We start from the raw sequence: 137,560 nt of genomic DNA, 5'->3' as shown, positions 1-137,560 counted from the left end.
CAACCAGTTCTTCACCTACCGGACGGAGCCCCTCATCGTGACGCAGGTCACGGTGCAGGTGGCGTCGCTGCCCGTGGGCCACTTCATGGCCCGGGTGCTGCCGCGCACCAGGCGCCGGGCGCCCGCGCTGCTCGGCGGCGGCGAGTGGAGCCTCAACCCGGGGCCCTTCAACATGAAGGAGCACGTGCTCATCTCCATCTTCGCCAACGCCGGCTTCGCCTTCGGCGGCGGCAACGCCTACGCCGTCGGCATCATCGACATCATCCGCGCCTTCTACCACCGCCACATCTCATTCCACACCGCCTGGCTCCTCGTCATCACCACGCAGGTACCCAGCTAGCTAGCTTCGGCGAGGTTTCTTTCATCGTTACTGTTCTTGCCGCCAACTAACTGTGCCGTCAACTTGCTTGTTCGTGGAATTTCTTGCTCTTGCTTCATCAATGGCTGCTTCAATTCAAGGTGCTCGGATACGGGTGGGCGGGGCTGATGCGCAAGTACGTGGTGGAACCCGCGCACATGTGGTGGCCGAGCACGCTCGTCCAGGTCTCCCTCTTCCGGTGAGCGCCAGTTTTACTGCCACACTACTTACTCCGCTTCAGTAAAACCAAGCTGGTGCTGTGCTTCCTTTCTGTGATCTTGCCTTCGGTTTTCTAAATGTTCTTTTCCTCAATTACCGCGTTCTTCAGTTTGGTCAGATTTTGGTTGCCGTTTGCGTTTGGATTTTCGGAGGCCGGCGAGACTATCGCGTTCGTTGGTTCTTTAAATTTTACTGCTCTTCACCTCGGGTTGGTCGTTTGGTTTGGTTTGGTTTCTCCTACAGGTACAGCCACGCCAGCTCGCGTGCGTCTGTACTCTGTAGCTTTGCATAGAGCATCTAGTAGTACATGTACAACTTTTAAGTCACTTTCTGACTTTTTTTTTTGCCAACAAGGAGTTAAAATATAGAGAGAGCTGAGAACTATGGGCGCATAGTAAACTGACAAAACTTGCGATGGAATCCAAACCTAGGTGTTTGGTTTAGCGATCTTTGACACATTCATGTGAGCTTACCAATCTTTGACAGCATATAGGAGGATGGATGACATGTTGGCATGTTGCCGTTCTTCTTTCCTGGAGACAAGCGTTACATGGGGTTGTCACGAAAGCGTTGTTTTGACGTAGGGGAATCTAATCTGGCTTTCCGATGACATTAACAAGACAAAAACAAAGTTAAACGGATAAAATTTTAAAGAGGAAGAATCTTGAGAGCATCATGATGCATGAGTTGGACGATCTCTTTCTCTTCACACGATAGATGGTCCTCTCGACCTCTCAGCAACTGACTCAAGAATGGATGGGCTTTAGTACCCCACCACGAACATGGTAGTGTGCAGGCACTGGATTGAGTGATGGATTACGGATTGGCCGCTGATGGGTGCCTGATGGGATCCTCAATAATTGCAGAGAAAATTTCAGCTTAGGAATCTGTGTCCCCACACGCACCAAGGACAAGGTTGTTCGGTCCAAAAAAGAAGCGGACGGAGTTTTGTTTTCAGACATGCATTGCTTGCAAAACTTTTTTCTTTTCGTATCAACTCTGGTATCAGTAGGCGTTATCCAGGCCGAATGATATGGAGGTACATGGTTGAGGTTGTGAGGTTGATTTTCTTTAGAAAAGAAAGCTAGGACTAGCTAGTGCGGGTGGGGAAGATTTTGCCCTTAGGTACTCGTCGCAAGATCTTTTGACGAGCGCACAAGAGAAAAGAGTGGCCCAGCTTTTGTGTTATACCTGTGCAGCGGTGACAGGTCATCGATCTGTACTGCAAACCTGCAATTTTACCTGCACTTCAAAGAGAGTAGAGTATTGTTTGCCCTTGCATATCAGCAGCTCAGTGTCCTTTTGGGCCGACTACACCTGTTATTGCTCTTTGCTAATCCCATCACAGTTCGTACTAGTTTTCTTGACTAGCTCCACCTATAACTGAACTAACCAAGGCACTATTATCTAGACACTAGGTGATACTGAATGTCTGAATCTTGTCAACCTGTATTGCAGTGCAGCTCGTTAGAGGTTTGTCCGTTGTTATTTGATACCTCTTACCTGAAAGATCAGCATCTCTTTTCTATCAGAACGCGAGATCCCAAAGCGATATAGCCCATGATTGCGGTGGCGTCACTCTGACGGCCCCGCTTCGTCGTCCCGGCATCACGAGTCCCGTTCGCGACGTTGTTTCCCCTGCATCGCTAGATTTTTTAGGGGGGGGGGGGACGAAGAATTTTTATTCCACAGATCCCGGCAAGCCGGTGATGTTAGAGGTTTGTCCGTTGTTATTTGATACCTCTTACCTGAAAGATCAGCATCTCTTTTCTATCAGAACGCGAGATCCCAAAGCGATATAGCCCATGATTGCGGTGGCATCACTCTGACGGCCCCGCTTCGTCGTCCCGGCATCACGAGTCCCGTTCGCGACGTTGTTTCCCCTGCATCGCTAGATTTTTTTAGGGGGGGGGGACGAAGAATTTTTATTCCACAGATCCCGGCAAGCCGGTGATGGAAGGGTGCAAGGCACCAACAAGGTTTAAGGCCCTCGGCCGAGTTACAAGAAATTTGGGAGAGACTAGAGACAATATGAACAACAGAGATACACAAAGAAGGAGAAGAACACAACTCACTAGCAAATCAAAGGCTAGCTAAGACCGAAGCTGACGACAAGCCACCGATCATCTGCTAGCACCACCACCGAAACAGCATGCTTGCCGGAGTCATTGGGATCATTGCATCCACACCACCTCTTGTATCTACACCGCTCCGCTCTCACCCTCCATCTGAGGGACCGCCCTGCGGAGTGGGGACTAAAGGAGGTGCAGACCGCGCAAGCAACAACTCGCCGGAGAACGACGACCTTCCTTGGGAATGATGGTGACACCTGCGGCACATCCGAGCTCCACGTACTACCATCCGACGCCATCCAAGGGGAGGAAGCCTTGAAGGGGAATGACGGAAGAGGTGGAAACGCCACTCGGCATTAGATTTGATGGAACCACCAGGAAGAGCGCCGACGAAGCAGAGGCACCGGAAGAGGATACTAGTCGAGCCACAGCAACCGCCTGCAGCTAGAGCAAGCAAACCAAGAGGAGTAGCGAGTACGAAGACCCCTGAAAACTGCCAACCCGCTGCAAGATCTTCAAAGACGGTGCCCACAGCTAGGACACGACATCAGGGATGCCGCCACCGCCCGTCCGGTAGAACCGGAGCAAGGGTTTTCACCCGAAGATCAAGCGAGAAGGAGCAAGACGGCGCCTCCAGGGAGGATTGCGGCGCCAAAGGCATCGCCGCCGTCAGCCCGAGAGCGAGCAAGGCTTTCGCCAAGAACTCCTTCACGCCGAGATGCGAGAGCAATGGAACAGGGGGCTTCAGAACCATCTACCTCACCAGCACCGGGGATTCGGGAGGCCTGCTTGGCCCGCCACATGGGGTCGTCCGGCCGCCGCGGACACAGGACAGGCTGTGCAAGCTGCCGCACGGGAGGAGGCTGCCGTCACGGACCACCTCCATAGCCACTCGTCGCCCGATGCGCGGGCCGTTGCCGCGCCGCAGCACCCCATGTGGACCCGGATCCTGGCGCGAAGCATGGGGCCGCCGCCGCCGGTTCAGGCTGCACGCTCGCAGCCGCTCTGCCGCAGCGGGGGAGCCTGGACGCCTGCGGCCGTCGCCGCGGGGAGGCAACCGCCAGATCCGGGGCAGGAGGCGCGAGATCCGGCCAACGAGGGCCCGGATCTGCCCGCCGGCCACCGGAGTTGAGGGAGAAGTGGAGAGGAGGTGAGGGGTGGAGATGCGGAGAGGAGAGGGGTTGTGGGGACTGCGGACGTAGCTCACTTGAGCGCCGCCGCTGCCGCCGCCCGCCGGAGAGCGGCGGCGGCCGGAGGGGAGGCAGGAGGGGGCGGCGGGGAGGGGAGCGGTGGTCGCCTCGCGAGGGAGACGACGCGGAGGTTTCTCCTTTCTTCGCCCCGATTTGTTTTTCAATATGTCTTCCCTGCATCGCTAGATGATAAAGAGGATGTCTCTCTTACCAATTTGGCAGCTAGTTTATTGATACTCAGACTCAGCTAGCGCCCATCTATACAGAAACAACAACTTGTTGCACTGTGTGGCTAGCTGAGCCTCTGAACCTGGTTATCTTCACCTCCCTGTATCCAGACGCTAGACCGAACGATCAAGTCTCCGTGGAATATACAGAAGAAAAGCCAAGCTATAGCCTTGAGTCGCCCGATGGGCTGCTCCGTTTGTGCCATGGGGGCCGGTCCAAGTCCAGGAGAACGGAACGGGTGGGGACAGCGACGCCCGGGTCGGCGCTTCTCTGCCAGTTCTAGACGAAGACGAACTCGCTTGGTGTTTCCTAGTCACTGAACCAGTTGAACGAATGTGAACGGTTGAACGAATGAACACGCCCGCGGCCCGCCCACACCCCGCGCATGGCTGCGAGTCTGCGAGGCCTGACTGCTCGCGCCGTCGCGCGTGGTCCGGGCGCGCGTCCAAGTGGCCCTGAAAAGTCGGGCGCGCCAGCAATCCTTGCACATGCTCGCACACTTGCGTTCCTGGCCATGCGTGTTAGGCTTGGGGCTTGGGGCTTGGGCTTGGATGTTTGCATACGCGCTCTGAAAGAGACGCCGCGTGTTACTGACAACAGATAAGAAACATGCATTGTATTGTATTCTGGTATAGCTAAACAGGATTTGAAATGTGATCCTCGCAGTGCCGACCTGCCATTCCGCACTGCGGTTGCTTAACGAGGTGATCAGCTATGCTATGTAGTATTGGGTTGCACCCACTGTTTGATGGGAGAAAGAAATCTGAAGATTTGCTCTAAGGTTCTGTATCCAAATTTCTGCACTGCTTCTACGGCTGCAGTATATACATTTGGTCTGGTAAAACTGCGGGTGGGTTAGTCCGAGTCCGAGCATGCCATTCAGGACTAGTATCTTGTTTACATAAGCAAACTTGTGAATCAAATACGATGAATTGGTTGCCTCAAACCACGAGGCAACCGTGGTTAGCAATCAACAATCATCGCAACAATTGGTTGCCTCAAAATGAAACATAATTGATTTGTTAGCACGATGATACAGTCTGATTCAAGACCAGCTATAGTTACAGCACCCGCTGCATATTTTCATGTTTCAGCTGTAGAAATGCTACTAACAACAGCTCTGATCATGTCCTCAATGTTGAAACAGGGCACTGCACGAGAAGGACGATGCTGCCGCCGCAGGTTCGCGCCAGATCTCCCGCTCCAAGTTCTTCGTGGTGGCGCTTGCGTGCAGCTTCGCATGGTACGCCGTTCCAGGCTACCTCTTCCCGGCACTGACATCCATCTCATGGGTGTGCTGGGTGTTCTCCAAGTCCGTGACGGCGCAGCAGCTGGGGTCGGGCATGAGGGGCCTTGGCCTCGGCGCCTTCACACTCGACTGGTCCACGGTCTCCTCCTTCCTCTTCAGTCCCCTCATCTCGCCCTTCTTCGCCATCGTCAACATCTTCTTTGGCTATGTGTTCTTCGTCTACCTGATCATGCCGATAGCATACTGGGGGTTCAACCTGTACAACGCCAAGACATTCCCCATCTTCTCCTCGCACCTGTTCATGTCAAACGGCACCAAGTACGACATCCCTTCAATTGTCAACAGTCAGTTTCAGCTTGATAAGGATGCGTACAATGAGCGTGGCAAAGTCAACCTCAGCATATTCTTCGCACTTACTTATGGGTTCAGCTTCGCCACCATTGCAGCCACCATAACGCATGTCGGGCTCTTCTATGGAAAGTATGACATCTCAACTTAGTACATGGGAAACAAACACATGCTCTGATTGCGTGTGGCTTCCGAACTGAAATGCATGTTTTTTCTCTAAGACGGGACATACCTATGTGCAGGGAAATCTGCCGCCGCTTCAAAGCATCTCAGAATGAGAAGCCTGACATCCACACAAAGTTGATGAAGAAGTATGATGACATCCCTGCGTGGTGGTTCTACTCGCTGATGGCGCTTTCCGTTACAGTGTCCCTCCTCCTCTGCACTGTACTGAAGCGTGAGGTCCAGCTCCCTTGGTGGGGCCTTATCTTCGCGTGTGGCATGGCATTCATCTTCACCCTTCCCATCAGCATCATCACTGCGACAACCAACCAGGCAAGTAGCAGATTAGCATGTTCAGATGTTTTCTACAAAATAAAAATAAAAATGAGAGATGCTTCAGATATTGTCTTGCATTGTGATCATTTACTTAAAAAAGTTGACAGACCCTCCAAAATGCATTGTGCAGACACCTGGTCTGAATGTGATCACTGAGTATGTCATGGGACTAATTATGCCGGGCTATCCTATTGCGAACGTCTGCTTCAAGGTTTATGGCTACATGAGCATGTCACAGGCTGTTGCTTTCCTCTCAGACTTCAAGCTTGGCCACTATATGAAGATCCCTCCCAAGTCCATGTTCCTTGTTCAGGTAATAAATGGAAGTCCCTAATGCATTGTTCTTGCAAGTAAATTGGTGACATGTATAAAAAACAAAAGGTACTAACCTTCAGGTTCTGTATTTGCTTAGTTTGTTGGTACTATCGTGGCTGGCACGGTTAACATTGGGACGGCATGGTGGCTGCTCGGCTCCATCAAGGACATCTGCTCAGATTCACTCCCACCAGACAGCCCATGGACATGCCCTGGTGACCGTGTGTTCTTCGATGCATCAGTGATCTGGGGCCTTGTTGGTCCGATGCGCATCTTTGGGTCAGCTGGGAATTACAGCGTCCTCAACTGGTTTTTCCTCATTGGCGCAGCAGGCCCAGTTATTGTATACGCTCTCCACAGGATGTTCCCCAACCAGAGGTGGATACCATTGATCAATCTGCCAGTACTCCTTGGTGCAACGGCCTTCATGCCCCCAGCAACGCCTGTGAACTATAACTCATGGCTGTTCATTGGCACCATCTTCAATTTCTTTGTGTTCCGGTACCGGAAGAAGTGGTGGACAAGGTACAACTACATTCTCTCTGCTGCGCTTGACGCTGGAGTTGCATTCATGGGGGTGGTGCTGTACTTCTCACTGACAATGGAGAAGAAAAGCATCGATTGGTGGGGCACAGCTGGAGAACACTGTCCCCTAGCCTCGTGCCCTACAGCTAAAGGGGTGGACTTGGGTCCCGATAGTGTCTGCCCAGTGTTCTAAGTTTGGATCTATAGGTACAGCTGCAAGATTAGTTGATCAATTCAAGTCATGTTGGGCCGTAAATTTGTGCTGTGTAAACATCATAGCCTGTATACTTATAGTCGATTTCACAGAAGGAAAGATCTAAACAACTGCCAACAACAGTGGTGTTAGTGTAACATGTTTGTCATTTGGGCAATGCAAATGCATGCTAGTTCCTGAATGCTAAAAATTTGCTCATCCCTCCAAAACCATGTACCTGTAAGAGAAGAACAATTTCACATAAGGAAAGATCTAAACAACTGCCAATATTAATGGTTTTAGTGTAACATGTTTGTCATTTGGGCAATGCAAAGGCATGGTAGGTCTTGAATGCTAAAAATTTACTCATGCATGGGACATGCCCTCCAAAACCATGCAGTATCAGTTTATATGATGACAGCGGATTTACACAGCGGAAAAATGGTTTGCAACAACAATATATATGTTCTGCAGGGTACACAGAGAAATTACTAGGGAAATGATACTGATTTAGGGCATTCATCTACGCAAAGGTGAACCATGCCTACAATAGTGCCCTCTGGGTTCTGGCCTCATCCCCTACTGCTAAAGGCATGCTACGTTCTAGGCTAGGAGTCTAACAGACCAAGAAATGGCTGCAATATCAGTTATGAACTTATTCTCCATTCCAGTTATGTTAGCGCCACAAATGATGTAAGGCATCAATCATTTGGATAGCACAAAGTCATGCTACTGATGCCAATACCTGGATGCTACAATTTTACTCAATCCTTGCACCAAAAACCATGCATAAGAATCTCAAATTTACGAAGGGCACCACCAAATATTCAATAATTCAAGTGACAGCACATTCACAGCTGAAAAACTTCATTTCGATTTGCAAGTTAGAGTACATACGTTCTGCAGTCTGCATAATAGTCCGCATAGAGAAACAAGCCCACATATGGTACCTTACTCGAACATACGACACCAATCTAGCCATTTATCGGCACGGAGAACAACAAAATTTCACAATTGGGACTATAAAAAGGAAGCTGAGAGATGCGATACCCATGGGGATTGGGAACAGCGACTCGCGAGACTCTTCGTTCCGCTCTACGGGAGGCGGCCGCGGTTGAGGAGGCCGAGTGTGTGGCGCGCGGCGTCGAGTAGGTCCCTGATGTTGTGGAGCGACCTCTCCTCGGCGCCGAAGAGGAAGATGGCGCGGCACTCCGCCTTCTTCGCCATCCGCGCCGCGTACCCCAGCGGCAGCTCCGGCGAGTTCAGCGCCCGCAGGATCTGCCTGTACAGCGACAGCACCACCGGCCGGTTCCGCGCCAGATCCTCCGCCGTCGCCCAGATCAGCCCGCTGCCACCGCCTCCCTTCGCCATCCTTCCGCCGCCGTGTTTGCCTCGCCGCACCACTGGAAACGAGAGGGTTTGGGTTGGGAATTGGTAGCCGTCGGGGGAAGAAGACTAGAGCGAGGCGCCACGCTATTGGGCCCACAACCCACTATATCTTCGTGGGGAGTAAATGGGCTTGATAGTCCATGACAGCCCAGGGGTTTGTGGTCCCACAAGTCGCCACGTCATAGTTCTCCAGGTTTAGGCACCGCACCACCGGCATCAGATCAGCCTTGTGCTCCTACGAAACCGCCACCAAAATGCGCGCGCGACGGTTCCATTTCTGCCGCCCCATTTCGTTCCCGTTCCCAGACGGAGGGCGAGGCCGTTGGGATCGCATCCGCGGAGGTGAGCACTCAGATTTTGAAATTCCTTCCGTTTGCGATTAAGCGTGTTTCTTATTTTCCCTGAGCAACTATGCTAGGTTATTTCACAGATGTATTTGGGGATCTTGATTAGGATTAGCTTGGTTGCAGATTGATGCCTGATAGATTGTGCTATAGGGTCTCTTGTTCGTGGTTGTCTGAATCTTGTTCATCGTTCTGGTTTGCGAATGCCTAGAATTTCGAAGCCTGTCCGTTTGTAGATTCAGACATTTCAGATTTCCTACCAAAGGCAACACAACGTTCTCTTTGATTTATTTAAATCATGTGTTATTGCTTCAAGTGGTACTGTTCAGATGCCCTTCGCCAAAGTGGATGCTTGCAATTTCTGTAAAGAAACATTTGTAGTCATTTCCGCACCCCCGCCCCCAAAAAAAATGCTTAGCAACTTCATATTGAGATCGAGATACTTTATCTGGGCAAGGAATGGATTGTGTTTTCTGCGTTCCTCCCGTTCACTAGCTGTGCCAACCATTAATTTACAATCAAACTGCTGATTATTCTTTTCGTTTCATTTTTTTTTTGAAGGCAAGCATGACTGGCACAATAAAGGTCCACAATGTCTCGCTTAATGCATCAGAGCAAGATATTAGCGAGTTCTTTTCTTTCTCTGGTGACATAGTATACGTCGAACTGCAAAGGTTAGTGCCGTATGATCTCCATGATATCATTTGTACAAAACACGCATTATTTAACCAAGAATGCTTTGTAGTTGTGATGAGCGGTCACAGTTTGCCTACATCACGTTTGGAGATAATCAAGGAGCAGAGAGGGCTATGCTTCTTACGGTATTGGACTATTGGTTCTTCCATTAGTTAACAGTCTTTGCTACAAACTACTGACGATTATGCTGATCCTAATACGCTTTAACTGTTGAATAAGTAGTGGGAATTACATAATGATTTTGTTGACAGAAAGATAGCTACACCAATGCTTTTCTTTTTCTAGCTTTTGAGTCCTATATTCGATATGAACATACAGCCTGCGTATATGGTTTCTGCCATGAAACTGCGATGCCATGTGTAGTGTGTTTATGTTGTCATTGGTCGCTAAGTATGAGTTTTTCCATCTTTCCTTGGATTTCCCTTTTGTGCCATAATATCTTTTCCTGTATTAATAATAAACTTTGTGACTTCGTACACTGTTTCTCTATCATGCAAATATGTGCTTTTGTGCAGGGTGCGACGATAGCAGATATGGCTGTCATCATCACACCAGCCACTGATTACAAGCTGCCGACATCTGTTTTAGCTGATTTAGAGGTAGAACCATGCCATAATAAAATCTCCCATTAGCAAATTACTTTCAGCAATCTCAAACTCCTAATACTGCTTCCGCATTATCAGTCAAAAAATGCTGGTGGCATGGAATCTGCCCTTCGGAAGGCAGAGGATATTGTCGGTTCTATGCTAGCCAAAGGATTTGTTCTTGGCATGGATGCTGTTGAAAAGGCGAAGGCTTTTGATGAAAAGCATCAGCTCACATCGACTGCAACTGCCAAAGTCGCTTCCCTTGACAAAACAATGGGCCTAAAAGCCAGAAATTCAACACCAGTACCATAGTTGTGAATGAGAAAATGAAGGAAATGGATGAGAAATACCAGGTTGCAGAGAAGACGAAGTCAGCAATAGCTGCTGCTGAACAGACCGTCTCAACTGCCAGTTCTGCTATCATGAGCAACAGGTATGTCCTTACAGGGGCAGCATGGGTAACTGGTGCCTACAACAAGGTTGCAACCACGGCAACTGATGTTGGCGCTAAGGCAAAGGAAAGGATGGTGGCCGAGCAGGAGGGAGAGCATCGAGACCGTGAACTCGATAGGACTCATTTGCCTGAAAGCTCCGAAGCGGATGAGCAAGAGTGCAGGCTTCAGGAAGGCACTGGAAATCTAGGAAGTCCTGAAACAACTCAGCAGGAGAGCAAGCACCAAGAGGGTGAACGTCAAATGAGTAACGTGCCAGGCAACACTGAAACGGTTAAAGACCAGCCCAAAAATCAGGAGGGTGAAATCGCAGTGGCCCATGTGCAAGAAAACACTGATATAGTTGAGAAGGAGCCTAACCACAATGAGACTGAACTATGCAAGTCCAATATTCCAGACAGCCTTCTGATGGCTGAACAAACTGAGCAGGAGCACAAGCAACCGAGTGGTGAGTTTGCCAAGACCCACGTCCCTGGAAGCCCTGTCACTATTCCAGTCACCATGGCCACTATTGACGGAAATTCTAGCAACAGTCCCAAGAAGCCTGAATCTGCCCAGGGATTTCTGTAATATACATACGATTAGAGTGACAACAATAGTTTCTTTCAGTTCTTGCTATTGGATCTGCTATCCTACAGGCTTAATTGTTTTCAGGCAATGTTAGTTTTCCTTCAGCTTTTGATGTTGGATTTGCCATCCTTTAGTGTTGTTTTTAGGCAATGATAGTTTCATTTAGCTCTTAGCTGTTGAATGTGTCATCCTTCAATGATGTTTTCAGACATAATGGAGGTGATAATTTTGTACTAACAATCAATTGGTGTTCTTTGGGTATTATTATCGTGAAGCTGCAACTTGAGTTGTCTTCTAAAGTCTTTTCTTTGGTGATGAATTGTTTTAGCATCTGTGCTGGGACTATGCCAGTACCTGTCCATTTCAACCTTGTTCTGAGGCTGATTCAACTTTGGGATCTTGCTAAAAAGGGGCATTTTGTATGCAAAACATGTCTCAGCTGGAAGGTTGTGAATTTGGACCATTATCCACTGCTTGAAGTGTGGGCAATGCTAGGTTCGTTGGACCATCACCCTCCATCAAGCAGGACCTTACATTGGACATGATAGTTGTGCCATGTGGTCACAAATATCAGCCATGGTGTCACCATATTATCCCAACTCCAAGGGCCCCCTTATCTTCACGTTATACCATCTCTTCATGTCTTGTTTCTGTGATGTGTGTTATCCTTAATTATCTTGTTAAGACAACTCTGATGATAAGGAAAATGCTGATAGTTAGAATTACCACCAAGGAAAGAAACCAGTGGCATGAAGCCCAATGCTTTCTTACAGGCTTATTACTGCTGGACAAGTACAGCTTTAGATGCTGCTCCATATATGAGCGCAAGATACATTGCAATATCGGATTCAAAATGGAAAACACTCCACGAACACGCATCTGATAATTGCTAAGAGGTCTATAGCATCATCTTCAACCTCCGGCTCCCAGATCTCACTCCTTCGCGGCCGGCGAAGCTCGACATATCTTGAAACGAACAGAAAGCGAAATCGCAAACCATACATCAGACGAGCAAATCATCACGCGCGCGGAGGCGCGGCGAGGAAGGGGGAGGGGGGAAACGTACCGGAGGCGGAGGGGTCGCGCGAGCAGAGGAAGAGCAGGAGGAAGCAGAGGAAGGTGAGCAGCGGGATGAGGTGGATGACCCTCTCCTCCCTCGCCGGCCGCGCCCTGTCGGCCTTGGAGTGCGAGGCCGACTCGTCCCCGGTGGCCGCCATTGCCTGCGCCGCCGCGTTGCCGGCGCCGTCCTGCTGCTGCTGCTGCCTCGGCGAGCTCGCTGACGCTGACGCTGAGAGGCTGAGCTGCCTGTGCATTTTTGTTGGCGCGCGCTGGTGCGGGGTGGCCCGAAGCTTTCCGCCAGTGCGGTTGGGGGCAGGCGCGCTTAAATGCGGGCGAAAGGGATTGGAGCGGGCGCTTTGTTTGGTTTGGTTTGAACTGCAAGCAAAGGGAGGGAGGGGGCACGCAAATATCTCGCAGGTGAGGTGGTGGATGGGGGGTCAGCTGAAGCCGAACCGCGCCAAACTAACCAACCAAAAGCTGGGCAGCCATGGTTCACTGGTTCGGTTCGTACCTCTCACGACTCAGCGAGCAGCGGCTTGGCATGGAGGTGCTTGCGCGAGTGCGCGACCGCTCCTGCGGGATGTGCACATGCAGGCCTTCTGTTCCCGCTGCTGCCACGACAGTCCACCACTGGAGATGGCCGTGTGCGCCGTCGTCCCCGTCGGCGTGGACGCCGCCGGCAGCCAGCTAGTCTTGTAGACGCGCTACCCGGCGCCGGACGGGGAACCGATCGAGGCCGAGGGCCACCTCATCATCAGCCGCATCGTCCAGCACGGGCATATGCGGTCACCGCCACCACACCTGTGGCCGTGACCTCATTCGTCCGCCCGCCGCGTCGAGGAGCGCGGCGGCCGGCACTACGTCCGCTGCAGGGGCGACGAGAAGTGGCACGCCGACCTTGAGAGCATCATGAGCATGCTAGGTGATCCTGTGGTGGGCGAGGACTATGGCGACCTGCTGCCCTCGCTGTCGCTGAGAAGGGAGCCGGACACATGCGTGCAGTGCGGCGGCCCGGTGCCGACCCCGGTCTGGGCGCGGTGCTCACTGGCGTGTTGATGACGGATCGAATCGAACTACCCCGACTACGGGGCGGGGCCGCTATTAGGCGAGCATTCGCCGCAACTTCTACTGGCGAACGAAATCTGGAAACACTTGGCAACGCACGTGCGTACAAATTAGCTAGCAGCGCTTGTTTTAGCTTCCACATTCCCCTGTCAAGCTTCTTTAAATTGTTTTTGTGCGTCCGTACGAATGAGATGGCTAGCAACGATACTTTCAACTCAGCACAAAAGTGATTTTAGCGCCCTTTTTTCTTCTCATTTCGGGATAGCGGGTGAGGAGGGTAGAGTACACGGGCGGGGAGTTTATTTCTACATCTATATGAAGGCAAAAGCAGCGTAGAGAAAATATCATGCCCATCCATATAATTAAATGGAAACCTAACGGATAGGAAATCGTAGCTCAGTGCATGATCTATAATATTCTTTTACACCAGAAATGCAAAAAAAAAACTTTGGAAAAGATCATCAGCCATGTGCAGGATATGTAATATTCAAATTACATGCTTAAGATCTTTCTAATTATAGTTTAGAAATACACATAGATTCTTTGTATTCTCAAGTTTCAAGCTACAATACAAAACTTCAATATTGAATATGAAAAGCTTTTAGCATACTTAACCAGAACTTTCTATATCCTATATTTCAATTCAACCATTCAAAGATCCATACAGAACATTTAAAAACTTTCAAACCTTGTACACAGAACTGTTCCTTATACCTAACTATGATTTCATACATTCAAAACATCACATTTGATTACTAAAAACTTTTCAAACCATGTGTACATAACTTTTTCTAAACTTACAACATGGAGATGACAACTTTCTATTTGTAGTTTAGGAGTAAAAATTTTTTAAGAAGTTCACCATAAAGAGTTGCATATTCAAAATAATTTATTATTGAACTAAAAAACTTTATCCCTTATTAAATCTTCTTATATCTACATATCTTAACTTTGTACAATGTACTAAAAATATTTCCAATCATATATTGAAAAAGTTTTTGCATTCTCAACTTTTTTATGAAACAAACTTTGGAACCGAGTAAACTACATCCTTCTCGATCCATTTGAAAATGATAACACAGTAGATACTTGTTCCATTGTAAATCATCTACAATAATAATATAGAACATAATTAGTATTAATATTTATGAAAAAAGAGATATAACAATATATGGAAATTATAACTCTCTGTATTCTTGCAAACTTACAAATTACATATTCAAAACTCATAATGGAATTATGGAAAACTTTTGCCTCACATGTCCAAAACTTTATATGTCCTATTCAACTCACATATTCTAAACTTCATACTCAAATATCACAAACATACAAAAGAATCATGTATACTGAACTTTCTACATCCATTTATTTCAAATATTTAAAACTTCATACTCGGATTTCAAAAACTTTTGAATCATGTGCATTATTCTTTCTGCATTCCATCTTTCAATTCACATATTGAAAACTTCACAATTGACTTCCAGATACTCTCAGATCATGTATACAAAATTTTATAGATCTCTAACTTTCAATTCATATATTTTAAATATCATATATCCGAATTCCAAAAACTTCAAAATCACTTTATATGGTGTACTTACAAAATAACTTCAATGCAAGATCTGAGACTCAAGAAGTCAATTATTGAATAAATTATACACTAGTATGAAAAGTGTTGAAGCGTCCCCTCTAAAGAGGTGACTTAAATGTGATACAAATATCAGTTCCAGGAGGCTGATAACACATTTATTATATCAGATGGTACATCACCGTACAACTCTACACGATGGTGGGCAAAGGAGTGTCACTGTCGCGAGAACAAGAACTACAAACCAAACGTAAAAGCTAACTATATAGAGGTCATCATAGTCTTACGCCATGCGAAACTTCCTGCGGGTGACCCTAATCCACAGGCAAAGTTGGGTGCAAAATGAAACCCCCTACTCAACGTCCTCGGGAAGGAGCTCTGGATCTTCCTCTGTAAATATTAAGCAAGGGTGAGTACTCAGCAAGTTCAACCACACCCACGGAGGGGGTATAAACAGAATATATGCACAGGATAAATCAAGGATAAGATTAAAATTTAATTTGCGAAAAGCTAATTTTTATGTATTGGTTTATTTTGAAAGAAAAGAGTTTTCAGAGTAATTATTTTGTACCGAGTAACACGTAGGATTGATCCACGCAGGATCCAGGTTTATAAGTTGCTGACTAAGAATTTCGCCCCGACTAGCCTACTGACCATCACAACCGTGCAGGCATGCAGCACAGCAGACGTATACGCTTGTACTGCTTAAAAAAAGTTAAGCTCCTGATTAATAATTTTCTTGGCTTTTAATACTTCTTGCGCACTTTACGCATCTCATCTCACTTGTCGCATTTTTCTTGCTGGAACATTGTCGAGGTACACTCCCGTCACGGGGGTAAGTGTGCATGTTTTGGTCAGAATGCTAGCCGTACGTTCAAAACTTCCAGGGGTACAGGCTGTATATATACACGATGAGAATATATTCCACCAAATACTAAAGGAAGCAAAACTGTGGATCATAAGGAATCTACGGTTTATAAGATGTAGTTTATCCAAACATAGTTCGTCAGAATTGGGGGAGAGATTTGGATGGATTTCGGATAGAATTTGGGAAGTTTGGGGAAGAACTCGGGAGAAGTGCTGAAGAGAAGAGGTGTGGTTGGGTTCAGAGTTTTTTTTTTTGAAGCTTCTCATCTGGATACAGTTGTAGTATCTGTTCATATATGTACTCACACGCACGTCTCACTCACACCACACATGTACAAATAAACCTACAACTACACTCAGATACGAAGACCGCGTCCTTCTTGAGATCACCGGAATCTTCTGACTCCGTAGGCAACGGACACGTCACATTCTCATTGTGGGTCCATGCGTGGGCCCGTCACATTCTCATTGTGGGTCCACACGTGAGAGACAAACATTTGAGCAGAGATCGGTGTGTAGCATCTGTTCATATATGTACTCACACGCACGTCTCACTCACACCACACATGTACAAATAAACCTACAACTACACTCAGATACGAAGACGCATCTGTTCATATATGTACTCACACGCACGTCTCAGTCACACCACACATGTACAAATAAACCTACAACTACACTCAGATACGAAGACCGCGTCCTTCTTGATCACCGGAATCTTCCGACTCCGTAGGCAACGGGCACGTCACATTCTCATTGTGGGTTCATGCGTGGGCCCGTCATATTCTCATTGTGGGTCCACGCGTGAGAGACAAACATTTGAGCAGAGACTGCACAACAGAGAACACTATTCTCGGTGGGAGAATCACGCGTTCGAGCACGCTCGAACCGTGACCGGCGGCCTCCACACCCGGAGGTCACGCCACGCAAGCTACGCTCGGTCCCCCGGTTGGGTTCAGAGTTTTCAGTTCTGCAGTATCGCTCGCGCCGAAGGCCCAACATCAGTTCTGCCCTCGGTACAAGAATGGGCCAAGGTCCAACATCAGCCGTTGCACGGCCCAAACACCACCACCTCTCGCGCCCAACACACACACGACGCAGTTCGAACTCGCTGCTTTCACTGATGCCGTTCAAGTTCTTCCTCGTACTCTGGTTTGGATGTGCTGCTGTTCCAGCACTGCTATTCTCTAGTGTCGTGCAAGCACGGACGTACTCCTTCCGTCCGAAAAAAGAACGTAATTCTTTGACTCTTAGAAACTACGTTTGACTGCTCGTCTTATTCAATTTTCTTCTTACAAATATTATCACTTTTATTATGATTTTTATTAGTGATGTAATAAGTCATAATAAATGTAATAAAAGTTCCCAAAAATTTTCACCCAAAAATTTTCACCTCCCCTTTAAACACATGTATGAAGTACTAAATATAATTAAATAACAAAACTAATTACACAGTTTGGATGTACACGACGAGACGAATCTTTTAAGCCTAATTAGTACATGATTAGCTATAAGTGCTATAGTAACCCACATGTGCTAATGATGCGGTCAAAGGCCTCAAAAGATTCGTCTCGTGATTTCCAAGTGAGTTCTGAAATTAGTTTTTTAATTAGTATCCGAAAAACCCTCCCGACATCTGGCCAAACTATTAACGTGATATCCAAAATTTCTCTTGTTTGGAACTAAACGGGGTCTAAAAGAGCTAAAAGCTGATACTAGCGTCAGAGGTCTGACCATCTCACCATCTCACAATGGCACCATCTCTCTCCTCCCTCTCCATTTTTTATTCAACCGGGCACCGGTTAATGTTTTTGCACTGCTTCTAATTTTTCAAGCGTTGGCACCGTGTGTTGTAGTGGTGGGAGTGATGCTTATATGTTCTCTCTCCATTCCAGGTATCACTCAAAGCCCACACTGTGGAAGGCCTTAGTGTTGCAGCAGGTAAGCGTATACTTGTACACTTATCCAGATCGTTGTGCCATCAGAAAACAAGCAGGGCAAAAAGTAGCTACTAAAGAGTTTAGATCGCCTCAAAAAAAAATTCGCCTAAAAAAAGAGTTTTGAGTTTTGAGCCACAATTACCGGTGGGGGAAAGGGTGACGCTCCATCCATTCACTGTGCCTACGACGCAAAAGCCTCAAAACTCACATCATCATTCACCAATCACCAGCTCTCCCTTTGCACTTGCAGATCCTCCTGCACACTCAAAGGTGCCATCCTTTTAGTTCCCTGTCACAGAAACAATAAGACCAAAGGTACCTTTGGAGAGAGCCCAGTGACGGCCACGGCGGCCTCACACGTGCGAGTCGTGACGGCAGCCGCACCGCGCTTTGTCCCGGCGTCCCGTCCGCCGACGCCGAAGCCCCCGTTTCGTCAGTACCGACGCCCGGCTGACAGCAGCAACAACGGTCACATCTATCCTCCGTCCAAGCGAAACTGCAAACCAGGCCACACACACACCCTACCAATATTTTCTCCACAGCGACGGGTGCTCTGAACTTAAACCTAGTCTAGACCCCAGCTTTACAAACTGCTAGGTGGTTAGATAAAAAAAAAGCCAAAATAGTCATATTGCCCCTCAACTTTACTGTAAGGATCAAATTCGTGTCTCAACTTTCAAATTGGTTAATATAGTCCCTCAAATTTCATTTTAGATCATACCCGTCCTTATGGTGATATCATACTCCATAATAAAATAAAATAAATGCAAAAGGTCATTTTTACCTTTGGCTTCTTCCCCTCCTTAATTTTTACTCTTCATATGTCTGCAATACAATGCGACGCATGGATAAATAAAATTTTATATTCCAAATTTAAAACTTGTGATGTTCACCTCCTAAATACATTGATACTCAACCACTATACTAATTGCTTGCATTGGCTAAATATTTTTTTAGTAATAATAAACAGTTGAGAAATTTAGAAGAGAAAAGAGATAAGGTAAAAAGAATTTTTTGCATAAACCTCATATTATTATGGAGTATAATATATCACAAGGATGAGTTTGTTGAGGGACCATATTGGGCTATCTAAAAGTTGAGGGATGAACTTGACTCTCAAATTAAAGTTGAGGGACCAAAATACCTATTTTGCCATAAAAAAGGCGGGGCGTGCGGGGCCTTTCGTTCGAAACCAAAAGCGACACAAGCTGGAGATGGGTTGCGCTCTGTGTGTGTGTGTGTATTGCTTGTCTGAGCCTGCTTTTCTTCTGAACCAAGTAAACCGAGCAGTTGATGACTTCAGTTGCGAGTAACAGGCTAGCACTCGTAGCCCTCGTTTAGCATACTCGTGTTGTGCATTATTTGTTGTGGATTCGGAGAAAAATGGCGTGCATTTGCAGCGTGGCCTTCTTGCTCGTATTTCATCTTACATTCTTTGCCATGGATGCACCTGGATGGCCGGACTGGTTGACACCATGAAAGAAGGGAAAGGTTCCCAACTTACGAATTACGATCTCCTTGTACTGCTTTTCGTGGGTCTTCTTTCTCTACTTTTTTTTTTATCTTCTTTCCCTACTTTTCCGTTCATAGTCCAACTTCTCAGAAAAGCCTCGTTTTCTGAATATTCAGTGGCATTCAGTTATTGGGTTGCAGACAGAGCGAGCCATCAAATTCTGCGGAGCCACATATCAAGAACTGCATTTGCTTGCGAGTTTTACCATATATATCAGCATCATGATTTAAAATGTTTCTTTCCACGTCAATAGGCTACTTTTGAGTTTTTGCAAAGTCAATATATAAACTCAATTGACTGGATTAGCATTTCAACGTCAATAGGCTAGACTTTTGGTGTTTCTCACAAACGAGGAGGATCCCAAGCTTTTCTTACGTTTGATTATTTCCATTTGCAGCTATCTCTTCAACCGTCAAATAGTAGTAGTAGAATTGTAGTAATTATCAGGACGCATGATCAAACAATAATACGACAGAAACAGTGGCCTATCGGAGTAGGGTGGGGGGGGGGATAGGATTTTTATGTAAAATTATCCATTTTTTGTATGAAGTCAAAAGTCAAAACATACAAAGGTTCCACAATTTTCACTACTCGATCATGACAGGCTATACAGTATACATAGGCCTGTGTTAAATATGCTCTTATCAACGACCATTGTTAACAGCATGTGAAATCCCAAGTAGCTCGTCAACATCCACCGCAAAATCCTACCTGATGGTTCACACTTGCTTAGTTGCTTATGCTTACCTTTTTATTTTTTAGGTTACGGAGTATCCCTTGAAACCTATGTAATCATGTGTACGGCCCATTGCTTCAAAACCAAATGCATACCAAGTTACCGACGACTACTCACACCACACTCATCATTAGATCGCCCATGTTTCAATGATGGGCAGCTTATTATTACTTTTGAGATCGGCATGACATCATACAGTCTAGCGAGTGTGTGATGCAGAACTGCAGACTATAGTGTGCTATGTCTACGCCTGCGAGGTCCTCCGTTTAGACTGCACTGTCTACTTGCTCCACACTTGGATGGAGTAAAAAATTGTACTTGACAGCCAAAATATCTGACGATAAGCTTACTTGTACTAGTATCTGTACTTAAGACTTTTATACTTGTACTAGTATCTGTACTTAAGACTTTTACTTCTACCTTAAGACATTTACCAAACGTACCCGTGCAGATGTTGACATGGTTTTTTTTTATCTTTGACCCGCACGGAAATCTCCAGAACGTTCTGTCCACGAAGAAAGTGGAGCACGCTATTTGTTTATCCGAATTATTGTCAAATTATATGATTGAGGAAACTTTTTCAATCAAGCAAGGCAAGCATTTGTTTACACCAAATTCAAAGTTCAAAGTTCAAACATCTCCTTGTCAATGCTAAATCAGCTGGATCGGACCGGCCACTTGTTCAGAATTTTGTTAGTTGGAGAGCAAGATATCTATCTATCCTTGAAGACTTGCTGTACCGAAGAGACAGGCAAACGAAGTCCCCTGATAGCTATTACTACTTGCAACAAGCCAACAAGACAGGCAGCCATGCGTGCAACTGGTTCAGTAGTATCTTCTCTCTGGATACGGATTCAGCAGCAGTTTCTTCAGAAAAGACAAGCGCGCTGATTCAAGATGCTCCAACAATCTTCACGATTTCACATGGACATGGGGGGCTCGGCCGGGCTTCAGCTTCTTTACTGGAAACATGGCGGCAGTTGCAGCGATCAACAAAAGGCAGGTAGAGGTAGGCACCCAATGCCAATGCCGCCTCAGTGGAGAGACAGATAGTCCGGCCGGGACACCGGTTTGGCAGCTCGGCGCGCCTCCGGAATCTCGATCGAGATGCGCCGAACCAAGACGCCGTGGTTTACCGGTACACAGGTCACTAGGTCAGGCAGCAGTTGGAGTATCCATGTTGAGAAAAGAAAACATCCCCGTTTCTGACTGTTCTCGGCTAGCAGCCTTTCGCATCGCAGCCAGGTACCCATCGGGGGCTCCAGCCTACTTCGGCGACTTGGGCGAAGCTAGTGACTGCGAGCGATGTCCTCTCGAGAATGCAAGATCTATATCTATCTGTCAGCAAGACATGTCTAGCTAGTTATTATCGCGGCCTTGAGGACGACATGGCGAGCGCGGGTCGCCGGGAGCAAGGCCCGGCCGGGCTCCTGAGACGCGTGAGCGAAGTGAACCGCTTGGAGCGAGCACGAGCCGGCCGGCGACCCGCATCCGGCGAGAAAGCCAGTGCGGTCGTGTGGGAGGCGGATTCATTGATGATGGGAATGGACAATCCTACTGCTGGTAGGAGTATCTCGGTGCACAGTGCAGTTGGGTCGTCGGCACGCAAGCAGCCGGACAGAGATCTATCGGCCTCGTCCTTGTATCTCCGAATGTCGGATGAACTGGTGAACCTACTCCGGTCTTTTCGGATGTCTTGTACGCTCGCTGCCCGTTCCGGGTTCAAAAAGCCAGTGTGTATAGGCTACAGACTTCAGGTTGGAGAACCGCAAAAGGACTAAAGGAGCATCTTTGTTAGTCAGTGCAGTACGATGTACAAACTGCAAAGGCGTCTCGGTTGCAAAATGTCTCGCGTCCTCCTTGCCCATTCACATGTATTTATTCTCATCGTAGTTTGAAGGACAATATATAGCGCAATTTGAAGGACTGTCACATCTATTCTTTTTTTTAAGGTAATCGCCTAATCGGTGTGGGTGCTCTGCCTTTTCATCTAAGATAAAAGAAGTAATGTGTACAGGAACTGAATTTTCACAAACAAAAAAAGGCAGGATCCTAGAAAGACAGGAACCACTGCTATCTCCTGTCTGATCATTATTCCCATTTCCATATGGGGTGTGTTTAGATCCGCGAAAAGCTGGTAGGAAAAGGAACATCGGACACTGTAGCATATTGTAGCACTTTTTGTTTGTTTGTGGTAAATATTGTCCTATTATAGGCTAACTAGGCTCAAAAAATTCGTCTCGCAACGTACATCAAAACTATGCAATTAGTTTTTTTTATTTATCTACATTTAGTACTCCATGCATGTGTCATTTGCTATATTTAATGTTTCGATGTAATTTCGATGTGATGGAAAGTTTGGAGGAATTGGGGGGGAAGTGAACACAGCCATGGCTATGCATAATGACATGAACTGCTACAGTGCAAACTTAAACCACATTCTTAATGTCGTAAATCCTTTTCAATTTATTATTTTACCGTCGAGATCATTTGAACAATCTCTATCGAACAGGTTCCATCGACCATCGTTCCCTGTTGATCTTTACACGTGCACCTCCTGAAATAATAGCACCAAAGGACAGGTGTTTACTTGATATGCACACCAGCACTGTGTCGGGGGACGTCTCTCTCGCTGCTTCGAGTTCACTGATCGCAACCAGGCGTGCTCTGTTCAGGCGCGCGTTCAATGAGGTTTGCTAGAACGTCATCCAGGTGTAGGTAGGGGGACCTGAACTGAACCAAAGCTTGCCTGGATACCTCTGAACTCTGATCCGTGCCCCCTGTCCCCTGACCTCTGCAGGACTGCAAGCTGACGAGCGGCGTACAGTGGCCTATGCCGTCGCTATTTGGACACATGACGAATTCATACAGGTGCCACCAGATCAATAGGAACCATGTCAAGGGTTAGGTGCGAGAAGGTAAAGCAGCAGCAGGGAGTATTGGTCACCCTAACCCAAACGACTTGCGATCTCGTGCCTCGACCCAATCAGCTGCCATGGATGGCTGGAAAGGGACAGACGGGTGGTTGGGACTCCATACCGGATCGATCGGCACCCACCAGGAGTATGCAGCAAAGTCCATAGGTGAGAACGGGTATTGCGACGGCAGCTGAGGAGCATGTCATGATTGTCATAAACCAGCAACGACTGTAAATGGGACTTCTGCTTGACGACGGCTGTTGCTTTAGCTTGGTACTCCTATATTGATCTTTCGCCGCCGTTGTCGGATTTGCTACAGGATCCAGGTTTTGTCGTCCCATTGGTACGCCGTTTTGAAAATGTGGGGCTTGTGGCATAAAGTTTTGGAATTTTGGGAGTTCATGGTCAACTAGGCTAGAGTGACGAATTAGGCGCATTCTTGCCAAAAGCATTACTGAACGTTATATAAATAGGGCTGTCATGCCTAATAGCATGATTATTGATCATTGGCGCAGTTAAAAATTTAAGGAAAAAAGTTCGTTTACACCCGCGAACTATTACAAAAGTCTGATTTTCAATCTTCAACTACAAAACTGGATAATAAAAGTCATCCAACTATTTAAACCAGGCAAATTTAGCCTCTTTGGTGGTTTTTCATTTTGTGAGAATTAAAAAAATTCAATTTTAAACTAAAAAATCATAAGTAATTTATTTTAAATCATAAAAATACGAAATGGGTATCAAAATTTTTCTAAAAATGTAACCTATCTATTGGCATGATACTTTTCAGTTATTCATATCCAATTTTTTATTTTCATAATATTTGGTTGCTTGTAGTTATGTCTATTATTTTTAAATAACCAAGATTCAAATAGAGCAATAATATATAGGTTACATTTTTAGAAAATTTTTGATACTAGTTACAATTTTTTTGATTTAAAATGAATTATTTTTTATTCTTTAGATTTAATTAGAATTTCTTTATTTTTAAAAAAATACAAAACCACCTTGGCAACCACCCCAAGGGCCAAATTTGCCTAGTTTCGACAGTTGGATGGTCTATATTTTCTGGTTTTGTAGTTGAAGGTTGAAAATTAGACTTCTGCGGTAATTCAGACTTTTTCCAAAATTTAATAGTTAGTTGCTTGTACTGACTTAATAACACGAGTAGGTAGTTTGTTTTTGGACAATGCGTGAGCATGCCAATACAAGTAGGAAGGACAACAGCATGCACCCTCCTATAGAAACTAGATACCTGGAATCTCACTGACGCATGGAGTGACTGTCATCATAACGCAAACTAAGTCACAGTTAGGATATCACATCCATTGCATTTCTTTTCGGAACAAATGCCAATGTCTTGCAGACACATGACTGCCAGAAACCTTTAGAAAGACTCTAAAGCTACAGAATCAGTCTTGAAAACGTCTAGCGCATCCAGAAACCATCTCATTCAACGTTCTGAACAGACAGCGTCGTCTGAATACTAATGTGGACTTGTGGAGAATACTAGTACTGATTGATTTTTCTTTTCTTTTCTTTTCTTTTGGTTTATTCCATTGAAATAAATTAAAGTTCTGCCAGAAGATGCAATCTCTGTGTGTCGGAGGTAGTCCATTATTTCACAATAAACAGTTTTAGAAAGCTGGTGTGCTATTGAAATACAGTAGTAGTCTAAAAGAAGAACAGTAATACCTATAACTATATGGATTTATTTTCAAGCAAACTGACCTAGCTTCATAAGTACTTTTATGGGAGAAACAGTTCCCTTCAGAATTTCCTTTTCTAATAATCTTCCAACGAAAGCATATTTAGGTTTGATGTGATTTAATAAAATTACGTCGCAAGTATACTAAAGGATTCACATTCCTAAAGGAAGCCCCTCCAAAAACATTCGGTGGCACCTAAGCATGGTATCTCACTTTAGCTAGATATTCTACTCAAATGCACATTATAGACACAACAGCTCGGGGTGAAAAGCATAAGAAAAATGGAGTTAGATAGCCACAGGCCCCACGAGGTCATGCGGTGACATTTCAGCCAATTGCCCATACCTTTATCACTTGATGGGCACTCTTCTGAGTTAACCAGACCTGATCTTACAGCCATGACAACACTGACAGTAACTTAAGGACGGTTGATGCTACTTGTTAAAGGCCTCACCATTCCATGAACTGACCTTTTTTTTCTCTTTCTTATAAGTTCTCTTATACTAGTCGATTGTCGGCACCGATTAACATGTAGTACTTGATGCTACAAGAATCAGACTAATAATAGCGATGATATGAACTCATCTGGAACAACTAAAAGAGGCAATGGGTTTCAAATTAACAAATAGAACTCCAAATACAAATGGCAAAGGATAAACTTGAATAAACACTGCAATCCAGTACAGAAAAAAGCCAAGCTTTTAAATTTTTTTCCAACTACTCCAAAAAGTCCCTCACGCCAATTTCTTTTACAAGCATTAGGAGCTTAAGATTATCCTTAGCCCGTACACGTGTAGGATCCCCAGGCGTACTAACTCCAAACTGTGGGCATGTCCTGATTAACAACCGTCCGTAGGCCCTCGCCTGAGAAATCTGAGCCACGAACGGCTTCGCCTCCCCAGAGCTGCCGGCGCACGGGCGCGTTGCTTTCCTGGGACAGGGGTTTGGTAGGCGCATTCTTCACAGGTAGGGCCGGGCAAGGGGGCAACTGCTCGGTCTGTCCGTCACCTGTCACCGCCGCGTCACTGCCGCCGGACAGCGGCCGCCCACCTCGGCGCGTGCGCATATATACCACCACCCTGCCCCTCCCCGAGCCGTGTGCTCTGCTCACTGCTCAGCGCTCCGCATCGTCCGGCCAGAACCTGGGAGCGGTGACAGGGGAGCTAGGAAGAGGCAGGCAGGCATGGGGCGAGGGCGAGCACCGTGCTGCGCCAAGGTGGGGCTCAACAGGGGCTCCTGGACGCCGCAGGAGGACATGCGCCTCGTGGCGTACATCCAGAAGCACGGCCACTCCAACTGGCGCGCGCTGCCCAAGCAAGCAGGTAGCTGCCGCTACTAGCTAGGCACTGCAGAATGAATGCGCATGGCGAGTTGCAGGAGGCAGAGGACAGAATGCGCTGATCGATTCCCCTTGACCTGTGTTGCTCCTGGATAGGTTTGCTGCGGTGCGGGAAGAGCTGCCGGCTGCGGTGGATCAACTACCTGCGGCCGGACCTGAAGCGCGGCAACTTCACCGTCGAGGAGGAGGAGACCATCATGCGGCTGCACGGCATGCTCGGGAACAAGTAAGCGCCAAGCTGGCTGCCGCTCGTTGCATGTGCAGGGGGGATTTCGGCACCATCCCTGCCCTCTTGAGTATCTGGGGTTCTTGGGTGTGGTAGTACAGGGAATGGTGTTTTGAACAAATTTGATCTGTTTATCAGGTGGTCTAAGATCGCGGCGTGCCTGCCGGGGAGGACGGACAACGAGATCAAGAACGTGTGGAACACGCACCTGAAGAAGAAGGTGGCGCTGCGGGAGCAGCAGCAGAAGGCTGGCGCGGCCACCAAGAACGGCGCCGGCGCCGGAACTCCCGTCACCGATTCGTCGTCGGCGTCCTCCTCGACGACTACGACCAACAACAGCTCCGCGGGCAGCGACTCCGGCGACCAGTGCGGCACGAGCAAGGAGCCCGACGCCGCCGCCGACGCATCTCCCCTCCGAGACATCGACGTCTGGGATATGCTGGTGGACGCGCCCGCGGCGGCGCAGCCAATGCTGTCGTCGCCGTGCTCCTCGTCCTCCCTGACGACGTGCGCCGGCGGCGCGGAGGACCTGATCGAGCTGCCGGTGATGGACATCGAGCCGGATATCTGGAGCATCATCGACGGCGAGGGCGCCGACGGCTCTGGCGCGCGGCACGGCGATGCCGATGCGACAGCGCCGTGTACGGGCGCCGCCGCCGTCAGCACCAGCGAGGCAGGGGAGGCGGCGGGCGATTGGTGGTTGGAGGATTTGGAGAAGGAGCTAGGCCTGTGGGGCCCGACGGAGGATCCTCTGGCCCAGACTGACCTACTGGTGGACCACACGGGCTTCGGTCCACTCAGCGACTGCAACTCGGAGGGGGACCCAGTCTCCACCTACTTCCAGACTGGGCCCCACAATGCTGCAGCTGAACTCCAAGATGTGGAACTCCAACTAGAACTCGAACTCGAACTCGAACCATCATCATCTGCTGCCCTTGTGCTATGAGCATCGGAAATCCAGAGCACGGAACGATCTGATCGGACGGCCAGGGTCTATCGGCATACTACTTACTAGTCTACTACCATCACCGACGGCTCGGCCAAGAGCAGCGAACAGCTTTGGAGATGTTCAATGCAAAGCCAAAGCAGAGAGCCAGCCATCTGAAACATCCCTAGGTCAATTAGAATGCACATAAAAAAGGGCAAATCCGTGCGAAAAAAAGGGTCCGGTAGTAGTGAAGAAACCGGTTCTATTTCAACAGTTTAACGCAGGTGTAGCAAACTAGGCTTGATTATTGGTAACACGGCGGCGCTCCAGTGCTGAAGAGGCAACGGGAAGTGCGGCTACGCCCGTCTGTGTTGCTCGGTTTGTGCAGTGAGTGTGCACATAGCATGACGTCGCCGTGACGTCAGCGCCTGATCACCAGGCCGGGAGGCCGGGAGTCCTACCACTACCGACCATGTATGATGATGATGCCTTTTGTGAATCATCACCGGGCTCTGATCATGATTTGGAACCCTTTTGCTTTTGCTAATGCGATGTAAACTTTTCTGCTCTGTGTCTCTCTTTTAATTCGCCGCTGTTGTTTTCTTTTATTTCCTTTTCCTTCTTTGTTTTTTTTTTCTTTATGTGACATTGCACATCTGTTTTTATTTCTTCTTTTGCAATGTTACGTCTAGCCAGTAGGACTGTGAAAAGGAAATCACATGTTACTCGATGACAGTGAGGTGCCGAAGTAGGTTACCTAACCAGAGAACTGGGAGCATATGGGTTTCATATCTTATGCCTGGAGGCTGGAATTCCAGATAATTCCAACAATTAGGAGGTGTGTTAAGCTCCACGCCGGTCAGCCGATGAGTTGTTCACTCGGATGTTACATGCCAGCACAAGACGTACATCATCATGAAATATACTCTGCATCAGCCATCAAAAGATGAGTACCTGAGAGGCTGAGACAAAAGAACCACAGCCATGGCTGACACAAACAGACAGACACAGTGCAACTGCTGTCTGAAATTTTATTTTTGGGGACTACTGGGCCGTATACAAACGATGATGAGTCGCTCACAGGCTTTCTTCAGTTCCACGACGGCGGTTTTTTCTTTTTTATATTTAAAAAAATTAAAATTTCAAAAATATATGTCGGTTTTGAAAAATTTCAAAAATATACCCCGGTCGCCCTATGGGGGCGACAGGGCTCAAATATAATTTTTTTTTCTTCAAATTTGCAACGAAGTCCCTAGAGAAAAAAAAGAGGGGGGCCTGTCGCCCGTTGGGGGGGGGCGACAGGGTCCCCCCTCCCTATTTTAAACCCTGGCCACCATTCGCCGACATTCCCTTTGTCATTTGAGCCTAAAAATTCGGAAAAAAAAGAGAGGGGTGAGGAGAAGAAAAGCGGCGAAGCTATGCCGAATTGCGTACTCCTGATCTACAGGTAACTTCCGTATGAATCCATTGATATTGTATAACAATTTAATTTAATTAGTGGATTAGCTGTATTAGATTTGGTGCTTTAGAACACTCGTTTAGTATTACAATTTCAGTACTATTACAGACTTTTTTTTAAAATTAATTATGAATTAGAATAGAATTATGAAAGTGCCTTATTGATATTGCAGCATAAGGCAATGGCTGCCTCAAATTGTGGAGGATTTTTATGGACCGAAGAAAAATCTAGTATAATACTTGATATCATGACCCATCTTGTTATCAGTAAGAAGTTGGATCCGTTAGCGGATGGTACGATAGAGATAGTGTTGTCCAAAGTAGTAGAGTTTAAAGATTTCACATTATTTCGAGGTATTACGACGCAAGATATAAAGGGACACCTGATAGAACGTCGGAAGATATACATGAGAGTATGTGAACTAGCGAATCATCCTAATATCATTGAATTCTTACAAAGTTCTTGTAAGATATGGATGCGGCCAGAGGTGTAAGAGATGCACATTAAGGTAACTCTCATTCAGTTGTAATCCCATCCGTCATTTCGAATCCATATTTATGAAATAGTAACATTGTTTTTTAATTATATGCTAGGATTACCCCGAGGACACGGAGTTGATTAACAAAATGATACCAAATTTCCGTAAATTGGTATGTATCTTCGGTGGTGGACTTATGCCGCAAACTAGACGAAGGAGGCGGATAAGATCTTCGGGTGATAGTACTTGGCCTGCGCAAGAACAGATGCCCGGAAGTTCGTCAAGTCATGTTGCACCACCTGCAGCACAAACTTGTGTTAACTGGGATGATGACATGGATGACTTCATGCCCCCCAAACCATGGCCTCCAACACATGATGTTCCTCCCCCTGTACATGAACCTAGAATCAGAAAGGAGACAAAGGGAAAGGCAAGAGGTTCGTCAAGTCATGTTGCACCACTTGCAGCACAAACTTGTGTTAACTGGGATGATGACATGGATGACTTAATGCCCCCCAAACCATGGCCTCCAACACATGATGTTCATCCCCCTGTACATGAACCTAGGATCAGAAAAGAGAGAAAGGGAAAGTCAAGAGGTTCGTCGAGCCATACTACACCATCTGCAGCACCACCATCTGTCAACTGGGATGCCGACCTAGATGATTTCATGCCATAATCTATAACATATGATGTTCATCGGTTTAAGATGTATTCGCATTTAGTATTGTTAATGTTGTATTATGCTTGTATGTATGTCTCGTACCAAACTTGCATTCACTGGACATGTACATAATGTCGAGATTGAATCGTACTTAGTCGTAATGGAGCATCGAAGTATAAACATACCATCTATTGATTGTAATGGAAAATACGAGAGTGATCAGAGGCGAATGTTGAAGTGTATAAATAAGCGGTCCACAGCTGGGCATCGGACCCTCTTAGGCCTCTGCTGGGCACGGACATGGCCCTCGGAGCTTTTAATGTTACTAGAATATTAAAAAGCACACATGTAATTAATATAACGATAAGAAATAAGAACTAAGAAATATATTACGTAATGTGAACCACCAAATTTTACATCATAATACAACGATAATGAAACACACATCACACATGCAGTGGCATGTCAGAACCCGTTGCAAACTACGGGAAACAGATTCCGGACTAACCTAACATGCCTTAGGTAATTTAAAAAAAAAAACAGAACAAACACTAGCACTAGGGTAGTCCTAGTAGCCGTACCCCCACGTAGCAAACTGCGTTGAGCCTTCTCCGCAGTATCCACCCATTGCAGGTGGTGCAGGTGGTGGTGCCGGAGGCGCACGTCCCTTCTTCTTGTGACAAGGGCAGTTGCAGTAAGGAATAGTGCATGGTTTATCCTGTGAACCGGCTGCATTGCTGATATCATCAACTTCGTCGTCTTTGTTACCCTCGCTCACTTCCTCATAATGGTTCACCTTACATTCCAGATCAAAGATCTTTATCTGGAGGTACTCGATGAACTCCTGAACAGAATCAATTGGTGCAGGATCTACCCACCTAGTAAAACCACAGTTTTCTGGAGCATCGGAAGACTGCAAAATAAATTCCATGTAAGGTGTCTCATTGAAGATAAAGAAATGAAACAACCGAGTATTACCCATGCGTGTGGACATTTAAAGAAATGCCGACCGCCATCCATCCCGTCGGTGCACATCTGCACTAAGCAGTCCTCACCATGTCTGTATTTTGGCCACGGTTCTCTACGGTTATCATATTGTCGAAGAGGAGTTTCATTGGTAAATTCACTCTTGTGCTGTGGCGGAAACTCAAACACTGGTTTCGGAAAGGAATCAGGTCCAAGAGGCCCCTCCCATATTATGGGGTCTCCCTTTCTTCCCCCTTTTTCTTTCCCAAAACCATAATAATTCTTCCCGCTAGACCCACCTCCAGACATTGGGTATACAATGAGGTTTGATGTTTGAGTTGTGCTGAGAGTTCACAAACTTGGGAGTATTTATAGGCGCACAAAGGTCTGATACCCGGAGTGTGGAGTGTAAATGCACCTAAAAAACCTACATGACAACACAGTGAAGAGGCTAGCTGACCTAACACTGAAAAGGCTAGATTCGATTCTCGAAATGACTACTCAATGCATCTCTGTGCATGCAGACTCACAGCACTGCATTACTGCCGCTCGGTCGATCGCGCCTAGATGCCGCCTTCCCCACTACACGCCACAGACCTTCGCTGTAGAATGACAGGTCCGTCGTCCTCGCCAGAGAGACTGCTTTGAAGGTGAGCTGGTGTGGTTGCCGTGTTGTCACATCTTTTTGAAATGTTGGAAGAGCACTGCTATTGGGTTGTCGTCTTTTGTCACGTATGTCTGGGCAAAGAATGCGACATTTGGGAAACCCGTGATCGCCGTGCTGAGCAGTGGCAACCTGTGATCTCGTACTCGCAGCTAGATACACTATGGTTCCTATTTTGAGCTATTTGAGCTTTTTAGCAGCAGACCCTGATGTATTTCTTAGTTCTTAATTCTTATCGTTATATTAATGTGTTTTTTTATTATTCTAGTGACATGAAAAGCTCCGAAAATATTAAGAAAAAGTTCAAAGATTTCATAGACTCCCGGCTACAACTGCAAATTAATGGTAAAGGCTACAACACACAGAGTTAAGCTCTCAACTTAAAACATAAACAACTAATTGCAGTGGCATGTGCACGCGACAAGATAATTTCTTGTTGCATCTAAACCTACCATGCCTTATGGAATGTAAAATGCCGGGATTATATGGTACTACTCTACTGAGTGCACCTAGGATATTTGCCCTTCCTAATTGCTTCGGGCCCGGCTTCCTTCGGACGGCGTGCCCTCTCTCGCTTTCTCTCCCTGTCAGCTTCACGTTCGGCCGCCGCCTTACAATCCACCTCCTCCATCCTCTTGCGGATCTCTTCTTGCTCTTTGTTGCGCTTCTCCTCTTGCTGTTCCTCGTGCTTCATTCGGCGCCAACGTTCTGCAGCCCATCTTGCTTTTTGTTCCACAATGTCCTTTGCCTGCTGCGACTGCACGGTGTCGAACCACTGCATAAAATCATAAAGAGGCGGAGGAGACTTTGTCCAACACAAGTTAGAATCATAACTCAATGTTAGGTCATATAGAAAAATAGCGTATGTTGTCCTGCTACCTTAGCCCGGTCTTTGCCATATCGCTTAGGTGGATCATATTCGTAGTTCTCACACATAAAGAACCTCATGCCGTAGTCATCTCCTAAAACCTCAGATTGCATGAACTTGCATAACGAACCGCAGAAGCACATTGGCACATCAATTCCTTTGGGTACGGTGGCTTTACACTTGCTCCACGGAATGTAGGTTGATCCTGACGAAGACATTGGCGCTATAGTGTGGTGCGCCAAATAACAAACAATAATTTAAACAATGCACATATCGTATACCAAATGGATGCGTGAAAATATAGGTACTGTTATAATTCTATTATCTTATACTGCAATATCAATAAGATACTATCATAATTCTATTCTAATGTATAATTATTTTATTTGAAAAAGTCTGTAATAGTACTCAAATTGTAATACTAAACCAGTGTTCTAAAGCACCAAATCTAATTCAGCTAATCTGCTAATTAAATTAAATTATTATACAATATCAACGAATTTATACGAAAGTTACCGGTAGATCACAAGTGCGGAATTCGGCAGAGCTTCGCCGCTTCCCTTCTTCTCATCCCTCTCTTTTTTTCTGGATTTTTTTGGATTTTTTGAGGTCAAATGAGAGGAGGGAATGAGGGGGGGCCTTATATAGGTGGCCTGACCCGGTCGCCCGTGGGGGGGGGGGGGGGCGACAGGCCCACCCTGTCGCCCGCCGGAGGGGCGACCGGCCCCCCTGGAGGGCCCACTGGATGGTCGCCCCTGGGGTGGGCGACATGGGCCTGTCGCCCGTTGGGGGGGCGACAGGCCCCCTTTTTTTTTTCTCCAGGGACTTCGTTGTAAATTTGAAGAAAAAAAATTATATTTGAGCCCTGTCGCCCCCCTAGGGCGACCGGGGTATATTTTTGAAATTTTCCAAAACCGAAATATATTTTTGAAATTTTAATTTTTTTAAATATAAAAAAAACCGCTCCACGACGGTTATTCCTGGGCTTGATTGGACAGGCTTTTGGGCCAACAGTTCTTAGTAGAGAGAAATTTACAAGGCCTCATAGGGCCTTTTTTAAAACGTGCTGGGCCGAACAAACTTCTCAAAATCATCGTGGGATTATTTCCTCCAAGGCCTCTAGACTGTATAACGCGAAGGGACGGATCCAACGTGGGGCAGGGTAACCCGGAAAGGATATATATCGTCGGCGCTATAAAGGATGAAGCCATTGCCTAAAAGATTCTGGTGTGAGCTGGTGGTGTACAACTAGCCCATTATTTTTATTTCGTGCTGCTCTGCGCGGCCCAAAATAAACACCCAAAATAAGATTAGACTATCAATCTAAGGATGAAAAGGTGCCACTACTCGTGGAAGTCTGCTCCGCTATAAATTTAAGGCTGCTGCTACTCGATTGCAGCAGCAAGATCTTGCGACTTTCTCATTTTGATTTTTCTACTTTGTTCTTCTTCTGTTACTAGTTTGATTTTCTCCCTCTACTTTCCCCTTTCATTGCACTTTCTCTTTCATCAATTCTTACAAATATTTTTAGTCTTATTTTTTAATTTTATTTTATTTTTCTCATCTTATTTATTCTTCTTCTATTCCTAGGTAAATGTTTCCTCTATTTTATAACACATATCATTCTTTTTCTGTTTCCTATATCTACACAAATTCATAATTGACTTTCTAGAAAAGAAGCGTGCCTTACTTGATCTTTATTTTTTTTCATTATTCATGTTTTCTTTTTTCTTCCATATATTTTTCTCTCATTTTTTCTTCCGTTATTTTTTCTCCTTTTTAACATATTTTTTCTTCTTTCTTCTTTTTCACCTTTTTCTTTTCAATTTTTTTCCTTAAATTTTACGTTGACTTCCTTTGCTAATAAGAATAAATTGTTCATTTTGTAGATTAAATTATTCCATGATATTGACTCATTTGTTCGCTTTATAGATTAAGTTGTTCCGTGATGTTGACTCATTTGTTCGTGATATTCCCTTTTCATATCTCTCCTATATAATCAAATGTTCGCGATATATAATATTTTGTTCGTTGTACATTATTATGGTGTTTGTTATATTTAATATTTTTGTTTGTAAAAATAATTATTTGTTCACAGCATCTGAAATTAATTATTTAGTGCTGAAGATCTTATCAAAGAAAGATAATGGTAAAATTTAAATTTATGACAAGAAATATAATGGTTCCATTCAAATTTAATTTAGATGCACAGTTTAATAGTTATAACTTTTTTAGTTCGAAATTTGCATGCACATAGATGATGTCATCTTTGTTGTATTCTTTTATATGCATGCGCAGAACCTCTCTCCTATCTAGTAGCTAACAACATGCGGGCGCCAAATTTTTTATTTGTGATGTTCAGCGGTGTACTATTATTTGTTTGTCGGATTTAATATTTTGTTTGTAGTAGTCCATACATTCAAGCTTTATAAAAAAATGATTAAAAAATATATTTTTTCAAATATAGTCAAGTGTGGTCTTGTATTGAAGGTCTTGTCGCAAGAAATATGATGTTGCAATCGGAATTTAATTTGTATATTCCCTCTAGGATTTATGAATTTTTTTGTTTCAAACAAGTTTGCATGTCGATGATGTCATTGTTTTGTTTTATCTGCATACCTATACATACATTTTCTCTCTCTGTGCGCAAGATTTATTGGATTGGAATGTGGCCCACCATGTGTAGAGACGTTTCTTCAGGCAATGGTATCATGATGTATCGCCCAAGTGATATACAACCACGCCGGGGGTAACCCCATGTATCCTATCAAGCCCCCAACATTTTTCAGCTATGGATGATGAAGAGGGAGAAGAAAAGGAGGAGAAAGAAAAAAATGAGAGGAGGAAGAAGGGGAAATAACCCCCCCCCCCCGCCCCCCGCTGTAACACCCCGGGTGTTAATATTGTGCTTTGGTGGCTAATCGTAGCTTAAGCATTGTCATTAGCATTAATTGCGCATGCATAATTATAATTGAATTTCATGTCATTACATGCGATCAAAGAAAATTATGTTTGTGCCAATTTCTGCTAAGTATGTTTAACCCAAAAATTTTGAAGATTGGGTTACTTTCTAAATTTCAGTAAAAATCCAGTCAAACCTCGGTTTGAATTCCTTTTGAACTAAATTGCAACTCAACTTTGATTCCAGTTTGGCCTGTTGTATTTCTCAAATCATGGCTCAGATCAACTTTTGCCAAAAAGCAATCTTGTAGATTTTTTCATCCTCTACAACTTTTGTTTTGGCCAAATTTCAAGTTTCAATGTGAAGTTTTGAGTTTTGGACGGTCAAAATTGAGCTGGGTTTCGTTGAACTTTTTTCCCCTGCTCGCCCATGCCGCCGCCCCTGATTGCTGCCGTTGATTCCACGCGTCGCCACCCGGCGAACCTCATGGCTCGTGCTGTACCTCGACCGCGTCCTTATCCTCCCACGGAGGCTTATCCTCTCCCGAGCGTCCTGTTCCCTTTCCGCTCCCTTTCTTCCTCCTCGTGCTCAAGCCGAGCCGAGCAAAGTCGATTCCGCCGCCCGCTCCGGTCATCTCCGGCCGTCGCGCCTCGATTCCCTCCATGAGCACCTTCCCCAACCTCCCCTCCACCTCCGCCCGCTTTCCCCAGCTCCAGCCGAGCTTTTCCCCTGCCGGAATCGAGCTGCACAGCCGGCCACCATGGAAGCACCACATGAAGCTCCTGCTTGTCATCAACACCCTCCGTCCAGCCGTTCCCCGCCCAATTTGAGGTCATGGTGAGCTCCCCCCACATCCCCCTCGACCTCCCTAGCCCCTTCATCGACCTTCACTGGCCACCCCCTCGCAGGAACGAGCTCGCCATCATGGCTCGAGCTGCTGCACCACCGCCGGCGCCCTCCCGACCACCTCCGACCCCGGCTCTTGCATCAAATCGGCCCTAGGTGAGCCCCTTGTGCTTCCCCACCACACCCCTGCAGCCGGCATGGCCTCCCCTTGCCAAAATCGAGCTCCCTGAGTGCCTCATCTGCTCCAATTCGTGTGAGGGACCTTGTGCAACAATTGGAACAAATCCAGGGGGCTAAGTGCACAGCTATATACTCAGATGAATAGTGCCCCGAAGGGTTCTTTGCAATGAATTGGCTGAAACTTTGAAAAATCATAGTAAATTATAGAAAAATCAGAAAAATGCAAGCTAAAATTTTTTGGAATCCTTGTTCTAAGATCTACAACTTTCCTTATAGGTTGATCTTCAGTTTCTAAATAGTTTTTGCTCTAGTTTAAATGTTAGTTTAAGTGGTTGCAAGCTTTGAAAATACATAGTAAATAGTAGAAAAATGGAAAAAATGTAAAACTAGTTGGGTTAGCTTTGTTTTGGCATGCAGAACTTAGGAAAAATATTTAACCTACTGTTTGTTTAATGTTTATATGATGTATTGATTTAATCATGAGTAATGCTTGTTTTAGCTTGTTTATTTAATATCTGCAGTTCTGGAAGTCGAAAAATTATGAAATTTATGCAGTTGCTTACTTTTTGCATGTTGAGTTCACTATAAAAATTTAATATCCAAAATCTTTGTACATGTGTGTAAATCTATTTTTGGTTCAGTTTGTCTTATTGAGGATAAAATAAATACTTTATGTTATCAATAAATGTTGGCAAAATATTGTTGCATGCCTTATTAATAGCTTGCCATGCTGATAAAATTTTGTTACTAGATCATGGCTGCAAGTTATGTTTTTGCAAATGTTTAGTTTCTAGTTTAGTTTTTCTTTTTGGTGTTGTTGCTAGGTGAACTCTTTTCGGCATGAATAGTCCTAGCAAGTTACTTGTTTCAGTTTGTAACCTGTTTTCATTCTCGTAGGACCAGAATGTGGTTTGTTTTTATATACCTTGCTTATGCTTGCTTGTTAGTTAAATAAAGTTTCTAGTTGTTTTTTCTTCTTGCTATATAGTGTTGCTTGGCTTTTCTAAATAAGTTTAGTAATACTTTTTGAAAGTGAAATATTTTATTTAAATATATAACCTGCTGGTTGTGTGGTGTTGAGCTAGCTAGTTCTTCAAAATTTAATGTCTTGCAATAGATTAACCAAATGAAAATGTGTGCCATGCTCGATGTGCTTTGCTATCTATCTCTATGGTAGACTTGTGTGATATTTATTTAACCTTCTTTCAATGCTCGATGTGATCTTGTGCTTGTCTTGCTTGCATTTTTGATGCATCACTCATGCATTCATATATTAGCATTGTAGCATCTCATTTAGGTACGCTATATGTACAACGCGTGGATGTGAAGCACGTGCTGACAGAACCGAACCACAAGACGGTGTTGGATGGACGCATTCTGAAGAGAAAAGGACCCGCTGGAGCAACCAAAGACCCGGCTCAAAGTCAGAAGGGCCCAAGGCCTTGTTAGTACTAACACTGACTCAGTGTTATCCCAGGCAAGCCCCGGAGTATAACCCTTACTTTCAGTATTCAATATTTATTTAAATATTTGCGCATTTACGTTTATAGGAGTTGTATGAAACCTTAGTATGCATGTTTCTCCATAGGTACCGCTAAATGTGAGTACACCCCCCCCCCCTCTAAGTCCATTTCTTAGATCTACCACTAAATGTGAGTACGCGACTAACGACTGAGAATACAATATCTCGTAACGAATAAGAGAGAGGAAGAACGGGGAGCATGAAATAGGATGTAGGGGCAGTGCTCACAAGTCCAATTCCACAATCACTATTACCATGCTTCGTGGCGCGCGACGAGACAGCGACGCGAGCTGTCTGCCGCTCCGTGTGCCTGCCATACATGTAAATGAGATAGAGGCTAGCTTTTGTTTTGCGAAAGGATTTGGATTTCATTAAATTTGGATAACAGTACAACCCCTCCTTACATCAACACCCTGGAAAACAAAGAGAAAAGCAAAAAAGGATATGTAGGACCTCTTTGCAAAACTCCATTGCTTCCAGGAGTTTCTCCAGTCGCCGCTACGACGCGCCGAAGGCACCGCTCGCCACCGACCACCGCTTCGTCCTACTGCTACCGCCGAGGAGGACCAACGCATGTTGAGCCACAAAGGCCAACGGCCCGGAACCACCGCCGTGCCGCATGTATCCCGCTGAACGACCATCGGCATCCTCTCCGGCGGGAGTAACCGGAACATCTTTCCGCCGTCGCCGGCAAAACAACCGATGGCCGGAATCCAAATCTCACAGACGGGGAAGACTGGAAGCTCCCACCCCTTCGCAGAGATGAAGCAAAGCAAAAGCTGCACCCGATTCGTCGTCGCCCCCTTCCGCCGACCGAAATCGAGCAAAGAACCCGACGTCGAACCGTCGGCAGATCCAAACAACAGGCCGAACACTAACCTCACAAGATGGCCGGAGAAGAAGACCTCAGCGGAGCCACCTTGGAGGAGCAAAAGCCTCGTCGCACCGGCACCATCCCAGACGCCACCGATGACGACGAGGAAAACAAGATCCCCAAGCAGCACAACCACTCCGGGAAAGCTTATTCGACGCTATATCCTAACCCTAGATCGAAAAACTGTACAGCCCCCGGCCGATTTGGCTTCCCCTCCCTCTCCGGCGCCGACGAGGTCACCAGAGAGGAGGGGGAAGCGACGAAATCAAGGCCGGGGCCGACAAAATCGCCGCTCTCCTCTGTTCTTTACTGTAGAAGCAGGGGAAAGGGGAGAGGCTTATTCGTAGTCTGATTAGATAGAGGCTAGCTTGATTTCGTGCATGGGAGAATCTCAACATACATAATGATCAGCTAATATGTATAATGTGATGACTGGCATATATATTAGATACATTCATTTTTCTCTTTCTAGTGTTTTCCTTAGTGGCAGAGCCAGTCCCAACATCAAGAGGACTCCTTCCTCTTCCTCCTTTTTCTTCTTCCTCCTTTTCCCTCTCTCCTCATCTTTCTTCCCCTTTACCTCCAATGGAATTCCTAGAGATAGGGGGCTTGAACCCCCCCTTCCCCCACGCTGGCTCCGCCTCTGGTGTTCCTTTAAGTTCTATTAAAACAAACAAGTATTTTTCCCCTTTTTGATTTTTTACTTTCTATTATGTTGTCTCCTAAGAAGTTTTTATTTGATAATTGTTTCATTGAAGTTGTAATAAAAAAATCCTCAAGAAGTTGCACAGTGAATTTATGTGTAAAAGTTATGCGAGAAGTCTTCCTGGATATTTTTTCTCAAAAAAGTTATACATATGCGTTGTACATATCGTGAGAAGTTATACTAAAAATATTATTAGAGTAGTTGGTTGGTAGAAGTTATGCACAAAAACTTTATTTAATACAAAAGTTGTGCTAAAATATTTCTTTAGAATTTATTTGAAAAAAATCATACACAAAAATTAGAGCATATCCAAGAGTTTGGCAAATCGAATTGCCATCTTTGATTTTTGGCAAAAACATTAAAAATACTCCTCTAACAGTTTAGCAAAAGACTTGGCAATTTTTGGCAACTTGGGAAAAACCAGCCTCCAGCGCGTAAATATACGCGCGCGGCGCGCGGTTGGCATCGTGGTTTCTAGTCAGGTGGGAGGGTGAAAAAAAAAATAACAGAGAAGGATTCCTGATTTAAGTTTTCAAGAGGTGGAAGGGCATAAATATAATTTTGTTTCTCTCTCAGGGTTCCTGATGTAAGTTAGATCTGGATTGAAAAGTAAATTATGCCAAACTATTGGAGATAACCTCTTTTTTTACTTGCCATATCTTTTTAGATGTTGGCAAAACACAAGATATGCCAAGTAAAATATGGTAAACTCTTAGAGATGCTTTTATGTACATAAATCATAAATTTCTAAAACTATACAGCTGTGGGGGAGAAAACGTTCCAGAAAAGGAAACTTACGTGTCGTTGGAGATCGCTTGTTAGCAGCCGTCTTAGCGAGCGAGCGCGGATTAGAAGGTGTCGACAGTCCTCAACCTTACTTACACGTACAGGTCAAGCAGTGTGGCTCGAAGGATGGATAAAAATTGAGGTGTGGCGGAAGATCTTCAAGCAATCACTTGCCCCCTCCCGCAACAAAATTACGGGTCCCCTTCCTCTATGGTTCAGAGCTATGGCTGGACGTTCGGGTTACCCGAAAATTTCGGATCGGGTATTTCGGGTTTCCAAAAATACTACCCGAAATTAGATGGGGAAAATAAGAACTCGAAAATTCGGGTTCGGGTTTACTCGAAAAACCCGAACCAGAACCACCCTATGCAATGCGCCACCACTCGAGCTTGACGCCATCCCTCCGCCGCTCCGCGCATGCATTGCGGCCGACCGGCTCCCGGCCCCGCGGCTCTGGGCTCCCAGCGCGCGGTGGAGTAGGCGCGCCGTGCCGCCAGGAGCTCGCGGCTCGCGTGGCGGAGGAGACGCACCCGGACTCGACTGCCGCCGCCGCCACCGCCGAAGGCCTGAGGCCCCACCCGCCGCCGCCGCCAATGGACTGCGGGAGCCTGAAGAGGGAGCCGGGGGCGTGAGAGGAGGCAGATCCGGTGCCGGCGGCCGTGGACTCGAAATCCTGGCCACCTGCCACCGCTGCCGAAGGCCGCTGAAACAGACCGGGTTCCCGAAAGGCGAACCCGACTCGCTGTATTGTCGTGATAGTCCCTGGATCAGTAGCTATCACATACATAACCCATTTCAATCGAATATCACAGACATAACTCACGTTTACAATATCACATGGGTTTAATTATTACATAATCCGAAGGATTGTATTACGAATCTCAGAGTACAAGCCCTTGGGCTAAAAGAAAACAAACATAAAGCGGAAACGGTATCTAGTCTTCTGGGCAGACTTCATCTTCACGAATCCTCTCAACAGGCAGCTCGGTGAGTAGCTCGGGCCTTCCTTCATGTCGTCTTCTGTTATCATCCTGTCGACTCCTCCACTCGGATCCTGCATCTATCAGGCTATCCCCAAGGACAGGATAGGTTTACGTCACCATCCATATGCAAGCTTTTGGTGGATGCAAACATTATAAAGATAATGCCAAGGATAGGCTATGGTTTCCTATGCAAGCAATATAAGTCATCCAAAACACCTTTCAACATGGGCAGCTCTGGCATCCCGGACTCCCGGTCTCCTATCTTCCTCTACCAAGTATCTCAACCCTGTTTCGGTGCGGGAACTCCCTCTCCCCGCACCTCAGCTGCTATCTGAGCAGGAAAAAGTGGTACTAGAGGGAGGTAGAAAAGTATATGTGGTTCTAACTACATTTGTGGGGCCAGATCCAGAGTTGTACATAACCGAGTACGCAGCTATACGTATAGTTTTCACCCAGCAGGAGTTGTACACCTGTACTCACTCGCCACGAATCCGGCCAGGTGTGACCCGACCTTCTCCAAGGCACCAGTCAACGAAACTAACGGCTACGGCACCATCCTACTCCCGGTTTGGGGCGCGTCCTCCCGCAGAAGGTCGCCCGGGGCTGTGAAGCTATCTAGAATGGAATCTCCATGGATCCTGCGATCGGGGGCTATAGGGTCCTGCCCTCTCCCCCTGACACTGAAACACTATCCTCCTACAGTAATGGTGCCGCGCATAGCTATCTCGGGCTGGGTCCCCCCTCATAAAGGATAAGTGGTGTGCACGTTTGACATAATTCCGTCACTAGGGCCACAAAGTCAAGTCCTTCATCCAGCTGAGGTGAGCGTCTTCGTCCAAAGTTAGCATCCCGTCAACACGGTCTGCAATCGATACCCATTACAGGTATCTCCTCCATAACTACACCTCTACTAAGTTCCCACGGCCACGGGAACGGTCTAACACCCGCCACAGGTGCCCGTCACCCATTACAGATGCTCACAGGATCGTGCCCAACACACAATCCCCTGCTCTCAATCCGAAGATCAGAGAAAAGGGTCCGCTAGCCCCTGCTGTAACCTAATCACCAACTCCCATATATGCGGAGGCATCTTCCAGCAAGCAAGGACTATCACATCATATATTCCCATATCTCAAATCTCACTCATAGTAGCAATAGCATATAACAATCATTTCTAGGTATGGGAAACAAGGAATGCGATAAATAAATGGCCATGTAAGCTCATCTCATCACACTCAATTTGGGAGCGTAGCGTATCTAACAAGCAATGCCTAATAGGTATTCAATCACGGACGGGCATGAACCTGATAGGTCTTCGTAGTCTTCCTGGTCCTCCGGAGGCTTTTGGTCTCCGGGTACGTCCTTCTGGATCCTCCGGGTGTCAGGGTAGTCCTTCTGGATCTTCTGGTCGTCCGGGACGTCGGTCAACTCCTTCTCGTCAGGATCTAATCGTAATTACATATAAGTATATGGGCCAAAGTGCAAGAATATACAAAATAGGCTCGAAAGAGATCCAACTCACAACAAAACCTATTCTAACACGTAGATCATGATTTTAGAAGAATTATGAAACCGGTTTCATTTTTTTCGGAGCCCCGGTTGAATTACTATGATTTTTCTAACATTAAAGCATTTTTTGGAATTAATAAATAATTATCAAAAAAGGAAAAACACATAGGTGACACGTGGCATCACCAGAGCGTGCCACGTGGCATGATAATGTCATCATGACGTCACCTCAGGGGTCAGGTCGGCTAACGTCAGCAGTGGGCCCTGCTGACGTCAGCGTTGACCAAGTCAATGTTGACCATTGACTGGTCAATCGGGTCAGCGGGGTCCACGGGTCAGTGGGCCCCGTAGGTCAGTCTCACACTAGAGACTTACAAGTGGGACCCGCACGTCAGGGAAAAACCAGAAAAAGAAAAAGGGCTGAAGGTTCACTGGGCTCTAAACATAGTTGGGCCAGCTCGGTGGCCCAACTCGACTCGGCTCAAGGAGGTGGACCGGCTCAGGAAACGGCTCACAGGCCGGCTCGGTTCGGCTCGGAACAAAAGGGCCGGCTCGGGTATTTGGCTCGGGCTTCTGGCTTCTTGGGCTGTAGGCGGCCCAGCTCCATCTTCTCTTTCTTCTCTTCTTCCCTTTTCTTCTTTTGGCTGACGGGGCTGGCCCACATGGCGGCGTCTCTCCCCTTCTCTTCTCTTCTCTTCTCTGATCCTCCTCTGCTTCCCCCCATCGGCGGTTGATTTCGCTGGGCTCCGTCGGCGGCGGCGAGACTGCTCAGGGTCGTCAACGAGGTGGAGGAGAGGCGGCGAGGCGGCTTGCGCGCGCGTGGAGTCCGGGCATCCCCGGCCCGCGGCGGCGGGCATGGTACAAGGGCTAGATCGTACGCGCGTGGCGGGTTCCCGCCGGGGCTCGTGCATGCGGTAGAGCTCGTCGGCGGCAAGGATCTGGTCTGGGTGTGCACTCACGGGGCGGCGGCGGTGGAGACTACGGCGGGGTCGGTGCGAAGGGGCTCTCCTTCCTCTGGCTTCGATGGCGGGTTCGCGACACTCGCCGATGGCGGTCTGGCTCCGGACCCGGGCGGATGTGCACGCGGCGCGGCTTCTCTTTGCATCTCCATCCTTCTTTCCTCCTTCTTAGTTCTCTTCCTTGGTTCTTGGCGCGGCGGGGCGTGGACGCGGCCATGGCGCGACGGCAGCGGCGGCAGAACGAGGCCAAGGAGGGGCGTGGCGCGAGCAGACGCGGATAGCAGAGCGGCGGGGTCAAGGTGTGGCCTTGGGTTTAGGGTAGGACGCAGAGATGGCAACGCGCAGCGCGGTCGGAACCAGCACGAGTGGCTCGAGGACGCGCGGTGCGTCGTGGCAGCACCTTGGTTGGGCTGGTCGGTGTTCCGGAGCATGCTGGCAAGGGCAGGGCCAGCGCGTGCTGCGAACGCGATGTCGCGCGTGGGCGCGCGGCGGCGGCGGCATGGCAACTATGCCCACGACGTGGCCGTGGCGCGGCGGGATCGCGCGCGTGTGCGCCTCGGTGTGGCCGAGGGCACAACGCGACGGTGGTGAGGTCAAGGTCAGGCCGTGACCACTGTGTGCGCGTGCGTGCCAATGGACACGGGCGTGGGCGCGTGCTCGTGCAAGGTGTGGCGTGTGCGCATGCATCCAGCACGATGCGGCCACGGCGAGGTGGTGGCGCAGGTGCGTGTGCCAAGGGCTCGGCCTAGACGGCGCACGCACGCGAGCACCTGGCATCCAGGGCCGTGGCGTGGCCATGGCGAACATGCTCGCCATGGCGGCGCTGGGATAAGGCGACGGCGGCGAAGGGCCCCTGCAGCGCACACACAAAGGGTAGGTGGCCCTTGGTCTGCTCTACGGCGGCTCAACGGCGGCGAGGTCGTGAGGCGACGCTCACCTTGCGGGCTCGTGGTCGCGATGCTTGGCGCAGCGATGAGGCGAAGCAGAGGCGAGGCGGTGCAGTGCCGTGCAGAGCTGCTCTGCCGATGTAGTCGTGCAGGGCGCCGGGTCGGTGCAGACGTCGGCGTGGGCGTCCTCCAGGGGCGGCGTTCCGGCTGCTCCTCCCCTCTTCTTCCTCCTCCCTCTTCTTCTCTTCCCCTCTCCTCTTCCTCTGTTCTTGCGACTAGAGGCGGCGGATGGAGAAAAGAACGGGGTCCAGGGTTTGCAGCGGCCGGTGGGGGTTTTATAGGCGGCCACTACGGTTTGGTGCTCAGCGCGGGGTGCTCCCAAGGCACGGACGCCGAGGAACGGTGGAGGGAGCTCGGCGCGGGCTCGCGGACGTGTGGCACGCAATGGTGGTGCAATGGCTTGGGGGCTTTGCTACAACCATGAATTGAGCCCCAGTCAGAGCTACTCTCATGATTGCAATGAGTACTATGGCAGAGGCGCTATTCCTGTTTACAGGTAGACTGATATGTCACTTTGTTGATAATCTTGGATCCGCTTGTTGATGTTCACCAGGAATCACAACTATGGTATCTCATTACCAATACTATCTTGACTTGATGGGAGTTGGCCCTGAGCACTCTGGACACAACTTGGATTGTGGTGATCAGGTGGCTTTCAATCCATCATCAGAGAGTTCCGACTTCTAAGAAACTATTTTAAAAATCAGTGTGTCTGGGGCCGAGGGCCCACTAACTGGGTTCCCCAAGCTATTGTGATCATGTCTTTGAAACAACAGTTGTTTGCCCTATGAAATATGTAATATGTACTATGATGCTTAATATTTCACCACCGCATAACACTGGCTAAGCCACACCGAGGGCGCGGCAAAGCCGCGCCAGGTTTCTAGTCTGTGACGAAACCGTAACTGTGACGTGGCTGCACGTGGCGGTGAACCAAACATCCCCTAAAAGCATTGGCCTGTGGTGGAAAAAACAAGGTACCACTGCCATACGTGAAACCTATCTATCTTCCGCAAGATTTTTTGCAACTTAACTTCCAGTGTTTGAGATTCGTGCAAATAATTCTAGCTCTTGGATCCACCTCAAAACCCTAGCTTCCTCTCTCCCCTTCCTCTCACCCACCTTCCATCCCCGGCGGCGGCGGCCGCCCGCGAAGCCCCACTCGCGCTCGTCAACAGCGCCGGCTCCACGGACTATGCCAACTACACCTCGCCGTCGGCCGCCACGGGCCTGGCCGGCGTGTATCAGTGCCGTTCCGGCCTCCCCGCCGCCGTCTGCAGCGGCTGCGTCAAGTCCGCCTCCTCCAAGCTCTCCTCGCTCTGCAACACGGCCGCGGGTGCCGCGGTGCAGCTGCGCTTGCTTCGTGCGCCATGGGAACGACTCGTTCCTGGGGAGCTAGGACACAACGATGTTGTTCAACAAGTGCGGCGGCGAGAGAGCCGGGGACACGAGCGTCGTGGCCATGAGGGACGCCGCGCTCGGCGCGCTCGTGGCCATGTTGCAGTGTGTCGGGGACCTCGGCGCCAAGGCGTACACCGACTGCCGCGTCGCCGTCCGCCGGCGACAAAGAAGACGAGAAAAAAATGTTGGTTCAACATTTTTCAAACGCTGGTTCAACATTTTTTGAATGTTGGCTCAACATTTTAATATGTTAGTTCAACATTTTTGAAATGTTGGTTTAACGTTTTATCTAGTAAATGGGCTTTATTGATGAATTACTTAACTATCTTTCACAAGATATATAGGAGCCCTCACTGCCATACCTTGCCATGCTGCTCCTCCACCACTGCGATCAAGAATTCATGTGGCCTAAGCCCTGTAGCCTTCATTATATTGCATTTTGGAGGAGCATTAGCTTATTACCATCTTCTTAAGTAGGAGAATCGACGTCAGATCGACAACGAACGCGTACGTGCGATCCCTACCAACTGAAATTAAAAATGTTCACTGGTGATTCAGATTTTGAACAATTGTCCATGATAGTATCTTCAGTAGTCATAACCACAGTTAAATAAAAAGATGTGTGAGCTAAACGAACAATGGAGTGATGAATCAACCGGCATGCAATTCATATTCCGTTGGAGAGTACTACATGGATACGCCGTCGATCTCTAGTGACAAATCAAATCATGCCCTTTTTGATTGAGCACAGGCAAAACGAAAACGGAGAGGAAACATCAAAAAGTCCGACGACATGCGTGCTCCAGCAAGGTCTAAACGCACACCCCAGTACCAGAGCACCCCATCGACCGTGTCAATCTAATTAAAAAGCTCGTGAACCCACGCCTTGTTTAACAACTCTCGCAAGTAGCCTTCGGTCTTCGTCCTCCACACAAGTTTGTTTTGTGTAAAAAAAGAGCTCCCGTTACGCCAAAGTTCGAGCAAAACGTCAGGTGGATGGTGACACGTACGTGATCATCAGTTACAGGCTTACAGCTAGCGTACGCTGCCGTCGGCCCCCTCTCTTACCAGTTCGTCGATCCATCCCTTTCCACTACTGCCGCTGACATTCATTTTTCTAGTACATTGTAAAACGTATCCGGGCATGCACCGAACCGAGTAAGATAAATCCACGGTCGATCAGGATCCAATGGCAATCAAGCACCGTTCGTTGCTCCTCGAGATCCGCAGAAGAGGAAATTCTGATGTGGACCGATGCAAAGCCGACGAGGTCTATGCGTGCGTAGTATGAGCACGCGCTTGCTTACTGGATGATTAAACATTGGCCTGGTGGTACCCCGTACCCGACCGGGTTGATGGAGGCCAACGAGCCACTGCATGGATCGGGTCTCTTCTTAGACTCGGCATGGCATGATCGTAGTCGTAGTAGTAAAATAATCGCATTTTCCCAACTGCTGATGCTGCTCGTAACACGGATTATTCGACGTCACGTTTAGAGATGCACATGTATAAATGGAAGCCCGCTGGTCATCCCCATCACCACCACTCCTCCCATAGAATAGATCTCCTGCTGGTTCAGGTCAGCTCAGATAGCTGACAACAAGCTCAAGTTCTGCAACTGAAAGCTAAAAAGGTTGAGAGCTGCAGTGGCAGTGTTGGAAGCTGCTAGCGTCGATCGAGCCTGTTGCCATCGAGATCGATCCAGCGATCGTCGGTTTGGTAGCAAGTGCAAGCATGATGAAGCCGTGGCTCGTGCTCGCATTGGCCGCGCTGGCGGCGGCCTCCTGGTCCGCGGCGCGCGCGTCCCCGCCCCTGCAGGTCGGGTTCTACGAGCGCTCGTGCCCGCAGGCCGAGGACGTCGTGCGCAACGCCGTCCGCCGCGCCGTCGCCAGGGACCCCGGCCTCGCCGCGGGCCTCATCCGGATGCACTTCCACGACTGCTTCGTCAGGGGCTGCGACGCCTCCATCCTGCTCGCGTCGACGCCCGGCCACGCCGCTGAGCGGGACTCGCCGGCCAACAACCCGAGCCTGCGCGGGTTCGAGGTCATCGAGGAGGCCAAGGCCATCGTGGAGGCGCACTGCCCGCGCACCGTGTCCTGCGCCGACATCCTCGCCTTCGCGGCGCGCGACGGGGCCGCGCTCGCCGGCGGCGTCGACTACCGCGTCCCCTCCGGCCGCCGCGACGGCCGCGTGTCCGTCGAGGACGAGGTGCTCGACGGCAACTTGCCGTTTCCGACCTCCACCGTCGGGGAGCTCGTCGAGAGCTTCCGGCGCAAGGGGCTCTCCGCCGACGACATGGTCACGCTCTCCGGCGCGCACAGCATCGGCCGCTCCCACTGCTCGTCGGTCACGGACCGGCTCTACAACTTCGAGGGCGAGCCGGGGCGGGCGGACCCGGCGCTCGACCCGGCCTACGCGGCGGAGCTGAAGCGGCGGTGCCCACCGCCGCCGTCGGGCGACATGGACGACGCCACAACGGTGGCCCTGGACCCGGTGACGCCGAACGGCCTCGACAACCAGTACTTCAAGGACGTGCTCGCGCACAAGGTGCCCTTCACCTCCGACCAGACGCTGCTCGATAGCCCCTGGACCGCGGGGCTCGTCGCGTTCCATGCCGCCGTCGGGCAGGCGTGGGAGGCCAAGTTCGCCGCGGCGATGGTCAAGATGGGCGCCATCGAGGTGCTCACCGGCGACCAGGGCGAGATCAGGGAGAAGTGCTCCGTGGTCAACCACTACTAGCTGACTCTGCTCTGGGTCAAAATGCAGTTTTACGACAAGGATTCAGTCGGTGGCTGTTGGCACAATTTCATATTTGAGCCTGGGCCAACAAGACTCACAGGGAAAGCAAAAAAACAAAAAACAAAAACAAAAACAAAAACAAGACTCACAGGGTGTGGGTGAGCAATTTATTTGGTGGAAGGTCCGTCCTCAAGGCGAAGCCCATCTTAAACTGGTGTTGCACCAAATGTTGTTAAAGGCCCATTCAAATGCGGCCAATTTCTTGTGATTTTTGTGTATTCGTTAAAAAAGGTTTGTCTTTAAATTTTCTCTTCTGAGGAAGTTTCTTTCTACTTAGCATGCATGGATGCAAAATGCACAGTACATGTTCGTTCTATCATCTGTTCATCAAATCTTACCATGCCTCCTTGATCCACTATTGGTAAATAAGAAGGGAATGTATTTGATGCAAACTAACATCTTGTGCAAACTATAGAAATTAGATCAACATCCAAGGGGCACGGGGGATTAATTTTTCAATCTGGACCCGCCCTTGATCGGGTAATCACACTTTTGCAAATCCCTCCTCCCACTCTTCTGTGCCCCTCCACTTGATGTATGTTGATCCGATAGTCCAAATTGAAATTTTCATAGTTTACACGGAGAGATTGATTTGCACCTAATATCTAATATATGTTCTCAAATAAGAAACGACCGAGGCAGAAACTGCCGTATTATTCTCCCAGCAACTGACAAATCACCAAAAGATACTGACAAAATCACTACGTCGCCTGCTATGCACCAGGCAAGTTCGCCTCAAGTTCACTGTGACAAAATCACAGTGCATGTTCGCCTCAAGTTGCAGCTGATCGATCGAAATTGGCACCTCTTGTTTCCGAATCCTGAATTGCTGATCACGTTCTCTTGCCCCTCGTGAATAAGCCGCCCCTCATTCTTGTTCCAGTTGGATTTGCATCTTCCTTAATCATTGCGACTTTATTTTCATCTTCAACCCAACTGTCGATCTCATATTAGGTTGTGTTGAATCATTTCCGCACGATTGGCAGTTCGCCATGGAAGTTGGCGAGCCACTCGTTGGTGGCGCCGCAAGGCGGATTCCCCGAGACGAAGGGATGATCAAGAAGCTCCACCACGGTGGCCCTCTTCCGCCATTCCTTCTCGAGGCACCGCCGCACGAAGCTCGTGAACTCCGGCGTCGCAGCCACGGGCACATCCGGCTCGTCGCCGATGCACACCGCCACCGCCAGCGCCGCCCAGTCCGGCCTCTCCCCGGACGCCACAAGTGGGAATCTGCCCGCGTGGCATTCCAGGAGGACCACTCCAAGGGCCCACACGTCGCTGGAGAAGTCGACGGCGGCCAACGGCGAGGCCGCGCCGAAACCTTCGGGGTCCATCCTCTCCGGGCTCATGTACGCGTGCGTCCCCACGGCGCCGGCCGCGCGCATGGAGACGTGGCGGCTGGCGCCGAAGTCGGCGATCTTGACCTCGCCGTGGCGGCCGACGAGGAGGTTGGACGGCTTCACGTCGCCGTGCACGATGCCGAGTCGGTGCAGGTGGCGCAGGCCGCGGAGCACGCACCGCGCGACGCCGGCGATGGCGTGCTCCGGGAGGCGGCCGCGCCGCCGGAGCACGTCGCCGAGGGAGCCGTTGGGGACGTACTCAAGGACGAGGCACAGGAACTGATCACCGCAGGAGGGCCTAGGGAAGACGCCGTGGAGGCGGACGACATGCGCGTGGTCGGGCGCCGCGGCGGCCACACCGAGGTGCACGTAGGCCTCGCGGAGCGCGGCGCCGCCGCCGTCGCGCAAGCGCAGCGCCTTGATCGCGAGCTCCGCGCCCGTGCGGCGGTGCCGCGCCATGTAGACCGTGCCGTCCGCGCCGTGGCCGAGGACGCCCCCCTTCTCGAGCTCCGCGAGGCGTTCGACGACCGGGCCGACCGAACCGGTCGGCGTGGACGGCAGGCCGCCGAACGGGTGTTCCTGGTACGTGAACGGCGGCGGTGACGCCGGCGGCAGCACGGACAGCCTGAGCTGTCGGCGCTCTCGCAGCTTGGTCGCACCCTTGGCCATTGCCAACCAAAGGAAAGGTCAGTTCTTGTGCAATGGATTGGAGGAGAGAAGAGAGACAGGGAGAAGAGTAGCTGCTGGTTTGCGTTTACCGGAAGTCCTGAGAGGACAGAGGAGAGTGATAAATTAGGCGAGCGGTGTAACGGACTACCGGCCACACGGCCGTAATGCAGGGAAGCATCTCTCCTCTGAGGCTCCGAGGCGTAACGGAAACAGCTGGGATTACGGGGAGGGAGGGGGCGTCATGCTTTCAGCTCCACGGCAGCTCAGAATAGACTTCCATATGGCTTTACTGAAAAAAAAAACTTTAACTCAATGAGTGGTGAAATAAAATGAGACACAATTACACATTTTTTGCTACTTTACTTGTATTTTCCAATCAGATTTCAAATTCGTAAGCAACCAGTCACCAGTTTTTTTAGATCTAAAAATGCTGAGCCTCAATGGATTTTTCTTGTTCAAAGTTATGCTAGCAAATTGCCCATTCATAACAGATCTCATTATTGTTGTATCTCTAATAAAAAACAAGTGGACATGATGCCTATACAAATTCTAGTTTTTTTTAAAAAAAAAACGCAACTTCTATTTTAAAGTAGTATAAAAAGTGATTGAAGAAAACAGAAAAGAGCTGAAATTGCAGTGCATCTGTGGCTGAGAGTGGCTTCTGATGCCTATCCCAAAACACACGCGTGTCAGACTGTCAGTCCGTCGGTTGATATGCTGAAAGCCCTGCCTGCGCGGTTCCTCCCCTCTCCGGAGCACGGCGGGTGGCGCCGGCGGCCTCGCCGAGGGTCACTGCAGCCAGTTTCGGCGGCGCTCATGACCAACCCCGCTTACTTCGAGGTAGGCAGGTTCCTGGGTGGCTATGGCTTCATGAACATTACAAGGTAAGCTTTTCTGAATCTTGCTTGATTCCACTTCCATTTTGGTTTCATTCAAGAAATACGAGCGGACGGTGCGGTTATATACTTATATTCTGATTTTGTTTGGAAGTTGGAGCTAGTTCTGGAGTGTCTTGTATCATTGTGTCACTAAAAGTCGGATTGGTTGCAACATTCGCAGCGTTGTAGCAGTTGCTTAGGCTGATTAGGTTAATTCTGCTTGAAATCCCTTCGAGATGGGCTGTGTGGGATTAAAGATGAGATCTTGGAGTGATGATTAATGGTATTATTCACCATTATTGAGCCCCTAGCCCTTCCCCCTTTTTTTTGATTGAAATGAGCCGGCATCCTTGGGATTTTTGCTTCTGGTTATGTTAGGAAACTACGAAGGGATGACCAATTCAGAGAAATGTTTGGAGATTATTATGGATCAATAGTTTCTATGTACTCCTGGATGATTCCTTGGTGGTTGGTTACTAAGTTCCACATAAGTTGGATTCTCTTAAATAAACACTGTAGAAAATACTTTCCACATATTTTTGTATAACATGATGTATTGGTGCTGCATATATGTTATTCAGAGACCTGTTGAAAGAACCATCAGATGCTGCCTTCTGCATTTAGTGCTTATTGCGATTTTGCTATAGCATAAATGAAGGACCTGGTTTGCTTAAAAAATTAGTACAAGATTTGTGTAAAATGAAGATTGTCTAACTTTCTGACATGTGATTCAGTTACTCATCTTCTCAATTTGGAGAGCCTTCAAATGTTGCTGGTATTCAAGATCTTGGTCTTGGATATTCAGCAGAAGAGCTTGAGAGTTTGAGGGTCCAAGACATTGGAGAAGGAGAAGTGACGATTAGGTTATTCCCTTCTAACTGATGTTTGCTGTTTTTTTTCTAGGAAAGGAACTTAATATGCTGAAAATTTACCACAGTAAGGTCATACTCATTATTCTTTTATCATGGCCTGTTTCCCAGACTTTACGAGGGAAGGGTTGTTCAAGGCCCATTAAGGGGCACACAGGCTGTATTTAAGGTATGCATAGAATTCTCACTTTGCTAAGTTCAGTTGATCAGCTGAAAATAGTACATCAGCAGAATGATGTGCCTTGAAAATTCGTTCAACAGACCGATCAAAATATTATTTGTAGCAGGACATATACTTTCACTCTTTTAATTTTGGTTGCAATTTATGATGGTACCTTTCTCTGCCATAGATATATGAATATATTGACCATCTTATACGTGCTAAGACATAGGATTTGAAACAAAGGTATACCCTGGAGCCCGTGCTGGTGCTTCTGAAGCTGATTTGATGGCACTGAATGAGCTAAGGACTCATGCTTTTCTTCAGGTTAGGTAAATCATAAATTGCTAACAGAAACCACAGGCATGAATGATTATTTTAGACATGCTATTTACACACAAAAAAAATCCCCTTGTCCTCTATTTGCAGAGTGATGCTAGTGACATATGTGACAACATTCAGTTTCTTTTAGGGGCCTTTGAGACAGCAACTGGAGAACAGGTTTAGTATTATAGAACTTTGTTGTGCTCGGATTCCCCAACATATGGCAAACTTTGTTGCATGACAGACTGACATAGCTTTACTAAAGTGGCTAGCCTTCCGCGATGATGGGAAATATAGTGCTGCAGACTACGCAAAAATAACCAGTGAAAGGCAACTGAAGGAGCAATCTGGAGACATGCCATTTTGGAACCCTTTCAATCGAGCATACAAATTGGAGCTAAGGAGATACTTTGTTCTTAAGCTGCTTAATGGAGCTATGAGTGGCCTTCTTCACATGCACAATCACGATAGACTGCATCAAAGCCTTGGGCCTTCTTCGATTATTCTCAAGTATGCTCATACTTGTCTTAACTTTTGTTCCACATTGTAATACTAACTACTGATTAGTGCACCTTTCTATCCTATAGCACTGTAATGGACAAAGAGGGGCCCTATTTAGTTCCAAGGCTACGAGATTTGGCATTTTCTGTAGATATTGGGTATAATTTTCATCCCCTTCCTACCTTTGCAAGTGATATCAGTGAGATTTGGCATATTATGTAGATATCGATACGACAATATCTGAGAAATATTTTGAAAAATGACAGATATTCATCTGTTGGTGCTGGAGCATTGTCAGATGGGCTGTGGCGTCGAGCATCTGCTGCTGGAGCATCAACTCCTTTAGAGAAGCGAGCCTTTGGAATAGCTGATGACATGCAAGTATTCTTTTTTCCTTTTTTACATCAACAAAAACATCACTCAAATTTACATGTACTTGACAAAACAGTTATGGAGCCGGGCTGCTTGTTGCATACATGGCATTTATTCCATTTTGCGAAGCAGGAACTGTGGATGGCATTTCCTTGCAGGTGATTGAGGATACATATTAACTACATGTTCTTGCAAGAGGCATATTGCTCTCTGTTTTCCAGTCAAACACTTAACAGAATGTCAATTGATCGTGCAGAGACTTTTGGAGCGCACCTTCCGGCTTGACATTTATGCTGCAAGAGAGTACGAGTTGCTACTTGCTAACACAAAATAAGCTTCCTTTTTTGCTTAGTCCTAGAAAGTTTTTTATAGAAAAAATCTTTCTCAGTGAATAAGCTCTTTTTTTTCTAATTTCCCAACCTGATGACCAGTCATGATATTGAGATTCAGCACACATGCTTATTCAACATTCGCAATTCCTGTAGGTATTGTCTGGCAGATGACCGGTTGTCGGAAGCAGTAAATTTTCTAGATTTGGGGGATGGTGCTGGATGGGAATTGCTCCAGGTTTGCCTCTATCATGCTAATTGCAGTTATACTGCTGCACATCATTCACAGCATTGCAATGGCCAGCTAGGGAATTTTCTGTTTCAGTGGTCAGCTTTGGTCCAGGATGCACATCTTCAGCGAAGATGCTAACTCTAGTTTCTGTTTCGACAGGCAATGCTTAATCCGGATTACCCCAAGCGACCTATTGCCAAGGCTGTACTGAACCATAGGTTTATAACTGGGGCTGTCTTACGGAACTACTAATCTGCAACTTCTGTTCAAACTTCAAACTACCACGGAAGCCTGTAAATATACAATAAATTGAGCGGAAGCCGATACTACATTCTTGCATGAACAATGCTTGCTCTTTGTTTCTCCCTTTCAACATGTCTCTGCTTGGGTGGACAAATAGCTGATGAGATTTGAAGAAAGAGCATCCATTTGCAGCTCTCGGCTGAAGTTGGGTCAGCTGCGCTGCTGGCAATCACCCCAGGGCCCGTAGTGCTGGGAGACCTCCCAGACCCTCTTCCAGCACAGCGCGCAGTACCGCGTGTGGCACGCCCGGCACACCAGGAGGTTGTTGGCGCCCGCCTGTCCATCCAAGAATCAATCAAAGCAGCTCTGACAGATTTCATCAACATGCCCCAAATCTGATGATTTCTGCTAGCTAGCAATGGCGGAAGCGTCGCTGCTCACCTTGGTGCGCTTGGCGCCGCAGGTGGGGCACGTCCGCACGTGTACCTGAGCGCCCGCATCCACCAAGGCTCCTCGATCTCGACGTCCTCGTCCAGGTCCTGGTTGCCCACCCGCGCCTGCTGCCCCGGGAGCCTCCCCCTGCCGACGCGCTCGAACAGCCCGCACTCCCCGTTGCTGCGAGGACGCCAAAAATGGCAGCCGAAAACTGTAAGCTGCACGCCTGATGGGTGATGGCGAGCGGATCGGAGGCGTTGGGGTTTGCTTGCTCACACGAAGTGCTTGTAGCCGCTGATGGCGCGGCTGCAGCGGTAGCAGAAGAAGGTGCCGCAGTTGTCGCACACCATCTTGTTGCAGCCCTCCGTCTTGGCGATGGCCATCCGGCACGCCGGGCACTGCCTCGTGCTGCGGAGCACCTCCCGCAGGCTCAGTAGCTCCTCCACCTTCCGCTGCTCCCGCAGCCGCTGCGCCTCCGACCGCTGCTCCTCCCTCGCCGACGCTTTCAGCTTCTGCCGCTCCTGCCCGGCCGCCGGCCGATTTGCGCATGCAATTCATCAGCAAAGAAAGATGAACAGCGAGTGTCGTGTCGCGTGTGGAATTGCCAGCGCGCGCGCACGCGTACCAGCAGGTCGTCGAGCTTGTCCTCGGCGGGGACGCAGGCGTCCCCGACGTGGCGCCGCTCCCCGCACTGCGCGCAGAAGGTGAAGAAGCACGCGGGGCACTGCGCGTCGTCGCCGGCCGCGACGCAGGCGGCGTTGCACCGGGGGCAGTAGGCCACGTCGGGCATCGTGTCCAGCGTCCTCCGCAGCGCCAGCGACTCCCACCGCGCGTAGCCCTCGTCGGCGAGGAGGCGCCGCAGCACGGGCGGCGGCAGCGGGGCGCGGCACGACGGGCCCGGGCACGCCAGCCGGGTCACGCTGCCTTCCTTCACGTGGATGCCGCAGTAGGACTCCATGCACTTGACGCAGGAGTGATCGCAAGGGAGCCGGATGAAGTTTCTGCCTGCAAAAATTTGAAACAAGAAAGGATCAAATTCTGAAACAAAAAAATTCACCAGCAAAACTTACTGGATGAATTCTCGGCGATCGGCACCAGTATTTTCACTGAGACAGACTCCGCACTCGTGGACGCTCTGATCAAACGTCTCCTGCGACCTCTCTTCGCTGTATCGTGTAACACCCCAGGTGTTAATCACCTTGCATTAAGGCTAACCACATGATTAACCTCATTATGAGCACTGAGTTTGCACACCTAAAAATGTTGGATAAATTTTTACCAAAAATTTTCACCTGAGATCCTTTAACAAGTTTTTAAAATGAAATCAAATCGAATTCTAGTTTAAGCATCTAAACACATGAAATGACGAGTTCAAGTATGGTTAGAAATTATGTTTCAATTTTGAAATGATAAGAATTTGAATTCGTAAAAACTGAAACCAACATTACCAAAAATTTAGTTTGGCTCGGTCAGGACCGGTCTAACCGGTGTGACTGACCGGTCTGACCGGTTGTCCACGACCTTATCCATTTGTCTTGACCCCAAAACAAATAAAAATCACTCATTCTCTCTGTCTCACTCACTCACTCTCCCTCTCTCTCACGTTAACTCTCTCTCACTCTCTTCTCTCAATGTGCCCTCCCTCTCCCCTTAATCCCCAACTCCAAATCCCCATCTCCAAATCAATCTCATAGCCAAGGAAGCTTCAAATCCACGTGAAGGACTATCTTCCCCGCGTATTCCTCCCCGGGGAGCTTTGGATTTCAAATTCTTCGCGCGGGGAAAAGCTCGTTCAAGTTACTCCAACTTGTGCCGGCCCGATCTATCTTTCTAGGAGGTTCTAAGTGATTTCCTTTGGTCAATCATCTTTATATGCATCCCTCAACTAGGATCTAAAAGGGTTTTGATTTTGGTGGGTTAGTTTTTCCCCAAGAAGGATTTTTGTTTTTGGGCGATTCATGTTTTGGCTGAAAATGTACTTATCGGAACTTCCTACACTTTTGTCGGAACTTCCTATGAATTAATTTGGGTAAACCGAGCACCCTTTATCGAAACTTCCGGCAGTTGTCGGAACTTCCTTCGACTGGGTCGGAACTTCCTATAAACACTGTGCAGCAGTACTTGCAAAATATATAGAAAAATGCAGAAAAATCAGAAAAATGCAAAACCAATTTCCTTAGCTTTGTAATTTCGTGCTCTATATGATAGAACCATGAAATGTATTATTTGGCAACATTTTATATACAGTTTTAATTATGCTACATAAATGCTTCTATAACTCATTAATTGCATAAATGGAGTTGGGAAATTGCTAAAAATATAAAATCAATTTGGATAACTTTGTTTAGACTTGTGTAAGATTTAGTTAACCTCTGCATGTGTAGTTGTAGCTTGCAATGTGTAAACTTAGGGCATGTCTCGGTTAGGACCGGTCTGACCGGTTGGAGGAACCGGTCTGACCGGTAGTGTAGCCAGTATTAATATAGGACCGGTCTGATCGGTCAGGGATACCGGTCTGACCGGTAGCATTAGGGCTGGCAAGCGTAATTGTATGTAAATCGTAGTGTTTATACTCGGTCGATAGTTACTTATTTTATGTGCATTAATTAGCATTTCATATGCATTCGTATAGAACACGTGGTGAGAACTTCGACTACAGATGGATCGTGAAGCTCAGGATCGGTGAAGCATGATTGAGAGGGAATTCGTGAAGACCCGGCCCAATGGTCGGAAGGGCCCAAGGCCGGAAATAATATTAGCACTGACTTAGTGTTACCCTCAGGCAAACCCCGGTGCACATCCTATTATTTTAAATTATGACACCTATATATGTCTCTATTACTTGTGCATTAGGTTTAGGAATTATTTGGAACTCTAGTTGCATGATCCCTAGGTTCCCTTGAGTTATACTAGTATGTATAGGACGATAGAAGTGCTATACTTATTGGTTCCCGGTAGAAGACGAGTGATCTCTGGTCACTCGCGAGAAATAGGATGTTTAGAAGTCGAGTAATTTCCGGTTACTCGCGAGACGTATAATATTTTATAATCCAGTTCCGAGTTGTTGAATTTGATATAAATGGAAGTTTGAGACCGGACGGGAAGTGATGATGATATATAGGTATGACAGCAGGACAGGGTTCCTGTGTGTCTTAGTCCCGTCTGTGTCGGTTAAGGACCGTACCGTTGTTGGCCCTGATGATCATGTTTGAATTGTACTAATCGCATGCCGGGAGTAGGAGGTAGTCGAAACCGGTAAGCCGAGTACTGCTTTGCTTCGAAAGTACAGGAACCCGCACCCAAGTCGTGGAGTAGTCGCGGAGAAATGAGGATGCATATGTTTACTTTTGGTTGTCTCATGTTGAGCTCGGCTGACCATATGTCGTTGGGCTGGTTCCTGTGGTTCGAGGCGGGGAGGGCAAAGGTCGGTGCGTGGGGTCCGACGGGGCTTTTGCATGCCGTGTCGGTTAGGTCCACCTTACAAGGTTAAATCGGATCGATTCGCCGTCAGTCGCTCTCGGATATGGGCACCTTGATCTTCGAGTCACATCGTAGTTTATGTTGGATTGATAATGGTAATTATAATTGTGAGTACATTGAATTATTATTTGTTGCTCCACGATGATTGTTATAGATCGTTTATGCAAATGTTAGATTTTGGTTAATTTATATTGAATCTAGGGCTAAAATATTAAAAATAAAGACTGACTTTAGTTGCTTTTCTGCAAACAAACCACCAGCCAAACGTTTTGCATGTCTAGGTATGTGGGCTAAGTTATATCCACTGGTCGGGTTAGTCTTGCTGAGTATTAGTTGTTTAGGGTTTGTTGTTTACCCTATTTCAGATATAGGAGCTAACTAGGTTTCACATCGGTGGGCTCGATGTGCCGCCTTGTCTTCACGTCCCGGTAGCTCTCGACTTATTAGTTTGTTTTATTTATTCTCTAGTAAAAATACTTTGTAAGTTAGATTCTCTTCCGATGCTATCTCTTCATTTTTTGTAAATTTTTAAAATTTAAAGTTGTTTTGTAAAAGTCTTAAAATTATTTATTATTTTTGTAAGATTTTATCATGCTGATACCTTCTGCGCTCACATTCGTGCGAGATTTCTGGTGTATTTCGATCGGCCTGTAGGTTGGAAACATCCTGTCAAGTTATATTTAATTAAGCTAATGCACCTAATATGTTCAAATGATGACGGTTACGCTTAATTAAATATTTTAACTCAAGGGTCTGTCACGTATCGGCGCATCAGAGGGATGGTGGAATCAAGGATGAGGCTCCTGCCAATGGCGCGCTCATCTTCACCAGCCGAGCTCGCGTCCGGACCCAGCACCATCTGGTCATCCGAGGCGTTGCAAGACCAGGACGAGCCGCTCAGCTAGTCCGCCCACCTGAACACCACTTCTTGCCCCGGCAGCTCTGCCCAGATCTCGTCAAGAACAGAGCAGAACCTCGAGACCTCCGGCTCGTCCAGCCACTTCGCCGCGACCGCGAAGTAGGGGGCGCGGGTGCTCGGGTACGACCGCGGTAGCAGGCAGGTTAGCGTTATGGGCGGCAGATGCCGCAGGCTGCAAGCGTACAGGAGCCCGTCGTCGGCGTCCTCATCGTCGCCTTCGTCTCCGGTTTCGGTGGTTTCGTTGGTGCCGACGTTCATGTACACCTGAATCTCACCTTGAAGATGATAGTGCAGAGATATCTGGAGGAGGATTTAAGGACGTGTGCGTTACGGTGTTTGCAGAAACTGCACCAGTCTGAACGATGGCAGATGAATACTTGGGAATCGGGATGGGGTTCAGATGTTTAGTTACCTGAAAACAACGAAGGCCGTCCAGGCTGTCAAAGTTGACCATGTCATCCCCATAGATGGCTTGCAGTGCCAGCAGCTGGAGATCAACCACAACATGTCATCAGATGCTATTGTTAGTAGCAACAACAGTTCGCAAAATCACACATATGATCTGACAGTATGCCAGCAATCAGACACATCAATGCATCAGCTTTTTGTCTGAACGTTACTGAACTTGCAATGTACTACAGGACTTGCGACCCCATGAGGAATCGAAGGTTTTAACTATGATGAGGAGTAACCAAGAGAAAATAGGAAGAGAGAAACTGATCAAAGCGATAGCGTCATCCGTTACCCCATCTTCCTGTATCTGTCTGTTGCCCTGAAACTGCTCCTCGGAGAGCTCGTCATTAACACGAGCCGCGGCGGCCTCCTCCCGTGCCGCCCAGTACCCGGCACCGACCTCGCCGGCCGGGGCCGAGGACGATGGTTCCAGCGACATCGTAGCTTTATTCCGGCGAGAGCCTCGCCGCCGCTCGACTGCTTGGTGATAGTCTCGCGCAGATGCTCACGTCACGCCGGCACGTCGCACGTACGCACAGCTCGTATCGATTTGCCCTTCATCTCATCATCATCATCCAATAAAAAATAAAAGTAATCGTGCGCTCGCGGGGTTGTATTAACAAGCAGGAAGTCAGGAACTCGTATACAAACCGGTCTGGACTGCTGATGGCATCGCACACGAGTACACGACTCACCATCGCACGTTATTGCAAGAACTTCCAACTTCTCTGCCCTACGAGCAACTGAAAAAAAAAAAATTCTACACTTCCTGCAGGTTATTGGCGCTGAAAATATATCACATAACTTTTCTTGGGCGACCTCCAGGCTTTACCGCTTCATGTAAGGATCAAATTAACGGTGGAAGTAATTGGCGTCAAATTGTAAGCAGATCAAATTAGTGGATACATGCATAAAACGAACTGAATCTTCAATCGTTTTCCAAGAATTGAATCTTCAATCTACAGTTAATAGAATGCCCTGTTCTGCTGTTCATTACACGGCGAACCATTTGTTCTTGACATCAAAGGTCCTAGCTAAAATGCTACCATGGAACCTCCCAATCGCAAATTTACATTGTCCCTGCCAACAGGAATCCTCTCGTCTTGGACAACAAGTGGATGCAAACACTGGAAGTGGCGAAGATGTTCTGTACAAAGGTGTTATGTACTGTATACAGCAAGATTTGGAGTCTCAAGGATCTGTGTGTTGCTGGCAACCTCTCGGTCCATAGTGTTTGGAGCTCTTCAAAACCCTCCTCCGGCATAACGCGCAGTAGTGGCCTCGGCAACCCATGCACAATATATGATTGTTTGTGCCCAGCTGTCAATAAACCATGGCATTGCATTGAGATGTTAGTCGACATGTTTTGTAAGTATAATAACCAAAGCAATTATAAGCAGCAGAATTCATTCGACTTTCTAGAAGAAAACTGCTACTTCCAGCAACCATCTGCACATGTATGGTGACCATACGAAGATAAAAAAGAGTAAATTGAAAAATTGATACAGGAACAAAGAAAGGTCAATGAGCGTGATAGAACTTGTGCTAAACTACACACGATTTACATAAATATTTCTTTTGTAGCATAGGGCAAAGATGTACATTAATGGATGTTGCCCTGCTCTAGATGCAAGATAGGAACTGTTGCTAACCTTTTCATTACGGCGGCCACAAATGGGACAAGGATAAAGCCATGGCAATTCAGGCTCTAGCTCCACTTGATCTTCATCATCATCGTCTAATTCTTCATAGAGTCCAAAACGTCTCCGTTGATTGGTGACTTCAAACAGCACACAATTTCCATCCCTTGAGTGGCAAAAACGTTTTAGCTTCTGGATGAGTATAACCAAGATTGAACACAAAATATTTGAGCATGAATCAAGATTACCAGAAATGGTTATATCCACTAATTGCCTGGTTGCAACGATAGCAGAAGAATTTCCCGCAGTTCCTACAGGTCATCTTGTTGCAGCCTTCAGTTTTTGAGATAGCCATTTTACAAGAGGGACATTGCTTAGAATTGCGAAGCACTTCAATGACATTTAACAGTTCATCTATTTCCCTCTGTTCTCTCAACAATTGTTTTTCTGTCATAGAATATTTCTGGTGCTGTTCCTGTTAAAATTAGAATATGTCAAGTGTCATGGCACTGTGATGGGTATTCATAAACAACATATAAAGAAAAAAATCTCAAATGTATCATACAAACATAAAACGCAACTGCCAAATACAGTAGCATGCTCAAATAATATCATTCTCGTTCTTCAAATTGTTATTACATAAAGCGCATCGTCACTTAAGAATTAGATATGCATCTACAAAGTAATTCCTCTAGTCACAAACGAGTGACATTGTGAACAAACCACAGTCCTCAAAACACAACTTTTGTGATGACGATTTCTTTGTATTAATACACCAACCAAAAAGGACGATTAAGTTCACTAAAGAGACTATTAAAATCATGCACTACATACAGTATGTGGATAAACTATAGTCAAAGAAAGCTGAATACCTAACTTCACCAAACCAGGTCACATCAGAATCTTGGAACAATAACAGATACTATGATTAAGATAAGCAACAATACACCCATTCAAGTTAAGTACCAAAACAAAATCAAATGATGTTTATTTCAAGAAAGTAACAAAAGATGCTGACTGTATAGATGATTAATTTCACTAAAAGAAAGTTAAATCATTAGCAGTTTATGCAATATTTACCTTCAAAATGTTAATTCTCTCTGCTGGACCAACACACTCCTTCCCCACATGACGTCGTTCTTTGCACAAAGAGCAGAAGGTGAAAAAACACTCTTGGCATTGAGCATCATTGTCAACCTCCAAGCAAGCAGCATCACACCTGGGACAATATACCAAATCAGGCATTGTATCTAAGAGTTTCTGTAGCGCAAATGATTCCCATCGCGTATAGCAATCATCTCCCAAAAGGCTTTTCAATATTGACGGTGGAAGGGGGCTGCGGCAAGTTGTATCAGGGCATGTCAGCATTGTTAAATTCCCTTCTTTCACATGAACTGTACAGTGAGACTTCATGCACTTCATGCAAAACAAATGGTGGCATGGGAGCTTGATAAAATTTACGCCTGGTAGAGTGAAGAAATGAAGAGGGGAAAACAGAGTCAAAAACTACTAAACAAGGTTCAAGCTTCAAGCGATGAAAATACTGAGAAGACACCATGTTTTGCATGTTTTCTACTTTGGGGATAATAAAGGGCAGGCAGCTAAGTCACCGTATAATCCATAGTTTTATAGATCCTGCCACTGCTAGTTTTTAGAAAAAAGTACAACATCAAACTAATTTCATTAAATCCACCATGAAATATATATTGATAGTGTGGAAATTTACACATTTTCTTATAAGCTTGATCAAAGTTAGAGATGTTTGACTTAGAACAAAGCTAAAGTGACAAGTAACTTGGAATGAAAGGAGTATTGTTTTGTTTCCTAATTTGAGATCCTAACTTTATTTCAAAAATAGAACGATGGTGAACAAAATAAACGAGAAAGCAGTGATAGGAACTTGAAGGTACATAAGTCAGCAAATCCAAACACAAGCATCCTAACTACATAAGGTAGACTTACCGGTATTTTCACTAAGACAAATTCCACACTCACGTAGGCTTTTCAGAAATATTTCATGAGATCTATTCTCATCATAATCTTGCATCAGAGGAATAGTAGAACCAACAAGAACTTTTCTTGCAATAGCACGTTCATCTACAACATCTGAAGTTGCACCTGGAACTAATATTATGCTGTTGTTCAAAGAAATGCACGACCATGAAGAGCTACTCAGCCAGTCCACCCATCTATACACTACTTCTTGCCCTTGAAGCTCAGTCCAAATCTCATCAAGCATGGCACAGAGGTATGAAACTTTTGGTTCATCCAACCACTTGGCTGATATAGTAAAATAAGGAGCCCATGTACTGGGATACGAACGCGGCAGCAAACAAGTTAACACCACAGGTGGCAAATGCTTTAAGCTGCAAGCATAAAAGAGTTCACCAACATCTTGGCTCCCCTCATTATCAGTTCCAATTGTAGTTCTGTTTGGACAAAGACTCAATAAGACCTTACTGCCATTAGGAACTGGATACCGCACAAAAATCTGGGGAAGAAGACATGAACATTACACTCTTGAAGAATGAGAGAGTTAATTAGGAGGACAAAGCACTGAAACAGACCTGAAAAGAGCGAAGACCCGCCTTATCCTCCAAGATGACCATATCATCCACATAAATAGCTTGCAGTGCCAACACCTGAACATATTATGGTATGCTACTGCATATTAGCGACAACAGTAGTTCAAATGGCTATCATGTGAACACAGCTATTACTTAGAATTGACTATCCTAATTGTCCAGTCCTAAGTAAACTCGGTTTTAGGCGGTAGATGAACAAATTCACCATCCTAACTAAATCTCCAGTCCTATGTCCTAAATGAGCATACATTTTAACAAGGGAAAAACGAAATAATCTCAATGCTATAGAAGGGTGATTCCGTTACATCCTCTGGCATATCTGAATTCCAGTTCAGACCGCTAGGTACAACGATTACAGCGCATATTGTACATGTCGTCACAAGTTAGTCCCTGCAGCTCCAGATATAATCCACCGATTTCCGGCGCGCGCTAGTGAAGCAGACAAACTCGCAAGCCACAAGCAATTGGGGGCGCGAGAAGCAATTACCTCGTCCTCCTGGAGCTGGTTGTTGGTCTCCAACTGTTCCGCCGAGAGTTCGTCCTCCCCACGAGGCCTCGCTGCCATCGCCTCCAGCCGCGCCGCCGCCTCTTCCCGCGCCGCCCAATATCCGTCCCCGGCCCCCGCCGGCGGCGGCGAGGACGATGACGAGGCCCCGCTCGACATTGGAGAATCCCGGCGAATTGATTGCCCGCTCGCCCCCTACTCGAAGAGAGAAAAAGAGTTCGCAGACAAGCTGGAGTCGTTGAGTTCAATGTCCATGTCCCTCCTAGGCTCCAAGTAGGCTAGCACCGAAACGAAAACGAACGTCGACTTCGACTATGGGAACGGAACGGTCGGTTCGTGCTCTCCGGTTCGCCGTGTCAGAAAAGCGGTTCACGGGTTCAGCCGCTGTCTGGAAAAATATAGTTAAACATGCAGTCACCTTTTCGTGAAAAAATATATATGAAAAGGTTTAAAATATAGTTAAAAAGTTCTTAAAACATTTTCAAACGATGCCTTCCATAGTGCATCCATATCCTTAAAGTTGCGATGCAAAATTAATTTTAAAAAATCTTACAAGATGATAAATTCTAGGTCTTGTGCATTAGAAGACAAAATTCTTAGGAATTTATCTTCTAGGGCACAGGCACGTCAAATTTGTTATTTTTTTAATAAATTTTTTATTTGCATATTAACTTTTGCATAATTATATATGGATGTAGAGTGGATGTTCATCTTCAATTTTTTTGAAAACTCATAACTATACTTTCTTAGGAATGCCATGGATGATGGAAATTGGAATACGGAGCGACTCATAACTCCAATGTTCAAAAGTTTTCAAAAAGTTCGAGGAACAATGTCATGGATGATGGAATACGTCGCAACTCGAAGAAAAGGAGACACCACCTATTTGGATTATTACGAACCCTCTTGACAGTTCAGCATCGGCTAATGACACCCAAATCAGCCGATTAGCTTCCTGACCTCCTCCCTTCCTGGTTCTTCTCTGTCCACGTCCAGGTCGCCGCCGCTCGCCCATCACCACCTCTGACCTCCCTCGATCCCCTCCGTCCTCCCACCCTCGCGATCCGGCCTTCGCTGCTTCTTCTCCCCCCTCCTGTATATCGCGCTCGCCGATCAGCCTCTGGCGTCGCCGCCGGCGCCGTCGCTTTCTTCTCCCCTCCCCCCTCTTTCGTCGCGGCGGCGGCGGCGGCGCCACCACCGAGCAAGCTGCGATTCGCCGTGGCGCGCCTGACGCGCACGGAAGCGGTTGCACGCCTCGAAGCGGGGAGTCCACTCTCCCGCACGGGACGCTTCTCGGGCCTCCCGGCGAAGAACCTGGTCGGTCGTCGCCGCAGGCGGACTGCTCATGTTGGACCCGAGATCCGAAATCTACCCCACCATAGAGTATCGCCCTATCCAGCCCTCCGACCTCGAAGCTTTAGAGAAGATTCATCTAGCTCTCTTTCCCATAAGGTAGCTACTACTTTTGCTGCTTTTGTTAGCTTGTTCCTTGTTTTTACTATATATACATCGCTTACTTACTCTTACCGAATTCTGTTACCTGTTGACAAATTTACCGTAGCTGCTGTATTTGATCATGTAATTCTTTTCATTTTGTTCAGGTACGAGAGGGAGTTCTTCTTGAACGTTGTCAACGGCCATGGTATTGTTTCCTGGGGCGCTGTGGACACCAGCAGATCAGATGACCGCAGGGATGAGATAATAGGTTTTGTAACCACGAGGATGATCGCCGCAAAAGATAGTGAGGTATCGCATACAGAATGTCCTGGAAATGGTATTATCTAACTAGTTAGCTTGGTGGAGCTGATGACTTTGATATGCAGATTGAGGACTTGTTTAGGTATAACAGTTCGCGCAAAGATCTAACACTTGTGTATATATTGACGCTGGGTGTGGTGGATAGCTACAGAAACCTTGGCATAGGTTAGTTACCTTGTCTCTTCATCTTAGTTTTATAGTTTATCTTGTGAATTTGATATTGTTGATCCTATAAGAGTTCTCTCTTTCAGCATCGTCACTGGTTCGAGAAGTGGTTAAATATGCAGCAAGTATATCAAATTGCAGAGGTGTTTATTTACACGTCATTTCATACAACCAACCTGCTATCAGCTTTTATAAGAAGATGTTGTTTAAGCTAGTTAGAAGGCTTCCAATGTTTTACTACATAAGAGGACAACATTATGACTCCTACACCTACTTGTTTGTGTACTACGTGAACGGTGGTCGTTCACCTTGCTCACCACTGTAAGTATTTTCTTTTGCTTTGTCCAAGGACCATACAGTTACATATTCAGTAATTGTCCAATGCTATGTTTAACTATGTTTATTTTCTGTCTGCGAAGCTCAATTCCTTGTCAGAGACTCAGAGTAATATGTCAAATCATCCATATATTTTCTGTGGTCAATTGTTTGATCCTTGGAGTGTGCTTGATTTTCTAGTTAGCTTTAGGACTGTTAATGTCTGACCTGATCCTGGCAATCATCTACAATCCTGCCTGCCCACATGGGAGAGCCGGTAGATGTTGCGCATCTTCTAAGGAATTGGCTAATGGCTTTGTACTGCCATGTTATGTTCCTCGTCACACTTTACTCTACACCCCTTCTCTTTCTTTTTTTTCTTTTTGAAAGGGATCGCTGCAATGCTGAAGTTAGAAGATGCATCTCCTGATTGTTTAGACAAATGAGATTCATCGAACTATTTACCCTGACAAAGCTAAATCTAATCTGAATAGCAAATATATAGATCTTGCATCCTAAAGTATCAACCAAGCTCCAAACAATCAGCTAAGGAAACCACCTTCTTTGCTTGCATTGTTGACTGTTACCTCCTTATGCACCCTTTGTTCAGGCTATATTTTCATGAATGCATTTTTGGGTGTGTCCTTAGTAGTTATTTAAAGGGCTCTTGGTAGCTTTCCGTTAGATTACTTCCATGAAGCATCTTAAACAAATGACAGGAAGCATGAACTAAGTTTCAGTAAAATATTAGATGACATGCAGAATTACATTTAAACTATTTTACTATGTTGGTAATACAAATGTCAGGATGCTTCCCAAGTTGTAGCAGGTTATGCCTTATTAATGCCATAATTGTGCTTAGCTTCCTTTCAAAAGACTAATTCTGCTTAGTTAGTGATGTGAACTGCCAACATTGTTTGGGACTCGGTTGCTCAAAGAGGCATCAACCTTGATGTCATTGTGTGAACATATGGTGCTTTAAAGTTCTCAACACTCGACTGGGGATGCCTAACTGTTTGACATAAATCAAAATCATCAAATGGCAGGTGTTTATTAAAAATTGATATAAGAAAGACCAAGTAGGACTTTTAATTTGGTGGGAAGTACTCTTTATTGCTATGAGTTAGCAACTTAAACTGTAGCTATTTCCTTTAATGTCTTTGAAACGTTTTTTTAGTTTTTCTAATATATATAGGGTTTATGTAAGGATAAGGCAATGCTTGTCATCTAGACATGAATTCCTACTTAGAATTCACTGCATGAAAGAAGATTTTTGATTCTATTGCATTACAATCTTCTTTTTTTGTTCCCATCTTGGTTTGGTAGCACCAAACGGATAAAAACCTACCATAATAGACATGTAGTACATCTAGAAGTTGATTGTTAGGTTCTTTGTATTGTGATGAAATCATCCCATGTTCGTAGGAACATTATGGTGGTGTTAAATGATAATGATATTAATAACACATGGCAATCTTGTGCAGGGAGATTGTAACTTCATTTGTTGTTGACTTCAGGGCTTTCGTGAAGATGCTGGTTGCCAAGTTCTGGACCAAAGAGAACCATTGTAACCCAAGATGGACCAGATGTCAGGAATCAAACACCCTCTTGGCCCCACAAAGCAATAAACGGATCATCAGCGGTGATAATACCAGATGTCATGTCTAATTTCAGGTGCTCTTGTGATGTTTTCTTTTGTTTTTTTTCTTTGCTACTTTTTTGGGGAGCCGAAGTTTGGAGAGACAGTCGCATGTGATGCTGTTGTACACTTCTGATACGGGTACATAATTTCTCAGTAGTTATTAGTCACATTCATTGTAAAGAGAGAACGGGGAGAAGTTGAACTTTCACCTGCTTCTGATAACGTTGGCAGTGACGTGCAATGTTGAAAAGTTGTGTTGATTGAACGGAAACAAACCTTTTTGTGTGTATGGCATATCAGACCTTTCACTGTTCAAAAATAATTACGTGCTCTTTTTACTACTATACATGTTACCACTAGTTATATATCGATCGATTGGCATGAACAGAGCAAGATCCACATTGGTCTGGAGATATGGAAGCCCAGAGTAGAAGCCTGGATGAAAGACTGAAAAGAACTGACGTGGGTCATGTTTGGTTGATAATGTGAAATTTTTTTCAAAAAAGATGAATGCATGCATGGAGGATTAAACGAAGTTTATTTGCGAAATTTTTTCACGGATGAGTGTAATTTTCCGAGACGAATCTAATGAGTCAAGTTCCACCATAATTCTCTACAGTGATGCTACAGTAACCGTACCTAATCATCCTCTAATCATGCGTTTAAAGACCTCATTAGCTACATCACATGCTACAGTACCATAATTGTGAAGGTTGTTTTGTAATTAGACTTCATTTAATATCTCTAATTAGTGGTCAAAGAAGAAAAAAAGTTTTCAAACCAAACACGAGATACCAACAGTGTGCGTTAATGCACGCCAGAAATTACTTCGGCTAAAAGCAACCGCACCTTTTTACGTTTTACCCTCCGGCACCAAGTTGACTGCACAACCTGCCGAATCTTCCGCGCGACTTGCCACAAGCTTCGCATAAATACTGGTGGTGCGTTTTTTTTTGCGGGTAAGACTGGTGGTACGTTGTTAGCTTTGGATTGAATGATAAGAATTCACCCCTTCAGAATAAGCAAAGTTACACGGCAAAGTCTAGTACAAGGAGATCCTAAACAATTCCGAGTCCAACTCCACGCAAGGTAGCGTTTAAACTTCGGCCGCGATCCGTGTGGCTGCTACGCGCTAAATGAAAACCGCGTCCAGACGAAACCGTCTCCGCTTCGCACGCCTGCACGTTCGGCCGCGGGTGCGTGTCTGCGTCGCACGCACGCGCTCCCCTCCCTCCTTCCCGTCCGTCCGTCCGTCCGTCCGTCCCTCCGCAGGCAGGCCCCGCCCACAGCACCGGCTAAACCCGCAGCTAGGGGTGGTAAAAGGCCCAACATTTTGAACTAGAAAATTCAAGAATCAGATCCTAAAAGAATCGGACTCTAAACATATGTATTTTTAAACTAAAAATTTTAAAAACTTTATTGGACTGTGTAGAAGCCATTAGGACCGTGGCCCATTACCACCCCTACCCGCAGCCCCACGCGGAGGAATTGCACCGCGGAAAGGCTCGAGTCCCAGTGGGAACGCGTCGCCATAAAGCGCGAGGCCGCGGGCCCGCCGCCCCGCTTCGCTTTCCACTGCTTGCGCCGCACTTTACTTGCAGTTCCGGAGGAGTAGGTTCTCCGATCGGGGCGTCGAGAGCCGGCGGCGCGCGGCGGGGACCGAGAGGGATCGAGGTCCTCTGCGGTCATGCGCACCAAGCACCTCATCCCGAACCACGCCGCGGGGCTCACCTACGCGGCGCGCGACCACGCCGCCCGCGAGGACTTCGGCGGTGGCGACCCGTTCGAGGGCTTCCCAGACGCGGTGCTCGGGCTGATCGCGTCCAAGCTGCCCTTCCGGTCCGCGGTCGCCGCCTCCGCCATCTCGCGCCGGTGGCGCGGCGCGGCCGCCGCCGCGCCCGCGCTGGACATCGACTTCGCCGCGGCGTTCCCCGCCGCGCCGCGCCGCAGGGCGGCGTTCGCGGCCGCCGCCACCGCCGCGCTGGCGCCGCCGAGCCCGCACCCGCACCCGCTCCGCAGCCTCCGGCTCGCGCTCGAGGGCCTCTTCGACCAGGCGTTCGCCGCCGCCGCGGCCGGCCACCTCGCCTCGTGGCTCGCCGCCGCCGCCGCTCGCGGCTTGGAGTGGTTGGAGCTCCGCCTCCCGCGCTCCCGCCTCGCCGTGCTCCCGCCCTCCCTCCTCTCCTGCACCGGCCTCACGTCCCTGACGCTGCGCCTCGACCACTACGCGCTCCCTCTCCCTTCGCTCGCCCCATTCACCCGCCTGTCCCGCCTCCACCTCGCGTCCGTTTCGCTCACCAGGGACGATGACTTCTTCGGGGACCTCCTCTCGCACTGCACCGAGCTCCGCTACCTCATCCTGGAACAATGCCGCATTGTTGCGCTCCGCCTTGTCGGTCCGTCGCGGCTGCGCTCGCTCGCGATCACGGACTGTTCGTGGACGCAGGAGTCGTCTCTCGCCGTCTTAGAGATGCCAGAGTTGCGCACCCTCCGTTACTCAGGTGCCATGGCAACCAGGCACATTATCGATGGCGACGTTTCTTTGGACGAAGTCCTTCTCGCCATTGAGAAGCCACAGGTGAAGCCCCGGGAGGCTACTCTCAGAGAGCTTCTCACTTCGGTTGGCAACGTACGGAGCCTTTTGCTTTCACCCTGGTGCATTGAGGTATACCGTGTATCTCAAATTCTCTTGATCTAGTGGAATAACTTAGTGTCCAATGAATCTAATTACTGAACTGTATAATCATTTGAAGCAATTTGCTCGGGCGGAGGAGGGGTTGAAGGTGCGGTTAGACAGGGTGAGGCGGTTGTCATGCATAATTGAGAGGAGGGAAGAAGGTGCTTTATCCATTGCACCATTGCTCTCAAATTGCCGGAATGTTGAAGAGCTCTGTGTGTCTGTTGTGGTGAGATATGCCTTTTTGTTCAGTGCTCTGTTATCTCTGTTAAATTGTGGGGGTAAACCGATGATATTTGTTGCTGCAGCCATCGCAGGGCAAACGGAGATGGTGTAGTGATGGAGAGTGCCGTGTGCCACGTGGTAAGGGGGTGACAGTGAAGCATCTCAAGGGAGTTAGTATGCAGTACATTGATGAGAGCAAAAGTGGATTAGAGCTGGTGAAGATCCTGCTCAAGAATGCACCAGCATTGGAGACAATGAACATCGTGCCCTCCATGGATGGCCTTGAGCAGGCCAAGTTTAGGCGCAGGGTGTTGAAGTTCAGGATGTCCTCTCAGAATGCCAGCATCCAGTTTTGCACAGCTGGATGATGTGTAGTCCATTAGCGAAGCCTAATGTTGCAATCCAGGAAATAAGAAATTATTTGCCAACAGTAAATGAGGTTCTTCCTCTCTTCGTCTGGTTACTTTAATCTGTATATAGCTACTAACTACTGCTGAAATTTCTTAGATGATTAATGGAATCATTGTCAAGATTCATTTAGCTTGATAGTCATCAGATTCCAACTATTTGCTGAAGTATCTTTAACTTACTAGTTGGATGTTATCTTTAAGTATCTTTGTTGGATGCCAATCAGCAATCTACTCTAATTAGTGATAATCATGAAAATAGGGTGACAAATTACCTTGGAAGCTAAACAGATAATCCTTTATGCACACTTTATGGGCCATTTCAGCCAAGAAATGGGCTTGCTATAGGCTATTTGTACAAACATAACCTGCAAGCTAAAGCTCTGTAAACCTCCTCCAACCATCATTGTGCTCTTTATTGAAGAGGATCTAAACAAACTTCATTTCTGATTTTCTTAAATTTATCTTGGTCTAATTGATTATCGAAGCATAAGTGCTGATGATATGTAGGTTCTATAAGAAATTTTGCTTCTTGACACCCGCTTTGATAATATAGCTGGTTTTGCCAGAATCATTTCATATTAGATATGGGCATTTTACACCAAATTAAGCTAATCTTTTTTGTCATTTCTATATCTTAGGGTTTTCAAATATAATTTAAAACCATTTCCAGTAGAAATTCGGTGGTTTCAGTAATTTTTTTGAGTGTCTGGTTACAATTTGAGTCTTTTTGGATGAGAAGAAATTACAGCCATTTCTCATGACAAGGCCATGTGAGAATCCCCCATATCTTTGGTTACTTTCAACTTTGGCTTAATCTTGTCCTCCGAGAACATGGAAACCAGCAACAGAAGGGTTGGTTCCTTCTACTATTTTTTTTTAGAACTTGCCTGGACAGTATTTCATTAAGAACAAGCAAGAGTTTTACAACAAACACAACCACTTACCGAAAAAACGAAAAGAGAAACTTACAACGAAAGGAAGTTGAAAAAAAGACCTATAACTAAGGATAGACGATAACTAGTCATTTGACCATTCTTTTATTCGAAACAGCCACCCTTTTATATCATTCTTCCTGAATGTAAGCCCATAACATAGTCGTCTATATGTGATGTTCATAATTATCTTCGAACAATTGCAGCTGTGGCCTTGTTTAGTTCACGAATTTTTTTGGGTTTTAATACTGTAGCACTTTCGTTGTTATTTGACAATTAATGTTCAATTATGGACTAATTAGGCTTAAAAGATTTGTCTCGTCCTTTAAAGTTAAACTGTGTAATGAGTTATTTCTTTCAACTGCATTTAATACTCCATACATATGTTTGAAGATTCGATGTGATAGATACTGTAGAAATTTTTTTGGGAACTAAACAGGGCCACAAACATAGTGTTTAAGCATTCCTTATGATCTAGATACTGACCTTGTACAGTTTGTTACTGTCTTCTTGGAACAACTTGTATTGCTGACTTCATTTAGCTCTTCTCTGCATCTCCGTGGGCCTGGGATTTTGCTGCAATTGCCACCAGGTGTGCAGACTAAATGACAGATAACCCAAGGTCCCAAGCAGCCAGCACCTCAAGTGCCCTTGCAAACTAAAACATGTACAGGATGTAGGGAGTGGCCCAGAGTTCGCAGTAGGCCCCGTAGTTTCCATGCTCAGATTCTGCTAAACTCTATTGCATCATTTCTTCATTTCGATGTGCTACAGTCTTCTCCGGACGCCTGAGTCTGTGTTTTTTTACCTGAAAAAGAAAACACTGAACCAGTGAACCCTGAGTCATGAGTCCTAACAAACAGGATAGTTGCCAGTTGTCTTGTAGTGTGAGTTCTGATGAAGGGCTTGTTCGGTTGCACACGGTTTCATTCCGGACCGGGAATGATAGAAACAATAAGGGCTCGTTCGGCAGCCCAGTTTTGTAGCCGGGCCTGGTTTCCTTTCAGGGCAGGATTGAGTGAATCCGGCTGGCACACTCAAACCTGGTCTTGGATTGATTCCGGCGCGAAATGCTTTCTAGCATGTATTTTCTACTGTTCGGCAGGAATAGTTCATCACCACTTCTTTTTTTTCTTCAGCTTTTTTTTACGAAATCACTTCTTTTTTCAACTGTTTCCCAAATCTATCTATCTACCATACATCAGTCAATTTAACAGGAGACAAACAAGCCATCAATAAAAAAACTGGCATGAGATGCACATACAGCTTGTCCCAACAGATAGCACAGACCACCAAACATGAGATGCCTCTCCCGCTGTTCGTCTTCTTCACTTTCCTTTTCAGTTCTACCAGGGCATATGTTGAATCTAGCATAATGAAGATATCACTATTGTATCTACCACTAAGCACCCGAGCCTCCCAGGATCATTCGACTACAATCTCTTCAAACTCTTCTTCCTTGCATCCAGTTTCTTCTTATCAACTTGAACTTTAGCAGCATGTGGCGCGTCCTTCTTGGGTGCAGTGAATGCTCCTACAACAGGATCAGACATAGCAGCATTCTGATTATGTGAGTTTTTACCTAATGCTTTTGCCACAGCAGAGGTAGATATCGCTGGTGATGCCAAAGGTGTGTTCTCACCGAGAACAATATTGGACCGGCCCACATTTAGAGCTGTGGTTGACTCAGAAATAGCTCCTTGGACTTGTTCTTAGGCTTGAGTGCATCGATACCAGTGTATAGCCTGCATGTGGAGAAAAGATATGATAAGCAGGGACTGGTCATAGCTTTACAAGACACTTCAGCAATACATGCCATCTGAGATCTGACACATGTACTTGCCAACATTCCTTGTTATATCCTAATATTTTTTGCCATAAATGAAAAAAAAACGTTGACGCTAGCCAAGGCTGGACATCAATTTGAAGGCTGACCTTGCATGCCGTGCATACTCCTCATACCAAGGCTGGAGTAGTTTTCAAGTAGCATCTTTCCAGCTTGTTCATTGAGGGCAAATTCAGGAAATGGTTCAATCACAAGGCATCTTATTACCTGCCATACAGGTGAACAAGCAGCTCATAATATGTCCTCGCATGTTGTAACAATAGTTTGACCTTAGAGGTGATCAGACCTAGCAATTGCTTATATACACAACATGCAATTAGCAGCAAAACAGAACTAGGGCGTTGCACTTTCAGCTTACCAGAAGAATGTGTCTTAATCCAAGACTAGGATTCAAATCCTTCTTCAGTGTGTTCACACATATCTTACCAATAGTTCAGTGAACCATCACTCAAGCTAGTAACAACAAAAGCAAATACAGGGACAGGCCAATGCATCTAACTGAAAATATCACTCAAGACCCTGGGTTGCCAAGTGACAAAAGATAAAATCAGCTATCTAAACAATGTATACAAGTATAAAAGACCACCAGAAATGAATATTTCTAGTTACAAAGCAATATGCATTGCCAAAAAAGCAATATGAATATTTCTCATCCATGTCTGCCATGGATTATAAAAGAGTGATATGAATAACAGAGTAAAATCACAAGCCTGCCATGGATTATATCATATCCATGAATGCCATGGATTATAAAAGAGTGATATACTATATCTGAAATATGCTCATTCAAGTGTAACACATACACGACCAAGAACATGTGTAATATTGTTTCTGAAATGTGTAATATATTCAATTTAATACTATTTTGGGCAATACTAGATCCTCACACCCAGTAATTGATAAAAAAAAACCAGTCTGCTTATTTCTACCCAGTGCTTCGCTTGACATCTACATCATCGTTCAAGTACAACAATAGAGCACTTCTAGTAAAAATCATCAAACTTTCCATGTTTTGGTATTGGTACTGCTAACCCTTTGGTCTAGCAGTCACCCTTGAAACTTTTGCTTACACAATACAAATGGCGATCCTTGGGAGGAGGCTAACAACAATGTAACAGCTCGTAGCCGCCGATGAGATCAAATCGGGACGTGAGCCAGATTACAAAGGATACAGATGATCTCGATAACTTGAGGAGGAAGATGTTCTTCCGTTTCCTCTTTGCTTATCTGGTTTCTTTTCTTCATTCCCCTCCTCCTCTGATCCTTCGCAGCTTGTAGAGTTGACGTGCCTTCCACCTAGGTCTTATGGTTGGACCCACTTGTCAGTCCAACTCCAAACAGAGGAGTTATTACTGTGTTCCATCACGGGTGTGACATTACCGCCCCCAGAAAACCTTGCTTGTCCCCAAGCAAGAGCAATGCTTAGACAGCTTACTCCTTTAACATGGTAAGTATAGAGACTCCTAGAGCCGTCCACAAAAGAATTGTTCTATGCATAACTGTCTTAGAGAGAGAGAACTAGTGGCCAGCTGTATAAATATGCATGAGTAGGAGTCCATCTTCTCGGCAACAATATGATCATCCCCATTAAGCACTTCTGGTGCCGACAACTGAGGTCTTCAGTATGCTCCACAGTCAGCCTAACCAAACAGTCCTGAGCATCAATTGGCATGTACAGGGCCACCATTTTTCCAGCCAAATTGCCACAATGGATGATTTCACCCTGAACCTCCTTCCCTGACTGAATTTGTATCCCAGGGTAAAGAATGCATGTTCTCAGTGCACATGACCGTACACCACACTGAAGTACCAATTCCCTGATAATGCATCTCCAAATACCTGGATCCCATAATTTCCTGACAAAAATGGTTGCCCCTTTGCACTTCACATTGATCATGTAAGCCCTAAAAGGTAATGTTGCCTTGTAAGATGGATCACTGATTTGCCTACCAGAATCCATGCTTAAATGCCTTTTGCTTGGCTCACCTTTCCTAGTACAAAAAGCATTAAGCCTCCAAGTTGGCATCTGACTGATCCCATGCCCCGTAGATCTCTGCAGCTCCATCCAATTGCCTCCCTGCTGCCCCTGCACATGAAGCTTGCAGTTGCCAACCTCTTTTCCACTAAGACAGACATTCCTTTCGATGCCATTTTTTTTTTCACAAGCTTGTGAGCTGAGATGGTGTAGCAACAATCCAGGGAACTCTTTTCCCATACATTTGTTTTCCGTTTCATTCATGACTTGGCTTGAATCATATACTCAAGGCATTTTCTGAAGCACCTGATCTGCAGCCACAACCACAACTGGAGCCGCCACAACAAACTCCAAAAATAGTGACGAGCTGCCAACACAGGTAAGCAACTCATCAGCGCAAGGTTCAATCAGCAGCTTTATCTTCTCATCATCCTTGTATTCTTTGCCCACGGCTAGCTGCTCCAATAAGCCATCGTGCGTGTCCAGGTCAGATAATACCGCTTCATCCCAAACAATGTCAGTACAAGGCATTTCATCAAGCCCCTTGTGCTGAGCACAATCCCACACCACAGAATCTTGTATTGGCACTTGCTCTGCTTCTAAGGACACCATATCTTCAACGACAAAGTTATTTCCACCTAGAGCTACTTGCTGCAGTAAACCATGCTGCTCGAGCATGTCTTCGACCTCCTTATCCCAAACTGCAACATCGTCTTGAGTTTTTGACATGATCTGCTCAACTCGTGCTAATGTGCTTGGACATTATCCTTGGCAATGTTTTACCTTGCTCTCCACATGCATAGACACCGCACTTCGTGTAGAGTCCTTTGACATAATTGAATCAAGCTCAACTTTGCACTTTGTGTTGTCACCATCCACACCCAAGACTAGTAGCTGTAGCAGGTCTTCATGTGTATCAATGTCATCTTGCATCTCCTCATCCCAGGTAACCTCAGAAGGCATTGCATCAAACGACAGGTGCATGCTCCCCTGTTGTGGCATTCCAACAAACACCTGAGGGGCAGAATATACAGTAGGATATGCTAAAGGAAACAACACGCCTGGTTCCCGCAGCTCTGATCTCCTTGGCACTGCTGTCTCCCATGATGAGCCCCTGATCCTGTGTTTAGGAGCACTCCTCTCCAATCCATCCTGCTCCCTCAACCTACGGTAGGAGGTGAGCCCCGCCATGGTCTGCCCAATCACCTCCAGTTGCTGCTGTTGGCCCCTTGCAGCCTGGTCCAATAACTTGGACGTCAAAGCCAGCCACGACGCCATGCAATGCTGCGTGGTGTCGATCGATTCGATGCGGGCGTGAAGCTGATGCAGGCCCTCCTGTATCCACGATCAACGCGCCTCCATCTACCGTCGGCACAAAGCCACCAGAATCACGTCCTCCGTCGCCTTAAGGCGACGGAGTACAGCGAAAAACACGGACCTGTCGTTGTCGAGAAGAAAATCCACCGCCGCCAAGTCGCCCTCACACCGAGAGATCCAATTACCGTCTCCAAACTACAGACCTAGGCGGCGCATGAGAACCATATGTGGATGACGGCGCCGGAGCGGCTAACCGACAGTCTGCGGTGGCCGCCGCCGACTGCGAGTCGGTAGCGGGGCGTGGACGCCAAAATCGAACGGATTACCGGCGGAGCAACTGGGGACGGAGACGAAAGCGGCGAATCGAACAGCGGCGCGCCGAGGAGTGCTGAATCTGATACCACTGTAACAGCCCGTAGCCGCCGATGAGATCAAATCGGGACGTGAGCCAGATTACAAGGGATACAGATGATCTCGATAACTTGAGGAGGAAGTTGTTCTTCCGTTTCCTCTTTGCTTATCTGGTTTCTTTTCTTCATTCCCCTCCTCCTCTGATCCTTCGCAGCTTATAGAGTTGACGCGCCTTCCACCTAGGTCTTATGGTTGGACCCACTTGTCAGTCCAACTCCAAACAGAGTTATTACTGTGTTCCATCACGGGTGTGAGTGTGACACCCTTCTAGTAAAAATCATCAAACTTTCCATGTTTTGGTATTGGTACTGCTAACCCTTTGGTCTAGCAGTCACCCTTGAAACTTTTGCTTACACAATACAAATGGCGATCCTTGGGAGGAGGCTAACAACAATCACTGCAACCAAAGATGGCAATCTATACTGCGCATCAGCCATAGCAGCCAAAAGCCACTGCATCGTCAGAGGCCCAGTCCTCAATCTCAGTCCCATCAGATCCACCCCAAGAACACTCCCCAAATCGTCAGAGGCCATCACCAATGGCAGTGGAGGCCTGGAGGATGGGAGCACGGCGCTGGCACTGCCGCTGCCACCGCGCCTCTCGGCCTCGTTGCCCCCCTCCGTTGGGATGCTCCTCACCAGGAACCCGAGCAAGAACCAAGCACTGGGGAGAGAAGAAGGAAAGGAAGACGAGGGCGGCGGCTTACTGGTGAGAAGGCGTCGGAGGACAAGCTCGCCGCCGGTGCGCCACCGTGCCGCTGCGCCGTCGCCCGCCCCTCGCCGCGCGCCGCCAGCTGCGCCCGTGCCCCGTCGCCCTCCCCTCTCCGCGTCGATCCGGATTGGATCTGAAGTGGGGATTGAAATCGGGCCGGAATGGGGTGCAAGGAGGCCGAACTAGGCCCGTTTCCAATCCGGGCCACCCAAAACGAACAATGATTCCGGCCCATACTTGGTTTCAAACCGGGACACTTCATTCCGGCCGGATTGGAGGCCGTTTCGGGCCGGATTTGGAGCAACCGAATGAGGCCTAAGAGATATAATAAGAGACTCGGATTTATTTCGGATCGGAAACTACTTGCAATAAAATAAGCTCATAATAGATAAAATAAAAGATTTGGATTCATTCCCCATCTCTAAACTCATGGATTGATTCCGAATCTCTTGTTGTATCTATTGTGAGCATATTTTGTTGCAAACAGTTTTCGACCCGGAATAAATTTGGATCTCTTGCTATATCTCTTATTGTTTCTATCATTTCGGGCCCGGAATGAAACCGTGTGCAACCAAACAAGCCCGAAATGAGCTGGTTATTCCCATTCCTTCAAAAAAGAAAAAATTCCCATTCTCATATTCCAGGAAAATGTATTTCATAGTCATGTTGCATGAACTGTCTTGATAAGCTTATCTTCTCTGATACGAAAGGGAAAACCGTGATGTTGACGTGATGGTCAAATCGTTGTCCTGTTACGAGTTAAAGCGCCCGGTTGTCTTGTGCTCAAGTTATGAAATCTGCCTTTTTCATCCTGTTGAAGAAATAGTGCACGTTATGAATGCTATGGCAAGCAAAATATCATTATCTTGCTACGAGGCACCGTTTAGTTCCCAAAATAAAAGTTTTTGATGGTTAAATCGATTGTTTGACCAGATGTTGGAAGGATTTTTTTGACACTAATTTAAAAACTAATTTTAGAATCCACTTGGAAACCGCGAGACGAATTTTTTGAGGCATTTGACCGCACCATTAGCACATGCGGGTTACTGTAGCACTTATGGCTAATCATGCCCTAATTAGGCTCAAAAGATTCGTCTCGTCGTGTACATCCAAATTGTGCAATTAGTTTTGTCGTTTACCTACATTTAATACTCCATTCATATGTCCAAAAAAAAATTGGCAAAAACTTTTGGGAACTAAACGGCCCCTGAGTCAGAAGAGATGAAACATCGAGGCAATCGGCCTGCCTTTCCTCTCCTGAAATGCAAATGCTCTGCCTGACGATCTGAATTTCCTTTCTGAACGGAGACAATCTGAATATCTGTACTGTCGATATTTACCTGCCACCTTCTTGCTGTTCTGTACTTCTGCTCATGCTTCAAATTCTGCGCATACTTTTTTCGCATGCCTATTGCTTGCACTGGCGTTCATTATTCCAACCACCGAAAATTATAACATCAAGGTCGGATCAGACTCGTGTACCCTCACGCCTCGTTGTCATGTTCATCACTTCATACGGCTTGCGTCCGGGATCGTCAGCCATTTCTCGTTGGCAAATGGCAATGCCCCCCCCCCCCCCCCCCCCCTCACTCCAGCTAAACTCTCCTGTAGACGGGGCAGCCAGTCAGTCAGCCATTGATGCTGTGACGCACACACCTTGTGATCCTCCGACGCAGCTCTTCCTGTAGCTGCTCAACCAATGGCGACGTGGGCCGTGGCCAAGCGTCAGCCTCTTCCCTCGAGCTCCCTGTTGAACTGGAGAGAGAGAGAGAGAGCAACCGTTATTCGAGAAGTCGGCGATTTGGCCGGAACCCGTCGCCGTCTTATCGCGTTTAGTTGGGAGCCGCTGTTGCGTCCATGCATCACGGCGACCGGATCATGCAATGCAATAGTAGTCGAAAACGGGAGAACTGAAAAGCCTCCATCGAGGTAATCCTCTTGGCTGCCGTAGAACTGAAAACCGGATCATGCACGGGCGCCAACCGCCGCAGCAGACCGCGCAGCCGACTGTAGAAGAAAGCGACCACGGTATGGGTGGGACAGGGATGCGATGCTACTGCGAACTCATCTTCGTGACCCGCGACCAAAAATCCGCCTCCCAACCATGCATATTAATGTTACAAAATCGCAGAGTAAAGCATGCATTTAGCGCACGGCCTCCTCATCAAAAGACATAGTATCCGGTTAAGTGGAGCTATAAACGCTTAATTGCTATTAATTGCACACGTGGGTAAGTAGCTGCACTATTCTCATTACTCTGTAGCCGGAGATAGCATAGCAGCAGGCCAGTAGCACTGATTATACATGGTCGGCTATTTTATATTTTTGCACCACTTTAGAGGAAGTATTATAATATGTTGCAAAAAAGCTACATACTGATATGGAGGACAGAGTAGATGAGAGAGAAGAATTGAGCTGCAAACTTGCAGCCAGTTTCGACAAAATAATCAAAAAATCTTATGAGAGAGACAAATAAATCTTATATTAATGATGAAAGGCTAACTACTATATGAATGAGCTGAGAGATAGACTACAAAGATTCTTACAGCCAGCGGCTGAGTGTATTATTAACCTTGCTCCTATCTGCGTCTGTGGAATTCTTCTCCCTCGCACAGGCGTAAAGCGTGTCTGGAGAAAATACAGCAAGGAGGATCCGCGGCAACGAATCGCGACGCAAGCGAAGCATAGGCCGTGTTTGGATGAAGGGTGGAAAAGTTTTGATGAGAGAGAAACGATGCTTTGACTATTAATTAGTGATATTAAATAAAGTCTAATTATAAAATTACCTCCACAACTGTGGTACTGTAGCAGTTGCTCTAACTAATGAGGTCTTTGACCACATGATTAGAGGATGTTTGAGCGCGGTTACTGTAGCATCACTGTAGCCAATAATGATGAAACTTGGCTCATTAGATTCGTCTCGAAAAATTACACCCATTCCTAAAAGGGTTTTGCAAATAAACTTCGTTTAGTACTTCATGCATGCATTCGTCTTTTTTGCAAAAGTTTTGATGGTTTTATCCAAACATGGCCATACCCGGCCGGAAACTGCCCCACGCCCCCATCTTTTCGCAGAAAAGGGTGCCGGCCGGTCGACCTGAATCGCGCGTCGTGGCCTCTCTCCGGGGAAGTTGGGCGGCGCGTCGCCGGAACCAGCGGGTGATCGTCGGCGAGCCCACCCCGGTCGGCACCACCTGTCCCAGCGTGCGAGCGGTGCGGCAGCGACCTGCGTCATCACGCTGCCTCACCAATCCCGTCGCCCAACTGTATTTTCCTTCCGCATTCAATTCCTCCCTCTCCTTTTCTTCTCCGTGGCGTCTTCGACGTCCTCCATGGCCATGAAACTTTAGCGACCTCTGCCTTTGCTCCGCTGTCAAAATCAAACCGGCAGAAGACCTTTTTCCGGCGTTGCCCTTCGTGCGAACGTACTCCTGGTACGTAGTGTATATGCTACTGGTGTGGCGCTCGTGTGTACAGTGTACTAGTAGTAGATTACTATAGGCTTTACGGTTCAGAACGCCCTTGTCTACCTTCATAAACACTCAAGCTGAGGCTACACGTTTTGCTAATTCGACTCCTAATCTGAGTCTGAAGTTTGTAGGTTAGACCAACTGCACAGCTACTCCAATCGTACAAGGGGAATGAAACACGAGCACTACCACGGGTGCAGTGGTGCACTGTGCATCCTTCATTGCGTATCTGGTTGTGTTTAGATTCGCAAAAAATTGGTAAAAAAGGTCACATCGGATACTGTAGCGTACTGTAGCACTTTTCGTTTGTTTGTGGTAAATATTGTCCTATCATAGGCTAACTAGGCTCAAAAAATTCGTCTCGCAACGTACATCAAAACTATACAATTAGTTTTTTTATTTACCTACATTTAATACTCCATACATGAGGCAAAAGATTTTATGTGATAGATGAATAGTGAAATTTGGAGAGATAGATTTTGCAACTAAACACAGCCTCTGTACATGTGCTTCCAGCCTTCTAGCTTCTCTGTCCCAAGCTGAAATACAGGCAAATACTGCATGCGCACAAATTTTCCATCAATTTTCTGGTGTGTTTCTGAGCAGTGCCTGCAATCATTCGTTGACGACGATCATCAACTTTGTTCTTTCTTTGTTTATATATTTATAAGAAAAAAAATGAAAGGGTGTAATAAGCTGTCAAAGTAAAGCGGCAGCAGTTACTTGACAAATAATATTCAATTATAGACTAATTAGACTTAAAAGATTCATCTCATGCTAATCAGTTAGACTGTGTAATCTATTATATAAATATTTAAGTGTTAGAAGAAACCACTACGTTCGCGGAAAGAGACTAGAAATTTCCACGTTAATCTAAAAAAAGAAGAACTTAGACCGTTGGATTTTACGAAGATCCAACGGTCTATATTATCCCACATTTGCATATTATATTAAAAATATCCACACACGATAAATTTGTGTATTTGCTATTGTAGTCGGACACCTGAACTAGGACTCAATTAATATCGAGAAAGGTAGTATAGTTCGATTCTAGGCAGGGTCATACTAGGACTCGATCAAGGCAGGATCAAGGCAAAATCGTATTAGGACTCTGTCAAAAACAAAGGTAGCCTGCTTACGTTTCTAGGCAGGATTAAAAAAAAGGAAAAGTCACATCATAAAATATGTCCGTTTTTAAGTACATCAAAGTTTGGTTCCTCAGGTCCAAGGCCACCTCTGCCACGCATATTCTCACGCTCGGTATATAAATAGAACGCTAAAACAATTGGTACAATTAACTTTGTCTTACATAGTTATTCCTAGCCGAAAGAATTTCTCCATTGTTTCTCAACCAGATCTCTCAAACAACTGGCCTCAGGAATTCATCAACTGAATAACAAGTATAGTGTTAAAAGAAGCCACCACGCTTGCTGAGAGAATCTAAAAATTCTCACGTTAATTTAAAAAAGAGAAAAAATTACACCGTTGTATTTTATGAAGATCTAACTATCTGTATTATTCTAAAGAATCTATATCACATAAAAAACTATATTGAATTAAAATTTTGTACTTCCTATTTCCTATTAGACTCGAGCTCCATTGTCTTATTACACTCGGACTCTATTGTTTCCAATCTAAAAAAAGACTCCATTATTTTTGTGGCGTAGAATTCGTAAGGCAGCGTGCTTTTCTAGATGGGAGCATGTGTTGTAGCATTCACGCACTGTCTGTGACTTTTGCAGTCTATCAATCTCAAATTTGATTAGTAGGCTTTGCAGCCCTAAATCTGGCCATAGCAAAGGATTACATGGCATGGCATGCTCTCGCTCAGCAACGATTTGAATACGACTGTACTCCATCCTAGCTATCTAGCAATAGGAATATGTACATGGCAAATATAGCAGAACAAAATTAACTATAATTTGATAGATTGAAGACCCACTATTTACACAATAGGATAAGAGTCTTATCAAGCTGAGGGCATCGATGGTGTGCTGCTGTGATCAGCGGCGTCACTAGAAAAACAATTGACATCTATCTATAATATTAATATGAGAGTGTTAAAAGAAGTCACTATATTTGTGGAGAGGGTTTAGAAATTCTGATGTTAATTAAAAAAGATAAGGATATACTCCCTCTATATAGAAAAAGAATGTTGTTTTGGATAAGGTCTAAGTCAAACATTGGGAATATAAATCATGAATAACTTTTAAGTTATTGAGTTTGAAAAGGTGAAAGCCATATGAATATATTTTTTTAAAAAGCACTTTCATAAAAATATACATATATCACTTTTGAACAAATATTTTTATAAAAATAAGCTGTTAGAGTTATGCTTTGGAGATCCTGTTGCTATCCTTAAAGTCTTCTATTTTCTATATGGAGGGAGTACACCGTTAGATTTTATGAAGATCTAATGGGCTAGATTAACTCGAAGAGAAATTTCCACGTTAATCTAAAAAGCAAAGGATTTACACAATTAGATTTTATGAAGATCTAACGGTCTAGACTTATTTGAAGATAAATTCCATGTTAACCTAATAAAGAGAAGAATTTAAACGGTTAGATTTATAAAGATCTAGCGGTTCATATTAATTTAAAAAATCCATATTTAAATAGCCAAATTAGAAATTAAAAAAATAGGATAGACCAAGCTTATAACGTCAAAGATTTTTCACAAAAGATATGGAAATTCATCTTTCATCCATGTGCTATTCAAGTCAAAATGTATTGCGTTAGGAAATAGTATTATTGGTTTTTCTCAGCGCCATGGGAATGGGTCCCCTCAGCTCTAGACAGATCGGGGGTAGATAGTCACAAGGCCATTCAAATATATATATATCGGTATATATTAGTATTAGGAAATAATTTGATTTGCAATTTTATGGACAAAAGACATAAGCAAAAGGGGAAAAATATCAATCATACGGCAGGGCACGCAAATATATATATCGTTGCCCCCCTCCCCCCCCAAAAAAAGGTTGTCTTGGCCAACAACTAGCATCAATCAATCATGCAAAAGGTTTTGAAGGGAAGAGCAACTGTACATGAGTGGTGATATAATCTAAAGAAACCAACTCGGAATCAATATTTGACATGGATATACCTATTTATGGGCTGTCCAACATGATGAACCTTACCCGTCCATAAAATGCCATTCCAACTAATATGTTGACCCGGTTTGGATAGAAATTTTCGATCGGCAATAAACAATAGGTTGGATAGAGGTCGAATTTTATTACCCAAAGTCCAAAAAAAACTGGCCTGACCTGAAAATTGTACATGAAAATTGGGTTTAACCCAAGCCTGATCACATATCGGGCTGGGCTTGGATAAAAAATCTAGCCTGGTGGTCAAGTCGGGTCGAGTTCGGGCTGAAGAGAATGCCGAGCTTTTTTAGACCCGACCCTTGATTAGATATGTATGACCCCTGATCAGGTATGTATATTAAGTTGCGGACCATCTGAGATGCATCTTCATTGACTAAAGTGTGTAGTGGGCAGAACTTTCTTGGGTCCAAATGTAGCAAATTGAATGAGCACAAGGGGCTATACCTTGCTTGCATAACAACAAATTTATTGATGCAGCCGTCGCAAAACAAGGTGAGCATGTTTAGATTTGTTGTAGCAATTGGAGAGATTGGATATGAAAAACAATGAAGACAATGCATCGACCACTCATTAAGTTTTTGACTAATATTCAAAAACTAATTCTAATGATCTCAGGGTAGTGTATATTAAGTCACTCATCTAAATCTTATTCTTAAAAAAATAAGAGTAATTTTTAACAGTAATTAAAACTTTTAGACAAAAATATTCACTACCAGTCAACCAACAAATATATTTCTATTGAAAGCTTAATTTTTATATTCCTTTCAATAAATACCAAAATTATGTTTCTATGTGAGGTATTCTAAAAATTTATATGCCACAAAATATTATGGTGGGAAAAACATAGATGCTACCTTCGTCTAGGATATTGGGACAAAACAAATACAATGATGTCACAAACAATGCTATTGGCATAAATTTCTTTTAGAGTAGAATACAAATGTGATTACATCCATTCAAAATTATTTACAACTTTAGTTTTGTCGTAAGTGGAATATTTCTTTTCACTGACCAGGATAGTAAAATATATTAATTTTCATAATATCAAATAAATACACTATAAATATATATTATATGATAGATTTAATGAAACTAATTTGACGTTATAGATGTTGGTACTATTTTCTATAAATTTAATTTGAATTAGATTAGTTTCAATTAGAACAAAGATAATACGTACCTAATAAAGTGACTAATAATTTAGAATAGAAGCAGTAATATAGAAAATATCAAATATCTAGCTACCCGCGCTATTTGCGCGGGCCACCTTACTAGTTAGTTATTTTTTAATTGTATTTAATTATCCATACATGTGTCCGAATATTCGATGTGATGGGTACTTAAAAAATTTTTAGAACTAAACAGGTTGTGCCCTGGACGATCAAAATTCAGCCAAATCCACTCCTACACCCACTTGTTGCCCACGCAGCCAAGCAGCCGTGGCCAGCTGACGCCCTGACCCTACCCGAGTCATACCTGTCGCCTCCTCCGATCGCCATTAACGAGTCGGTTGCTCTGCTCCACCAGAAATGCTGGCAAGTTCACCGCTCCAGCAGCCTACCGCGGGCGAGCACGGCAGCTAAGCAGGCTAGCACGCCCCAAACGAAGCCCCTTTCAAAATCTTTTAAAGCCCCACCAGCAGGCTCAGAGACCCGCCATCACTCCCGGACGCGAGGGCAGCGCGGCACAGTGGGGGACCCCTCCACGCCGCGATCTCCTGCCTGGTCGATCGAGCAGGGCGGGCGCGGCGCGGCCCGGGACGACGCGAGCATGAGCTCGCCGGCGAACGGCGCCGCCCAGGAGGGCGGCGGCGGCGGGAAGAAGGAGGAGGCGGAGGAGGCGGCCAAGGTGCCGTTCCTGAAGCTGTTCTCGTTCGCGGACCGGTGGGACTGCGTGCTGATGGCCGTGGGGTCGCTGGGCGCCTGCGCGCACGGCGCCTCCGTGCCCGTCTTCTTCATCTTCTTCGGCAAGCTCATCAACATCATCGGCCTCGCCTACCTCTTCCCCACCACCGTCTCCGGCCGCGTCGCCAAGGTAATCAAATCGCGCGCTCGTCCAGGACGGCGCGCGCACGCGCATCTCCGGCCGTTCCGGAGATCTCAGCCTCAGCTCACACCGCCTCGGCGTCGTGTGCATGAGCACTAGCTAGCTAGTAGCTGGCAGCAACCAACAACGACGTGGGCTGATTTTTTTTTGTTCTGTTTCGCGTGCACAGTACTCGCTGGACTTCGTCTACCTCGGCATCGTCATCCTCTTCTCGTCGTGGACCGGTGCGTGCAACGAGCCACCCCGCCCGCTGCTCCGCTCCCATGGCAATGCGACCACCAGCAGCAGAGCAAGCAGCTAAAGATAATGACACGCATGCGTCGTGTGGTGTTACATGCAGAGGTGGCGTGCTGGATGCACACGGGCGAGCGGCAGGCGGCGAAGATGCGGCTGGCCTACCTGCGCGCGATGCTGGACCAGGACATCGCCGTCTTCGACACCGAGGCGTCCACCGGCGAGGTCATCAACGCCATCACCAGCGACATCCTCGTCGTCCAGGACGCCATCTCCGAGAAGGTACGCGCCTTTTACCTTACCTGCGCGCGTTGCCATTCTCGCCGCGGCCGACCGGCGGCGCTCAGCTCAGGCGGGAGGCGGGATGGGGGAAAGGACGGAGAGGAATTAACGGCCGGGCAGCGGGCGCCCGGCGCGCTGATCCGATCGGAGGGGCCCAGCCGAGGGGCCGGCGCGGAGTTACGAGGGGGGGTTTGGTGAGGGGCATTCATGGCGTGCGCGGGGGCAGCAGTACGCCGCAGGAAGCAGTTGCTGTTCTCGAGCTGTTTGAAATTCATTTCTGCGGGAACAGGACGATTTTACTGGCAGTTTAAAATCGAACCAGGTGGATTTCTTCACCCCGGTGGATCGAGTGTAGGTTTGGTACCTTGAATTCGTGGGTTCGTGTAGCACGTGAAAAATAGCGTTTATTTAAGTTCGTTCACGCATATATTTGAATTGGTGTGCATGTTTTCTAATAAAAAGTAGTACAATTCAGTCCCATAAATTGAGCTTTGTTTCGGGGCGTATATATAGTTGCCTTATAGTGAATTATTTTTTTAGAATACGAATGAGTTCCGACCTTGATTACACACAAGCCATAGTGAATTATAATTCTTCTACTATGAAAGTAGCCTTCTCCGTGATACTACTCCTATCCATACGACCATACCAACCATCGTGTCCATGTGCTCATTTTTCCGAAAAAAAAAATCATTTGCCGGTGTTTAAAAACTTTTCCATTTTTAAGTAGCAAGCGAGCATTAATGACCGCATCTCCCCTCAAGATTGGCATAACGCACAGTCAATGGCTATCATCATGATGCACCGTCTGTTTGGATGGATCGTGTGCACCGATCCTGTTGCATTGTTCCCATACCATATATGTGGCTCAAGGAGTCAAGGGCCATCTATCCTAGCACAGCTCATATATGCCGATCATGAACATGTGGTACATTCCAACAGTCCTCCAAAACTCTTTTTTTTTTCTTTGCGAAAGAACAGCCCTCCATAACATGGGTTATACCTATTACTTTCACAAGATTCTTGGTCCACCAAATTGAGTTTGAAGGGAGTCAGGGCTTGTTTAGGTAAAAATGTTATATATAGATTGGAGTGGAATGAACTAAGGCCTCTACCAGCTAGTTCGATGTGTCTGTTTTTGGCTTATTTTGGATTAAGCCAGCTTATTCTCTCCCACATAATACTACTGAATCAGCCGAAATCAGACTACTGAAAATTATCTCGGCATAAATAAAATTAGTACATTCAACAGCTTTTTTTGCCTTGTTGAAAATGCTTGCCCATCCTGCTTTTAAAATCTGTAACCGTTCTCAGCAGTGGCAGTACGGAAAGCTTCTAAACGTCTCGGCGCATGTCAAGGGTGGGTCCCAGGCTCCTAGCAAAGTCAGTCACCCTTTAATTTTTCACACGTGGAATCTGCCCCCTACTGGTTACACGACCAGCGGGCCTCTGTTTTACATGACCAGCGGCCCATAAATTCGGCGTACCCGGCTGCCCACCGTCAGATCTTGGTCGTTCGACTTCTTGGCATTGACTGTTGAGCTAGAGCCCTATTCGATCGGTTTGTTTCAGTGACCTCCAATTTACAGGCCATGTTTGGATAAAACCATCAAAACTTTTGCACAAAAAGACGAATGTATGCATGAAGTACTAAATGAAGTTTATTTGCAAAACTCTTTTAGGAATGGGTGTAACTTTTCGAGACGAATCTAATGAGCCAAGTTTCATCATTATTGGCTACAGTGATGCTACAGTAACCGCACTCAATCATCCTCTAATCATGCGGTCAAAGACCTCATTAGCTAGAGCAACTGCTACAGTACTACAGTTGTGGAGGTAATTTTATAATTAGACTTTATTTAATACCACTAATTAGTAGTCAAAGCATCGTTTCTCTCTCATCAAAATTTTTCCACCCTTCATCCAAACACGGCCACAAATGGGAGCCCCCTCCATTGGAAACCACTAGGTGAACAGTAGCGTAATTCATGACACTAGCAGTCCATACTTTGTACGTACTAGTTTGTACACAAATCAGTGCGCTGCAAAAACTTCAGATAAACTTGTAGGCGTCACACCGCACACGTGCCCGTCTCTTCATTAGACTGACGGGCGCTGTCCCTTCCCATGCCGGTTAGGTGTCGACTTGCGATCCTCTTGCGTTACTTGGTTCGATCTTGCGTGCCTCCCAGTCCCAGCGTTCACGCCCAAGCCATGGCCCAATCTATATAAAGCAATGATTCTTCAGCTCCCAACTCCTTCAATTCGCAGACCTTTCATGGTTTTTTTTGCGATCAGAACTTTCATGATTTGACACCCTAACCCACATGTTAATGATGTAGATTGATCCTACGTGTTATTGCGGTACGGGTGTCAAATTATGAACGGCTCACGGATTTGGACACAAATTCCGAACCCTTTGATCTCGCTACTAGCTGCATCGTCAGTTATGGGCCGCCGCCCTAGGTGGTTGCCGATCGCCAATCCGGGATTCCTTCCCTTCCCAAATGGCTGGGGACAGCCTCGCTTTACTTGCTGCCGGCAGGGGTCACTCTGTTCTCCATTCCGGACGCGGATCGCGTGGCGTCCAGATCTGTGCCGCCGGCTGCGTCCCTTGCTCGGGTCGGGTACGCCCCCGCTCAAGTCAGCTGAGCAATTTTTTTTTTTTGAGCATCAGTCAGCTGAGCAATTGAGCATAACTGGTGGCAGCGACCGAGGTCTCGTGCCTCCACGGCTCCACGGGGTTGGTTGCTCCAAATCGTAAAAGCTCTTCTGGTTCTGCCATGCTTGGTACTGGTAGTACAACAAAGGCAACCAACTGGTACGGCTATGGTTTTCACAACTTTGGAGTTGGAACTTGGAAGTTTTTACAGCTGTTTGGATAGAAAAAAAAAAGATCAGCATGTACGCTTTCCAGTAAAATTTATTGTACCATGACTTTTTGTCGACGTCGAAATAAAGTTTTTTTTTCCTGTTGGAGGAAAACAAGCGGTTGATGTACAATTTCTACTCTGGCTTCAACGGGCCTCGCCTGGCCCATAGTTAACTTCAATCCGGCCCACATAACTTGAGCCCGCTATTTCGGCTAGTCAGTTTCTCGTCAAAGAAAGAACAAACGATTGCAGAGCGCCGCCGCGCCGGCGAGCTCACGCATGCCGTACCTGAGTTTAAGAGTACTCTGAGTTTAATTGTGTTCAAAAACTAATGGATGTTGTTGGCATGGTGGCACCGCGTCTCGCTGCAGGTGGGCAACTTCATGCACTACATCAGCCGGTTCGTGGCCGGCTTCGCCATCGGCTTCTCGCAGGTGTGGCAGATCAGCCTCGTGACGCTCGCCATCGTCCCGCTCATCGCCATCGCCGGCGGCACCTACGCCTACGTCACCATCGGCCTCATGGCCCGCGTCCGCAAGTCCTACGTAAAGGCCGGCGAGATCGCCGAGGAGGTGATCGGCAACGTGCGCACGGTGCAGGCGTTCGTCGGCGAGGAGAAGGCAGTGAGGTCCTACCGGGAGGCGCTGCTGCGGACGTACAAGTACGGCAAGAGGGGCGGCCTCGCCAAGGGCCTCGGCCTCGGCTCCATGCACTCTGTGCTCTTCCTCTCCTGGGCGCTGCTCATCTGGTTCACCAGCGTCGTCGTCCACAAGCGCATCTCCAACGGCGGCGAGTCCTTCACCACCATGCTCAACGTCGTCATCGCCGGCCTGTGAGCGCACGAATCTTGAGTCCATGTGTTCGTCGTGCCGGTCGACGTCGGCAAGCAATTACTTAATTGGGAACTCGAATGATGCGCGTGCGTGCGAATGAATGGCAGGTCGCTCGGCCAGGCGGCGCCGAACATTTCGACGTTCCTGCGGGCGAGGACGGCGGCGTACCCCATCTTCCAGATGATCGAGAGGAGCTCCGTGAACAAGTCGAGCTCCAAGACCGGCCGCACGCTGCCGGCGGTCGACGGGCACATCCAGTTCCGCAACGTGCACTTCAGCTACCCGTCGCGGCCGGACGTCGTCATCCTCAACCGGTTCAGCCTGGACTTCCCGGCCGGCAAGATCGTCGCCCTCGTCGGCGGCAGCGGGTCCGGCAAGAGCACCGTGGTCTCGCTCATCGAGCGCTTCTACGAGCCGCTGTCCGGCTCGATCCTGCTGGACGGGCACGACATCAGGGAGCTCGACGTCAAGTGGCTGCGCCGGCAGGTCGGGCTGGTGAACCAGGAGCCGGCCCTGTTCGCGACGAGCATCCGGGAGAACATCTTCTACGGCAAGGAGTACGCCACCATGGAGGAGATCGACCACGCGGCGAGGCTGTCGGAGGCCATCACGTTCATCAACCACCTCCCCGGCCGGTACGAGACGCAGGTCGGCGAGCGCGGGATCCAGCTCTCCGGCGGGCAGAAGCAGCGCATCGCCATCTCGAGGGCCATCCTGAAGAACCCGTCGGTGCTGCTGCTCGACGAGGCGACCAGCGCGCTGGACGCCGAGTCCGAGAAGAGCGTCCAGGAGGCGCTGGACCGCGTCATGGTCGGCCGCACCACCGTGGTGATCGCGCACCGCCTGTCCACCATCCGGAACGCCGACACGATCGCCGTCGTGGACGGTGGCCGGATCGTCGAGACGGGCACGCACGAGCAGCTCATGGCGAACCCGTGCGGCGCCTACTCCTCGCTGATCCAGCTGCAGGAGGCTGCCCAGCTTCAGCAGAAGCCGTCTTTGTCTGACAGCGCAAGCATCACCAGGCCACTAAGGTATCACTCTGCTCTCCACTGGATGGATCGTCAAATGGCGAACACTGTCCAAGATTTCAAATGTGTCATTGTGATCTGATGAACTGAGCTTGTTTTTTCGTAGTTTCAAGTATTCGAGGGAGTTGTCCGGGAGGACGAGCATGGGTGCCAGCTTCCGTTCCGACAAGGACTCCATCAGCCGGTACGGCGCCGCCGAGGCGCACGAGGAAGCCCGGAAGGGGAAGCCCGTGTCCATGGCGAAGCTCTACTCCATGGTGCGGCCGGACTGGTTCTTCGGCGTGTCGGGCACCCTCAGCGCCTTCGTGGCGGGCTCCCAGATGCCGCTCTTCGCGCTAGGCGTCACGCAGGCGCTGGTGTCCTACTACATGGGGTGGGAGACCACCAAGCGGGAGGTCCGCAAGATCTCCGTGCTCTTCTGCTGCGGCGCCGTGCTCACGCTGGTGTTCCACGTCGTCGAGCACCTCAGCTTCGGCATCATGGGCGAGCGGCTCACGCTGCGGGTCCGGGAGAGGATGTTCTCGGCGATCCTGCGGAACGAGATCGCGTGGTTCGACGACACCAGCAGCACCAGCGCGATGCTGTCGTCGCGGCTCGAGGCGGACGCCACGCTCGTGCGCACCATCGTCGTCGACCGCTCCACCATCCTGCTGCAGAACGTCGGCATGATCGTGACCTCGCTCGTCATCGCCTTCATACTCAACTGGAGGATCACGCTGGTCGTGCTCGCAACCTACCCCCTCATGGTCAGCGGCCACATCAGCGAGGTGAATTAACAAAGCAACGTCTCCTGCTCACCCTGTTATCAGTAGCAAATTGACAAGTCGATCATTGTTTTTCTCCTCAAATTCACGATCTCCTGTTGTGCTTGTTCTGTTCTGAAACAGAAAATGTTCATGAAAGGTTACGGCGGCAACCTCGGCAAGTCGTATCTGAAGGCCAACATGCTCGCGGCGGAGGCGGTGAGCAACATCCGGACGGTGGCAGCCTTCTGCTCGGAGGAGAAGGTGATAAAGCTCTACGCGGACGAGCTGAAGGAGCCATCGAAGAGGTCCTTCCGGCGAGGCCAGGGCGCCGGCCTGTTCTATGGAGTTTCTCAGTTCTTCCTCTTCTCTTCATACGCACTGGCTTTATGGTAACTGCCACTTCTTATGCACACTGGATTCAATACTTTTACTACCTTTTAGTTGAAAAGTAAAATAAAATGTTACAAATTTCAGGTATGGTTCGCATCTGATGAGCAAGGAGCTGGCCACCTTCAAGTCCGTGATGAAGTCCTTCATGGTGCTCATAGTGACGGCGCTGGCCATGGGTGAGACGCTGGCGATGGCGCCGGACATCATCAAGGGGAACCAGATGGTGTCCTCGGTGTTCGATATCCTGGACCGCAAGACCGACGTCCAGATCGACGCCGGCGAGGACATCAAGAGGGTCGAGGGGCTGATCGAGCTGCGCGGCGTCGAGTTCCGGTACCCATCGAGGCCCGACGTGACCGTGTTCAAGGGCCTCGACCTCCTGATGAAGGCCGGCAGGAGCATGGCGCTCGTCGGAATGAGCGGCTCCGGCAAGAGCACCGTGCTGTCGCTCATCCTCCGGTTCTACGACCCGGTCGCCGGAAGAATCTTGATCGACGGTACCTCTTGCTCAAAGACGACAATAGCGCCATTTTTTTTTGTTCCAGATAAATTCTTCTACTAAGGGCAATGTACGCTGATCCAATCAATTCGCAGGGAAGGACATCAGGAAGCTCAAGCTGAAGTCGCTGAGGAAGCACATCGGCCTGGTCCAGCAAGAGCCGGCGCTGTTCGCGACGACGATCTACGACAACATCCTGTACGGCAAGGACGGGGCGACGGAGGCCGAGGTGATCGAGGCGGCGACGCTGGCGAACGCGCACGCGTTCATCAGCTCGCTGCCGGAGGGGTACCAGACCAAGGTCGGGGAGCGCGGCGTGCAGCTGTCCGGCGGGCAGAAGCAGCGCATCGCGATCGCGCGCGCCATCGTCAAGGACCCGGCCATCCTGCTCCTGGACGAGGCGACGAGCGCGCTGGACGTGGAGTCGGAGCGCGTCGTGCAGCAGGCGCTGGACCGGGTGATGAGGAGCCGGACCACCGTCATGGTGGCGCACCGGCTGTCGACGATCAAGAACGCCGACGTCATCTCGGTGCTGCAGGACGGCAAGATCGTCGAGCAGGGGGCGCACCAGCAGCTGATCGAGAACAGGAACGGCGCCTACCACAAGCTCGTCAGCTTGCAGCAGCAGCAGCAGCAGCAAGAGGTGCAGAGGCAGCAAAGCTCATGAGAAATTTGAATCAAATCGTGCGCCCGTGCTGTATCTTGATGTGGCTGTGTGTTCTTGGTCTGCTGTAAGAGATTTGTGCTGGTAATCTTTTATCTGAAAACGAGTGTTCAGAATTACATACAGGATAAAGTATTGTCGATTTGTTATTCCTTTGTACTAAATTATAACTGAACTTCAGGGGTTGGGTTCGTTTGTATCGGACTCCATTACGCCTGCTAATGGGGTTGAACCCGCCCCAAATCCGCCCCTACTCATATTTCAAGAGTTCTAACTACCACCCGCCCCAACCCACCCCGTCGGCCCAATGCCCCAACCCGCCCCAACCCGAAGTCACGACAAAAGATGATATGCGACTTACGCGCCGATCTACTACCATAGCGCCCCAACCCATCCCAACCCGTCTGTGTCGTCAACCCAACCCGCCCCAACCCATTTTATAGTGTCACCCGTTTCCACCCATCCAATAGTACCCGTATTAAAACCCACCCAAAAAATCCGTCAAACCCCGCCCCATTAGCAGGAGTAGACTCCATGATAAACATGTACATATTCTTGCAATGTGCCTCATGGATGCTTTGATGATTCATGTACATATGCTTGATGGACATAATATACATGTAAAAATAAGACAATGTATGTAGGGCATCATTTTCTTCCATGAGTGTGCCTGAACATAAAACACATAAAAATAAGAATACATCTTCTTGCATACTGACACTTATATTTGGTCTCGTAATATACATTAGACTAACGAATGCACATTTTTTGAACATTATGAGTGTGTTTAGTTGGTGAAAAAAGTTTGGGTTTTGGTACTGTGGTATATTTTGTTGTTACTTAACAAATAATGTCCAATTATGAATTAATTAAGCTTAAAAGATTCATCTCATACTAATCAGTTAGACTGTGTAATTGATTATTTTTTTCAATTATATTTAATGCTCTATGCACGTGTCTGAAGATTCGATATGACGGGTACTGTAGGAAATTTTTTGGGAACCAAACAGGGCCTATGATATTCAGGGCACTAATTTAAGAAATGGAATTAAACTATAACATTATGAAGCTTTTTTCTTAGAATTAGTAATTGAATCATAAGCATATACTTTCTTTATATAATGATGAAAAAGAGCAATATAAAAGGCTCGACGTGTTTCTACCAATTCATCATCACATCATGCATGACTCTACACATCATCATAGGATATAAACCCCGATCATGGCTCAATCTCACCGTCGCCACATACCTTGCCTTGGCATATCCTGCCTCCATTTCAGGTGTCAGGTGTGAGTGTGAGGGCGACAGATATCCTACGCAGCCCTGAGAGCCTGTCGCGCAGAACAGGAAGCGAGCCGCACCTGACATGGGTTGATGGAATTCCAAAACCCAACCAAAACCTGACAGGAAGCGGGCCACACCGGCCTTTCCCTTGTCCAGTAGTAGTGGCGAAGAAAAAGAACTCAAAAACATGTTGCCAAATCCGCAGAGGACGGATGGACCTCAGGCCAACGTGTCATGGTCCAATACTGCGGGTCCACCCACGCCCGTTGCAGAGGATGCTCTTTTTTCTTGCAGCCTTACTGATGAGAATTGAGTGAGATCGTGGCATCAGGTTCGGTTAAAACTCTCTCTTTTGCAACGGGTGGTGAAGCCATGAAGGCCTTTGTCTTTGACCAATGAAAAATGGAGTTTCCTTCTATCTGTGACGTGTGCAGTGTGCTCAGCGTTGACTCGTTTAGGTCTGAAAAAACGTGGGACTTGACGGATCATCATCGATCGAGGAATCCTCCTATTTCGAGCGCATGACATTTGTTGCCTGCAGCTTTGGTTGGCCCCGGAGCACCGAAAGAACTACCTATCTGCGTGTCCACGAAACAACTTTGGTATCCCGTATCAGCATTTTCGTTGTGACCCACCCAACATGGTAGCTGTGGCCTGTGGGCACAAGAAAGACCCACGCAAGCATATCCAGGCCGCAGATCGTAACCAGCCGGCAGCATCAGCATACGCAGAGCAGTGGTTTAGGCGCCATCCCAGCACTGAAGCACTCAACAAAAAGTCTGCCTTTCTTTGACAACTCACCTGCTGGACCTCATTTTGGGTGGCCTTTTACCAAGCACTTAGGCCACTAATCTAAGGACACGCTCAAGCTCCCAAGGGAAAAACACTTCGAGCTTTGGAACCTGCCTCTAGGGAATCAGTATTTGTATTTGTACTAGGTGAGAGAAGAAAATGAGATTTGGCTCAGTTACCTAAAAAGAAAATTCGACTAACCTATGACCATGTGACATTGCAAATAAAAAGAAATAGACTCATAATAAATTCAACAATCCAAACAAAAAAAACTAGGTAGTGGAGTACACATCCACAACTCCCACCTTGAGCTTTGAGACGGGGAATTCTCCCTTTTAAAACCTTAATAAACTACAAATGTATCGAATCTATATCTATATCTATATCTATTATTAAAAGCAAGCGATAGTTTCTTGGTCCATCAGTCGGAATCCTAATCGGAGTACGGACAATCATACGAATCCTGATCGGAACCCGGATAAATTAATTGGAATCCCAGTCGGAATATGGACAATCAATATCTCGCACAATCACAATGTGTCATGTACATAAAGTGAATGAATAAAGCTGATGGTTTTATGTTGGTCATTATATTACCCGCAACAACGCACATACACTATGCTATAAGATATTCAAAAAAGAAAATGTAAAAAAAAACACAGGCTAAGCTACAAGGATGAGCTTCAATTCAAAATAAAACGGAATAGTTAAGACCCAAAAATAAATTTAGTTCCAAAAGGAGAAAAAAAAATACTGAAACATAGCCGCATAGCAGTACCTGATTCTGCCAAAATACAAGAAACTCTGTCTAAAAAATCATAAAAACAGGAGGAGAGAATATTCCAACATCTCTCCGTTTCCTAAAAGCGACCAGACAGGAAAGAGGAGAAGCGTAACCGAAGTCCAATAGAAGGCTACGGCGCTCTCCATTGTCGCCCGTCTTCCTTTTCCTCTCCTCCTCTAGTCTCTCGTTCCCCGCACGAGTCACGACCTCGCCCAAACGGCCAACCCGCCGAAGAGTTTGCTGGTGGAAGAGGGGAGGAGGAAGAGGACGAGATGGCGAGGGAGGACAGGTTCCCGGTGTGGGAGGCGGCGCTGCTCGCCGCCGTGGCCGCCGTCTTCGCCGCGGCGCTGGCCGGCGTCTACATCTCCATGCCCCACTCTGACTACAGCTTCCTCAAGCTGCCCCGCAACCTTCAAGAGCTCCAAGTCCTCACGTAATCCAATCCTCTCCGTCTCCACTTGTTCTAATTTCGTGCTCCAACCTCCAAGCCAATCTATTTCCTCTTTTTTTAAAAAAAAACATTTTTTTCTTGTTGTTTTTATAGTTGGCAGGTAAACAGGGTGATAAATCTCGGTTGTCTGGTTCTAACTAAAGCTCTAGTTCACTGTTTTTTTCATTAAATATCATACCTGCCTTTGTTTTTTTCATAAAAGTAATTTTGAAGCTGTTCTCTTGTTGTTAGATTTGGGTCAAAATTACTTCTGCTTCTGATATGGTCCTTCTTGTGTTCTGCGGTTGCTTATGTGAATTTCTGCGGACATGGAGATGATATTTCCTTGATGGGAAGAGGATCTCAGTGGTTCTGTTGAACGAATTTCCTTTGTGTTGTGGCAAAAATAATCCTCGTTTGCAGGTGGGCGATGAAGCAACGATCTACAGATATTTGATTTAAAATTAGCCAAGCTCGGAACTTGCAGGAGTATTTCAATTGTACTTTTATGCCCCTGGATTTTTGTCATGTTTGATATAGTCAATTAAATATTTAGCAATGCAGTATGCAGAACATGAACATGTGTAACATGGTTATCCAAATCCAAGGAAGTTAGGTTCATGCACTTTCTGCGTGTGGTCCCTAAATTCATTGAGAAAAGTAATTAATCCCGTAGTTTTCGGAGTCGGTGGAGTATATAATCCCTTCTTTTCGATGTTACCTTTCTGACCAGCTGTAACTGTCGTACGTTTTGGACCTGGGAGCTCAGAGCGTGTTTTGTGAGATGTGCCTTTTGTTCAGTTTTTATACTATTAGATTAGACAGATAAAAGATTCGCTGTAAACTTTTTTTTTGGGGGGGGGGGAGAAGATTCGCTGTAACCTTGTGTACACACGTGAGTACTGGTTCAGCGTCCTCATTTGTAAGTTAACAAATACTGAATTGCAGATATTTGTAAGCTGAGCAGTAAATTTATAGTACAGCTTTGTTCTGTTTTTGGAAGTTCTGCAGTAAATTTACTGTACAACTTTTATTCAAGAAGATATCATCTGCAACTTAGTATAGTGTTCGTTATTCAGTTTGACTTCAGTTGCCACTATGTTATTGTAGGATGGATGGATGTTCAATTACAATATTTCTAACTGTGGAATGCCTAACTTGCAGCAACCATTTGGAGGGCTACACCAGTGACTACACCATCCAGGTGTTGGTGGGCTACTGCGCTGTGTACATCTTCATGCAGACGTTCATGATCCCTGGGACTATTTTCATGTCCCTGCTTGCCGGAGCCCTCTTCGGGCAGCTCGGTGGTCTGGCCCTGGTGATCTTTGCTGCCACTGCCGGCGCTTCTTCCTGCTACTTCCTGTCCAAGCTGGTCGGCAAACCCCTGGTCTTCTCGTTGTGGCCGGACAAGCTCATGTTCTTCCAAAAGCAGGTAACAGTAGGATCTGCATTGTTAGTTGACATTCAGTTATGAGCTTATGATAATGCTCAGACATTCCATGCTGTCTCATGCTCAATTTACTGCCAATGTGCCAATAGCAGTGCTACTTCTTTTACTAGGGGTCTGTTGTCACTCCATGTTATAGGGATATTAAGTCACTGCAGAAGTTACAATGTTAATGCACACAACTGGAGGGAGTAACTGATGTTATTTACTTCTTTTCAGGTTGCAAAAAGGAGAAAGAAGTTGCTGAATTACATGCTGTTCCTGAGAGTCACTCCAACACTTCCGAATACTTTCATCAATTTTGCTTCACCTATAGTGGGTGTGCCCTACCATATCTTCTTCTTAGCGACGGCCATTGGCCTTATCCCAGCTGCCTTTGTGACTGTCAGGGTACAGCATTTCCTCATTTACATGTCGAAAGAATTACTGTATTAGTGCCCTCAAGTGCAATCTTGACATGCGCTAACTGGTTATCCTAACCTTCTTTATTTTCTGAATTTCAGGCAGGAATTGCTTTGAGTGACCTGAGATCGCTGAACGACCTATACGATCCGAAGTCGATTGCGGTGCTGTTCCTGATCGGGCTTGTTTCGGTGACGCCAACATTGCTGGGCAAGGACGAGACGCAAAGCAAAGCACCAGCAGACATTGCAGCTTGCACCAACTGATCGCTTGCACGCCACCCCAGCGTCCTCCTTCCCTGTACATACTGAAGCTCAGCGCCTGGTGGTGGCTCCATGACTTCGGACCAAATGGAACCTGTCGCCTGCCACGAACATGGCGAGGGTCCCAGCCTGTCTCCACTTGTTGGAAAACTTTTGTGCTGATATTGTGAAAGGGATGCACCATATCATGGTCGCCTCATGCTGAATCTTGCAAGCGAAACGGACATCGGAGCAGACTGCTTTCGATTCTTGTGTTTAACTGATTCACTGATTATTGTATCTTTGCACAACGTTAACCAGATTCAATCAATACAGCTGATTCAGTGATTCGTGAACATCTACCGTGTTTATCCGGTGCGTTGCGTGTGGTCTGTGGAGATGTTGCGTTTGTTCTTGTTCGGACGCGCCAGGAGATGCAAATGGGCTGTCATTCTCCATCTTTGCTTTTATTTCAGACATACGTGATCATTCATAGCTATTCGGGGGGAAGCATTAGTTTTGTGTTGACGATAGTGCTTTTGGTTGGTAATGCATATGAATGTGCCAGCTTTTCTCTTTGTTGGGTCCTCTTCAGCCGTGCGATGGAACCACACACATCCCCGGCAACTTGTTGCTGGCGCTGCAAAGGTGCTGACGAGGCGTCCATGTTAGTGTCCTCGCAATGGAGGTTGGTTTGGTGGCTGAGCGCCGCTTGTCGCCGTGCTCAGGTGAGCACGGCCACAGGGTGTATGTATCAAGGGTTGATGTTACTTTTTTTTAAAAAAATCAAGGGTTGATGTCAGGGTCTGGTCCACGATTTTGCACGTTGACGTGTCGGCTAGCTCCTGTCGAGTGAACTTTTGAGCTTTCCTCACGAATAGCGCATCAGCAAGCACCTCCACCCGGTTTCCGCCCACGGAGGCCCAACAGAGTGCTTGGGCCCGTCAAGTACTAGTCGACTTGCGCCGACATCCTCCACAAGAAAAAAAAACAGTGGGCTGTTGCTTTAACGGGCCCCAAGTCTTTATTTGGTCGGGCCCATGAACTGTCGCACGTCCGCAACACACGGCCTGCACCGCACCGCGCGCAACAGTGCGGCCCGTTTCTGCAACAGAACGAAAACCCAACGGATAACCGCCGTCAATCCTATATATTTTACAGAAGATTTTTTCTTTTCCACCTTCCAGTATTTGAAATTCGTACAATCATCTACCGCTATTGAATCAACACACTCAACCCTAACCCTCACCCCCTCTCTCTCACCCGTGATCCCTCTCGTGCCCATGTCGCCACCCATGCGGACAAGCGCCGCCGCTGCGGGGGGCACCACGTCGGCCCTTCCCTGTCCTGCCGCCGCCTCCACCACTGCTGCTCGTCGCGCGCCGCCCCTGTGCCTCCGTGCCCGTAGCCCTGCGCGGCCACCGCTCCGGGCGCCCGCCCCTGCCCCCGCACCGCCGGCCGCCGTGGTCTGCCGGTGCCGCACGGCCGCCGCTCAGCTGCGCCAGCCTACCCGCGCGGGAGCTCCGCCGCCGGCGTCGGAGAGGAAGGGGGTGCTCGCTCAAAAAAAATATTGAAATGTTGAAGTATGTTTGATAAATGTTTAATCCGTTATGTCAAAATATTGAAATAGTTTGTAAAAAATGTTGAATCCATTATGTCAAAATATTGAAATATTTTTTAAAAAATATTAAATCTAATTTGAGTCTGGTGGGCTTTATAGATACATAGGTTATTTATCTTCCACAAGTTTATAGGTATATAGAGATCCCCGATAACCGTCACCTCCCCGCCGCGGCGCACGCGGCCTCGCCGTCCGCCGCGGAGGCGGGAAGGAATCGCGGTGCGGAGGTCTCCCCCGGCCACGATCCCCACGCAGGGGCGCCAAGTTTCTGCGCAGAACCACCAATCCACCGTGCTGGTGGCGGCTTTCTCCTGCAGCGCCGTGCGGGGATTCCGCCGGAACGTGGAGCTGCCGTCCGTCCGGCCGCGCGCGCCGCACCTCGCGTCGGTGCCCGAGCCGAGCTGTCTCGCCACCTGCCGCTTCCTTGCGGGGACGGCGATTCCCCTCCCAGGAGGTCACGGCATGTATGGGAGGGTCCTCGCGTATCCTTGTGATCGAGCAGATGAGTATTGGAGCGGTCGCTTGGCCTGGCGAATTCTTTACTCCCCACACGTGCGTACGCGATGGCTGTTCTTGGCTTCACGGCCTTGTCGTCCGCCGTTGCCAGGAGTACCTCTGTCCCTGCGCAGTGCTGATTCGCTGTCACATTAGCTATCTCTGCACGACTGCGCATTCAGCTGGAAGAACGTCGTGGCCTGGCCCCGGATTTCCTGGTAAGACCCAAAAGCAAGTAACACTATTTGTCGAGGCATTTTTAACAGCGTCCCAGATCTCCAATTTCTGTGGGCAGTGCAGTGTTCTTCCCCCCTGGCATTGACTAGAGTCTCGAGGGGTGATCGTCTCTTCAGGGAGAGCGATCATGTCGCAACCAGGGTTAACCGGTCAAACCGGTCCGGTTTGACCGGTTTGGGCCGGTACCAAACCGGTCCAAATTTAAAATTCAAATTTGAATTCAAAAAAATGAAAATTTTTAAAAAATTTCTAAAAATACTTTAAGGTGTGACGAATCTAATGGTGTCAAATTTTCTCAAAAATTCGTTCGTTTAACATGCTTTTCGGGCATTTAAAGTTAAAACAAAAAAGAAAAGGAAAAAAATGAGACGGCCCATCAAGGCCCACTTGGTAAACCGGTAAAACCGGTCGGTAAACCGGTCTAACCGGCCGGTATACCGGTCCAAACCGGTTACACATGCGATTTTAAATTTGTATTCGAATACAAACCGGCCGGTAAACCGGTCAAACCGGTCGGTATACCAGTACGAACCGGTTGAACTGAGTTTTTTTAATTCAAATTTGAATTTAACCGGTCAAACCGGAACCGGTGGGCGCCGGTTTGGGTAAACCGGTCGGGGGAAAAACCTTGGTCGCAACACACGTCGTGGGTAATGGGGACGAGGATCAGATTGTTTTCTGAAGATGCCGGGCCCTCCAAGAACGCTGGTCCGAGACATGCCACGCAGAGCTTCTTTCTCCGGTGCAGAGCTGTGAGAGACCCACATGTTCCCAATGAAAATAAAACCCCACCCGCACATGTTCCCACCAGGGTTTCACTTCCCGTCCGGTATCCGCCGGAAACCGGAAAAATTTCCCGTTCCCGGAACTATCAGGGATTGGAAACCGCCAGAATTTCCCAGAAAATTTCGCCCAAATTTAAATTTTTTTAAAAAATTTGTATGAACGGTAACCGCTGCATCCCGAGCGGGAATCGTCGTTTCCCGGCCGGTTTCCGTTGATTTTGACCGGGAAATGCCGTCGGGCGAGGGGAAAATTAAAAAATTTGGCAACATTTCCCCGTAATTTTGTAAATAGCATTGCACAAAGTATATATCAAGCATTTATGTATCATTGACAGGGAGATAAACATATAAATAGAAGTTCATATACATATAAATGTTGTGTTCGCATGAGTAGTCCATAAATCACAACAATAGTCCATCCAAACTTCATATCCATAGTCCATACAAATCATCAAATACACATCATGTTATTTGTATGTATCATGCGGAATAATGTGTACTATGGAGCATGGACTTTGGTTATGTATTTGATGATTTGTATGAACTAGTGTGTATGAACCTCTATTTATATACATTATCTCTGTGTCAATGATATACAATTGCTCGATGTATATATGTGTGTGACATGTATATATGTATCTTATATATGTTTGTGCCATGTCATGTATTCAATTTGCACTGAAATGCTGCCAAAATTTTCATTGTTCGTACTAACTATGCAATGCTATGTCCATTATATACATTAAAACATTATATATGTCTTCAAAATATCTTACGACATGTCAATTGTTCAAATGGAGTCATTTCTTTGTAAAATTTGGCTTCACTGCACCTGTTTTTCTTGAATTCCCGGTCGTTGTGATCGGTTTCCCGGTCAGAAAACACCGGTTCCCGGTCGGGAAAACCGGTTTCCCAATTTTTGAATTTGAAGTGCCATCCCGTCCGGTTTCTGGCGGTTTTCACCGGGAACCGGCCGGTTTCCCGTTCCCGGACTCAGGCGGGAAAACGCTTCCCGACGGAAAGGTAAACCCTGGTTCCCACTCTCTTGGCCGTGTTGCTCGTCCCCTGCATGTGCCAAGCGCCATCTAGTTGGGCATGGCAACATTCAGACAGTGAGACAGTTCTTATTTTCGAAAAAAAATATACTCAGAGTTCTTGAGGCCCAGACCAACTGGAATGAAGTTCTTATTTTCGGAAAAAATATATTCAGAGTTCTTGAGGCACAAACCAACTGAAATTTAGAAGCCAGCAATGCGGCTTAGGACGAGTAAAACGGCGTGTGAATTTCATTGCATGATTAGAGATGGCAGCGGATCGGGTTCGGTGCGGGTATCCGCGGGTTTCGGTTTTTCGGGTTTCGGGTTTGGTGTTGGTTTTTCGCCCATGGTTTTTAGGTTCGGGTTTGGTTTCGGATTCGGTTTCGGGTTTTGGTTTCCACCCATGGATATCCAATGGATATCCGAAATAAATTATTTGGAATTAAAACTCATGTTTTATAATATGTTAATGATAATTTGTTTACTTAGACTATTAAATTTATTGAAAGTTGAGTCATGAAAATATTTATTATTTGTTGCCTCTTGTTTATACATGTGAATATGTGTATATTTATCTGCAGGTTTCGGGTATCCGCGGGTTTGGTTTTAGTGATGGATTTCCACCCGAATCGGTTTCAGGTTTTGGGTTCGGGTTTCAGTTTTGGGTGCACGGAGACTCCACCCGATCCGAACCCGACCCGTTGCCATTCTTATGCATGATACTACAGGTCAACATGTGAGGTCCTTGATTGGCAATTATGCATATGCAGTGGATGCCGGATTGCCGGTTGTACTGACCTTCCATTCAGGAGGTCGAAGAGATACGCGGGCACAATAACTACATCTCGAGTACATTGGCGTCCACTATGCGCAGATGTTCACACTGGACTCAGTCATCAAGAACAGCAATCTTGGTTCTGCTTCAGTCTTCAGATACTTTACACTCACAAATACTGTGAAGTGTGTTGGAGAACAAATGAATCGAAACCTCACATTTTTACATTAACATTACCCCAGCAGACCAAGAAATACATGAACTAGAGTATGACGAATGCTCCTCAAACATACACAATACAAGGAATTAGACAGAAAAAGGGAAGCAAATACAGCACCCTTCTGTTCTCTTCTGAGACTTCTTATACTATTATCTTTACTTCCAACTCTGCAGGACCAAAGTGAATGTGAAGCTAGAGAAATAGTCATCCATAGTGTACATCGATATTTTTTCTTCGAAATAGCTCAATTTGTTCTAATGCTGGCTTTTCTTCTTCAACAAACCACCAAATTTTTTCATCAAAGGCCTTTTGGGTTGCTGCTGCTTGATTGCCAGCTTGGTGTTGCTGTTCATCCTGGTGTCTGTGGACAACCTGTGGCAGTCAGAGGCAGCATCTCCCCTGTTAGACTCCAGATCAAGTTCTGATTCGTCATCTTTCTCCTTCTCGGTAGACAAGTTATAGTCGGTGACCTTGCTGTTCTCCCACATCTTAGCAACTACCATCACAGGATCGTCGTCCTTGGTATTTGCCATTTCGTTCTCATCTTTCAAACCTGTGCCATTTAGCATTCTACCTTTTGCATTGCCAAGCATGGAAGATATCTCCTTGAGTTTCTCGGAGGCGGTCGATTCTTTAAACTGTAGCTCATCATTCTCCTGTTTTATGTTCTGCAGCTCATTTTCTTTGTCCAATAGCTTCTCTTTCCAGCCTAGTGCTTCAGCTTTTGCTTCATCCTTGGCTCTGTTAGCTTCCTCCACCTGAGCTTCCAGCTCCTTCAGCCTCTCCTCCAATTCAGCATTTCTGTTCTCCCAGTCTCTCGCTGTTTCTGTTACCTTATCCATCTCAACTCTCATTGCACTAATTTCTTCTTCAGACTTTTTAATGGAGCTTACAAAGCTGGCCTCCTTGGATTGCCAATCCTCAGATGTGTTCTTCGCTTCTGCTTCCATTCGCTCCACCGTCTTCTTCAAGCAGACTCTCTCGTAGTTTGCTTCATCGAGCATAACCTCATAGTTCTCCTGGGTGTTCTTGAGATTCATGTTGAGCTCCTCTATCTGTGCTTTGGCACGCTCAATCTCTTCTTGTTTGTTGAGGTACCTTTCCCGTGCCTCTCTCGCTTCACCGGACATTTCATGCAATGCTGAAGCTAGATCTTCCATAGCCTTCTTAACTTTCTCATATTCATCTTTGCTAGCTTCTAGTTCCTGAGCCAGCTTCTCCTTCTCTTCATATATTGAATCAATTTGTGAGCTTGCATTGTTCTCGTTGTTGATAGCATCCATCTTCTCCTCTTCAAGTGCTTGGAGCTTCGACTGGAGATCATTGATCTCTTCCCTCAATTCAGTTGCTTCTTTCTCTGCAACATCAAGACGCTCATTTGACACAATAATATCTTCATTCTGCCTAGCTACCTCATCTTCTAAGGCTTGCAGCTTGTTCTGAAGGTCAGAAAGTTCAGATTCTTTCTCAGCGAGCAAGGTGCTTGCTGCATCTAATTCTTTCATTACTGAATTCAAGGAATCAACCTTCGACATGTAAGACTGGTTGGCTGCCTCCAATTTAATTTCCAGTATTTCAGCCTTTTGTTTCCATTCATCAGCCAGCTCCTCTGCCTCAGTTGTGGCCTTTGTAGCATTGGCGACATCAACTCTAAGCTCTTCGATAACATCTCCTAATTCAGCTACCTTCTCTTCAGCCTCCTTTGCTTTCTGGAGCTCAATCTTCAGTGTGGAGACCTCTGCCTCGAGCCTCATGATTCGCTCAGCACCTTCTTTCTCTTTGCTCTCCAGCTCAGTGTCAAGCAAATCTTTCAGGCGAGCAACCTCTGCACTGAGGAGCTCCACCTTGTGAGCATTCACTTCACTAAGCCGGGCCGCATCATCCACCTGGTTGAGCGCCAAGTTCTTGGCGTCGATTGCGTCAGCCAGCTCATACCTCGCCTTCTCGAGCTGCTCCACAGTCGACCGCAGGGCAACCGCATCAGACTCCTGCTGGCTCCGCATGCTCTCCAGCTTCCTCTGCAGCTCCTCCTCCTTCTTCTGCATCGACTCGATGCTCGTCTGCTCCAGCTCGACTGCCCGAAACATCTCGGTCTCGGAGGCCTCCTCCGCCTTCTTCCGCGCGGCAAGCGCGACCATCAGGTTGGCATTGGCCTCATCGGCCAGCCGTTTGGCATCCTCTAGTTCCTCAAGGACCTTGCCTTTCTCCTTCTCCTTCTCCACCAGCTGCTCCTTGGCCTTCACGAGCTCCTCCTGGACCGCGGCGAGCTGCGCCTGCAGCTCCTGGGACAGCTTCACGGCGCTGCTTTGCTTCTGCAGCCATTCGAACGAAAATCACTCACAAGTCACAATCCAATACCTCAGAAGCATACCAAGATCACAGGACACTGGAGAATCAAAGAACGCGTACCTCGGCCGGGGGCGTGCTAAGCCGGTCGAAGACCTTGGGCGTGCGTCGGTCGCCCGACAGCGGCTTGTCCGCCGACCTGGGGGACCTGTCGGCTGTGCGCGGCGCTTGCGGCGGGGTGCCATTGGCCGGCTTGGCGGAGGCCGGCTTGCTCGCCCTGCTCCCCTTGGGCGTCGGCGGCGTGACCTTGCCGCTCTTGCCTTCGGCCGCCGCAGATCTGCGCCCAAAGAATCGAAATTTCTGCTGAGATTAAGAACCGAACCGCGCGACCTTCCAGGATCTGCAGCCAAAACAAAGAATTCTCGCGTGGAACCAGAGAGATCGATGCTTACTTCGGCCTGGCTCCCAGCATTGCTACGCTTGCCTCGGCCGCTCTCTGTGACTCCAAACGGGGATGGTGGGCGGCGTCGGCGTAAGATTGGGAGGGAAGAAGAAGCAGTCGGTGCGTCGGTGTTGGTCGCTGTGAGCAACAGCAGAGCACAGGGCGGCCGTGGTGGTAGCTAGGGGGAAGGGGAATAGAATCTGATCACCAGCATTGGCGTCATGAACAGCTAAGCCGGGTGTATATGGGGTGATTTCGTGTAGGGTTCTCACATTATTTGGCTGGAGAGAGAGAGAGAGAGAGAGAGAGAGAGAGGGGTGAAGTGTAAAGCCAGGAGAAAAGGCAGGGCTTGGAGCCAGTTGAAGCACTAGATTAATACCAGCACCAGTGCTTTACCAGAGAGAGAATAACATCACACTGTGCGGCATGGTTAACGAGCACGCTTTGCTTGAGCTTGCAGCTGTTGCCCCCTCTAACCACCGCTGGCCGAGCGAGCAGACAGAGGGCGACCGTGGAAAAAGACACCACCTGCTTGCTTCTTTTCCACTCTTTCTTTCTCCATCCCCCTTGCTCGCTTTTACAGAGTTGTACGCCGGTGTCTCTTGTGAATTGGGAATAGCGGCAAGTGAAAAGGGCCAAAAGGGCCAGGTGATTTCGCAAGAAAACCCCCAGCCTTTTGCCATCCACTTCCCCGGCTGCCTGGTAACCATTTTTAGCTCCCGCTGCTGCATCAAGGTTTCAGACTTCAGAGAACTGAACTTTTTTCCTCCCCTTAACTGACGCGAATTTCAGAGCAACCACTGTCGATTCGGTAAAAGATTCAGTAATTTTCACTTGTGAATTTTGTGTCGGGAAGGAAGCCAGGCTTCAGCACTCAGCAGCAAGACCGCGGAAGCTTCCACGGCAGAGCAGAGCAGGTACTGTGTTCGATTGGGGTACTGTATTTAAGGCATGTTTAGTTCTCACCCATAAACCCGTAAACACAAAAAAAACGTCACATCGAATGTTTCGACACATACATGGAGTACTAAATGAAGTCTATTACAAAACTTTTTGCATGGATGGACTGTAAACCGCGAGACGAATCTAATGAATCTATTTAATCTATGATTTGCAACAGTGATACTACAGTAACCATCTGCTAATTATGACTTAATTAACATCGTTAGATTCGTCTCGTGATTTACAACCCATCTGTGCAAAAAGTTTTGTAAATAGACTTCATTTAATACTTCAAATTAGCAAGATTCTTTCGAAATTTTTTTTGCGTTTCAACTGTTTAGTGCCTAAGCATCGAACATGGCCGCATAAAACACTGTCGTTTTCATCTGGGCAACGTGCTCCTCCGGCCATAACATGCGCCGGTGCCGTCCACCTCTGTCCCCCCGGGAACCAGCTCTGCACGCCGGACGAGCCCGGCATTCGTGGCTAATCCTGATTAACTAGCACACTATTTGCATTACTATAATCCATCGATTCATCCTGGAAACTGCATTAACTAGTTGCCACTTGCCCAAGAGGACACAAAAGCCAGCCAGCCAGGAGGAGGGGGCAGCAGGAGCTGGAGAAGAACGTGCCCGGGAGGTAGGCCGTATGGTATCGCGGTGAAAGCCCGAGGAGGGTACGGTACCGGGGGCAGGGATGCTGTCCAGGCGACCAGAAACCCAAGTGGCCAAGAGAAGAGTAGACATGCGAGTCAAATGTCAATGTTGTCCTGGCGCGAGGTGAGTGTGTCGTCCTGGAGCCACGTTAACAACTCTTTGGAGTTGCTATTGGCGCCGACAGGGGGATAGTAGAGTGTGGCCAGCGTGCACGCACTGGAGCAGAGGCAGAGCAGCCCCGGAGGAGAAAAATAATGCCCCAACGAAAGAGCCGATACTGCTGCTCCATTATGGTTTTTTTTATAGGACGGTACTCAATTATCTAATAAGTAGAAGGAAAAGGCTCGCTTATCTTTTCAATGCCTGATTGGTACTGGTACAGTACTGACAGATACCCGTGTTTTTAGTTTTTACTGCGTATACAGTATGTGGTTAAGAAATAACAACTCACTTTCTTGCCTCCGGTTTTCTGAAAGAAGGTTTTCCTGTACTATTTTATTGGTTTGATTTGACTGGACATGATTCAGCGCTTCTCAGCTCCTTTTGCCTTCTCAGGAAAAATGAAAATGTTTGACATGCTGTGAAACACTCAAACTGCTCTCCTGGTTGGCATTGCTATGCCTGTATTCTGGAATCAGCAAAACCCTGTTCGGGTGAAATTCCCCGTCGGTAGCAAAGAAAGCATGAGACCGAAACATGCCCCGCCATTATTATACGCAAAGGAAGCTTTTCTGGTGGCGACACTACTTAAGGTATGCCCAGTAAACTGTGAATTACTCCTGCGATATTTTTTTACAAAAGGTTTTTTTTCTACAAATAGAACAATTAACTTCATCCAATTAACCATCCAAGAAAACTTTGACTCATTTACTACCTAAACTGGTTGAATCTATCATATAATGAATTTTGCCTCTTTGTTTCTCCTCATAGATGATAGAGCTTGCATTTTGGGGCTCAACTTTTGTAGGGCAATCATTGACGTCATGACAAATAATTATGGAAACCGTCAAATAAAATATGTAAATTCTTAAGGTACTTTACTAGGTTATTATTTGATTTAGCAATAACCCACTAAATAATTGACTTAAGACTCAATTTACATTAGTGACACAAAACAGGTAAATTTCATGAGAGGGTGGATTCAGCTAGCTGGATATAGTAATAACTAGATACGGAAGCAAAACGAGCCAAATTTGACAGATAAAGTCAAGTGAAAACAAAAGGTAAATTATTCAAAGCAACAAAGTAGATTCCTTTAAAATATCCCCCGACGCACAATAGAAGCCCACCTGCCATTTCACTATCGTAGACGGTCGCTGAGCTGAACCGACTTCTTTCCTCGTGACCTTTTTATCGGTGTGCCGCGGCTGGCCAGAAGATGAGACGTCAGTGTACGCGCAAATTCCTCTCACCGACGCGGAAAAAATACGTCCCGAAAAGACGGCGGCACTCCACTACAAAAGAGTCACCTTACTGCACATAAAAAAAACAGTTTTCTACAAAGCGTGCCTATCAATTCGCTAAGCACAAATCAGACCCTACAAAACTCTTAAAATCAACCAAAAATCAAAACGAAAGCATGCGGAGAAACCCAAGTGCGGGAACAAACACACGCGCGTCAGTACAAATCGCAGCTCCAAAATTCAGGACGCATCTGCTCAAAAGAAAAAGGGAGTTAGAGTCACTGATTACGGCGGCGGGTCCTACTGGGACATACTACTACAATATTCCTCTCCGGATCAACATGATCCACGCCAACGCCGTGAGCGACCGATCATCCATCGGCCTCGATCTCTCGTGTCCTCGTAAAGAAAAAAAAAACAGAACTCCCGTATCCGCGACCCAAACAGTCCCCACCACCGGCGAGGGGATCCTTTTGGTGGTTTCTCCCGGCGCATGAACTGGATCTCAGTTGGCAGGAGGAAGCCACGCACGGGCAGAGGCCAGCGGCCCATGGGGAATTATTTGGGGGCTGCCGCTACAGGCCGGACACGATCGGTGCCGGTGGCCATGCCACTGACCCATCGATCAAACGGCGCGAGGCACTCCTTCCCAGTGGGCAGGCAGTCCCCACGCCGGTGGGCGGTGATCATTGCGCTGTGCTCGCTCGTATGGAGTACAGGACGGAGCCCAATCAGAGCACTGCCGCCTGCCTGCCTGTGATCGTGCCGGGGTATGGGTCGGAGTCGCGAGGGTCTCGCATGATCACGGAGCCTCACCGGCCGGCGACCGTCCGCTCGATGTGATGCGTTGCCCGGCGCGCGGTGAGGAGTCCGGTGTCCGGCGGCATCCCGCGCCTCGCTAAGCGGTCTCCGTCGGTGGTGTTGTGCGGTTGTGCACGGAGCTACTGGCTCTTAGCTGGGCACAAGTGAGACGGGGCCGGAAGGAGCACCGTGTCGTGACGCGGGAGGAGAGAGGGAAGGGTGAACGGCTCCAAGATGTCCGTGGAGGACGGCTGGCTTACATGTGTTGGGTGATGAGGGCAGAGAAGATGTCATCAGCAAGAAAAAAAAGAACAGAATGGGACGAAGGGGAAAAAAAGTTGGGGTGAGAGAGGCTCGAACTCTCGACCTCAGGATAACTCAATTTAGCTATGAGACCTACGCGCTAGCCAACTGCGCCACCACCCCTTTGGTGAGCCAGCTCTCTAACAAACTTATAAAACCACTTTGCGACCTCAAAACCCACAATGAAGTTCAGATATATGCAGGGTTCACCATTTCGTTTTTCGGTAGAATCCCGGTGATCGGCGGAAACGGAATTCCGTTCCGGAATTTCGGCGAATTTCGGTGGATTTTGGACGAAATTTGTTGAATTTTGAATTTTGAAACGAAATATATCGAAAAATACCGAAATTTCGGATCCCGGTAACTAGCGGAAACGGAAAAAAAACCAAAATTTCGGCGAAATTTCGCCGAAAAGTTAAACCCTGGATATATGCACCTCTTGGGCTTCTTGATAAGATCCTTCATCACCGGTTGTAGCAGGTTTTCGGTAGCATGAGAACTAGGTCAAACTAGGCCCGATAATTGAGCGACTAGCCGCGCGCCCGCCCATGGCACTACTGATGGTGCTCGTCAGGGGAATGAGCTCGCGCGATGCATCTTCCCGTACTCCTCCCGTCTGTGAACTCCCAGCTTCGCCGTGTTTAGGGTGACAGGGGCGGTCTCATCGTGCCGTCATCATCTGGATGCCTCACCTCCCATTCACTCTTACGAACACTTGCTCAGTTACTACCACCACCACCACCCTTAAGCTACGGTGCCTTTGAGCATAGGGCCATCGGGAGTTCAAAGACATGGCAGTTTCAGAGATACCTTGCAAGTGTCGACAGCGTCAGCGTGACATGGTAGTCCGGAACTTCCGAACCAAAAGCACAAATAAAAAATCCTGGAACTCAATTGTGAACTGTCATTCTGTCAATGTGCTATACACTGTACCTGATATCCCGTATCCATATCCTTGCCGACAGTAATGTATTTAGAGGAACAGGTGTATCGTGTCACGCAAGCAAATGGTTAGTGATACTCAGGAGAATGAAGTTTTCCTCTTCCTGAATACTTACTCTCGTGTGCATCAGTTCAGAACATAAAATGGAAGACTGACCCGTCCCAGTTACTCAGGAAAATGCATCATCACCTTCTCTGTCTATGCATGGATCAATGTTTGCGTTCTCTTCATGACTTCATGGATATAACTAGAACAGGCCGGCCGTATGACTTCTCATCTTCCAACTCCTTGTGTACGCACAACCCCTTCAGCTGTTTGCATATATGCATCCGCAGACAGAATGCTTGTAATTTGTTGCCCTGTGTCAACTGGTAGAGGGCAGAGTAGGTTGACTGAAGCCGAGGCCGGAAACCCTGTCCAAGGAACCGCCTCATATGCAAAGGAGCCTGAGTGCCTGACCACCGGCCAGGAAGGGGAAAGTGCTGCTACAAATACTGGTGGTATCACAAACCACAGTGATGTTCTTGCGTGCTCCCCAAAAGGGACATAGTGGAGGTACCTATCAGAAACCACAGTGATGTGCTTGTGCGCACTCTAGTAATAGCCACATTGATTCGCCTGCTGTTGCCCAGAAACCCTACGGTTCCCAGTGGATTCGACCGAACCTATTATTGATACAAAGATACATATAGATCAGTGGAAGTGCGCTGCAGTTTCAAGGTGTTTGAAACGGAAAACCGAAATGATTCGTCATAAGCATCAGCACAGCCACTGCGAATCACATTCTTACTCGTATGGTTTAGGATAGGAATCAGAAAAAGAGCAGACATTCTAATATGCTTACCATTGATATGATCACTGCCTCTGCCTCTCTCCCCTGAAAGTAATATGTGATTGAAATCTCAACAGCAGAAAGCTCTGATATTCTTCTAGCTTCTTCCTTAACAATTGCACTTGAGCGACGTAGGGTGACTGAACAGCAATTGCAGTTGGAGACACTCCGGCAATCATGTGTTTAAGGGGCTTGTCATTTCAATGATCAAAACATAAAAAAGCAGGGACAAGTGGGATCCGCTGATCGATACTGAATGGTAACTGATAATCCTTATGTATGAGCAACAAGACTGAAACAAGGACAGCAAAGAAAAGCATGATAAAGAAGTCGTACATTTTTCAAGCAAAGATAACTAGCTGAATGCTGTAGATTGCCCATGTCGCCCGCACACCTGATGGAGTAACATGGACAGTGAGGAGCACGATCGAGAAATCCAAGGGTGAAAGATAACCCGATTTCCAAAACGGCAGTAAATAACTTGGGTTGTACCTGTGCATTGTGTTAGAAATTTAGGCATATTCATGTTAAATCTAATCCATATTAATCAGGAAAATAGCAGCAAATATGTGATGGTAGTTTTCGCATTTTCTACGTTACCCATTAACATCGCAAGAAAACCGGTAAATAGAAATAGGATCAGAATGTACCCTGCGGAGGGACCGGTGCCGAAGGCACCGGCGGCTCCATTCGCACCAGTTGCCACGGTACGTTGCTTGAAGTAGTCGTACAAATTCGGTGCAGGACGAGGTTCGCAGTGCAGTCCCTCGTACAAAATGCACAACCGATGCAGGAATGCGTGCAGCCGATGCAGGAGGAACGCGCAGCCGATTGCTGTCGCAGATCAGGCGCGCGAAGAGGAGTCGATGAAGATCGCGATCGCCGGGAAAGAGTGAGCAGTCGCGCCGCGATACGCTCCCCAAACACCTGATCGCCCGACACACCCGAGCAGGTGTCGCAGGCACGGGCGTGGTTCTGGAGGCCTGCTCTCCCGATCCTCTGTGCGCGCAGAGGTCCGGGACGGGAAGAACTCATAAGGCAATTCAACAGGGAAGGTTGAGATGCGTTCGTACTCGTGTATATGGCTGAAAAAGGACTCCTTATAGCCGATGGAAGGTGAAGTGTAGAGAATGAACCTGGACGACATAAGTGTCCATTATTCACTAGTAACCTCTGCCTTTAGCATGGGGGTTACTGGTAACCGCAACCATAATGTAACCGTTACTAGTTCAGTCATCAAATATATTCAGACCGCCATTTTATTGCACCTAGCAATTTATATAGCCTTTGAATTTATATGATTTACTGGTGAATGGAGTAGTAATAGTTCACTTTCACTAGGGGGTTTTCTAAAAATAGGCCAATGGGGAAGCTCCCGCACAGATCATGTCCGTCCAGTGCCGATCCGATGGCTGTGGTTCGCTCATGGCATGGCCGCACCTAAATGTGCCGTAACACTGGATTTGCAAGGGCCTCCAAACCCTAGCTCCCTCAATCCCCATCTCCACCCCCACCGAGATCCGATCTCTCTTGCCGCCGCCGTCGCCGCCATGGCCTCCGGCGGCAACCCCAACCCCACCGGCGCCCCGCCCCAATCGCGTCCCCCGCATCCCCAGCAGCAGCAGCCGCCGGGCGGCTCCCCGGCGACGCCCATGACCCACCTCCGCCCACCCTCCCTCGCCGGCTCCCCGTTCCAGGGCGTCTTCCACACGCCGCCGTCCCACAACCCCGCCTTCCAGATCCACATGGGCGCCTCCTCGCCCCAGACCCCGCTCATGGCGGCCGCCGCCGCTGTCGCGGCGCAATCGGCCAAGCGCCCCCCGCAGAAGCCCCCCGCGCGCCCCCCGGCTCCCGGGTCTACCTCGGCCGCTGCGGCGGCTTCGGCAGCTGCCGCGTACAAGGCTGCTGCGGCGGCGGCGGCCGTGGCGAACTCCGGAGGTGTCGACCTCACCCCCGCCGCGCGACGCAACAAGAAACGGAAGCTCCCGGAGAAGCAGCTGCCGGACCGCGTCGCCGCGCTGTTCCCGGAGTCGGCGCTCTACACGCAGCTGCTCGAGTTCGAGGCCCGCGTGGACGCGGCGCTGGCTCGGAAGATGGGGGACATCCAGGAGGCCCTCAAGACGCCGCCCTCGCTCCAGCGCACGCTCCGCATCTATGTCTTCAACACCTTCGCCAACCAGGGCCCGCGCACCATCCCGCCGCCCAAGAACGCCGACCCGCCCACCTGGTCGCTCAAGATCATCGGCCGGGTGCTCGAGGATGGCGCCGAGCTGGACCCTGCCAGCGTCGTGCCCAAGCACAACCCGGTGTACCCGAAGTTCTCCCAGTTCTTCAAGAGGGTGACCATTGCGCTGGACCCACAGCTGTACCCTGAAAACCCATTGATCATCTGGGAAAATGCGCGTTCTGCCGCTCAGCAGGAAGGGTTCGAGGTGAAGAGGAAAGGGGATAAGGAGTTTGTTGCGAACATCCGCCTGGAGATGAACTACAACCCTGAGAAGTTTAAGCTGTCACAGCCGATGATGGAGGTGCTTGGGGTTGAGGTGGACACTCGCGCGCGGGTGATTGCTGCCCTGTGGCAGTACATCAAGGCGAAGAAGCTTCAGAACCCAAACGACCCTTCCTTCTTCATGTGCGACCCTCAATTGAAGAAGGTGTTTGGGGAGGATAAGCTTAAGTTTGCGATGCTGTCACAGAAGATATCGCAGCATCTGACTGCCCCACCGCCAATCAACTTGGAACACAAGATTAAGCTATCAGGCAATGGAGCTTCTGGAAGTGCTTGCTATGATGTGCTGGTGGATGTGCCCTTCCCCCTGCAGAAGGAGATGATGGCATTCCTTGCCAACACGGAGAAGCACAAGGACATTGAGGCCTGCGATGATGTGATATCCGCCTCGATCAAGAAGATCCATGAGCACCGCAGGAGGAGGGCTTTCTTCCTGGGTTTCAGTCAGTCCCCAGTGGAGTTCATCAACGCCCTGATAGCTTCTCAGAGCAAAGATTTGAAGCTGGTCGCTGGCGAAGCGAATAGGAACATTGATAAGGAAAGACGTGCAGACTTCTACAACCAACCATGGTAAGTTACTAAGTTCATGTTACGATTTACCCTGTTTTTCTTGAACATCATGTATCTATGTGCTGATAACTTGATTTTGGTTCCGCAATGAAATAGGGTTGAGGATGCTGTTATAAGATACCTGAATCGCAAGCCAGCTAATGAGGGCCCAGGCGGTGGTGCTGGTGGTTCTTGAGGATAGGATTTCCTCTAGTGCCCTTCTCGTGTAGAAACAAATTATCTTTTATGTATTAGTAGTAAAATCCAGTGGTGTTAGCGAGGAGATTTGTTCAATGTTGTGAAAGAATGTTCGGGCTAGTCACTGTATGTTGTGTTCTATATTGCCTAACTATTGTGGAAGTATAAAGCCAAGCGATCAACTGAGACTATGATGTTGTGAGGACCCATGTTACCAATTCTTTTTGTCTTTCGTGATCTTATCTGGAGAATTAAGATGTTGAATTGGGTAAAAAGAGATGTCCTGTTAGCTTCTCATCCATGTTGCTTTGTTTGCATAAAAATGAATGTGTATGTTGGTTGGCATGCGCCATTTTGTACGTGTTGTGCCGGTGCTGTCACGTGGAAATGTACAAAGACGTGGGTTTCATTCCGAATTCCGATACTAGTCAACTTTTTGCATGCCCTGTCCAACTTCTGTTTCTTTCTTGGACACGCTCTTCTGTTAGCAATCAGGTGATACTAGCCTGGACAGCGCCACCACTCTAAAGTCCAAACATCTTGGTAGTGTCAACTTGACTAGGCCAGCTCTCCAAAATAAAGTGAATATGATTTCATGACTTATTTTTTTGAGGGGAACACCGGGGGGACGAACAGTCCCAACCTGAATCAACTTCGGCTAGCTGGTGACGGAAAGTTTTTAGAGTTTACAAGGCATCGAAACAAGGCAGGTTGTAAAGCTGCCGAACTGTCCCCACCCGAATCAACTTCTATAGATGCCGGCTAGCTGGTGACGGATTGAAACAAGGCAGGTTGTAAAGCTGCCGGAAACAAAAGCAGAGGAGCTGGACGAGCCTATTACATGAGAAAGAGATTGCTCCAGTAATTAACTTCACAACGAAGTTTAGGCCTTGTTTAGATGCGTAAATTTTTGGGTATAAAGTACTGTAGCACTTTCTGTCGGTACCCTACAACTGGGGTACCCACTCCTATTGTGCCAAGACTCGCGTAGTTATCCGTAACTACGCCTTAAGGAGCTGAGCAGCCGGACCCCTGGGTCCGACTCCATCTCACCGGACCAACGGTCCCGGACCCGCTTCCTGCTCGGGGACGGGTCCGGTGTCACCAAGTGTCCCAGAGGTGGAAATGCTCAGCACCTGTGGCCGCGGACCCGGACCCCCGCAGGTGGGTCCGGGACCTCCACGTGCCTATCCAGACCCCCGTGAGCTCTCGACTCAGCTAGCTGCTCGGGAGGGGTCCGGAGCCGCCACGTGTCACGCAGACGCGGGCGCGGCCACAAGCTTTCAGCTGGAAGCTCCCTCACCCACCGCATTCAATACGGTTGGTTGAGGCGTGCCCTGCCGCGGCGGCACGCGGGGCAGCTTTTGTCAGACCTCACTGTAGACCGCATATTACCGAGGTACACAGTGCAGCCGCATGCACCGCATCCGCGCAGAGCCCGTCTGCCACATTAAATGGATACAACGGCACGACACCTTTTCATCATACCTGTCGGTACCCTGTAGCAGGGATACCCACTCCTACTGCAGTAAGGCAGGACTCGCGTAGTCATTCGTAACTACATCATAAGGGGCGGAGCAGCCGGGCCCCACGGGTCAGTCTCTTACCTCACCGAGCCAACGGCCCCGGACCCGCTCCCCGCTTTGGGACGGGTCCGGTGACGCCACGTGTCCCTGACGAGGGGAAGCTCTGAGCCAACAGCCAAGGTCCCGGACCCCCCATCCCCGCGTCCGTCCGGACCTCCCACGCGCGTAGAACCAACATACCGCCGGGGCGGGGTCCGGGGGCGCCACGTGTCCCGCAGGCGCTGCGCTGGCGCGAGTCTTCCGCTGGAAGACTCGCCCACCCACCGCATTCAATGCGGGTGGTTGAGGCGTACTCTGCCGCCGCGGCACGCGGGCAGCCTTTGTCAGGCCTCACTGTAGACCGCATATTACCGAGGTACACAGTGCAGCCGCATGCGCCGCATCCGCGCAGAGCCTGTCTGCCGCATTAAATGGAAACGACGGCACGACACATTTTCATCATACCACCTACGCTGAAAGCTACACGGCCCGTTCAGCTATGCGGCAGGCAACACCGCAAGCTACCCCTAGCGCCGTTTCGACAAGACAGGGCATGGCTATGCCGGATGGAAGATTCCCACGGGCAGAGCAAGGAAATCCAGGAATGAGATCTCCGTCGCCTGCGATGCCATAATGTCTGTACAGTATGTTATTTTATACTACATCGTTGGGCCCACCTGTCGGGGACTCAACGGCCATATACGTGCCTCCCTTGAGATATAAAAGGGAGGCGCTCGCTGCACACTCTAGACTCAGCTGGAGACACGCCAAGACTCTCACCACACAAGCTCGGTTTCCACTCCGAGCAACCCTGCTCTCAACCTCTTGATAGCGCAAGCAATACAACACACAGTGGACGTAGGGTATTACGCTCCAGCGGCCCGAACCACTCTAAACCTGCTGTGTTCATCGCGTTCTTCCACCGAGATTGGGCTAATCCTAGCTAACCCCCGAGTACTCACCATCTGGGTTTAGGCGGGTGCACTACGCCACCCGGCTGTGGGTTTGCACACCACGACATTTGGCGCGCCAGGTAGGGGACTTTAGCTGGTCTTAGTTCATCTCTTGCTCATCTCCATGGTTCGGGTGGCTGAGCACTCCCACCACGACGGCGACGTGGAGATGACGGAGGGTGTAGCGTCATCCGCGCCACAAGCCTCTCGCCTTCCTATGCCAGGCACAACCGTGCCTGTGGAGCAGCCACCGTCGGTAGCGGCGCGCGCTGCACGTCGGCAAGAGTCAGGGCGCCCGTTAAAGGCCCCCTCACAAGCTGCGAGCGGCGGAGCGCTGGCGGCAGCTAGGGAGTTGCTTCGCAACCCTCCGGCTGCTGCAGCCTCGCCAGACGCCCAGAGGCAGTGGCGGGACGACGTTGACCGTCTCCTCCATCTGGCTCAGGCCTCCCCCAGTTCTGTAAGGACTAGGCAATGACCTCCTCCTGGCAATGCGGTGGCACCCTACCACCGGCACTAGGGCAGTGCGTCGGCGTCCGTGCGCTCCCCCTCGGTAAGGGGTGCACGAACAGAAGACCTACGGGCGGAGCTCAACTGCAGGTGTGTGGGTGAGGATGCCCACATCTCCGTGGAAAGGGCGCGAGAACGCCGCCTCAACATTGAGGGCCGCAACCTCAACGCCGACTTGGATGCAGCGGCACCCAAGCCTCCGGGAAACGCCCGGATATAGGTGGGCACCCCGGTGGCTGGGGTGGGTTGCGCTGCGCTGGCGGATCACCTCCGCGCGGTGGCATGGCCGTCCAAGTTCCGCCCGCACTTGTCGGAGAAGTACAACGGTACCACTAATCCGTTAAAATTCCTGCAGGTGTACGTTACCGCCATCACAGCAGCTGGTGGTAACGACGCTGTCATGGCGAGCTACTTTCATGTAGCCTTGACTGGGCCAGCCCGGACTTGGCTCATGAACCTCACTCTTGGGACGATTCGGTCCTGGTAGGAGCTCTGTGCGAGGTTCACTGCGAACTTTGCCAGTGCGTACCAGCAGCATGGTGTGGAGGCTCACACGCTCCGGGCATTCATCTCGCGCTTCACCATGGTACGGGGTACCATTCCTTGTATCTCTGACGCATCTATCATTATTGCTTTCCGTCAGGGGGTACGTGATGAGAAGATTCTCGAGAAACTGGCGACACACGAGGTGGAAAGCGTTACCACGCTTTTCTCCCTGGCTGACCAGTGTGCCAGGGCCGATGAGGGCCGCGCATGGCACTCAGCCCCCCAAGACGGAGACGCCAAGGCTGGTGGTTCCGGAGCTACCATCCAAGACGGTGGCAAGAAAAAGAAGAACAAGAACCAGGGTCGCGGGGAGCCACATCCCGGCGGTCCAGTCGCTGCAGTAACGGCACCAGCTGCTGCGGCAGCGGCTGGGGGCCAGAATGCGCATGGCAAACGCCCACGCCCGCAAGGTGGCAGTGGAGGTTCATGCCCAGTTCATCCCACCGCTCGCCACAGTGCCGCTGACTGCCGTGAGATCCAAACACTCGCGAAGCGGGTCAGTGGGCGGAGTGAGTAGGCCTCCAAGGATGGCTCACCCCCTCCTCGTCAGCGGTCTGGCAAGGAGAAAGCCTACGACAGAGAGACCGCTGTAGGGGAAAAAGAGCTGGGGTACCAATCCCCCGCTCGGGAGCTGAAGGGCGTTTACAGCCACAACAACTCCAACTCCGACAACGAGGAGCGCCGCAAGAAGCTGTACGTAATGTACGGCGGAAGCTGGGAGCTTGTCTCCCGGCGGGACGTGGAGACCCTTCACCGAGAGGTCCTTTCGGCGAAGCCGGGGGTCCCGAAGGCGGCGTCGCACCACAGGTGGAGGAACACCACCATCTCTTTCGGGCCATCTGACTGCCCGGAGAACATGGCCGGGGCTGGTGTACTACCTCTAGTCACCGCCCCTGTCATAGCCAACATCAGGCTCTGTCACGTGCTGATTGACGGAGGGGCTGGCCTCAATGTCATCAGCTATGCAGCGTTCAAGGAGCTGCAGATCCCGGAGTCCAAGCTGACTCCCTCTCGCCCATTCTCCAGAGTAGGCCCAAATCCGGTGTTTCCTCTGGGGAGCATCACTCTGCCGGTCACGTTCGGGGCCGAGGAGAACTTCTGCACAGAGAGCATCCAGTTCGATGTTGCGGAGGTGAACCTCCCGTTCAATGCCACCATCGGCAGGCCGGCTCTCGACCGCTTCATGGCCATTGCCCATTACGGGTATTTGGTCCTGAAGATGCCTTCCCCTGCCGGTGTCCTCACCGTGCGGGGTGACCGCACCGCTGCCGTCGCTGCAGTTGAGAAACTGCATGCTCTGGCGGCAGAGGCTGCACGTTCCGAGGAGGACCCATCCACCTCGCGAGCCAGGGCGCCTGCAAAGGCACCTAAGGTTCAGCCGTCCGATCCGAACAACGTTCCCGTGAAGACCGTGCAGATCGGAGCGGACTCCTCCAGGACCACCCGCATCGCGGGAAACCTGGAGGAGAAATAGGACGACGCGCTCATTACTTTCCTCCGGGCAAATGTGGATGTGTTCGCCTGGGAACAGTCACAGATGCCCGGGATCCCCAGGGAAGAGATCAAGCACCATCTGAGGATCTACCCCGACGCCACGCCGGTACGCCAGAAACCTCGGAAGCAGTCTTTGGAGCGGCAGAACTTCATCCGTGAAGAAGTCCGCAAGCTGCTACACGCTGGCTTCATCGAGGAGGTCCACCACCCCGAGTGGTTGGCCAACCCGGTCGTCGTCCCAAAGGCAAACGGGATGCTTCGGATGTGCATCGACTACACCAGCCTCAACAAGGCATGTCCTAGAGACCCCTATCATCTTCCACGTATCGATCAGATTGTGGACTCCATCTCTGGGTGTGACCTTTTGTCTTTCCTAGATGCATACTCTGGTTTCCACCAGATTCAGATGTCTAGAGAGGATAGGAAACATACTGCTTTTGTAACAGTGGATGGCCTTTATTGCTATATTGTCATGCCATATGGTCTGCGGAATGCCTTACCCACATTTGTGCGAGCTATGAACAAAACTTTATGTAATCTGATTAGAGATATAGTTGAGGTGTATGTCGATGACATTGTAGTCAAGACTAAGGTAGGGTCAACACTAGTTGAGGACCTGTCCCTCGTCTTCGACCGACTGCTGAATCCCGAGAAGTGCATTTTTGGCGTCTCGGCAGGGAAGCTGCTGGGTTTCCTGGTCTCACATCGAGGCATCGAGGCAAACCCAGCCAAGATCAAAGCGATCGAGGCGATGAGGCCTCCCGACCGCATCAAGGACGTCTAGAAGCTTACTGGATCTCTAGCCGCTCTTAGCCGCTTCATTTTGAGGCTGGCTGAGAGGGCCCTCCCCTTCTTCAAGCTATTGAGGAGGTCTAGTCCATTCTCTTGGACTAAAGAGGCTGAATAAATCTTCCAGGAGCTGAAGCAGCACCTCACCTCACTGCCAGTATTGGTGGCTCCAGAGCTAGGAGAGACATTGTTTTTGTATCTTGCTGCTTCTGCAGAAGCGGTCAGCATGGTGCTGGTCGCCGAGAGGGCGGAGCAAGCTCACCAGGGGGACACCATGGTCTCCGCGGCCAAGGATGGTGAGCCGGACCATGGACATTGGGGTCCGGCAGCCACTCCTCTGTCTGAAGGTCCGGACCCCGGCATTTCCCAAGAAGAGGGCCGCGAGTTGCTCGCAGAGATCCATGGAGGCGAGTGTGAAAGTCATTCCTCATCTCGCACGCTTGTTGGTAAGGCCTTTTGGCATGGCTTCTACTGACCGACAGCACTCCAGGATGCGGCTGAGATAGTAAGGTCCTGCAAAGCATGCTAGTTCCATGCAAAGCAAATATACACACCGGCTCAAGCTCTGTAAATGATCCCACCCTCATGGCCATTCGCCATATGGGGCGTGGATATCCTGGGGCCGTTCCCCCGGGCCGTCGGCGGGTACCGGTTCCTCTACGTCACCATTGACAAATTCACAAAATGGCCGGAGGTTACCCCTGTGGTGAACATCACCAAAAAATTAGCAGTCGCATTCCTCAAATCCATTGTGTGCAGATTTCGCGTCCCAAACCGCATCATTGCGGACAACGGGACCCAATTCAAAAGCAGACTCTTTCAAGAGTACTGCGAGGACATCGGCATCTAGCTATGCTTTGCGTCCGTGGCACATCCCCGCAGCAATGGACAGGTCGAGAGAGCGAATGCAGAGGTCCTTAGGGGACTCAAGACCCGCACCTATAACTGCTTGAAGAAGCATGGTGCCAAATGGGTTGATGAGCTTCCGTGCGTACTATGGAGCAACCGGACCACACCCAACCGATCCACCGGGGAGACCCCATTCTTCCTGGTCTATGGGGTTGAAGCATGCCTTCCCCCGAAAATTCACCTGGGCTCACCACGGGTCTAGGCTTTTGACGAATCCATGCAGGAACAACTGTGGTGTGACGATGTGGACTTTGTTGACGAATGAAGGTGGCGAGCAGCAATCCGAAATGCACGCTACAACCAGGCGCTCAGGCGCTATCATCAACGGTTCGTGCACAGTAGGGAGCTCCGGGCTGGCAACCTCGTCCTGAGGCGGATCCTGAACCGAGCAGGGCTCCACAAACTCTCCGCCAGCTGGGAGGGTCCCTTCAAGGTTACAGAAGTATGCCGGCCCGGATGCGTTCACCTTGCCACAGAAGAAGGGGTGCCGCTACCCAACCCATGGAATATAGAGCATCTGCGTAAGTTTTACACTTAGACAGAACAGGAAAATGATTTTTTCCTTTGTAATAAGATAGTATTAGCGTGCGGTCCAGAGCGGTGGGGGTCCGTCCTCGTAAACCCGGCCTCTGGCATCCATCGCATCATCGGCTAGCATTAACACGCGGCCTAGAGCGGTAGAGGTCCGCCCTCATAAACCCGGCCTCTGGCATCCATCGCGCAAGCCATGTATATCAAGTTGCAAAGGAAAGATTTGCCCCCAGTTCTGGCTTTGTGTCAAAATCTTATTTTGCATTTCTATCCTCGAGCTTTTGCTTTTCTAACTCCCGTGCGGACTTTCACTCTTATCGCTACAGCTAAGATCTGTATTGAGTTGCTGGACTGTCGTACAGGTCCGAACCCCCTTTGCTGCTGGGAAAGGGGTTTGACCCCTAGGGACCTGCTCTGGATAGGGGGTGCTTGTTTTCTAGGGAGGTCCGGAGTCCTGTGTAGCCGCTTAGCCTGTTCCGTACCCAAAGCCTACACTCTCCACCACCCTGTAACGAGTGCTCTAGTACCCGGAGCTGGGTAATTAGTGGCCCGGACCCCGTTCTAGCTCAAGGGTTGGCTTCCTAAGTCCTACACGGTAGGTCCAGCTCCATATCTCATAGGATCGAGTACGAGAGAATGGCCTCACCCACTGCTAGGGAGGGGTCCGGAACGTCGAAGCCAGGTCCGGTAAAGTCGTGTTTGTTTCCTGGAGTGGTCCGGAGCCCGGTGTAGCGTCTTAGCATGGTTCTGTACCCTTAGCCTACACACTCCACCACTCTGTAACAAGCATTGAGCTGCCTGGACCTGCGTATCTGGAGCCCCAGACCTCGTACTACCTTGGGGGCCGGTCCAGAATAAGTCCCGCGGTTCTGCTACTAAGCTTTGACTTTGAGTGATATGCAGGTTAGGCCTTGACTGGTGGTAGCTAGCCTCAAACCATTGAGCCTACCTACCAGGGGGTCCCGGCATCCGCTTTAAGGCTTCATGCAGATCGAGGTCCAGTCTCAGTGGTAGACAGACTCAAAACAACTGAGCCTGTCTCCCAGGGGGCCCGGAGTGTTCGCTTTGAGCCAGACACGAAGGATCGATTCTGCATGCGTCAAACAGCTAAGTTACAGTATCATTACTACCATCCCAGCGAGTTTGATTTTCTTCTCTGTAGTTTTTTCTGCTATACTGGGAATAAGTCACTCATTTGACTTGCAATTTATGCTACACCTAAACCCAAGGACACTTGCTCAACTTCATACGGGGGGTCCGGAGTGTCTTCTTTGGCTCCAATGGCAGATAGGTTCTAACAACTGAACCTATCTACCAGGAGGCCAGGGCGCCGGGGTGCTGCATACCGCAAACCAGAACAACTGACAAATAGCGAAGTTGAAATTTTCTTCTATTAAAATTTCAACAAGTACAAAGTTTTTACATAACACAAAAAACAAAAGTTCGTCTGCTGTGATGGTCCAGCTCAGGAATCTGCGGGCTCCCGCTTGAAATAAGCAGCTACGAAGTCGATGATTCGCTGGGCCCCCATGCGCTGGTCCTCCTGCAGCTTCCGGACTGCCTCCTGGACTGCCTCCTGCACCTGGGCATCCAGTGCCGCCTGAGCCGCCTCCAGCTGGCGGGCCTTCTCCTGGAGCAAGGCCTCTTTCTGCGCCGCTGACTCCTTCATTGACTTAAGACACTCACGCTGGCGTGCAAGGGCCTGCTCCATGCTGGTTGTGAGGGATTCCCGCCGAGCAAGGGACTTCCTCTCCCCCTCGAGCTCTATCTCGGCAACAGCCTGCTGGCTGGCGGTCTCCTGCAGCTCCTGGCGCCATTGATGCAGGGACTCGGAGAGTTTGTCGAGCTCCAACTTGCGGACCTTGAGTCCCTGGCTGCGAGACTCGAACTCGGATCGCTGGGCCACGAGGCTGGCCTCCTCCTTGGCAATAGCTTCCTCCCGCAGCGCCAGGGCTTTCTCCTGTCTCGACACTGCGAACTCCCGATCGAACACCTTCCGGAGCCCCTTCCTATAGGACTCAAGGTCAGCCTCAAGCTCGGACCAGGCGGCGGCGGCACGGGAGGTTTCGGCCTTCGTGCGCTCCTCCAGGCGGATATGCCAGTCGTCGAGGCACTGATGCTCGCTCTCTAGAGCTGCCCACTCCCGCCGGAATGCCGCCTCGGCGGTAGAGGTCGCCTCTTCTATCGTCCGCCGGACCTGGACCAGCACCCGGTGGAGGGGAACCGCATCCTCCTCTGGGGGACCCTGCAGGAGCCATCTACCAGAGACCATCTCTAGCTCTTCCTCTGCTGCAGGTTCGGAGCTGGGGGTGGGGATATCCGGCACAGACGTCGGGACCTCGGGTACCGAGGTACTCGCCGTTGCTGCTCCCGCTGCCGCTGTGCTCGCCGTCGCCTAGCCCGGTGTCGGTGCGACTGCCGCCGTAGCCGGGGCCTCGGGGGCCACCGCGTCGGGCGTTGCTATGCCTGGCACTGGCGCATCCTCCGCCGCCGCGTTGGGCGCCATCGGGTTAGCGGGAGTTGCCGCACCGGAGCTCCCCACATCCGCCGTCGCTTCCGCTGTTGCCGCCGAGGCACCTGTCGCCTGGACCCCCGGTGACAAGCCAACGGCGGTGGAAGAGCTGCCTGGGCGAGAGGCCCTGGCAAACAAAGAGAAGAAGCCCTTTAGAGAAAAGTGAAGCACCGAGAATAAGGGGAGTGAACGGAAGAACACTTACCCTGAAGCGCCGGGTCTCCAGCGTCCACGGAGACTGGGTGACTGCTTCTGCTGCTGCTGCTGCCCTGGTGGTGGCGGTGGTGGTGGAGGCTGCTGCTGCTGCTGCTTCTGCTTCTGCTGCTGCTGCAGCCTTGGTGGTGGCGGTGGTGGTGGAGGCTACTGCTGCTGCTGCCCTGGTGGTGGCGGTGGTGGTGGTGGAGGCTGCTGCTGCTGCCGAGGCGACGGCGGAGGAGCACCTCGTGGCTGCTGCTGCTGCCCTGGTGGTGGCGGCGGTGGTGGAAGCTGCTGCTGCTGCTGCTGCCGAGGCTGTGGCGGAGCCGCACCTCTTGTCTGCCGCTGCTGCTGCCGGGGAGAGGCACCTCCCGGCGGTGGTGGTGGCGCACCTCGTGGCTGCTGCTGCCGGGGGGAGGCCTCCCGGCGGCGGTGGTGGCGGCGGTGGTGGCGGCGTGGCTACTCCAGGGGTCCCGCGTGAGCCGGGGGCCCGGGAGCTACCCTGGCCCGCGTCCTCAGCGGTCCTCTGACGCTTTGCAGCAGGCTCCATAACTGGGGTCCCGTCGCTGCGGTGCAACCTGCACCGGTTCACTCCCTCTGGGCCTGGCTGGGACCGCTCACGGCGGAGCTACCAGCCACGGCCAGCTTGCCCTTGGCAGAAGGGCCAGACCCCGTGCCGCTCGGCACGGCCTATTCCCCGGACGCACCAGGGATCCGGATCCCACGGTACGGGTCGCCCCCAGTTTCGCGCGCTGCTAGCCCACCGTCGTCGAGGGTCGGCAGAGTGGCCAGCACAATAGTCCTCAGGCGTGAGTCCTCGCAAAGAGGAACGACACCCCGAGGAAGGATCAGGTGCTCCGGGACGAAGATCTCCCCCGTCACCGCCCGTACCAAGACCTCCAGGGCTTCCTGGGTCAGATTGCTGTCCTCCCCGCGGTGGGTCCTACTGCAGTCTTGGGGGCCGGTGAAGCTCCAGGCAGGACGCGGCCGCTGCTTCAGAGGGGCGATTCGGCGCTTCAGGAAATCCCCGAGCACGTGCAGCGAGGTGAGGCCGCTCTCCGCCAGCGCCCTCAGCACAGAGTCAAACTCCGACGGCAGGGACGGCTTGGCCCTCCAGGACTGACGGTCGGAGGCGTGTCCCCCGGTCGGCATGACGAGGTGCTCTGTGGCAGCCCCGCCTAAATTAAACTGGCTTAAGTGCGCTAACCATCACCGAAACAGCAACCAAGTTAACATGCACTTAAAACGGAGTATTCCGGCAGTGCTGTCGGGTAAAATCCCGATTAAACCACTTGAACAGGATCGACAAAGCAGTCCAGAGAATGCAACATTCCACAAATTTTACAGTACAGAGTATGAAAACTGATTGTTATTATTATTACAAACCGAGTTTGAATTTATAAAAGTACAACAGAGTTCAAGTTTGACGAAAAACGAAAAATAGTCTAGCGTCGAAACCAGGCGTCATGATGAAGCCCGCACATGACGTCAACCGTAACCTCTGATATACCACCTGAAAAACAAAACCACAAGCAAGGCTGAGTATACTAATACTCAGCAAGGCTTACCCGACTAAGGGTATACTTAGCCCTTTATCTAGAAATGCAGGGCTTTTGGCTTGAGAGGTTTGTTTTGCCAAAAAGCAGTAAAGAGTAGATCCTTAATTTCATATTTTAGCTTTCAGATTCTAGTTCAATTAACCATTCTAGGTGAGCATCTATCCAGTAGCATACATGGTGGGAAACAATTATCTTTCATTATCCAACCAACCATATTCTTCATCATCATCATCTTCCACTTCTTACTCTGTGTAGCAGAAGGGTTAAGCAGTCCCAAACAGTGAGAAGTGGACGATTCGAATCGAATTTATTAACCTGGCCAGGCAGACCTAACACACACATATGGGAACCAAGTCACCCACACGACTTTTCCCCTTTCTTTCCGGGTTGTGGATCAGGGTCACCCACCTCGACTACAAGAATCCACGCCCGGCGTGCGCCTTCTTGTACCCGCATGTGGCCGCATGTGAACCCAGTTCAAAGAGGGTGAAAGTAAAGTCCACTCGCCGGGCCGATCAGGTACTTAAGCTTACCGATTACCATATTTCTCGGCATGTGGTTAGTACGTTCAAACGCTTAACCACCACTACCACACACTGCGGCCTTATCCATTTTCACTAAACAGACGGGGCATAACAAGTACCACAGCCCTGCCCGTGAGCCTTATAGTTGCAGTATGTAGTAGACATTCAACTCCTATAATTCTCGCGAGTGACAGGAAATCACTCGACTTCTACCGAACCATTAGCCTAGCCATCTAGCGACCTTCACATACTAGTGTTCAAGCATAGGTACCTAGGAATTATGTAGCTAAGGTTCCAAGCAACTCCTATAAACTTAAATGCACAAGTAGATAGAAACAATAATAGGTTGCATAAATTTAAAATAGATAGGACATGCTCCGGGGCTTGCTTGGAATTAACACTAGGTCAGTGTTAGTTAGAAGAGAATTGCTCAACGAGCATCTTCCTTCGGTCGTGCACATCGGGATCCATTCGTCCATCTTCTAAACGTGTCCGCCATTCACCGTCTTCTGGCTCGGCTTCAACATCACATCCTTCACGTGGTACATCAATCGTACCTAAATGAAATGCAACAATGCATATGTATGAGACGAATATAATGCATTTATTTCTTGACATAGACGGAGATCAACCAAACTCAAGTTGGCGGGTGCTACTACTTTCTTTTTCATCCTGTCGGATAGTCATTTATAGAGTAGGAATTTTATCTATACTAACTCATAAAAGAGCTAGGTGTGTCGCTTTTCTTTTTATATTAATATAGAAAAAGCATTTCTACCCAAAAATAATTCTCCGGGCTAGGGAATGTAAGTGCTGGTAATGAAATTTGACCAGTAGGTTAGATTCCTTAAGATGAGTTTGTGGTAAAGTTTTCATAATTTATTGAGCTATACAGCAAGCATAGGAATTTAGATTCCTTTCCTAGGCATTCATCTAACTACAAATCTACAGAGTAAACTACTTGGTTTCAGTGGCTAAGATTTCACGGGCATGTTCATGTACTGAAAACCAAGCTCTAGTAAAACTTATAAGATTTTTCTAATGAAGGAAACTAGGGCTTTCGATTTACAAAGTTTATTCATGAATAAATCAAAAGGACTAGTTATACTTTACTAAAAATTCCCAACATTTTTCTATATTATCTAGAAACTAAGCTAAGGCTTCTGTAAAAATTGTAGCTAAAGAAAACTAATATAGAACCCTGTGGATTTAATTCAATTTAACATAGGCACAAACCAAGATCCAATGAAACCTATAGCTATATTTGTCAAAAAGTCCTCACATTTCTACAGTAAGCTAAAAATATAGGTTGTAGGACACTGTCCAAAAATGAGCTAAATATCGTTTCTGGAGCTTGAGATACATACAAATGTGAATAAAACTAATATTTAATATAGAGATAAAAAAATTGGTCAAATGCAAAAGTGGATGTAACAAAAGTTGTATATTTTGTTGCAATGATTCCAAAACATTTGCATTTTTATTTTTCTGATTTTTGTACAAATTTTTAGGTATTTTCAAAATTCGCAGCTTTTGAGTTCAATAGTTCCTGTTGTTTTTACACTTGGACCCCTGGATTTCTGTTTTCTTCTCAGCGTGAGTCCCTGGCCGGTTGGAGAACAGAGGAGGGAGGGCGCGCCGAAATCCGGCGAGGAGAGGCACCGGCGGTGGGGGGCCTCGCTGGGGAAAAGAGAGAGGGGACCGAGGACTACCTCGAGAAGGTCTTGGGGCTCGAGATGGTGGCCTGCAGCGGTGGCTCCACGGGGAGGGGCGGACGGCGGCGGTCTGCTCCGGCGGCCATGGGTGGAGGCGGCTGGGCTTGGGAGCTCCGCTGGGGCGAGGTGAAGCCATTCCCAAGGTCGGTTGGAGTCGTGGGAGGATGGAGGAGGGGTCTCCGCGTGGAGGCCGTGGGCGGTGGCGCTCATGGCGGCGATTGATAGCAACGGCGGGTTTTCGATGGGCGAGAGCGAGCGAGGACGGGCCTGTGAGGATCAGTGGAAGGTGGGGGAGGTGGTGGTATGCTCGATTTTGGAAGAAGGGGACCGCAGAGGGGAGCTCCACGGAGCTCAGGCGCGGCCGACGGCCATGGCGGGCGGCAGGCGGCGTTTCTAAGCAGGGAGCCTCGGCTTGGGGTTCTGGGGAGTGAGGGAGCGAGGGAAGGAGAAAGCGAAGTCAGCTTCGTAGACGTCTTGAGCGGCGGAGAGCTGCACCGTCTGGGCGCCGCGTGGCTTGGCACCGACGTCGAGACGGCGACGGCGTTGGCGGCGTGTCGAGCAGAGCACTCGCGGGGGCGCGTGGCGAGCGCGGAAGGTGCCTGGGATGCCGATGTGGGGCAAAACCGGGGACAGGGATGGCGGTTTCGGACGAGGTGCGACGCGTGGCGCAGACGGCGTGCCGGCGGCGTACAGCGCCGCCATAGGCAGGGGACGCAGGGAGGAGATGATGGTGAGGGCAGACTCGTAATTAACTCAAAGTTCCAAAGTTCAGTTTGTAAATTAAGTTTTTCTCCTTGCTCCCAGGGTCAAACGAAAAACTTTTGAATACCAAACTTGCTTAAACTTTCGAGATCTACAACTTTCGTTTTAGGCACTTTTTCATTTGAGACTTCGTTTGAAAGATAAAATTTGAAACTTGAGTGCATTTGAAAAGGTTCTATACGCTTCGAAATTCAAATTTTTCTCCCATGTTTGTGTGGCGAAACGAAAAATTTCGAACACGAAAGTTGTTCGTCATTTAAAAACCTATAAAATTGGTTTTGGGTAAAAGTCCATTTGAGCAATGTTTTGGGAATTATTTTCTAAGAATATTTGTTTGAAATTTGAAAAGAATATAGTTTAAACCTTTAAAAACCTTGATTCAAATGACTCGTCATTTCATGTACAAAATTTCATTTTTTTACAATGACTTCATCTAGATTTTGATTTATCATGACGTTAGTGACATGCCAACTCAATTTCATATGCACATAAACACACATACACATAGACATTCATGCATACACGTGCATTCATTTCAATGCTTCTTGGTTAATGATGCATGATGACAGGTTTAACATTTCTTGCTTAGCATTTTAAAACTCTGGGATGTCACACGCTCGTTGGCTTCGGTGGTGGTGATCACCCACTCCTTGCGCCTATCCCCCACTTCCCGCCAGTAAGCCCGGGAATGTAGGGCGTCCGCAAATCGCTCCTCGTCTGGAAGTAATACGCCCCCACTTCATCCTTGCCCTTCCCGGACTTCCCCAGGACGAAGAAGTGGCAGAAGAGAATGACGCAGGGCCGCACCCCCACGAACATCTCGCATAAGTGGACGAAGATTGATGTCAGGAGGATGGAGTGGGGCGTGAGATGCTGGAGCTGGAAGCCGAAATCCTACAGCAGCAGCAGGAAGAACGAAGAGATCGGTAGCCCCAAACCGGTGGAAATGTGTGAAATAAACAACACAAATTCCCCGGCGCGCAGATCGCCGAGGGGAACCGAGCCTGCTCGAATCCCCCAGGCAGTCTCCTGTGGACTCCACCCAAGCAGGCGGCGCACCGTGTTCAGTTCCTCCTCGGTTTGGAAACGACGGGGACGAACGAGGGACGCCATCTTGCTATGGAGGCGAGGAACAATCTGCGCAAAAGAGCAAGGGGCGAGGAGGCTCGAAGGCAAAGGGGTGCAAGGGTTTGGAAGGAAGAAGGCGAATGCAGAAAAGTAGCCGCGGTAACTACGCCATAAGGGGCGGAGCAGCCGAGCCCCACGGGTCAGGCTCTTACCTCACTGGGCCAACGGCCCCGGACCCGCTCCCCGCTCTGGGACGGGTCCGGTGACGCCACGTGTCCCTGAGGAGGGGAAGCTCCAAGCCAACAGCCAAGGGCTCGGACCCCCCCCATATGGGTTCGAGACCTCCACGCATCCGTCCGGACCTCCCACGCGCGTAGAACCAACATACCGCCGGGGCGGGGTCCGGGGGCGCCACGTGTCCCGCAGGCGCTGCGCTGGCGCGAGTCTTCCGCTGGAAGACTCGCCCACCCACCGCATTCAATGCAGGTGGTTGAGGCTTGCTCTGCCGCCGCGGCACGCGGGGCAGCCTTTGTCAGGCCTCACTGTAGACCGCATATTACCGAGGTACACAGTGCAGCCGCATGCGCTGCATCTGTGCAGAGCCCGTCTGCCGCATTAAATGGATACGACGGCACGTCACCTTTTCATCATACCACCTACGCCGCAAGCTACACTGCCCGTTCAGCTACGCGGCAGCCAACGCCGCAAGCTATCCCTTGGCGCCGTTTCGACAAGACAGGGCATGGCTATGCCGGACGGAAGATTCCCACGGGCAGAGCAAGAAAATCCAGGAATGAGATCTACGTCGCCTGCGACGCCATAATGTATGTACAGTATGTTATTTTATACTACATCATTGAGCACACCTGTCAGGGACTCAACGGCCATGTACGCGCCTCCCTTGAGATATAAAAGGGAGGCGCTCACTGCACACTCTAGACTCATCTAGAGACATGCCAAGACTCTCACCACACAAGCTCGGTTTCCACTCCGAGCAACCCTGCTCTCAACCTCTTGAGAGCGCAAGCAATACAACACACAGTGGACGTAGGGTATTACGCTCCGGCGGCCTGAACCACTCTAAACCTGCTATGTTCATCGCGTTCTTCCATCGAGATTGGGCTAATCCTAGTTAACCCCTGAGTACTCACCCTCTGGGTTTAGGCGGGTACACTACGCCACCCGGCTGTGGGTTTGCACACCACGACAATACCGCCTACGCCGCAAACTACACGGCCTGTTCAGCTACGCGGCAGGCTATGCCGCAAGATATGCCCTGACGCTGTTTCGAGAAGACAGGGCATGGCTATGCCGGACGGAAGATTCCCACGGGCAAAGCAAGGAAATCCCGGAATAAGATCTTTCCCAGACGTAGCACCATAATATCGTTAGGCCATTCGTATTAAATACAACATCGTTGGGCCCACCTATCGGGGACTCAACGGCCATGTACGCGCCTCTCTTGAGTTATAAAGGGGAGGCGCTCACTGCACACGCAAGACTCTCTGGAGACTCTCTCGACACTCTCAAAACACAAGCTCGGATTCACTCCGAACAATCCCGTTCTCAACCTCTTGAGAGCACAAGTAATACAACACACAGTGGACGTAGGGTATTACGCTCCGGCGGCCCGAACCACTCTAAACTTGATGTGTTCATCGTGTTCTTGCATCTAGATTGGGCTAATCCTCGCTACCCCCGAGTACTCACCCTCTGGGTTTAGGCGGGTGCACTACGCCACCCGGCTGTGGGTTTGCACACCACGACATTTGGTGCGCCAGGAGTGGGTCCGGATGGCACGGGGAGGTCCCGGACCCACCTGCGGGGGTCCGGGTCCGCGGCCACAGGTGCTGAGCATTTCCACCTCTGGGACACGTGGTGACACCGGACCCGTCCCCGAGCGGGAAGCGGGTCCGGGACCGTTGGTCCGGTGAGATGGAGTCGGACCCCAGGGGTCCGGCTGCTCAGCTCCTTAGGGCGTAGTTATGGATAACTACGCGAGTCTTGGCACGGTAGGAGTGGGTACCCCAGTTGCAGGGTACTAACAGAGGCCCCCGGGCCCGCCTCGGGAGAGGCAACGAACCCGCAGGTGGGGCCACTACTGTGAGCAACTTGGCTGCTTCTGGCGCCCAGCGGTGCGCGCCGCAAGGGTCTTGTCTTGCGTCGTCCATCCTTTGGGTCACCTGCTGCATCATCACATTTGGACCTGCACATGACTCAAGGTAGATACTTAGTAGCGTGCCCACGGGTCCCAAATCCTGTTGGCTGTAATCCTTTGAGATAGACAGCTAGGTTCAGTGAACGGATCTCAAGGGGGCGGCCTTTAGGTTAAGAGAAAGTCCGGACCTCCAGGTTCCCAGTCCTAGGTACTACGGCACTTATTCACAGGAGGTGGTGCGTGCAGGCTTAGGGTACAGAACCAGGCTAAGCGGCTACACGGCTCCAGACCTCCGTGGAGAATGAGTGCGCTTCCCTGACCCTGCAGGTTCCCAGTGGTCCGAACCCCTCTCTTCCATGAGGGGTCTCGAGCTAAGTCACTAACTATCCAACTCAATTCGGACCACAATCACCGCACAAGAGTAAGAAGCCACGTGCGGGTTAGCGCAAACAGAATGCGTAGATTGAAATTGGAATGCAACATCCTTAGAGGCGAACTGAGAATAAACTTTTACTTTATAACTAGATGTACATGAGATGTGCGATGTAAGCCAGAACACGGGTTTATGAGGCTAGAGCTGTCCGGACCACCGGGCCCCCAGTCTTAGGTACTACGGTACTCGCCCTAGGGAGGTAGAGCATGCAGGCCTAGGGTACGGAACCAGGCTAAGCGGCTACACGGCTCCGGACCTCCCCGGAGGGTGAGTACGCTTCCCTGAACCTGGTTCACATAGGTCCGGACCCCTCCACGGGGGAGGCTCACCGGACTGGACCACACGGAAGTACTACCTAGTTACAAAGGAAAAGGTTTTATTCCCTGCTGGGCCTCTAAGGGTAGGACTTACAGAGATGTAGAGTCGAGGGTGCGACCGGAGTCGGCTTAACGTCGGAGAGAGCCACCAGAGTCGGCTTAGTGCGACCGGAGTGGGCTTTCCGCCGGAGCGGGCTTGGTGCGACCGGAGTCGGCTTTCCGCCGGAGCGGGCTTCCTCACATGAGTGAGGTATGCTGCGAGCTGGGATTTGTCGCTCCGCCGCTCGCAGCTTGTGAGGGGGCCGTTGATGAGCGCCCTGACTCTCGCCGATGTGCAGCGCGCGCCGCCGCCGACGGTGGCTGCTTCACGGGCACGGTTGCCCCTGGCGCAGGAAGGCGAGAGGCTCGTGGCGCGGATGACGCCACACCCTCCATCATCTCCACGTCGTGGTGGTGGTGGGGGTGCTCAACCATCCGAACCATGGAGATGAGCAAGAGATGAACTAAAACTAGCTAAAGCTTCTCCTACCTGGCGCGTCAATTGTCGTGGTGTGGAAAACCACAGCCGGGTGGCGGAATGCACCCGCCTAATCCTAAGTGTAGGATGTGCTTGGGGCAGTCAAGGAATGCCCGATCTAGAGGCGTAAGAACACGGAAGCTCATAAGGATTTAGAGTGGTTCCGGCCGCCGGAGCGTAATACCCTACGTCCATTGTGAGTTGTATTACCAGAGCTTAGAGAGTGCTGTATGAGAGCATGCTAGAGCCCTGGGCTTGAGCGAGAGTGTGAGGAGGAGAGAGACCTGGAAGAAGTCCCGAGAACTTGTGTCTGTGTGAACTTGTCATCCTACCGTGCGTGCTCTCCCTTTTATATGACCAAGGGGACCACGTACACTGAGCGGGGGCCCGACATGTGGACCCGGCGATATATTATCTTACAGCGTACGAATCTTCTGACCAGGCATGGTCTTGAGCTGTCCTGTCGGAGTAGAGTCTAACCTCTGCAGCCGTGCGTCGAGGTCATGATGAAGCGCCGAACTACTGACTCAGTCCACTGTTGCTCCAGTCAGTAGCTGATCATCATGACTCGTCGCTCATGCGCGTGGCGCTGAGTCTTTAATGCTTGCCTTGGTATTTGACGAGCTGCCTCGGTAACTGGCGATCCACAGTGTGGACTGACAAAAGCTGCCCCGTGCCCAGCGGTAGCAGAGCACGCCTCAACCACTCGCACTCAATGCGGGTTGGTGAGGGAGCTTCCAGCGGAAGGCTTGCGCCTGCGCCCGTGTCTGCGTGACACGTGGCGGCTCCGGACCCCTCCCGAGCAGCTGAGCCAAGAGCTCACGAGGGTCCGGATAAGCACGTGGAGGTCCCGGACCCATCTGCGAGAGTCCGGATGGCACGTGGAGGTCCCGGACCCACCTGCGGGGGTCCGGGTCCGCAGCCACAGGTGCTGAGCATTTCCACCTCTGGGACACG

The 137,560-nt window shown here is 48.6% G+C and overlaps 16 protein-coding genes, 1 non-coding gene and 1 pseudogene across 19 annotated transcripts in view; 10 read left to right on the top strand and 8 right to left on the bottom strand.

The window, feature by feature from the left end:
- LOC120713468 (oligopeptide transporter 4-like) overlaps positions 1 to 7,503 on the top strand; it is a 7,821-nt gene extending 318 nt beyond the window's left edge. Inside the window, exons 1-6 of the mRNA XM_039999427.1 lie at positions 1 to 328; positions 460 to 557; positions 5,215 to 5,796; positions 5,907 to 6,159; positions 6,293 to 6,475; positions 6,575 to 7,503. The exon at positions 1 to 328 is cut by the window's left edge and continues 318 nt beyond it. Of these exons, the coding sequence (XP_039855361.1) occupies positions 1 to 328; positions 460 to 557; positions 5,215 to 5,796; positions 5,907 to 6,159; positions 6,293 to 6,475; positions 6,575 to 7,195 (2,065 nt within the window). The 3' untranslated portion in view covers positions 7,196 to 7,503. The remainder of the gene's footprint in view (positions 329 to 459; positions 558 to 5,214; positions 5,797 to 5,906; positions 6,160 to 6,292; positions 6,476 to 6,574) is intronic.
- Positions 5,057 to 8,652, bottom strand: LOC120713497. 2 transcript variants are annotated; one of them, XR_005691210.1, is made up of 5 exons: positions 8,246 to 8,652; positions 6,552 to 7,433; positions 5,897 to 6,142; positions 5,734 to 5,787; positions 5,057 to 5,611 (listed from the first exon to the last, which is right to left on the bottom strand). XR_005691210.1 is itself a non-coding variant. In XM_039999450.1 (2 exons), exon 1 carries the CDS (start codon positions 8,564 to 8,566, stop codon positions 8,291 to 8,293), a length of 276 nt encoding a protein of 91 aa, XP_039855384.1. In that variant the 5' UTR covers positions 8,567 to 8,624; the 3' UTR covers positions 7,228 to 7,433; positions 8,246 to 8,290. The 2 variants fall into 2 exon arrangements, 1 of the variants encoding a protein (XP_039855384.1); XM_039999450.1 differs by lacking the exons at positions 5,057 to 5,611; positions 5,734 to 5,787; positions 5,897 to 6,142 and having other exon boundaries at positions 7,228 to 7,433; positions 8,246 to 8,624.
- A 142-nt stretch (positions 8,653 to 8,794) lies between these two features.
- LOC120713478 lies at positions 8,795 to 11,514 on the top strand (annotated as a pseudogene).
- Positions 11,515 to 11,928: 414 nt separating this feature from the next.
- Positions 11,929 to 12,666, bottom strand: LOC120713487. The gene is made up of 2 exons (XM_039999441.1): positions 12,300 to 12,666; positions 11,929 to 12,199 (listed from the first exon to the last, which is right to left on the bottom strand). The coding sequence occupies exons 1-2, from the start codon at positions 12,544 to 12,546 to the stop codon at positions 12,132 to 12,134; spliced, it is 315 nt and encodes a 104-aa protein (XP_039855375.1). The 5' UTR covers positions 12,547 to 12,666; the 3' UTR covers positions 11,929 to 12,131.
- Positions 12,667 to 25,733: 13,067 nt separating this feature from the next.
- LOC120713462 (myb-related protein Zm1-like) lies at positions 25,734 to 27,729 on the top strand. The gene is made up of 3 exons (XM_039999421.1): positions 25,734 to 25,950; positions 26,064 to 26,193; positions 26,332 to 27,729. The coding sequence occupies exons 1-3, from the start codon at positions 25,812 to 25,814 to the stop codon at positions 27,137 to 27,139; spliced, it is 1,077 nt and encodes a 358-aa protein (XP_039855355.1). The 5' UTR covers positions 25,734 to 25,811; the 3' UTR covers positions 27,140 to 27,729.
- Positions 27,730 to 47,400: 19,671 nt separating this feature from the next.
- On the top strand, positions 47,401 to 48,673 carry LOC120713442 (peroxidase 5-like). Its single transcript, XM_039999406.1, has one exon. The coding sequence runs from the start codon at positions 47,570 to 47,572 to the stop codon at positions 48,572 to 48,574; it is 1,005 nt and encodes a 334-aa protein (XP_039855340.1). The 5' UTR covers positions 47,401 to 47,569; the 3' UTR covers positions 48,575 to 48,673.
- A 926-nt stretch (positions 48,674 to 49,599) lies between these two features.
- Positions 49,600 to 50,649, bottom strand: LOC120655954 (mitogen-activated protein kinase kinase 10-like; the record flags this gene model as incomplete). The annotated part of the gene is made up of 1 exon (XM_039933945.1): positions 49,600 to 50,649. A coding segment is annotated over one exon (1,050 nt), but the record flags the coding sequence as incomplete, so codon positions are not given.
- Positions 50,650 to 51,315: 666 nt separating this feature from the next.
- On the top strand, positions 51,316 to 54,681 carry LOC120713431. Its single transcript, XM_039999399.1, has 12 exons — positions 51,316 to 51,527; positions 52,256 to 52,384; positions 52,502 to 52,559; positions 52,797 to 52,877; positions 52,980 to 53,051; positions 53,140 to 53,384; positions 53,462 to 53,533; positions 53,642 to 53,752; positions 53,824 to 53,905; positions 54,004 to 54,050; positions 54,233 to 54,314; positions 54,468 to 54,681. Exons 1-12 carry the CDS (start codon positions 51,358 to 51,360, stop codon positions 54,558 to 54,560), a joined length of 1,242 nt encoding a protein of 413 aa, XP_039855333.1. The 5' UTR covers positions 51,316 to 51,357; the 3' UTR covers positions 54,561 to 54,681.
- A 422-nt stretch (positions 54,682 to 55,103) lies between these two features.
- LOC120713451 (E3 ubiquitin-protein ligase RNF14-like) lies at positions 55,104 to 55,959 on the bottom strand. The gene is made up of 2 exons (XM_039999415.1): positions 55,612 to 55,959; positions 55,104 to 55,507 (listed from the first exon to the last, which is right to left on the bottom strand). The coding sequence occupies exons 1-2, from the start codon at positions 55,942 to 55,944 to the stop codon at positions 55,259 to 55,261; spliced, it is 582 nt and encodes a 193-aa protein (XP_039855349.1). The 5' UTR covers positions 55,945 to 55,959; the 3' UTR covers positions 55,104 to 55,258.
- A 4,825-nt stretch (positions 55,960 to 60,784) lies between these two features.
- On the bottom strand, positions 60,785 to 64,898 carry LOC120713420 (E3 ubiquitin-protein ligase RNF14-like). The gene is made up of 7 exons (XM_039999390.1): positions 64,551 to 64,898; positions 64,046 to 64,120; positions 63,441 to 63,969; positions 62,559 to 62,941; positions 61,727 to 61,953; positions 61,491 to 61,644; positions 60,785 to 61,158 (listed from the first exon to the last, which is right to left on the bottom strand). The coding sequence occupies exons 1-7, from the start codon at positions 64,725 to 64,727 to the stop codon at positions 61,030 to 61,032; spliced, it is 1,674 nt and encodes a 557-aa protein (XP_039855324.1). The 5' UTR covers positions 64,728 to 64,898; the 3' UTR covers positions 60,785 to 61,029.
- Positions 64,899 to 65,485: 587 nt separating this feature from the next.
- LOC120713405 (histone acetyltransferase MCC1-like) lies at positions 65,486 to 68,742 on the top strand. Of its 2 annotated transcripts, none has more exons than XM_039999384.1 (5): positions 65,486 to 66,020; positions 66,170 to 66,314; positions 66,392 to 66,491; positions 66,578 to 66,812; positions 68,324 to 68,742. In XM_039999384.1, exons 1-5 carry the CDS (start codon positions 65,914 to 65,916, stop codon positions 68,472 to 68,474), a joined length of 738 nt encoding a protein of 245 aa, XP_039855318.1. In that variant the 5' UTR covers positions 65,486 to 65,913; the 3' UTR covers positions 68,475 to 68,742. The 2 variants fall into 2 exon arrangements, with proteins under 2 accessions (XP_039855318.1, XP_039855315.1); XM_039999381.1 differs by having other exon boundaries at positions 68,291 to 68,742.
- Positions 68,743 to 69,969: 1,227 nt separating this feature from the next.
- LOC120713396 (F-box/LRR-repeat protein At1g06630-like) lies at positions 69,970 to 71,883 on the top strand. Its single transcript, XM_039999376.1, has 3 exons — positions 69,970 to 71,110; positions 71,199 to 71,351; positions 71,431 to 71,883. The coding sequence occupies exons 1-3, from the start codon at positions 70,136 to 70,138 to the stop codon at positions 71,713 to 71,715; spliced, it is 1,413 nt and encodes a 470-aa protein (XP_039855310.1). The 5' UTR covers positions 69,970 to 70,135; the 3' UTR covers positions 71,716 to 71,883.
- Positions 71,884 to 73,829: 1,946 nt separating this feature from the next.
- On the bottom strand, positions 73,830 to 80,355 carry LOC120655945. Its single transcript, XM_039933933.1, has 4 exons — positions 80,290 to 80,355; positions 78,945 to 79,082; positions 74,625 to 74,742; positions 73,830 to 74,434 (listed from the first exon to the last, which is right to left on the bottom strand). Exons 1-4 carry the CDS (start codon positions 80,353 to 80,355, stop codon positions 74,376 to 74,378), a joined length of 381 nt encoding a protein of 126 aa, XP_039789867.1. The 3' UTR covers positions 73,830 to 74,375.
- Positions 80,356 to 87,099: 6,744 nt separating this feature from the next.
- Positions 87,100 to 95,337, top strand: LOC120713385 (ABC transporter B family member 2-like). The gene is made up of 9 exons (XM_039999366.1): positions 87,100 to 87,563; positions 87,745 to 87,799; positions 87,916 to 88,091; positions 91,336 to 91,796; positions 91,905 to 92,831; positions 92,935 to 93,595; positions 93,716 to 93,963; positions 94,049 to 94,461; positions 94,559 to 95,337. The coding sequence occupies exons 1-9, from the start codon at positions 87,300 to 87,302 to the stop codon at positions 95,128 to 95,130; spliced, it is 3,777 nt and encodes a 1,258-aa protein (XP_039855300.1). The 5' UTR covers positions 87,100 to 87,299; the 3' UTR covers positions 95,131 to 95,337.
- A 2,758-nt stretch (positions 95,338 to 98,095) lies between these two features.
- On the top strand, positions 98,096 to 100,870 carry LOC120713374 (uncharacterized membrane protein At4g09580-like). Its single transcript, XM_039999358.1, has 4 exons — positions 98,096 to 98,421; positions 99,583 to 99,853; positions 100,088 to 100,258; positions 100,372 to 100,870. Exons 1-4 carry the CDS (start codon positions 98,261 to 98,263, stop codon positions 100,534 to 100,536), a joined length of 768 nt encoding a protein of 255 aa, XP_039855292.1. The 5' UTR covers positions 98,096 to 98,260; the 3' UTR covers positions 100,537 to 100,870.
- Positions 100,871 to 105,583: 4,713 nt separating this feature from the next.
- Positions 105,584 to 108,757, bottom strand: LOC120713365 (WEB family protein At3g02930, chloroplastic-like). Its single transcript, XM_039999350.1, has 3 exons — positions 108,421 to 108,757; positions 108,092 to 108,305; positions 105,584 to 107,994 (listed from the first exon to the last, which is right to left on the bottom strand). Exons 1-3 carry the CDS (start codon positions 108,438 to 108,440, stop codon positions 105,937 to 105,939), a joined length of 2,292 nt encoding a protein of 763 aa, XP_039855284.1. The 5' UTR covers positions 108,441 to 108,757; the 3' UTR covers positions 105,584 to 105,936.
- A 3,797-nt stretch (positions 108,758 to 112,554) lies between these two features.
- TRNAM-CAU lies at positions 112,555 to 112,641 on the bottom strand. Its single transcript is given in 2 exon segments — positions 112,555 to 112,590; positions 112,604 to 112,641. It is a non-coding gene; the product is annotated as a tRNA-Met (tRNA).
- Positions 112,642 to 115,760: 3,119 nt separating this feature from the next.
- On the top strand, positions 115,761 to 117,824 carry LOC120713356 (SWI/SNF complex component SNF12 homolog). The gene is made up of 2 exons (XM_039999342.1): positions 115,761 to 117,372; positions 117,469 to 117,824. The coding sequence occupies exons 1-2, from the start codon at positions 115,844 to 115,846 to the stop codon at positions 117,545 to 117,547; spliced, it is 1,608 nt and encodes a 535-aa protein (XP_039855276.1). The 5' UTR covers positions 115,761 to 115,843; the 3' UTR covers positions 117,548 to 117,824.
- The last annotated feature ends 19,736 nt before the right edge of the window (positions 117,825 to 137,560 follow it).

This window comes from Panicum virgatum, chromosome 1K, assembly GCF_016808335.1.
Source record: "Panicum virgatum strain AP13 chromosome 1K, P.virgatum_v5, whole genome shotgun sequence".
Lineage (NCBI taxonomy): Eukaryota > Viridiplantae > Streptophyta > Magnoliopsida > Poales > Poaceae > Panicum > Panicum virgatum.
Note: the sequence above shows the minus strand (reverse complement) of the source record. Positions and strands in the feature narration are given on the sequence as shown.

Coding starts and splice junctions, on each gene's coding strand:
- LOC120713497 (XM_039999450.1), bottom strand. CDS start 8,566: ATGGCGAAGGGAGGCGGTGGCAGCGGGCTGATCTGGGCGACGGCGGAG.
- LOC120713487 (XM_039999441.1), bottom strand. CDS start 12,546: ATGCACAGGCAGCTCAGCCTCTCAGCGTCAGCGTCAGCGAGCTCGCCG. Junction 12,200..12,299: donor GCGCGACCCCTCCGCCTCCG/GTACGTTTCCCC, acceptor GTTCGTTTCAAG/ATATGTCGAGCTTCGCCGGC.
- LOC120713462 (XM_039999421.1), top strand. CDS start 25,812: ATGGGGCGAGGGCGAGCACCGTGCTGCGCCAAGGTGGGGCTCAACAGG. Junction 25,951..26,063: donor CGCGCTGCCCAAGCAAGCAG/GTAGCTGCCGCT, acceptor GCTCCTGGATAG/GTTTGCTGCGGTGCGGGAAG. Junction 26,194..26,331: donor CACGGCATGCTCGGGAACAA/GTAAGCGCCAAG, acceptor TCTGTTTATCAG/GTGGTCTAAGATCGCGGCGT.
- LOC120713442 (XM_039999406.1), top strand. CDS start 47,570: ATGATGAAGCCGTGGCTCGTGCTCGCATTGGCCGCGCTGGCGGCGGCC.
- LOC120713431 (XM_039999399.1), top strand. CDS start 51,358: ATGCTGAAAGCCCTGCCTGCGCGGTTCCTCCCCTCTCCGGAGCACGGC. Junction 52,878..52,979: donor GGACTCATGCTTTTCTTCAG/GTTAGGTAAATC, acceptor CTCTATTTGCAG/AGTGATGCTAGTGACATATG. Junction 53,753..53,823: donor TTTGGAATAGCTGATGACAT/GCAAGTATTCTT, acceptor TTGACAAAACAG/TTATGGAGCCGGGCTGCTTG.
- LOC120713451 (XM_039999415.1), bottom strand. CDS start 55,944: ATGGAGTCCTACTGCGGCATCCACGTGAAGGAAGGCAGCGTGACCCGG. Junction 55,508..55,611: donor ACAAGCTCGACGACCTGCTG/GTACGCGTGCGC, acceptor GCGGCCGGGCAG/GAGCGGCAGAAGCTGAAAGC.
- LOC120713420 (XM_039999390.1), bottom strand. CDS start 64,727: ATGTCGAGCGGGGCCTCGTCATCGTCCTCGCCGCCGCCGGCGGGGGCC. Junction 64,121..64,550: donor ACCAGCTCCAGGAGGACGAG/GTAATTGCTTCT, acceptor TAATATGTTCAG/GTGTTGGCACTGCAAGCTAT. Junction 61,645..61,726: donor AGTGGATATAACCATTTCTG/GTAATCTTGATT, acceptor TTGCCACTCAAG/GGATGGAAATTGTGTGCTGT.
- LOC120713405 (XM_039999381.1), top strand. CDS start 65,914: ATGTTGGACCCGAGATCCGAAATCTACCCCACCATAGAGTATCGCCCT. Junction 66,315..66,391: donor TCGCCGCAAAAGATAGTGAG/GTATCGCATACA, acceptor TTTGATATGCAG/ATTGAGGACTTGTTTAGGTA. Junction 66,492..66,577: donor CTACAGAAACCTTGGCATAG/GTTAGTTACCTT, acceptor TCTCTCTTTCAG/CATCGTCACTGGTTCGAGAA.
- LOC120713396 (XM_039999376.1), top strand. CDS start 70,136: ATGCGCACCAAGCACCTCATCCCGAACCACGCCGCGGGGCTCACCTAC. Junction 71,111..71,198: donor TTTCACCCTGGTGCATTGAG/GTATACCGTGTA, acceptor AATCATTTGAAG/CAATTTGCTCGGGCGGAGGA. Junction 71,352..71,430: donor AGCTCTGTGTGTCTGTTGTG/GTGAGATATGCC, acceptor TTGTTGCTGCAG/CCATCGCAGGGCAAACGGAG.
- LOC120655945 (XM_039933933.1), bottom strand. CDS start 80,355: ATGCGAAAAAAGTATGCGCAGAATTTGAAGCATGAGCAGAAGTACAGA. Junction 79,083..80,289: donor GAACAGCAAGAAGGTGGCAG/GTAAATATCGAC, acceptor TCCCCACTTCAG/ATCCAATCCGGATCGACGCG. Junction 74,743..78,944: donor CCTCCGACGCCTTCTCACCA/GTAAGCCGCCGC, acceptor CCTGTATGGCAG/GTAATAAGATGCCTTGTGAT.
- LOC120713385 (XM_039999366.1), top strand. CDS start 87,300: ATGAGCTCGCCGGCGAACGGCGCCGCCCAGGAGGGCGGCGGCGGCGGG. Junction 87,564..87,744: donor TCTCCGGCCGCGTCGCCAAG/GTAATCAAATCG, acceptor TCGCGTGCACAG/TACTCGCTGGACTTCGTCTA. Junction 88,092..91,335: donor AGGACGCCATCTCCGAGAAG/GTACGCGCCTTT, acceptor GTCTCGCTGCAG/GTGGGCAACTTCATGCACTA.
- LOC120713374 (XM_039999358.1), top strand. CDS start 98,261: ATGGCGAGGGAGGACAGGTTCCCGGTGTGGGAGGCGGCGCTGCTCGCC. Junction 99,854..100,087: donor TCATGTTCTTCCAAAAGCAG/GTAACAGTAGGA, acceptor ACTTCTTTTCAG/GTTGCAAAAAGGAGAAAGAA. Junction 100,259..100,371: donor CTGCCTTTGTGACTGTCAGG/GTACAGCATTTC, acceptor TCTGAATTTCAG/GCAGGAATTGCTTTGAGTGA.
- LOC120713365 (XM_039999350.1), bottom strand. CDS start 108,440: ATGCTGGGAGCCAGGCCGAA. Junction 108,306..108,420: donor ATGCTGGGAGCCAGGCCGAA/GTAAGCATCGAT, acceptor CTTTGGGCGCAG/ATCTGCGGCGGCCGAAGGCA. Junction 107,995..108,091: donor TTAGCACGCCCCCGGCCGAG/GTACGCGTTCTT, acceptor GAATGGCTGCAG/AAGCAAAGCAGCGCCGTGAA.
- LOC120713356 (XM_039999342.1), top strand. CDS start 115,844: ATGGCCTCCGGCGGCAACCCCAACCCCACCGGCGCCCCGCCCCAATCG. Junction 117,373..117,468: donor GACTTCTACAACCAACCATG/GTAAGTTACTAA, acceptor GCAATGAAATAG/GGTTGAGGATGCTGTTATAA.